Source organism: Pelobates fuscus, chromosome 12, assembly GCF_036172605.1.
Source record: "Pelobates fuscus isolate aPelFus1 chromosome 12, aPelFus1.pri, whole genome shotgun sequence".
Classification (NCBI taxonomy): Eukaryota; Metazoa; Chordata; class Amphibia; order Anura; family Pelobatidae; genus Pelobates; species Pelobates fuscus.
The window spans coordinates 131,718,456-131,862,634 of NC_086328.1; the positions used below are offsets into that span (position 1 = coordinate 131,718,456).

A 144,179-nucleotide genomic window follows, 5' to 3' on the forward strand; every position below is an offset into this window, starting at 1 on the left:
GTCTCCTGTACGTTTGGTCACTTTGTGTACTAGGGAGTGGCCTACTTTGGTTGCGGCATGGCCGCCACGTGGCAGTTTGGATCCAACTCTGGTACAGCGCTTACACGTGGCTGTATCGGGTAGGCCTGAACTTTACGGCCAGTTTCCTTATATTGACTGTTGGAGACAGGCCGTAAATGACTCGCCAAAATGGCTCCAGACATGCCACGAGGAGCAGTGTCGCCTCATGGTAGCTAGGACTTGCTCGTCCACTAGGACTGGTGTTAGGCCCATTTTGGACACGCCCCCTGAGTCCGAGATCCCTTTGCCGCCCCCTTACTTTCCGTTAAGAAGAAGTGACGCAAACGCAGGAAGTCCTGCACCCCTCCCCTCATTACCCTCATCCACTTCCGCTTCCTCCTCCAGTACAGGATCCACCCCCCCTCGTACTAAATCTCCCCTTCCGGAACCAGAATCCACCCCCATTAGAAACGAATATCCTGATTTGGCGCCACTTCAGACTTCCGGTCAAGCTTCATCTAGCTCGGCTCGAAGTGTTTTATTTACGACCTTTTCCCAAAACCGACCTCCCACATCCCCATACCCTATCTCTCCCCGACCGGAACCCATGACTGACGCCTCTCTACGTAGCCCCATCCAAACCCGACAGTTGACTGGTGCCCAACAATTAAAGCACTATCAGATGCCTCTTCGTCTGAATCCCGGGTCAGCTTATATCGATGCCGCAGGTCAAATGGCACACGCTGACCCAGTCTTCGTATATGTCCCATTTACCACAACCGATCTTTTAAACTGGAAGACCCATAATTCCTCGTATACTGAGAAACCACAAGCTATGACTGATCTGTTCACCTCAATAGTACAGACGCATAATCCGACATGGGCTGATTGCCAGCAGTTACTAATGACTTTATTTAACAATGAGGAAAGGACAAGAATAAATCAAGCAGCCATTAAAGCATTAGAGGATAGAGCCCGTGCTTTGAACCAAGCCAATCCAGCAGCATGGGCCGCGACACACTATCCCAACACCGATCCCGATTGGAACGTAAATGGTGCTGATATGGTTCAACTCAGAGCCTATAGAGACGCTATAATTGCTGGCATGAAAGCCGGAGGAAAGAAAGCCATTAACATGTCGAAGACAGTTGAGGTGATCCAGAAAAGCGATGAAGCGCCCAGTGTCTTTTATGACCGATTATTGGAGGCATACCGCTTGTATACCCCCTTTAATCCGGAAGACGCAGACAATTCCCGAATGGTTAACTCCGCCTTTGTCAGCCAAGCATACGGAGATATTAAGCGCAAGCTACAAAAGTTAGAAGGGTTTGCAGGTATGTCCATCACCCAACTAATGGAGGTAGCAAATAAGGTCTATATGAACAGGGATACAGAAAGTAAGAAAGAGGAAGAGCGCAAGATGCGTAAAAAGGCTGATATGCTAGCGGTAGCGATCGCAGGCGTAGATAAACGGGGCCCAGATAGAGGCAATAATAGATGGAGTAGGGAGCCTTTGAGTAGGGATCAATGCGCGTATTGCAAGGAAGAAGGGCATTGGAGGAACGAATGTCCGCAAAGAGAGCAGTACGAGAGAGACCAACCCAGGGCAGGCTACGGAAACTTTAGAGGTAGAGCGAGAGGTAGAGGAGGCCCCGGAGGGAGTAATGGTTATAGAGGGAGTAATGGGAACAGAGGAAGTGTTAGGGAAGACAGGTATATTCCAGCAGCGCAAAGGTCCCGCGATAGAGAAGGTAGGGACTTTGTAGGATTGGCTGACACTGTCATGGAGGACTATTGATACCGACCGGGCTCCATCCCCCTTGGTCGAGCGGAGCCTATGGTCGATGTATCAATAGGGGGGAAAAGGAGTGCGTTCATGATCGACACTGGTGCTGAACATTCAGTGGTGACTAATCTAGTTGCTCCTCCATCTGGAAGGACTATTACTGTGATAGGAGCAACTGGAAGAAGTGCTGAAAAACCGGTTCTTAAAAGTCGACTCTGTACATTGGGAGGCCACGTAGTAAAACACCAATTCCTTTATATGCCTGAATGTCCAGTCCAATTGCTGGGACGTGATATGCTATCAAAATTACAAGCGCAGATTACGTTCCTACCAAATGGAACAACATCCTTAAAGTTTAATGGACCTTCAGGTATTATGACTTTATCCGTACCAAAGGAAGAAGAGTGGCGACTTTATACAGTGTTGACTAGCCAAAACCCTAGGAGTGATGAGACATTGTTTAACATACCAGGAGTTTGGGCAGAGAACAACCCACCAGGACTGGCCCGCAATATTCCACCAATAAAAATTGAACTGAAACATGGGGTTTATCCAGTGAGCCTAAGACAATATCACATTCCGCAGAAGGCTAAGAAGAACATCCAATCCTATCTGGATAAGTTCATACGGTATGGTATCCTAAAATTCTGTACTTCCCCCTGGAACACCCCATTGCTGCCTGTTCAAAAGCCCGGTACAGATGAGTATCGACCTGTACAGGACTTAAGAGCAGTCAATGATGCGGTTGTTAGCATACATCCAGTTGTACCCAATCCATATAACCTGCTTGCTTTAATTCCGGGCGGGGCTACTTACTTCACAGTCTTAGATCTCAAAGATGCCTTCTTTTGCCTCCGAATTGCCGCAGAAAGCCAATGTATTTTCGCTTTCCAATGGGAGAACGCTGTAACGGGCTCAAAACGCCAAATGACTTGGACAAGACTGCCCCAAGGGTTTAAAAATTCACCTACCCTATTTGGTTCAGCTCTAAGTCAAGATCTACTGGATTTCGAGTCTATCCCAGGAGAATGTGTATTGTTACAATATGTAGATGACTTGTTGATAGCAGCAGTTACAAAAGAAAAATGTCAGCAAGCAACGCACGATCTACTACATATTCTCTGGAAGGCAGGATACAAGGTGTCCAGGAAGAAGGCTCAGTTGTGTTTGCCAACTGTCAAGTATCTGGGATTCCATATCTCTGAAGGTCAAAGGATTATGGGGCCAGAGAGAAAAGAAGCTGTCTGCCAAATACCAATACCCAAGAATAGAAGACAAGTGCGAGAATTCTTGGGGGCAGCAGGCTTCTGTAGGATATGGATTCCCAGCTATGCGATACTGGCAAAACCTCTGTACGCAGCCATCAAAGGTACAGAGCACGACCCCTTCTTATGGACCCAAGAACAGCAAACGGCATTTGAAGATGTGAAGAAGGCTTTGATGAGTGCCCCAGCATTAGGTCTACCTGATCACACACGACCATTCTACTTATATGTACACGAGCAAAGAAGAATGGCTGTGGGAGTATTGACACAGTACTTGGGATCATGGCAAAGACCTGTTGCCTACATGTCTAAGCAACTGGATGCAGTGGCCAGCGGACTTCCACCTTGTCTAAGAGCCGTAGCTGCAGCCGCCCTGCTAGTAGCTGAAGCCGATAAACTCACTCTGGGTCAAGAACTTTATGTACGAGTCCCACATGCAGTACAGACGTTGTTGGATTACAAAGGAAATCATTGGTTTAGTAACAGCCGTATGACCAAGTATCAAGCAATGTTGTGTGAAAACCCAAGAGTGCATTTAGAGACTGTAAACACCTTAAATCCAGCTACCCTTTTGCCGCAACCTACTGAAAGTCAACATGATTGTTTGGAAGTAATGGATGAAGTATTTTCAAGTAGACCAGATCTTCGTGATTTTCCCATCCAGAACCCCGATGTTCAATATTACACCGACGGCAGTAGTTATGTGAAAGAAGGGATCCGCTATGCAGGATATGCAGTGACAACAATAGACAAGGTGATAGAAGCTCGGCCACTGGCGAAAGGAACATCAGCACAAAAGGCAGAATTAATAGCACTAACACGAGCGTTACAATTGGCTGAAGGTTTAAGAGTAAATATCTATACGGACTCTAAGTATGCGTTTTTAACCACTCATGCCCACGGAGCTTTGTATAAAGAAAGAGGACTACTGAATTCAGAAGGCAAAGAAATCAAGTACGCAGCTGAAATCCTACAACTATTGGAAGCAGTGTGGGAGCCGAAAGAAGTCGGTATCATACATTGTTGAGCGCATCTGAGAGGAGATGGTGATGTAACCAAGGGAAATCGGATGGCAGATAGTGCAGCTAAGCGTGCTGCTGAATCAGGAAGACAGGAGTATGTGGGGCATATAGCTGCTCTTATACCAACTCCACTGTCCCAATGGACTCCAGTTTATACAGCTCAAGAAGAGGAGTGGTTAAAGACTGAACCGGGAAAGTATTTGGAGAACAAGTGGTATCAGCTAGAAGATGGAAGAATAGTCATACCAGCATCACTAGCGGTAGAAATTGTCCAAAATTATCACAACGGGACACATTCTGGGAGAGACAGTACTGAAGAATCTCTCAGGAAACATTTCTACATACCAAGATTGTCCAACTTGACTCAGGCCATTGTACGCAGATGTGTAACGTGTGCTAAGAATAATGCAAGACAAGGACCAGTAAAGCCACCAGGAGTCCAGTTTATGGGGGGACTCCCCATGTCCGATCTACAAATAGACTTTACAGTAATGCCTAAATCGGGTGGACATCGTTACCTGTTGGTAATTGTGTGCACCTATTCAGGCTGGGTAGAAGCATGTCCTACTCGTACAGAGAAAGCAGGAGAAGTTGTAAGATTCCTGCTACGAGAAATAATACCCCGATATGGACTACCCTGTTCTATAGGATCGGACAATGGTCCAGCTTTTGTTCATCAGTGCCTACAACAACTGACTCATATGCTTGGTATAAAGTGGAGGCTTCATACTGCATATAGACCCCAGAGTTCTGGTAAGGTAGAGAGAATGAATAGAACTATAAAGAACCAGTTGGCTAAAATGTGTCAGGAAACCCAACTTAAGTGGAACGTTCTCTTACCCATAGCTTTATTGCGAATCCGCAGTACCCCTACCAGAAGGATGGGCCTCTCTCCTTTTGAAATCATGTATGGGCGACCACCTCCCGTACTTGGTAACTTAAGGGGGGACTTGAGTCAGTTGGGAGAAGGAATTACCCGGCAGCAGGTTGTAGAGTTGGGTAAGACTATGGAGGAGGTACAGAAATGGGTACAAGATAGATTACCTGTGAATATTTATCCCCCTGTTCATAGTTATCATCCAGGAGACCAAGTGTGGATTAAAGAGTGGAATAATGTACCGTTAGGGCCCAAGTGGAGAGGTCCTTATGTTGTTCTTTTGTCTACCCCTACAGCGATAAAAGTAGCCGAAGTAACTCCGTGGATACATCACTCCAGGGTTAAACCAGCAGCAGTCGATTCTTGGCAAATTACAGCAGATCCAGAGAATCCCTGCAAGATCCGGTTGAAACGCACTACTCAGTCGGAGTAACGAGGAATTATTGTGGATTACAAATTTTATTGTTACAGGTGTGAGTGAGAAGGCCATAATAAAGCCTGTCCGCTTACCAACACATAGTGTATAAGCCAGGAAAGTCTCGAAGGGACACCTGTGAAGACGAGCAGAACTCCATTCCCTGCAGCCCTCACATCCTGGAAGCTGAGGTTCCATCGCACGGACGAAGACTGAGGATGACGGCGAAAGATGTGCTTTTGATTGTGTTTATTTATATGTGTTTTTATATTCAGGAAGGTAGAGGTACCGACACTCCTAGCTGTGAGGTATGCATTAAGACTACGAGAACAGGTAACCATATTTCCCAAACCCTAATTTGGCATTCACAATACGAATGTAAAGGAGAGGTATCAAGATGTAGATACCTAAATATAGACTATAGTGTGTGCCATTTAGGAGTAGGAGAACCTAAGTGCTTCAGTCCAGAGTATCAACCTCGTACAATTTGGTTGACTCTCAGGAATGGAGATCCTCAGGGGACCCTAATTAATAAGACGGTGTTAGAATCCGTACATTCTTCGGGTGTTCTGCTATTTGATGCATGTAAGGCGATATCAAGTGGTAGAAAACCGTGGAATGTATGTGGGGATCTTAGATGGGAGAGGACGTATGGGTCTAATGATAAATATATTTGTCCCAGTAGTAAAAATAAATATGTGAGTCCTAGATGCCCAAATAAAGACTATAACTTTTGTCCATATTGGTCTTGTGTGGGGTGGGCGACTTGGGGACAGACAGTAGATAAAGACATGATAGTGACTAAGTTGCCGACTAGCCCTTATTGTAAGTCTATGGAATGCAACCCAGTCCATATACTTATTAATAACCCCGACAAGTTCCTAGATAAGTATGGAAATTTATTTGGGTTTCAGATATACGGGACGGGTTTAGATCCTGGGACATTATTGTTTATAGGAATAGAGACTGATACGGTATCCTCCCAGACTCATCAAGTATACCATTCCTTTTATGAAGAGATGAGTATAGATAATAAGATCCCCCATAACGCTAAAAACCTGTTCATTGACCTAGCTGAAAGTATTGCCGGTAGTCTTAATGTTACCAACTGCTATGTGTGTGGAGGTACTAACATGGGAGACCAATGGCCTTGGGAAGCAAAGGAGGTAATGTCCGGTTCTGAGGCAGTTGACCAACTAATATCTACACAAGCCGATTATCATTTGAGTGTTAGAGGTAAATCTGAGTGGAGATTAAAGACCTCCATCATAGGTTATGTTTGCATAGCAAGGAAAGGAATAATGTATAATACTTCTGTAGGAGAATTGACTTGTCTAGGGCAAAAAGCTTATGATGATGATACTAAAAATACAACTTGGTGGTCGGCTTCAAATGTCTCAGAACCATCTAACCCGTTTGCTAGATATGCCAGTTTAAAGGATGTGTGGTTTGATTTATCCATCACATCTACCTGGAGAGCCCCAGCAAATTTGTACTGGATCTGTGGTAAGAAAGCCTATTCGGAGTTGCCACAGGACTGGGAAGGGGCATGTGTGTTGGGTATGCTCAAACCATCCTTCTTCTTGTTACCGATTGAAACAGGTGAGACTTTAGGTGTTAAAGTGTATGATGTGAATCATAGGAAGAAAAGGGGACCCTTAGAGATAGGCACCTGGGAAGATAATGAATGGCCTCCCCAGCGTATCATAGATTATTATGGGCCAGCCACGTGGGCAGAAGATGGTACCTTTGGTTATAGAACCCCAATTTATATGCTCAACCGTATTATAAGATTACAGGCGGTGGTTGAGATTATTACTAATGAGACCTCACAAGCACTCAATCTTCTAGCGAAGCATAATACCAGGATGAGGACAGCAGTGTACCAAAATAGATTAGCCTTGGATTACCTTTTGGCAGTAGAGGGAGGTGTATGTGGGAAGTTTAACCTGAGCAATTGCTGTCTTCAAATAGATGACGAAGGGCAAGCAATAGCTGAGCTTACTAGCCATATGGTTAAACTAGTGCATGTGCCTACTCAGGTATGGAAAGGGTACAATCCAAGTAGTTGGTTTGGTAGCTGGTATGAGTGGTTTGGAGGGCTTAAGGCAGTGGTAGGTGGAGTCCTACTGATTTTACTGTTGTGTCTACTCCTACCGTGTCTTATACCCTTAGTAGTTAGGTCTGTGCAAAGCCTGATAGGAAGTATAGCAGAGAGGAAGGCTGCTGCACAGATAATGGCGATATATAAGTATAAGGCTCTAGATCAAGGAGAACCAATGCAGGAAGATGAGTGTTAAAAGATTCACATCATAAGATAAGTCTGGTCTGGTTCATGGTAACTTGAGGTATATGCAAACCAAGGTTAAGTGATGCCTCAAGTAATTGTGAAATATCAGAGGCATCAAAGGGGGGAATGTGATGTAATTCCAGTAAAATACAAGTTTAGCAGGCTAAGATTGCCACAAGGCATATGTATGTATATGTGTTTGTAGTATCAGTTAGTTAATTACACGTAGCTAAGATACTGTTATCACTGTACTGACCAGGTGCAGGAATGTAAGAACTGGAATTACGCGTCCCTCTCCTTTGTATCAGATGAGCCACGTGGTTAGACCGGATGGATGAGTTTAGACTCTATTTATTAAATAGGTTAAGGGTATGTGTGGGTGTAGTTAATTGTGGGAGGAGCTACAGTGCTATATAAGGAATGTACTCTATGTATTCAGTACTCAGACTTTGCTGTATTTTGGTGACGCTAGTCCCTCTGAGTCCCGATCGGTGATCCAATAAAGAATCTCTTCCTTCCTGAAGAAACCTGTGTCCATCTCTCTGTGCTTGGCTTCCGTCAGTTTCTGTCAGGATCGGGACAGGGATCCAACACGCAGAGTACAAAGAGTGGAAAGGTACGTATACCGGGCCTTAGAATGGCCGGACTAACGTACCGAGAGTAAAGAATAGTCAGAGACAAGCCGAGGTCGAGGGAACGAGAAGACAGATAAGCGAGAGACAAGCCGGGTCAAGGGATAACAGAGAAACAGGGTAGTACAACGAGCCGAGTCAAAACCAAAAGAGCAAACTAGAATACCAGAGCACTGAGTGACTAGACAAGCTAGAACCACGACAGGGCAATGAGCTGAAGTAAGGAGTAAGCTTAAATACCCTGGCTCTGGATGGAAATCACGCCTCTGACAAGTACCGATTGGATATCGGACACTTGAGTGACAGATTGCTCGTGATAGCGTCATGACGTCACGTATTGAGCGTCCTGCTAGAAAAGGACGTGGATTCCTCGCGGCCGGTGTTTAAGTGACTGGATGAACCGCGAGGAACGGAGGAAACAGCTCGCCTGGACGGATACACCACCAAGTCTCTACCTCCCTTAGAGGTAGAGGCCTCAGGTACCCTGACAGTACCCCCCCTCTCAGATACGCCCACCGGGCGGAATGAACCGGGGCGAGATGGGAAGCGGAGGTGAAATGCTCTGCGAAGGCGAGAAGCATGGACGTCCTCCTGAGGTACCCAACTCCTCTCCTCAGGACCATATCCCCTCCAGTTGACCAGATATTGCAGTTTTCCCCTTGAAATTCTGGAGTCAATGATGGAGCTGACCTCGTACTCCTCCCGACCCTCCACCTGAACAGGACGAGGTGAGGAGACCTTAGAGGAGAATTTGTTGCAAATGAGGGGTTTCAACAAGGAGACATGAAAAGAGTTAGGAATGCGTAAGGCAGGTGGCAGAGCAAGGCGATACGCAACCGGATTGATACGAGTGAGAACCCTGTAAGGGCCTATGTAGCGAGGAGCAAATTTCATGGATGGAACTTTTAGGCGAATATTCTTAGTACTCAACCATACCCTATCCCCAGGAACAAAAACAGGAGCCGCTCTTCTATGTTTGTCAGCGTGTTTCTTGAACAGCGAGGAACTATGTAATAGAATTTGCCGAGTCTGATCCCATAATTTCTTCAGGTTGGCGACATGATCATCAACCGACGGTATCCCCTGAGAAGAGGAAACCGAAGGAAAAATCGAAGGATGAAAGCCATAGTTCATGAAAAAAGGGCTAGAGCGAGTTGAATCGCAAACAAGGTTATTGTGTGCGAACTCCGCCCAAGGAATCAGACCGACCCAATCGTCCTGGTGTTCGGAAACAAAGCAACGCAGATACTGTTCGATCTTTTGATTGGTACGTTCAGCAGCTCCGTTAGACTGAGGGTGATAGGCAGAGGAGAAGTTCAATTTGATGCCCATTTGAGAACAAAAGGATCTCCAGAAACGTGAGACAAATTGAGAACCTCTATCAGAAACAATCTCTGACGGAATCCCATGTAGGCGAAAAACTTCTCTCGCAAAAATCTCCGCCAATTCAGGAGAAGTCGGAAGTTTAGGTAATGGCACGAAATGGGCCATCTTAGTAAATCTATCCACCACCGTGAGAATAACAGTCTGTCTTTTGGAAGCAGGCAGATCAACGATAAAGTCTATGGACAAACAGGACCAAGGTTTCTCAGGAATGTCCAAGGGGTGTAACAGGCCACATGGGGATGCATGAGGTAGTTTAGTCTTGGCACAAGTCTCACAAGCTGCGACGAACTCCTCAATATCTTTTCGAAGTGAAGGCCACCAGAAATCCTTGGATATCAGAGAGTATGTCTTGCGAATACCAGGATGACCAGCTATTTTACTTTCATGAAAACATTGTAAGAGCTCCAGTTGAAGTTCAGGAGGAACAAAGTTTCTTCCCTCAGGAGTGTTTCCGGGAGCTAGATGTTGTGACTTCAAGATCTGGTCAAGTAGCGGAGAATGAATTTTGAGACTGGTATTAGCAATAATATTGCATTTGGGTACAATGGAAGACAAAAGTGGTTCAACTGAAGCAGAGGGTTCATATTGGCGAGATAGCGCATCGGCTTTAGAATTCTTTGACCCAGGTCTGTAAGTCAGAACGTAATTGAAATGGGTAAGAAACAACGACCAACGAGCCTGCCTGGAGGACAGACGCTTGGCCTCTCCGATATAGGACAAGTTTTTGTGGTCTGTCAGAATGGTAACAGGATGTAATGTACCTTCCAATAAATGTCTCCATTCTTTCAAAGCCTTGATAACTGCTAGTAATTCTCTGTCACCAATGTCATACCTGCTTTCAGTACCGGTCAATTTTTTAGAGAAAAATCCACATGGATGTAATGGTTTATCAACACCCAACCTTTGAGATAGAACAGCACCTAAACCAGTCTCTGATGCGTCTACCTCGAGCAAAAAAGGCAGAGAAGTGTCAGGGTGAACTAAAATTGGAGCGGAAGCGAAAAGCTCCTTGAGAGTCTTGAACGCAAGGAGAGCTTCAGTAGTCCAATTCTTAGTATCAGCCCCCTGTTTGGTCATGTTAGTGATAGGTGCAATAATGGAAGAATAGCCCTTAATAAAGCGCCTATAATAATTGGAAAAACCAATAAATCTCTGTATGGCTTTAAGGCCTGTGGGTAAAGGCCACTCTAGAATGGATTGGAGTTTATCCGGATCCATCTTAAATCCCTCCCCAGAGATCACATAGCCGAGAAAGGTTACCTGGGTTTGATCAAAGCTACATTTCTCCAACTTGCAGTACAAGCCATGCTGGAGAAGCTTGTGCAAAACCCTCCTGACTTGCTTGTGATGAATCTCAATCTCACTAGAATGAATGAGTATATCATCCAGGTATACAATGACGCACTCTTGCTGAAATTCCCTAAGAACCTCGTTTATCAGATCTTGGAATACCGCTGGCGCATTGCATAACCCAAAAGGCATGACAGTATATTCATAGTGGCCATATCGAGTATTGAATGCCGTCATCCACTCATGTCCCTGCTGGATTCTCACCAAGTTATATGCCCCTCTGAGGTCTAACTTGGTGAAAATTGTAGAGCCCTTCAAACGATCGAAGAGTTCGGTGATCAAGGGAATCGGGTAGGCATTTTTAATGGTTATCTTATTCAAGCCTCGATAATCAATACAAGGTCTCAAAGAACCATCTTTCTTTTTAACAAAAAAAAATCCAGCCCCGGCAGGGGAGGAGGACCTCCTGATGAATCCCTTGTCTAAATTCTCGTGAATATATTCCTCTAGGACTGAGTTCTCCTTTATAGATAATGGGTATACATGACCTCTGGGAGGCATGGTACCAGGGAGTAGGTTAATTTTGCAATCAAAGGACCTGTGTGGGGGTAAGGTATCGGCTTTCTTTTTGTCAAATACTGCCTTTAAATCTAGATACTGAGGCGGAATTTGTGTCTCTGTAGGATTTTCAGAGGTATTCGATGTATTAGTTAATCCAAGAGGTAAGACCTTCCGCAAGCATTTTTCTTGACAATTCTCTCCCCACGAAACTATCTCCCCTGATTCCCAATTAATAATAGGGTTGTGTCTCCTCAGCCAGGAGTACCCCAGGACTATGGGAATAGACGGAGAAGAAATGAGCATTAAGGATATATCCTCTTTATGCAGGATGCCAACAGTCAAGTTAATCGGTATGGTCTCATGGAAAATAACAGGTTCAAGTAACGGTCTACCATCGATGGCCTCGACAGCCAAAGGTGTCTCTTTTAACTGGGATGGAATAGCATGCTTGGCAGCAAAACCCTGATCTATAAAGCTCTCAGCAGCTCCAGAATCGATTAGTGCCATAGTCTTAACTACTCCCTTCTCCCACTTTAAAGAAACGGGTAACACAAGCCTGAGCTCCTTGTAGTTGTGAATAGAGGACAAAGTAGAAACACCCAAGGCCTGTCCTCTAAAGGAACTCAGGTGCGAGCGTTTCCCGAACGATTGGGACAATTTAGGCGTAAATGACCCCTGACTCCACAATACATACATAAACCCTCCCTTCTCCTGTACTGTCTCTCCCTTTCAGTGAGATGAGTACTGCCTATCTGCATAGGTTCAGGAATACGTAAGTCTTCGAACTCAGAGATTTGAAAGGTAGGCGCTAGTTTAAAGGAGGGTCTACGGGTCCTATCTCGAGTGTTCTGCCTCTCTCTTAAGCGTTCATCAATACGAGATATAAAAGAAATTAAATCCTCCAAATTTTCAGGGAGTTCTCTAGTAGCGACCTCGTCAAGAATTACATCTGATAACCCATTCAGAAACACATCTATATAAGCCTGTTCGTTCCACTTAACTTCTGCCGCTGTTATGGTACTTTTTCAGTAAACCAAAATGTTTAAGTGTCTATCTGTTCCTGTCCAAATTAAAGAGAATTGAATTGCGTATATACGCTGAAGTAATTCAGTCTGACACACGGAGTTCAGGTTAAAATAACTTCGAGGAAATTTATTGGCAAGTGCAGAATCAACGGGCGCGCAGGCCCTTTTAAGAGACATTTTCGTCATCATTGATTATCAAGATATCAGTGAATAAACATCATTAATTGGATTAATTGTTAAGTGTCTGGGTTAGTGTCCACCTATCAATATAATTAATTGGATCAAAAGCTAAGTGGTTAGTTCCGTGTCCACCCACCAAGAGGTGGTACTTTTTCGGACACGGGTGGGGGACAAGGGGTCTTGAGCGTCATTTTACTCGGTCGGTGATGTCAAATCTCGTGGTTAGGTGCAAGGTCTCTTATGAATAGAACATTTCATTACTACTGTGTTCTCGTGGCCTTTAAATTATACTTTGTTGCGAGTTAGAGGAAATTCAGCAGTTCCTGGGTTAGTCATATCCTTATGGAGAATACTGTCCTTGTCTATTGTATTAGATGTGCTGAGAAATTCTGTCATGTAATGTAGTTTTCATATGAAGAAGTCAGGTTATGAGGACAAAATGGAGGATTTGTCACAGTATCAGGTTAATACAGAGTTAGAGCAGCAATTCAATATAAATACAATAAGATTTTTTTAATAATTCTACATCAGTCCCCCCTATGAAATGTTAGATTCTAAGAGATAAAAACTTTATTTGTTAATACCAGAAGACGTGTTAGCCCAAAGGCACAGAAACCCCGTGGCTGCTAGCTAGGTGTTAATGCAAAGTGCAAGTCTGTCCCTAGATCTGACCCTAATAGGCTAGCTCATCTGTCAGTATGGCTCTCGAACACTTCACACCCAAGGGTATCCCATGGCAGCTAACCCACCACTTCTCCACATGGGGCCTTTACCATTCACCGACAGATGCTGTCCCTAAGGTGGTCCCTTCCTAGAACTCTCGCACTTTATCATCAAAAGGGATGGATTGCAGCGGCAAACAGGGTGAGTTGAGATCCTGGAAATCTTGGTCATCAACATCAAGTAGTGTGAAAGTGGGTGCCGCTTGGTCAATAGTCTTCGTGAGAGCTTTCCTCAGGCAGGGGAAGACACAACAAAAGAGAAGAGCAAAGATAAAAAGAGAAATTAGTATTGCCATACCAATATGCATTAAAGCCTTTTTCCAACCCGTCATCCAACCAAACCATCTGTCCCAGGGATCTTTTATCCCAGAATTCCTTTTTAATTCTTCTGAGAGGTCATTTAATTTTGCTATGGCTAATGTAACTTTACCATTAGGACCTGTGTTTTCTGGGATGTAGGTACAACATGTCATGGTGTCGGGCAAAATTTTACATACCCCTCCTTTTTCGGCTAGGATCATATCCAGGGCTATTCTATTTTGGAAGGCCATTTGGGATGTTGCCTGCAACTGTTCGGCTAATCCCTGGAGGGCATCTCTGGTGTAATTAACAAAACGCTGTTGATTGTAATAAATGTAGTTTATCCAATTTAAGTTCTTGTTTGCAGTAACTATGGTAAAAATTGATTCAAATCCTGCAGCAACTTCATCTCTTGCTTTAAATTCATTGGGTACCCCCCTAGGCACCCCAATGGCATCAATGTAAATGTGAGGGTCAAAACTTCCTTTTACTGGGGCTTCACGCTTGGCCTTAGTGTGGCTGGACTCATGGGTGTTGGTGTGTGGGTCAGAAATAATGTGTATAGGCATAATGGCCTTGGCCAATGTACACTCCCCCCACCACTCTGTGTCCATTCTGGATCTTAACTGTAAATCCCCACACAACCAGTAAATATCTCCCAGTGACCTAGTGTGCTGCTGCAACAAACGTACAGGAACAGTTCTATACGTAGTACAATAACCTGCGGGAAAGTTACCCACAAATTTACCAATCCCATCATGTTTGACATAGCAAGTGTAATTACCTTTATATACGGTAACACCATGAGGAGGTCTTACATTTTTGGCTATAAGAGGATACTCCGATGTCCATGCTTGACATTGAGACCTGTTGAAATTATATTGGTAGGCAAAAAGACTTAAAATGCATTTTTCATCATCTACTGGCAGGGTTAAAGGTACAGTGCCCAGATGAGGCCGGGCACCACCACACACATAGCATGCGGTTCGGTTATGTTTGTTGGCATTATATTTCATCCATTCTAACCATAGGTTAACATCATTAAAACCTGTTTCAGCGGCCATAGTATCTTCAAAGGTGGGGTTAGCAATGGCCATCATGTCCTTAAAGGACTGGATGTGTGGTTTTAATGGGTTTGTGACCATATGAGTAGCTCCTCGCCACTCAGGGGAATTACACATATCTTTAAGGTAGAAATGCCCTAATTTAGTATAGGAACCCTTTTTCCAGTACATTCCCAATACATACTGGTCTGCATCTGTTGGGCTTGGATGCTCAACATTAAGAATTAATTTCATTGGTGTGCCTCCTCCAGGCTTTCTCAGAGTCATTCTTTGAAGGAGGGACCTACCATGATCATCTACTTTAGATAAGGCACTTTTTGGCTTGTAGCCCCAGGAAGGCCCGGCATTCCATCCCGCCGCCCCCCAATGGCCACAATCATGCCCCCATTGTTTGTCAACTACACAAACATATGGATCTTTTACATGAGGGATATCTCTATAGATATTCTGGATTTGTGTTGTAGTGAATGGGCATTCTACGATGTCACAATAATCAAAGGTATAGGTAGCCACACGGGTACATGATGAATTATACCAGAAGGTGTACCCACTAGCATCTTTAGTGATGGCTACTTGCTGGGCCTTAATTAAACTAATTAAGGAGACAATGTACCAGAGGTACATGGTTGTGCGGTATCTGCTTCCTCTGGGGCAGGAGACTTCTTGCAGTGGGAAGCGTGGATCCAATGTGGCCTACCGGCCAATTTGACGGAAGTTGCGGTGATCAGGAGAACTTGGAATGGCCCGTCAAATCTTGGTTCCAGGGAGCTTTTCCGCACGAACTTCTTAACCAGAACCCAATCTCCGGGAAGCAGGTTATGGGTACCTGTGTTCAGATCAGGATCTGGAATTGAAGAGAAAACTTGGGCATGTATTTTGTTCAAGGCACTTGCAAGTTCAGTTACATAGTCTACTAAAACATCTGATTGAAGCTGTAACTGCTGTGGATAATAACAACCTAGCCTGGGTGCTGTCCCAAATAGAATTTCATATGGGGATAACGAGTGTTTCCCTCTAGGTGTGTGCCTAACGCTGAACAAAGCTATTGACAGACTTTCTGGCCAGGGCATTTTTGTTTCTTGTGACATTTTTAACATTCTGGCTTTTAGAGTGCCATTCATGCGCTCTACTTTACCACTACTTTGTGGGTGGTAAGGGGTGTGGAAGGCTAGGGTCACTCCCAGAGCAGTCCAAATTTCTTTAGTCACTGTTGCTGTAAAGGCTGGGCCTTGATCACTTTCAATGACTTCTGGAAGTCCAAATCTACATACAATGTCTGTAAGTAGGCGTCTTGCAGTTGTTTTTGCAGTGATATTGGCTACAGGGTAGGCTTCTGGCCAGCCTGAGAACATATCCACCATTACTAGTGCATATTCATGAGACCCACTCTTGGGCATTTGGATATGATCAATTTGAATTCTCTGGAATGGGTACATGGGTTTTGCTAGGTGCTTTGCAGGCACCTTGATTGGTCTTCCTGGATTACATTTTGCACAAATGACACAGGCCCTGCAGAAGCTGTTGATCAGGGTTGTGATTCCAGGTGCTTCATAATATTTTTGAATGAGGGCGGCCATTAGGTCTTTTGACAGATGTGCAGGCCCATGGGCCCATTGGACAACTGCTGGGTATAAGCTTCTTGGAAGGCAAAATTTAGAATTGTTGTAGTAAATTCCGTCCTTTAGGACAGCTCCTTTCTTCTTCCATTTCTGGATTTCTTCAGGGGTAATTATAGCTTGTTGTTCTCGTAGAATTCTTAGGTCAGTAGGAAGAGTTTGTAAGGTAAAGATAGGAACTTCTTCTTCTTGACCGGACACTTCTTCGTCCACTTCCTGCAAATCTCTGGCTGCTTGCTTAGCAGCCTGATCAGCCAAATGGTTGCCCTTTGCTTCATCTGAATCCAATTTCCCATGTGCCTTTACTTTCAAAACGGCCACTTCTTCAGGGAGTAGGAGGGCATCCATTAGTTCCTTGATTGCAGAGCTGTGTTTGACTGGTGTACCGGCAGTGGTAAGAAATCCTCTTGTCTTCCAAATGAGGCCGAAGTCATGTGCCACACCCAGAGCATATCTTGAATCTGTATAGATGTTAGCACGCTTTCCCTTGGAAATCTTGCATGCTGAAGTCAGGGCTTGCAATTCAGCTTCTTGCGCAGACATTGCTGGCGGTAGAGGTGATGACTTGAGAACTTCCCCTGTTGTGGTTACGGCATATCCTGTATGGTATTTTCCTTCTTCATCAGCATACCTTGAACCGTCCACAAACAGAGTAAAATCCGGATCCGGTAATGGATTCTCATGCACAGTTGGTAAGTGTACTGTTTCCATTTTCATCTGTTCGAAACAGTCATGAGGAGTTTCTGGGTCATAGTCATTTGTTATAACTAGGTCTTTAAATTCTTTTTCTAGGAAGTGGCGTGGCCATGCTTCCAGGAGGTCAGTTGTTGGGTATTTGACAATACCATTTTCCTGTAGCTGTTCTTCATCCATGGTGGCCCATAACTTTGCCATGGGCCCAAGATCATTCCATGACTTTGTCTTCAATTTGGTAACAGGAATATGTGGGATAGCAGTATCCCAATGGCGGTAAAGGTAGTTAAGTTGTTGAGGTAATTGGACCAAGACCATGCTATTGCCTTCAGAGTCACAATAGAAGTTTTGAGCAGTGAGCTTAACATCAGTCCAATGGTAGAGCTCATCTTCATAGCAAGGCTCGGGAGTAATGTCTGGTTTGTACCACATGGTACAGAAGGCGTAATCTGGGCCTTCACAGAGAGGCTTTTCATCTTCATAAAATGTCAAATGTGGATGCATGACTTTCTTGATACATCCACAAAGCAGGTAAATGTAGGTTTCATCTGTGATAAATCCATAATAGATACCCCCCTCAGGGAGTGGAAGAAGAGTGGATGGGTTAAGAACTTGACATCTTTGGATGGAAATGTTGTCAGGCAGAAGAAGATGGCACTGGAGGCGTAGGTGTCTGGCTGGAGACACGTGCTTGAGCTGGACTTGGTTGATGATGGCAGAAATGTCATGAGGGGCCAAAACAACCAGGGGGTGGCCAAGGACCAGGTCTGAGGTTCTTTCTATGAGCTCTCTTGCAGCAAAAACAGCCCTGAGACAGGAAGGGGTCCCTCTGGCCACAATGTCCAGTTGACATGAGAAATATCCAATAGGCCTCTGGCGGCCTCTTAAGTCATTAGTTTGGGTGAGAACTCCTGTTGCGTGGCCTTGTCTTTCAGAGACAAATAATTTGAAAGGTTTGGAGTAATCAGGTAGGCCCAAGGCAGGAGCAGAAGCAATGGCACGCTTAAGAGATTTGAAATTGTCCAGAGCTTCGTTGGTCAGGCCGAATGGATCTGACTTGAGTGCATCGTAGAGAGGTTGCATAAGCAGAGAGGCCTCTGGGATCCATGCTCTGCAGTAGGAAATGAGGCCTAAGAAGGCATGAAGAGATTTTGAAGTCCTTGGGGGTTGAATGTCCAGAATTGTTCTGACTCGGTCCCGAGTGAGATGTCTGGTACCTTGAGATAAGCAATGTCCAAGGAAAATCACAGAAGGTTGACAGAATTGCAGTTTGAGAAGTGAAGCTTTGCATCCTTGTTCTGCCAAATAGCAAAGCAGACTGATTGAACATTTTTCAGTAGTGGGTATATCATCTCCACAGAGCAACAAATCATCCACATACTGGAGTAAAACAACTTCTGGATGTTCAGCTTGCCATGGGTCAAGAATAGTACACATGGCTTTGGCAAATTGACTTGGAGAATTTTGTGCCCCTTGGGGCATGACAGTCCATGTATATTGTTGCATTTCATGGGTGAAAGCGAACAGGTATTGACAGGATGGATCTAGTGGAACACTGAAAAAGGCATTAGCTAGATCAATGACTGTGAAATACTTTGCAGAAGGTGGGACGCCAGAGAGCAGGGTATGGGGGTTTGGTACAAGAGGGGTGTCCAGGACAGTGGCTTCATTGACTGCACGGAGATCCTGAACCATCCTGTACTTTACTGGCTCACCTTTTAGAGTCTTCTTCTTCACAGGAAATAATGGAGTATTACATTCTGATTTACACTCCACTAAAGCACCCTTTTCCAGGAGTGCCTTGATGTGTATAGAAATGGCTGCAGCCTGTGCTGGTTTTAGAGGATATTGTGGTTTCCTTGGTAACTTAGCTCCTGGGATAAGCTTAACCACCACAGGTGGGACATTTAGATGACCTATATCCTCTGGGCCTGAGGACCATAACTTAGCAGGCACCTGAGTTTTTAACTCATCTGGGAAATTGGACCTAGGTTCTGCTGCTTGCTCATTGGATATATCTAATTGCAGCATCAAAGGTATGGAGCACAGGGCTGAAGTGTCAGAAACAGATAGAGGTGTAGACATTTCTACCTGTCCATCTGGAGTGAAGGTTATAGACGCCTGCAGGCGTGAAAGGACATCAGCGCCTAACAGGTTAATTGGGCATGTGGAGGAAACTACAAAACGAGCAAGTAAGCTTGTGCCAACCCGCAGAGGGGTTGTTAGAGGACTGTGTCTCGGTTGGCCATCCACTCCAACACAGGAGACATCAATACTTGACAAGAAAGATGGGTCTGGCAGGTCTTGTTCTCTGAGAACACTTCGGGCTGCGCCTGTGTCAATAAGAAATGTGGTAGGTTGGCCTTCAATGGGTAAAGTTACTGTGGCAAGTGGCCCCCCTCCCTTATCCCCTGTAAACACTGCCATGACAGGGGTTAATGACACAGGTTTGCCAGTTTCCTAATCATCATCTGGTTCCTCAACAATTGGAACCGTTTTCATGGTCTTAGGGGCCGGGGCAGGCTTGGGAAACTTTTTGGGCTCCCCTGTAGGAAACTTTTTGGGCTCCCCCGGTTCCCTTTTGGGTTCTGGACAGTCACTTCTGTAGTGTCCCTTAGCCCCACAATTAAAACATGATACGTCCTCTAACTTGACACCCTTGGTGCCAGGGGTGATGGGGGTGGCACGGGCCACCATGAGAGGAGCTGAATTGGGTCTTCTGGGGGTTTGGGCAGATTCCAAACCTCTAGCAACTAGGAGTAACGTATCTAGGGGAACAACCTTGTATTCAGGGCGTGCAGCAATGATTCCCTTTCGTATGGAATCTTTAACACCTTGGACAAACGCACCTGATAGCATTTGTGAATGAATTTTGTCAGTGAGATCAAATCCCAAATCTGTAAACATTTGATATAATCTTGCATGAAACCTTTCCACTGATTCTCCTTTGTCTTGCACAACATCAGTAAGGCCAGCAGCTTGATCTGCAAGTTTATCCTTAGCCCAATCTCTCAATTGATTGCAAAAGGTTACTCCGGAGGGATAATCAACATCACTTGTAAGCAGATCTGTACTGAGGTGGCGGGCCATGCTGGGCCAATATGCATCCCCTGCTTTAATAGCACAAATGCTCAGTAGGTCACGCCAGGCGGCGGAATAAGTCTTTTGTATCTGAACTATCCCTCGGTAAAAAGGCATAGGCTGTTTCTCTGGGTCAGGGAGAGATTTCATTAAAGCACTAGCTTGTGTGGGGTTAAAAGCGACATATTTAGGAGGGGCCTGTTCTCCCCGACCCTGATGGCCGAAGGGATCTTCAATAGAACGGTGGGCTCTCGCAGCCTCCATTGAAACCTGGGACAGCCTGTCATCCTCTCCCTCATCTAGCTCTATTATCTGGGACCTTCTGCGTGAGGGGATCACCTGAGGAGACAGGGCCGGGGGATAGGAGGGAGCTCCGGAGGCGGGAGTTGCCATTGGGTCATAATCTTGGGACCGGTAATCACCGGGAAGCACCGGCATCAGGGGTGCTGAATGGCTGGGGGCCGCCATATTGGAGGCGGGGAAGGAAGTTGCATTGGGGTTAAGGGAAGATGTGGCGGCCATGTTGGATGTGGGCACATCCGGGGCAGACTGAACCGGACTGGGCATGACCGGAACCTGGGGAGTGGCTTGGGGAAAGGGGTATGGCCAGTGAGGATAGGGGTATGGGAAGGGGTATGGCCAGGCCATTTGGGTGGGAGTCGGGGCGGAACCTGGAGTGGGCAGTGAGGTTGGGGAGGGATTAGCAGAGGGGGTGGGAAACTGGGCTGTGGTCGGGGCGGGCGAGGGAGAGGGTGGGGAAGAGTCAGTAAAGGTGCCTGAAGGAGGAGGAGCCGGAGTGGGATCAGCAAGATTGACAGTGGCAGGAGAGGAGGGGTTAGTGAACTGGGCAGATGCAGATGGGAGGGTAGGATTATCTACGGAGACAAAGTGTGAAGAAGGAATGGCAGATGAGATGTTAGCATTAGACACAGAAGGTGGCTTGGGGATGGATGAGGATGATGGGAATGTTAGGGAAGGAGAAGGGGAAAAGTAGGATCCATCAGAATTTAGGACCGGGCAAACGGGAGAGGTGACGGGATGGGGATTGGGAGGATTGGGAGTGGGACACATAGTCAGCTGGCAATCTCCCATTGCTGACTGGACCTTTGGGATAGACATCCCCCGGGCGCCATTTTGGGGCGCTGGCTGAGGAAGAGCCCCAGCAACACAATTATTATGGTACACAAACAATTTCACACCCTTGTGAATTATTTCTTCCTCAACCCAACCTTCTTGCTGAATAGCCTTTGCTACTCTGTACCATGCTTCAGCTGTTTTTAATAAATTATAATTTGCAAGCTTGCCTTTCTTTTCCATCAACAATCTACGCCAACTTTCTGGTTGTAATCTACCACATGTCGGCACAGCAATTTTACAAACTTTTGCAATCTTTTCAACACCTTTAACCATCTCCTCACCCTCTCTGTCATCAACTAAATCACATGCTAACCAGCCCTTACTGGGCTTACCTAAATCCTGCCCCATAATCCCTTCTCCCCTACACCAGCGTCCCAGATATAGGGAAAGATAAGGAAAATTGAACCAGAACGTCTACAATGCTCGACTGCCACCTGAGAATCGTGGGTCTTTCTCAAGTGCGTCTTCCCAAAACGTAGACTAGTCACTGAATCCGCCTACCCGGGGTGGTAGACACGGATTGGAGCGAGGTGAGAAGTGTGTGACCAATCACTTCTCTATTAAGAGGAATGGGAGTGGATAGTACAATAGTACAGGAAGTGTAGAAAAGGTAAAGAGTAAGGGAAGGAAAATCCTTAGAGACAGATACAGGAGTTTAAATGACTCCACATTAAACAAACAAGACAACAATACAATTGAAATACAGTGCATGCATCACAGTTCAAATGAAATCAACAGTAATCCCTTTCCTTCTACATGTGCTTACTCCAAAGTCACCTTTCTCAACCTCGTAGTGTCCCCGCTCGGAGAATGACTTCCTCAAGTCTCACTACCAGCGGCCAAGGATAACAGCTAACACCGGTCCGAAATCCTTTCTAGCCTCCCTCGTTACAGCAGTCCACTTAAAGTGGCCACGCCACCCTCACTCCCGTAGTGCCCTTATAAAACCCACTCTATAAGTCTCACTACCACGTGATGCGGAAAACAAGCAATGCCTGCCTGAATCCCCCCAGGAAACTGAGTCCCCTGCCACAAGGCTAAGTCTCCTATCACAGTTAAATAATCAGTGGACCTTCAACTCAACTAGAGCCGAAGGGTCCGGGTCAGGACGTCCCCAACTCAACTAGAGCTGGATGGTCCGGGTCAGGACGTCCCCAACTCAACTAGAGCTGGATGGTCCGAAAGCGCACAGTGAAGCTAGCTAGGCTATCAAAGTGACACAAAATTGGATCACAGGAAACTATGATTCTACACAGATCCCACAATTCCACAAACTTCTTTTTCCTTACAGCCACAGCCACGAGGCTCCTAAAAGAAGTAAACAGGCAAAGAAGACCCCCAGGAACACATTCTCAGGTCAACCCCCCTTTATCCCAAAAAGGGGAAAACAGACAAACACAGGACCCTCAAGCAAACTACCACGGGTCCACCCCCCCCCTTTATCCCAAAAAGGGGAAACAAATAAACATTCAGCCCGGGCAACCAAACTAGACACACCCAGGCAACAGATAGACTAAATGCAGGTAACAAATGGGTAATAAGACTCCGGGCAAGATATTACCTGTCTTTGATGTCCTCCCGGGAAGCAGTCACAGACACGTGGACGGGTCAATCAAAGGGGCCGGAACGTACCGGTGGCTCTGCAGAAGTCTCTACCGTGTAACTGGAGGTGATCAGTCTCCCTTTCCTTCCCCCTGGATTCCTCCGTCCACCCTTGTCTTCCTTAGGACGGCTCACCGGCCAGACATAGCCCGGAGTCCCTGTTCGGGCGCCAAAGTTGTTATGGTACTTTTTCAGTAAACCAAAATGTTTAAGTGTCTATCTGTTCCTGTCCAAATTAAAGAGAATTGAATTGCGTATATACGCTGAAGTAATTCAGTCTGACACACGGAGTTCAGGTTAAAATAACTTCGAGGAAATTTATTGGCAAGTGCAGAATCAACGGGCGCGCAGGCCCTTTTAAGAGACATTTTCGTCATCATTGATTATCAAGATATCAGTGAATAAACATCATTAATTGGATTAATTGTTAAGTGTCTGGGTTAGTGTCCACCTATCAATATAATTAATTGGATCAAAAGCTAAGTGGTTAGTTCCGTGTCCACCCACCAAGAGGTGGTACTTTTTCGGACACGGGTGGGGGACAAGGGGTCTTGAGCGTCATTTTACTCGGTCGGTGATGTCAAATCTCGTGGTTAGGTGCAAGGTCTCTTATGAATAGAACATTTCATTACTACTGTGTTCTCGTGGCCTTTAAATTATACTTTGTTGCGAGTTAGAGGAAATTCAGCAGTTCCTGGGTTAGTCATATCCTTATGGAGAATACTGTCCTTGTCTATTGTATTAGATGTGCTGAGAAATTCTGTCATGTAATGTAGTTTTCATATGAAGAAGTCAGGTTATGAGGACAAAATGGAGGATTTGTCACAGTATCAGGTTAATACAGAGTTAGAGCAGCAATTCAATATAAATACAATAAGATTTTTTTAATAATTCTACATCACCGCCAAGGATCTGAACTCTAGTGCATAATCCACAAGTGTTCGATTGTCCTGTTTAAGGCGCAACATTAATCTAGCTGCATTGACCTTTCTGCCAGGAGGGTCAAAAGTTCTTCTAAACGCAGCTACAAAGGCATTATAATTATAGACTAGTGGATTATCATTCTCCCATAAAGGATTGGCCCATCTCAAAGCTTTTTCAATGAGCAGAGTAATAATAAATCCAACCTTTGCTCTATCTGTAGGATAAGAGCGGGGTTGTAATTCGAAATGGATGCTAATCTGGTTTAGAAAGCCACGACACTTCTCCGGTGACCCGCCATAACGTACTGGTGGGGTAATACGGGAAGAAGCACCTACAGTGGCTACCTCTAGACCTGAGACTGCAGGAGAGATAGAAGGAGTACGTGTCTCCTCAGGTGGATTACTAGCACGGGACAAAAGTGCCTGTAGTGCCAAAGCCATCTGATCCATCCTATGTTCCATGGCGTCAAACCTGGGATCCGAAGAACCAAGCTGACTGTTTGTACCTGCAGGATCCATTGGCCCTGTCGTAATGTCAGGATCGGGACAGGGATCCAACACGCAGAGTACAAAGAGTGGAAAGGTACGTATACCGGGCCTTAGAATGGCCGGACTAACGTACCGAGAGTAAAGAATAGTCAGAGACAAGCCGAGGTCGAGGGAACGAGAAGACAGATAAGCGAGAGACAAGCCGGGTCAAGGGATAACAGAGAAACAGGGTAGTACAACGAGCCGAGTCAAAACCAAAAGAGCAAACTAGAATACCAGAGCACTGAGTGACTAGACAAGCTAGAACCACGACAGGGCAATGAGCTGAAGTAAGGAGTAAGCTTAAATACCCTGGCTCTGGATGGAAATCACGCCTCTGACAAGTACCGATTGGATATCGGACACTTGAGTGACAGATTGCTCGTGATAGCGTCATGACGTCACGTATTGAGCGTCCTGCTAGAAAAGGACGTGGATTCCTCGCGGCCGGTGTTTAAGTGACTGGATGAACCGCGAGGAACGGAGGAAACAGCTCGCCTGGACGGATACACCACCAAGTCTCTACCTCCCTTAGAGGTAGAGGCCTCAGGTACCCTGACAGTTTCTCCGGTATCAGTCACACACACACACAGGCAGACAGCCATACACACGCACACACACAACTGCGACTGACTAGGTTTGTCACCTCCTCAAAAGGACGCATGAGCCTACAGGCATTGCGCATGAGCGTCCAGTAACGTGGCAAAAAAATTCCCAGCTCCCCAGAGGCTGTCCTAGCACCCTGGTCATACAAATATTCATTAACAGCTTTTACTTGTTGGAGCAGGCGGTCGAACATTAGGAGTGTTGAATTCCAACGTGTAGGGCTGCCGCAAATCAAGCGCCTCACTGGCATGTTGTTTCGCCGCTGGATATCGGCAAAGTGAGCCATGGCCGTGTAGGAACGCCTGAAATGGCCACACACCTTCCTGGCCTGCTTCAGGACGTCCTGTAAGCCTGTGTACTTATGCACAAAGCGTTGTACGATCAGATTACACACATGTGCCATGCACGGCACATGTGTCAACTTGCCCAACTTCAATGCCGCTATCAAATTTTTTCCGTTGTCACACACCACTTTGCCGATATCCAGTTGCTGCGGAGTCAGCCACTTTTCCACCTGTGCGTTCAGGGCGGACAGGAGTGCTTGTCCGGTGTGACTCTCTGCTTTCAAGCAAGTCAAACCCAAGATGGCGTGACACTGCCGTATCCGGGATGTGGAATAGTACCTGGGGAGCTGGGGGGGTGCCGTTGATGTGGAGCAAGAAGCAGCGGCACAAGAGGACTCAGCCGAGGAGGTTATGGAAGAGGATGGAGTAGGAGGAGTAGAGGAGGTGGCAGCAGGACTGCCTGCAATTCGTGGCGGTGTCACCAACTCCTCTGCAATGCCACGCATTCCTTGCTTGTCAGCCGTCAGCAGGTTTACCCAATGCGCAGTGTAGGTGATATACCTGCCCTGACCATGCTTTGCAGACCAGGTATCAGTGGTCAGATGGACCCTTGCCCCAACACTGTGTGCCAGACATGCCATGACTTCCTTTTGCACAATCGAGTACAAGTTGGGGATTGCCTTTTGTGAAAAGAAATTCCGGCCGGATACCTTCCACTGCGGTGTCCCAATAGCTACAAATTTTTTGAACGCATCAGACTCAACCAGATTGTATGGTAAAAGCTGGCGGGCTAATAGTTCGGACAAGCCAGCTGTCAGACGCTGGGCAAGGGGGTGACTTGGTGACATTGGCTTCTTACGCTCAAACATGTCCTTGACAGAAACACATGACTGTGGGCAGATGAGCGGGAACTGCTCAAGGCGGGAGACGGAGTGGCGGATGGTTGAGAGGGGGCAAGAAGGACAGCAGTGGTTGACGTGGCTGAAGATGCTGGACCAGAAGGAGGATGGCGGCTTAGAGTAGGCGTGCTGCTTGTACTCATGTGTTGATCCCATAGGCGTTTGTGATGTGAGATCATGTGCCTACGCAAAGCAGTTGTACCTAGGTGGGTGTTGGACCTCCCACGACTCAGTTTCCTTTGGCACAGGTTGCAAATGGCATCGCTGTTGTCAGAGGCAGACACACAAAAAAATAATGCCACACTGCTGAGCTCTGCAATGACAGCATTCTGGTGGTGGACACAGCATGCGTTGATTGGCGTGCTGTCGGGCTGACCCCGGGTGCCGATGCATGCTGTCTGACTGTGCCACTAGCTCCTTGCGACGACCCCCCCTGCTTCCAACTCGTCTCCTCCTCCTCCTCTCTGTCTCCCCATCTGAACTTTCGCCCTGTTCTTCTTCTTGCCGAGCGGGCACCCACGTGACATCCATGGACGCATCGTCATCATCAACCGCTTCGCTTGTATCTGACAACTCAGAAAAGGAAGCAGCAGCGGGTACAACATCATCATCATCATCACACCGTACCTCCATGTGTTTAATGCTGCCTGCCTGAGACATATCCCTGTTATCTACATCCTCTAGCAATAATGGTTGCGCATCACTCATTTCTTCAAACGGGTGTGTGAATAACTCCTCTGACATACCAAGTAAAGCGGCTGTGGTGCTAGTTTTGGTGGTGGCGGCAGGCGGGTGAGTGCTATCTTGAGAGGTGCCTGAAGCTAAGCTGGAGGAGGATGGTGCGTCAAGGTTCCGAGCGGAGGCTGTACAAGATTGGGTGTCCTGTGTTAGCCAGTCAACTAAGTCCTCAGAACTTTTCAAGTTCAGGGTACGTGGCTTCTGAAAACTGGGCATTATTCTAGGGCAAAAGGGAATCACAGCACCACGACCACGACGGCCCCTGCGGGGTGGCCTGCCTCTGCCTGTCATTTTTTTTGGGATTAGTGGTACTATGCGTGCAAGCTACTGTGAGACCAGATATGATTGGCAATGTGCACTGGAACAGTTCTGCAGAGCACACACTGTAGGCCTGAGACACCCGCTTGAAGACAAGTAACTGCTATTCAATCTATAACAGTGAAAAACAAATTTTGGTTTTAAAAGCACGCTATAGAGACACCAAATATGATTGGCAACTGTCAAAGCACGCTGGAACAGGTCTACAGAGCACACGCTGAAGTAGGCCTGACACCCAGACGCTTGCAGACAACTAACTGATCTTCTATTACAGTGAAAAAAAATGATTTCTTTAAAATCTAAAGCTTAAGCTATTGTTAAAACAGATATGAGTGGTGGCACTGACTGTGCAAATGGGCAAGGCATCCAACCTGACACAGAAACTGGCAGGCAGGCAACTGCTCTTCTATTACAGTGAAAACAAATTATTTATTTTAAATGTAAAGCTTAACCAATTGTTAAAACAGATATGAGTGGTGGCACTGGGCAAGTAGGCACAGTATCCAATGTGAACCTCACACAGAAGCTGGCAGGCAGGCAACTGCTCTTCTATTACAGTGGAAACAAAATTTTGGTTGTAAAAGCACGCTATAGAGACACAAGATATGAGTGGCAACTGTCAAAGCACGCTGGCACAGGTCTGCAGAGCACACGCTGAAGTAGGCCTGAAACACAGACGCTTGCAGACAACTAACTGCTCTTCTATTACAGTGAAAAAAAAAATATTTATTTTAAATGTAAAGCTTAACCAATTGTTAAAACAGATATGAGTGGTGGCACTGGGCAAGTAGGCACAGTATCCAATGTGAACCTCACACAGAAGCTGGCAGGCAGGCAACTGCTCTTCTATTACAGTGGAAACAAAATTTTGGTTGTAAAAGCACGCTATAGAGACACAAGATATGAGTGGCAACTGTCAAAGCACGCTGGCACAGGTCTGCAGAGCACACGCTGAAGTAGGCCTGAAACACAGACGCTTGCAGACAACTAACTGCTCTTCTATTACAGTGAAAAAATAATATTTATTTTAAATGTAAAGCTTAACCAATTGTTAAAACAGATATGAGTGGTGGCACTGGGCAAGTAGGCACAGTATCCAATGTGAACCTCACACAGAAGCTGGCAGGCAGGCAACTGCTCTTCTATTACAGTGGAAACAAAATTTTGGTTGTAAAAGCACGCTATAGAGACACCAGATATGATTGGCAACTGTCAAAGCACGCTGGCACAGGTCTGCAGAGCACACGCTGAAGTAGGCCTGACACCCAGATGCTTGCAGACAACTAACTGATCTTCTATTACAGTGAAAAAAAATGATTTCTTTAAAATCTAAAGCTTAAGCTATTGTTAAAACAGATAATAGTGGTGGCACTGACTGTGCAAATGGGCAAGGCATCCAACCTGACACAGAAGCTGGCAGGCAGGCAACTGCTCTTCTATTACAGTGAAAAAAAATTATTTATTTTAAATCTAAAGCTTAACCAATTGTTAAAACAGATATGAGTGGTGGCACTGGGCTAGTGGGCACAGTATCCAATGTGAACCTCACACAGAAGCTGGCAGGCAGGCAACTGCTCTTCTATTACAGTGAAAAAAATTATTTATTTAAAATCTAAAGCGTAACCAATTGTTAAAACAGATATGAGTGGTGGCACTGACTGTGCAAATGGGCAAGGCATCCAACCTGACACAGAAGCTGGCAGGCAGGCAACTGCTCTTCTATTACAGTGAAAAAAATGTATTTATTTTAAATCTAAAGCTTAACCAATTGTTAAAACAGATATGAGTGGTGGCACTGGGCTAGTGGGCACAGTATCCAATGTGAACCTCACACAGAAGCTGGCAGGCAGGCAACTGTTCTTCTATTACAGTGGAAACAAAATTTTGGTTGTAAAAGCAGGCTATAGAGACACCAGATATGATTGGCAACTGTCAAAGTACGCTGGCACAGGTCTGCAGAGCACACGCTGAAGTAGGCCTAGCACCCAGATGCTTGCAGACAACTAACTGATCTTCTATTACAGTGAAAAAAAATGATTTCTTTAAAATCTAAAGCTTAACCAATTGTTAAAACAGATATGAGTGGTGGCACTGGGCTAGTGGGCACAGTATCCAATGTGAACCTCACACAGAAGCTGGCAGGCAGGCAACTGCTCTTCTATTACAGTGAAAAAAATTATTTATTTTAAATCTAAAGCTTAACCAATTGTTAAAACAGATATGAGTAGTGGCACTGGGCTAGTGGGCACAGTATCCAATGTGAACCTCACACAGAAGCTGGCAGGCAGGCAACTGCTCTTCTATTACAGTGGAAACAAAATTTTGGTTGTAAAAGCATGCAATAGAGACACAAGATATGAGTGGCAACTGTCAAAGCACGCTGGCAGGGTTGTGCAGGGCACACGCTGAAGGAAGACCTGACAGAGCCGCTTGAAGGACACTGACTGTCTGCTATTAGCTTACACTGGAAACCTTTTTTCTTTGTAAAAGCACGCTAAAGAGACACCAGATATGATTGGCAACTGTCAAAGCACGCTGGCACAGGTCTGCAGAGCACACGCTGAAGTAGGCCTGACACCCAGATGCTTGCAGACAACTAACTGCTCTTCTATTACAGTGAAAAAAAAATGATTTCTTTAAAATCTAAAGCTTAAGCTATTGTTAAAACAGATATGAGTGGTGGCACTGACTGTGCAAATGGGCAAGGCATCCAACCTCACACAGAAGCTGGCAGGCAGGCAACTGCTCTTCTATTACAGTGAAAAAAAAATATTTATTTTAAATCTAAAGCTTAACCAATTGTTAAAACAGATATGAGTGGTGGCACTGGGCTAGTGGGCACAGTATCCAATGTGAACCTCACACAGAAGCTGGCAGGCAGGCAACTGCTCTTCTATTACAGTGAAAAAAATTATTTATTTAAAATCTAAAGCTTAACCAATTGTTAAAACAGATATGAGTGGTGGCACTGACTGTGCAAATGGGCAAGGCATCCAACCTGACACAGAAGCTGGCAGGCAGGCAACTGCTCTTCTATTACAGTGAAAAAAAATGATTTCTTTAAAATCTAAAGCTTAACCAATTGTTAAAACAGATATGAGTGGTGGCACTGGGCTAGTGGGCACAGTATCCAATGTGAACCTCACACAGAAGCTGGCAGGCAGGCAACTGCTCTTCTATTACAGTGAAAAAAAATATTTATTTTAAATGTAAAGCTTAACCTATTGTTAAAACAGATATGAGTGCTGGCACTGGGCAAATAGGCACAGTATCCAATGTGAACCTCACACAGAAGCTGGCAGGCAGGCACCTGCAATTACATTACACAGGAAAAAAAAAAAAAAGCAGCCTGATGTTCTAGCCCTAAAAAGGGCTTTTTGGGGTGCTGTCCTTACAGCAGAGATCAGATGAGTCCTTCAGGATTGTAGTGGACACTGAATACCCTAGCCTAGCTATCAATTTCCCTATCTAATCAGCAGCAGCTAAACTTTCCCTCCTCTCACTAAGCATGCATCTTCCGAATGAATCGAAAATGGATGCTGGGAGGGAGGTTGGAGGGTGTGGAAGGGAGGGAGTGCTGCTGATTGGCTGGAATGTGTCTGCTGACCGAGAGGCACAGGGTCAAAGTTTGCCCAATGATGACGAATAGGGGGCGGATCGAACTGCGCATGTGTCCGCCCGCCGCGGCGAACGCGAACACGCTAATTTCGCCGGGAACTGTTCGCCGGCGGACAGTTCGGTACATCACTATTTATTATGTTAATCGTGTTCACCCCCTTAAGGAGCACGACAGGGGACCACTAGAAATTAATTGTGAGATTATCATTTCTGACTTTAAAGTTCACAACATTTCTCTAAAAGAGGCATTTGAATGGACAACTATCAACAAATATTAATATTAATTATTTCGATAACTTCGTAGTAAAAGGATTGGTTTGCAGCGAGGAGACTGTATCGGCCCTGGAGTACATGATTAATAAAGATTGTAAAGGATTTTTAAAAATGTTTTTGCTTAAAAGGGGGTAAAATAACACAGAACACTAAACAAATATATTTTAATAGACTGTCCCTTTAATATCAATGCACTCATTGTCACTCATTTTACCATTTAACTCTGTCTGCATCAGTTTGTATTTTGATTCATTATCTTTATATTGGGATGCTCTCTGCAGCCTGCTGTAATAGTGGTAATGTTATATAAATAAAACATAGCAATAATAATATAGTTTACATTTGCTAGCTGTGCAAGACACTGATTGATGTTACATTTATACCGAGAATCCTTCAAGTCTGCACTCTCGATAGTGGGAAGTTTATCATGGAAACATTTTAAAACCTAACCTCTCCAGGGATTTGCTATAAGAAAGGTAGCTTCCTTTACTTGATTGTTTCACAAATCAATAATTCACCATAGCACAATCTTAAACACAACTTAAATAGAACATATGTACTCTAAATCTTAATGGGCATGCCCTTTTCAATGCAAAATAACCACATATCTACCAGAGGAAGCCAAATGATTTCAATAAAAACACTATTTACAGTAAGAAGACCCAAGGAAGGCCTAGGAAACACCCCTGCAGTTTAATCAATGATCAGCACTTGCACATTAGTCTAGATGGCCGGACTCGCTCCAAATGAAAAATAACTGACGTCAAACGGCAGCTTGATTGTCTTACTGGCTTCAGGATTGACTTGTCTGTGGTGTCAAAGTAATAACTGATTCTGTTTCTATAATCCAGAACTTTTATTTATTTTCTTGCGTGTGTTTGGGTACGTTTATCCTATGGGTAATTTTATTAGCATGTTCGTTAAAACAGAATAAGATTTGACAATTATAGGATGTGATGTTAAGGTATGAATGATTGAAACAACCAATCACAATGTATTCCGAGTCCACTCCATGTGGCTTTCCATGTAATGTCACACGGAGAAGGAAAGGGGGTTCTCTTGTTTACACTTTAAAGGGACACTAGAGTCACCAAACCAACTTTATGTTGCTTAATGAAGCAGTTTTGGTGTGTAGATCATGCCCCCTGCAGCCCCACTACTCCATTCTCTGCCATTTATGAGTTAAATCACCTTTGTTTCTGTTTATGCAGCTCTAGCCACACATCCCTTGGTTGTGACTAACGCAGCCTGCATGAAATAAAAAGGTTTCATGTTATATCAGATGTTAACTTACTTTAGACCTTTTACCTCCTGTTCTGTAAATGTAACTTTAATCACACACAGGAGGTTGCTGCAAGGTCTGCAAGCTATTAACAGTGTAGGAGATAATACATTCTAAATTAAACAGACTGTGCATGAAATGAAGATAAAACATTAGATCTCACATTACAAGTGTTTAGGAAGGCTGTCTAAGTCACATGCAGGGAGGTGTGGCTAGGGCTGCATAAACAAAGTGATTTAACTCCTAGATGGCAGAGAACTGAGCAGTGAGACTGCAGGGGTATGATCTATACACCAAACTGCTTCATTAATAAAAATGATAACTAGTATTTATATAGCACCTTCCTGCCAGTGGGACTCAAAGCGCTGTCCAACGCTCTCGGAATTAACCAAATCAGCAGCTGAATAGTAATAGATGTTATTATTACCCAATTGATGATACTCATTTTATCGACCTCGGAAGGATGAAGGGCTGAGTTGACCCTGCCGGGATTTGAACCTGTGACCTTGCATTTCTGAACAGACTTTGTAGTCACCGGCAAATTCAAGTTGTTTTGAAATCTATTGCACAAAATAGCATATGAGAGCTGTTTGTATTTCTTGTTGCTGGGATGTCACAGGCAACAGACACAAAACTACAACTAGTAAATTAACTGCAAATTATTTATCAGACTAAATATTAAGAATACATCTTTAATGAGCACAACTGCACGTCCCAGATAAATCAGGGGACTTGGCTTCCCCCAGAATTCCTTAGCAAACAGTGCCTTCATGGCAGCTACAGATTCTGTCACTTTGGGCACCATAAAAACTTCATCAGAATACATTTGTTATAGTGGGAAGAGTTCCCTGGACGCTGGGGCTCCCAGTCTGAGGCTTCTTATTCAAGCAGAGCTGATGGTGCTACATTCCATTTGTTAATGGTTTAACCTCTTGTGGCAAACCGGTGTCAGGGAACTTACTCACACTATAACAACTTCATTCTGATTAAGTTGTTATAGGTCCTGGAATGTCCCTTCCTCTGAAATCTTTGTATCCATTTATATATGTATTCCTTCAGTGTAATGACCCTGACAAAGATAGCAACTGAAACATAACTTTCGTTAGAGGTGCAGAAGCAGAAATACCACTTGTGTCCATTCTTTATGGGAATCACACTCAATATACATCTAAAATCTTTTTAGAACTCTTGTAATTCTTACCTGGAGTCTGTCGTGCACCGCTACCTGCCTCCACTACTTCTACTATCGAACAGTGCAAGGCTTACTTGGAAGCTCACAAGTAGGAAACTCTCTGACAGACGTAGTGGAGGTGGGAAGCGGCATCCTGAAGACCCCAGGTACAAAGTCAAAGCATTCTAAAGTGGTTTAACTACTAACAATGGGGTGGTGCCATGGCACTCTTAGCACTATAACCACGATCATGTGCAGTAGTGGTTATGGTGCTTTGAAATTCCCCACTGCGGCTTCAGTAAAGTCAGTAGAGCTACACAACCCAAATAAATAATGACATTAAGAATATTTTTTTTTCCAGTACCTGGAATTGCAACTATTTTATTGTTGCAAACAGAATTATAAAAAGGTAATTAGAGTGATTGTAAACGAATTGTTGCTACTTTCCTGCTAAGATAAAGTATGTGATTAGGTGAAGACATTATCAAAAGGAAACTGACACACACTATCCTCCTGAGTATACAGTACTTGAGAAGCAATTTTATCACAAAAGAGATTTATTCCTCACTTTAGATAACAGCACCTCCTGTAAACACATATCAGTGGCAGCCTGTGATACATCCTAGACACAATATGGATGCCTCCACAGGACTAAATATAGGTGTCTGGAGATATTCCTTCCAAGGAATTCATATTTCGAATTTAAAGGTAGGTTTAAAGAGGCTGTTCGCTTAACAAAAGTAACAACCCATTATTTTGTGTCTGAAAAATAAAGCCACATAGGATCTCTAATTAACATGTCTATTCATTTGTGGTGGAGGGTCAGTTTTTATGCACTGCGAGTTCTGATTTAGTTATCTTACATACCTACTGCCTGAGTTTGTCGTAAAAAATGAGAAGCATATGAAAATCCTGTTAAAGGGACACTGTAGGCACCCATTTACTATAGGAATGTGAAGGAGGGAGGAGGCAGGGGGAGCTATAGTGCTAGGAATTCAGCTTTGTATTCCTGGCACTTATATCCCTTTAAGCATGAGGGTGGGTGAATCTGTTATGATTTTGGGAGGAAAAATTTAAAATTAGAGGGAAAAAAAGATTTTACTAAATGCCCCCAAATCCTGTTCCAAAGTCAGTAGTAAGATACCAAAACTGATTTGTTTTTATTGCAGAGTTTATACGTGCAGTTTTTGTAAGTTAACACATATTTATGTACTTTGTTTAACACCTTAAGAACCAAACTTCTGGAATAAAAAGGAATCACGACATGTCAGACATGTCAGACATGTCATGTGTACTTAAGGGGTTAAAGAGACTCATTGAACACAGATAATAAAACTAAGCGGAAATAAATAAAAATAAACGTGAATATACCATAGTAGAATATATGGTCTGAAGAGGAATGACTTTTGGCCGATGTTTTGTATTATTTATCTATTCCTAATAGGATAAAGGCACAAAATGATATGACTATACAGATTTCACACTGTGGGTTTGATTCCCCCAAAAAACTGCTTACACAAGAATTGCTGTTTTCTCTTGGGTAAAGGAAATAATAAACTCAAAGAACACAATTTAAAGAGATGAAAATTAAAGACAAGTGTAGGAGGAATTGCTTTAGGTAAGGCTGGGAAAGAACAGGTAAGATGCAATAACAAAATAATTGGAATGAATACAAATCAAATTGCAGCAGGGATCTGGCGTATATAATATGTCGGCTTTCAGAGGCGTTAAGCAGCTAGTGGCACTGTGGCAGTCAAAAGATTAATCCTTTCTCTGCCAAAGGCATCTGCTAACCGGGATATCGAATTGTCCACTTAGCCATCATTCGCAAAGGTTTACAACTGAATGCTGGATTTGCATTGCTCCACAGCACATTAAATGGACCCTCTTGGCTCGACTTTACAGATTTCTGTTAATATACGATATAGGGAGAGCATTAAAAAATGCTGAATAAATAAACAAGTAAATAAAATATTTCATTTGATTTTGCTGTGAATAACTCATTAGCTCTGTCTAAATCAAGAAGTATTTATTTATTTATAAAATATTTTACCAGGATGGATACATTGAGATTTCTCTTGTTTTCAAGTATGTCCTGTAGATGATATTATTCAGCAAATTCTAACTTCACAATTATTTTTAGTGGCAGCTGATTATATACAATAAAGGCGTTTCTACAGGGGAGGTCTATGGGTAAGCAGGGCCAATGCTACTCTAGCACTGGCCCAGAAAGAGACTTCTATGGCGGGGTTGGGGGGGGGGGATCAAAGATCCCCCTCACTAGCCAGCCCACTATGGTGTCAGGTGGGAGAACTTGGTATACACTCCTGTGGGTGCAGACCAAGTTCTCCATACGTATTACAGTATCAAAGCATTGTTTCCACAGAACAACTCTCTACATTCTCAGTTGCCGACCTGAAAGGGAGGTCTACTCCGGCTGTGGGATGCAGACAAGGTTTATCTCCCACTGAACCACAAGAAATCGTATTTCCTCCTCCCTGGCCATGGATGAGCTAGTGGTAAAGGGAAATTAACTTTAAAATGCTTTAATGAAATGATTTTTGTTTTTGTGCATACCTGCTGTGCCTCCTCACACAATAGGACAATTCCATCACATATCCCCCCACACACTACAGACCATATGCCTGCAAACACAACAGCGCAGCAGCCCCTGTTCACCCCACACACTACCAACTGTCCTGCCATATCGAATACGCAACTTCCCCCACATACACTACAGCATCTATCCACACACATACTATATCCTCAATCCCACCACACACTACAGCATCTATCCACACGCATACTATATCCTCAATCCCACCACACACTGCAGCATCTATCCACACACATACTATATCCTCAATACCACCACACACTACAGCATCTATCCACACACATACTATATCCTCAATCCCACCACACACTACATCATCTATCCACACACATACTATATCCTCAATCCCACCACACACTACAGCATCTATCCACACGCATACTATATCCTCAATCCCACCACACACTACAGCATCTATCCACACACATACTATATCCTCAATCCCACCACACACTACAGCATCTATCCACACACATACTATATCCTCAATCCCACCACACACTACAACATCTATCCACATGCATACTATATCCTCAATCCCACCACACACTGCAGCATCTATCCACACACATACTATATCCTCAATCCCACCACACACTACAGCATCTATCCACACACATACTATATCCTCAATCCCACCACACACTACATCATCTATCCATACACATACTATATCCTCAATCCCACCACACACTACAGCATCTATCCACACGCATACTATATCCTCAATCCCACCACATACTACAGCATCTTTCCACACACATACTATATCCTCAATCCCACCACACACTACAGCATCTATCCACACACATACTATATCCTCAAACCCACCACACACTACAGCATCTATCAACACACATACTATATCCTCAATCCCACCACACACTACAGCATCTATCCACACACATACTATATCCTCAATCCCACCACACACTACAACATCTATCCACACACATACTATATCCTCAATCCCACCACACACTACAGCATCTATCCACACACATACTATATCCTCAAACCCACCACACACTACAGCATCTATCCACACGCATACTATATCCTCAATCCCACCACACACTACAGCATCTATCCACACGCATACTATATCCTCAATCCCACCACACACTACAGCATCTATCCACACACATACTATATCCTCAATCCCACCACACACTACAACATCTATCCACACACATACTATATCCTCAATCCCACCACACACTACAGCATCTATCCACACACATACTATATCCTCAATCCCACCACACACTACAGCATCTATCCACACACATACTATATCATCAATCCCACCACACACTACAGCATCTATCCACACACATACTGTATCCTCAATCCCACCACACACTACAATACCAATTCTCTCAATGCTTCCTTGTACATGACAGCTCCTATCCCCATGTAGTACAGCTCCTATATGCCCACATAATATAGCCCCTATCACCTTACACACTACGATCTCACCATATTCTGTAATCCCCATCACCCACACACTATAGTGTCTTTCTGTCACGCCCTGCTCTGTTCTGTGGAGATGTCTGGCAATGGCTTCTGGTATCCAGTACTCTTGTTAAAATTTTCTTTATGCTGGGATTTCTGGGTTCATTCCTATAGTCCGTCCCTGGATTTCCCAGTCTCTTGGATTCATTTAATTGTTTGTTTTATGTTGCCACACCCGTTTGTTTTCCATCATTCCTTTTTGTTTCAGTGTCCTGCAGGCAGCTCCTCAAGGCTTCTGCCCTTTCTTGCAGGTAAGTGCTATATATGTATTCTTTGGATGTTTTAGCATACATTAGGCAGTGTAGGACCTGCCAGATATGGGGTACATTGGCGTTGTTGGCAGGCTTATGCAATGTATGATCATATAGTGCGACTAAATCCCCATGATTTCCATATGTAGTACTTAGTTATTTCTCCTCTTGTTTTGCCTATGCTATCTTGTCTTGTTTTAGTTTGTATACCCAGGTCCATGTACAGTTCTGTCCAGTCATGCCCATGTTATGTTCATGTTTTCCTCATGTCTTGTGTATATGTTCTGGGTTTAGCTTACTATCGTTCTATGGTTCTGGGTTCTATTAGTTCTGTCTTGTTTTCTTGTTTGGTGCCTATCTCTAGTCTTGCCTTGTTTCTAGTACTGGATACAATCTTGCTGCAGAGCCTCCCTATTCAGCTCCTGGGAGGTCTGCTTAATTTCCAAGCTGATTCAGGGTCTTGGTATGTGGCTGCACAAACGCTGGTGCTCAACACCAGGGGCCGTTCGGTTACCCTGCACCAGACGCTGCTAATCCACCTCCACACTGTTACTCCTACTCTGAACATCAGGCATACTGGGTCCCGGTCCTGCACCGCCGCCTGGACAGTGTCTGGGTCCCGGGCACCGGACCGCCACCCGGACACTTTCTATCTTTATCCCCTCACACACCCTAGCCCCAACATACATGTGCCTTCTCAAGGTTCTGGTGTTGATAAGAAAACCTCAGTCTGCAGACTGTTACGAGGTGCAATGATCATCTAATTTGCATTTAGGATATTCAGATATAAGTTATGAATAAGGTCTTCCTCCCACAGCATTTATGAGGGCGCTATATGAATCGTGAAGATGGCACACGAATAATGTCTCTATGTAATTGTTCTTCATGCCATCTCCACTATGACAATATTTAATTCACTCATCATGCGTGTCTCAGATTTTTTTTTATAGCCTAATCATATGTATTTTCCTAACGAATACCGTCCATGTTTAATGTTGAACAGTTATATAGATATCCTAATGATACATGGGTTCGTTTTCTGTGTTCCTTTCTGTTATGGATGTGTCCATTATCTTCGATGAGCAAGTTCCTGACTGATTTTGGCTGGTCTAATCTGTCTATCCATTCTGTGGGACTGTCATGAATCCTGTTTTTACTTTCTTCATCCCACAAGGCAAAACTGCAAGGAGCCAATGAAAGAAGCCAGCTTAACAGATGGCAGTGTTAAAGGCAGAAGGCATCAGTAGAGGATAACTTTTCAACTACACCCCCAAAACCACCATACAAGCAGATGGGATGGGTCTTTTAACATGCTTTCAAACAATTAATGTATCACTTTAACCAGAGTACTTCTGGTACCAAACTAGATTCCCAACACTATGTGAAACTGTTCCTGTTCCCCCCCTCTGGGCCTGTGGGGGTAATCCTAGTCCACACCCCATGACCCCTACCACTACTGCGATCGGTAGCCCCACGGTACCATCACCCAGCTGTACTACCCAGGAGTCTCCTACAAAACTGCTACGCTTCCCTCCCCGCCAGATGAAACCCTCCCAAAGCCATGGTAGAGGTGGCTAAAATATTCCCTTACCTCCCTGGGGGTGAGGACTGTGGCTCAGTTGCAACCCGTGTCCCATTTAGTTCAGGCCACCCACACTCCTCAAGTTCATACAATGGAAATTAAGCGGAGGGCTGAACACCAAAAAGGCACCACTGGAAAATGGTGGCAATGCCTGCATCATATCTGTGTGGCAGCAACAGGGCGCAACCTCCCATTTGACCGGCTCACACTTAAGCCAGAATCCGAACCACCGAAGGGACGAATGAAGCTGAGGCAAAGCAAGCTACTAATCCGCAGCAGCATGACAGCTTTACATACGCCAGGGATACACTGCATACAAACCTATCTGCCATGACAGAGCCATGAAAAAAAGAACAGAGGCATAGGCTGAAAGGGAACTGTGACTCTTACCACCATACACACCTCTACCCAGACACTGATATGTTGCCAGATGATTTTTATGCTTTATGTTGATATTTCGAGCTTACTAGTTGGCATAAGTTTTAGTAACCTTAAGCTATCAAGGGGGGCCTTAGGGGTGTATTACTACTCTGTGTATGTTGTCTATTATACCTAACCTAATACCTAACCTAATTGCCTTACTTTTCTCCTGATCATAGATGTATTATGATTTCCTTTAGTTTTGATCTGATCTTTTGTACAAACGTACCCATGCCACTCTGTTTAGCATTCTACCATCATCTACCCTACTCTATGTTTTACAAGCATGACTATACATCTTGATATTAGAAAAAAAAATGTGCAGTCATTCAAACATGTGATGTCCTCAACTAGTTAACACTTTCTGATGGTACCTTTTGCAATGTCTCTGTGCAACTGTGAAATCTGCAAAGCACTACAAAAATAAAGAATTATATATAAAAAAAAAATAACGGTGAAAATTGAATTATGGGAAAATCATGCTATCAAGGGGTTCTGGAAACCTGATAAGAATTCTTGAAAGAAACGAGAAAATGCCTCAGATCCTCTTCTGAAATATCATTATTGTATAAAGGTCTTCATTAAATTGGTGGCAGATGAATATATAGCAGGAGCTGCATGGGAGCATAATGTATGCTAATGGGACACTGTAGGCACTGTAATTGCTTCATCTCATTTAAGTGGTTATAGTGTCTGAAGTGCCCTGGCGCTGTCCTTCTATTTATCATTAAACCAATTTTAATATTCTAATTCTAAAGAAGAGTCCAACAAACTCTGCTGCTTGGGATGATAAGGAAGACGGTGTGGCTGTGATTGGCTGAGAGAATCAGCTGAATGTTTTCATCCCATCACAGTGCCCAATGCTGGTAAGAATTTGTATGACGACAAGGAAGTATGTAATCTCTGCCTTAGTCATACCTCGAGTAGGGGCGGGGCTATGGGAAGCCAGGGACCCTAACTCAGTGTTAACCTGCTCGAAAGTAATTTACTACTGAATGGAGGGACAGTGTCAGGGGACCTCATGCACTATAATCAATTCAAAGAGATAAAAATGTTACAATGCCTACAGTATATATATATATATATATATATATATATATATATATATATATATATATATATACACACACATTTATATATACACACTGCTTCACAAAGCACCCTGACAGATATCTTTATTTGTGGGAGAGCATCAGCCCAGAGAAACCTGTTGGAGAGAGGCGGCGAGGGGGGCGAGGGGGGTGCAGGTTGTGTTTCTCTATAGATGATAATACAGCAATGTTGCTTGCAGGCATGTTATGCAGAAATAAATCAATGTCTAATCCAATTCAATGCAAAGATGACTCACTCTCAGCTTTATTAAAGATACAGAATTCTCAGGGCACATCACTTGTAGTACAGAAATACATTCTTACCTTATGTCCTTCAATGGAAATCCACACAGAATAACAGAACCCCAGAGGCACTCCAATAGGTTATGGCTATTTGCCCCTTAAATACATCTATATTGACCGGAGATAGTTTTGCAATGTTAACAGTAAAATAGGTCTGACTCCAGCTGACAATCTGTCACTTATCATATATTGCACTTGTAACAGATGGAGAAAATCTGATTACATGTCACTTAAGTGGGCAGCTGCGTGTTGTATCATAAACATACTACATTCAGCACAAATGAATGCTTGCTATGTTATTTTTCCACCTTGTAATTTCCAATAGGTTTCTCTGGTTGCTGTTTAGAAATGAGAATTCCATCTAGAATTAACCTGGTACCTGCTTTGATTTGTGGTCTGTTAACCTATTGGGTGCAAACGTGTTACATGTCTGTGATGCTTAATGGTTAACACTTAGTTTGCTGCAACCATAGCAAATTTCGTTAAGAGAAACCAATGATCTGGGGAAGCTGTGGAGGGTAAACAGATTTTTTTATTTATTCCTTATTTAAAAAAAAAAAAAAGCTTCATACATAATTATAATGAAAAACATTAAGGTATATACCTGTTTTGTATGAGTTATATCTCTGTGTGTGTAAACATAAATTGCATGCAAATTAACAGAAACAGAATAATGTACCAACAGGCTATTTTTTTTTTAATAAAATGTTCTTGCTGATTCAAATATTAGAATCCCCTTCTCAGTGACCAATCAGCCTGTTCAATGTGTCAGGTATTGGGGTTAGCATACAGAAAACATACAAGACTAATATTGTCAACCAGGAAGATAATATTCCAGCTGATAGATTGACAGCCTGAAGAGGCGGCCCTACACACAGAAAAAATAGGTATCTATAGAATTAAACATTGAAAAAGAAAGGCTGCAGAAAAAGGGGCCTTGCTTCATAACCACTTCAGCAAGAGGACGTGGAGGAGCTTCGAGATGGGGTAACATGGAATGATGAGGAGGAACATTGAGTGAGATCCAACTCAATGTCACGTGTGGAGTATATTAAATAGACATACATACCACATGTAATTAAAATAAAAATTGCTTAAGAAAAGACAGAGTCAAAAAATTGGGGCCATACATTGAGAAGATTCAAGTAACCACTTCTTGCAGAGTGATCCCTCATTTAAAAAAGTGTCCACTAGGATGTTTCCTAGACTGTGCCGTGGCAATATAGTGGATATGGTGGTGGGATTGGTAAACAGGCAAATTATTAGAGCACAATGATACGTTACACAAACAATAAAGCAGGTAAAAGTCCACAAACCACACAAGTGTATATTGTCATGTTGAGGTAGGTAGCTATTGTTTATAAACAATGAATCAGGTTAAAGTAGGAATCATGGCAGGAATGAAACAAAATTGTTCAGCAAAGCAATGTATTTATTTATTCCAATTATAATATATTTAGTAACAATACACAGATAAACATATATTATTACTAAAGTTCCATACGTTGGTGGCCTATTTAAGAGAGAAATCTGTTTATATAATTACTACAAAATACAAAGGAGACAGATAGTGTTTTGTTCATTAAACGTCTCAATATCAGGGACATAATTTCAACTACGGGCTTCATAACTTGTTGAAGTTTTTCAAGGTACGATAGGTCAGACAAACCTCTTTCCATCCTGCACTGATAAATAACTTGATTTTAAATTTCTAACCAGCAAATGTTATCTGCTACTTTCCATTTCCTTGCAGTGATTACTTGAAATAAATGTATTATTGAACTTAAAGTACGAAATGGATTAACTGGGATACGAGTCAGCCATGGTGCTTCCAATGTGGTGGCTGCATCGGATTTGTTATATTCAACATGCAAATGTGGTGGCAGATGCTTAGAAGACCAGTAGCCAATGTATGTATGACACTAGTCAGCAGACCAAACTGTTACCACGCATTTCAAACCATAATTTTCTAGTTGCATAATGGAATTTATGAAATAAGTATAAGACAACTCATGATGAATTAATGACAAAGTAAAGAAAAAAGTATATTTGTACATGACAATTATGTACCTGAAGTGTTTGTAAAATTCTAAACCATTCTATAGATAAGAGAATTTTTAAAATCTGCCTCCCAGATATTGATGGCCAACAACTCAGAGAATTGTGGAAAATTTATTTCTGTAACATCTGGATGGGCTTGAGTTTGAAATACCTGCTACAGATTGTCTGATGTAGCCCATTTTAACAGGCTTGTTTATGTTTTTAAATATGAAAGATCACTGGACATTTTAACTATTTAATAAACACATTATGCTTGTCAAGCTTGAAGTTATGTAGACCTAATGAATCACAATATTCTTTTGACACCAGGGTGGCCACAACCTGGCCAAAGACCTTCTAAACTAACAGAGTCATAGAAGAAAGTAACAAAATATTCATTTTTGAGAATTCGTCCATCATAACATCAGATTACTTACTTACTTACTTATGCCCTCCACCCCTCCCGGGATATGGGCCACGAAAGGTAGATCTCCAGAGACTCTTGTCATGGGCCACTCTTTCTAGTTGACTCCAGGTGTAGCCCATCCTTTTGATGTCTGTCTGCCTCGAGGTTGTCTTGTCTGATGTTTCTTGGACGGCCTCTTTTCCTCTTTCCTTGGGGCTTCCATCTGAGAGCCTGTCTGGTGATGTTGGTTAGCGGTTTGCATAGGGTAAGCCCTATCCAGACCTATGTTCTCTTCCAGATTTCTGGCTCTGCTGAAAGTTGGCAGGTCCTTTCCAGTAGGCTGGTGTTACTGATGGTGTCTGGCCAGCGAATGTGGAGAATCCTTCTCAGGCAGCTGTTGATGAATGTCTGGATTCTTCTGTTGGTGGTTTTGGTTGTCCTCCAGGTTTCAGCCCCGTACAACAGTACTGACTTCACATTGAAGTTGAATGGACAGTTGGATCTTGGTGGTCTAGGTTAGCTCTCTGGAAGCCTAGAGGTTCTTTTTTTTTTTTTTTTTAATTTTTATGGTTTTACAATGTGTATAGATTTACATTCCAAAATGGTTCATTGTTTAGAGTAAGCGTTACAATATGTACATGCTGTCAGTTCACAGTTTTGAGATGAAAGATTCTTAAGTTACACCATACTTTGTTACATCATACATATTATAATTCTTTCAGCTCTTTATTCCAGATGAGCTCTAGTGGTGGTGCTGTTTGTGCTGGTTTCTGGTCTTAACTTAGAAATGTACTGCACGTTCCTAATGGTGGTTGGGTTGAGCCTAGAGGTTCTTGAGCAGGATGAAGGCGTTTGCTGATCCTTGCCTTGACATCTGCATCTGTTCCACCTTGCTGGTCGATAATGCTGAACAGGTGGGTGAAGAACTGTACTTCCTTCAGGGGACTTCCATTCAGGGTAATTGGGTAGATGTTGCTGAAGTTGCTCTTAGCGATCTTAAGGATCTTGGTCTTCTCCTTGTGGATGATGAGTCCAACCTGTGCTAATGTAGCTGCCAACACATCTTCTCTTGCATCTGCTGCAGGCTGTGGGAGAGAAGTGTGAGGTCGTTGGCAAAGTTCAAGTCATCTAGTTGACTCCACAAGGTCCACTGGATTCCATTTCTGCGTTCGCTGGTGAATGTCTTCATGATCCAGTCAATGGCCATGAGAAAAAGGAATGAGGATAACAAGCATTCTTGTGGGACTCCAGTCTTCACCTGGAAGCTGTTGGTAAGCTGTCCTCCATAGATCACTCTCTCCCTGGACTACTCGACTATGATGCACAGTGTTGCAATCTGGTCCATGCATGATTGATCCTGCCGGAAGCCTGCTTGCTCATCTCGTAGTTGTGGATTGACGACATCCATCATCTGCTCTAGGAGGATCTGGTTGAATATCTTGCCTGGCACTTACAGGAGTGTGATACCTCTGTAGTTGTTACAGATGCTGAGGTCACCTTTCTTTGGAAGCTTGATTAGATAACCCTCCTTCCAGTCAGTCAACATCTCTTTTCCTCCCAGATCTTCTCGAAGAGTGGGTACAGCATCTCCACTGATGATTTCACATCTGCTTTCAGGGCCTCTACTGGTATGTCATCAGGTCCAACTGCTTTCCCATTCTTCGTCAGGGTGATGGCCTTCCCGATCTCTTCTCTAGTCGGCTTGCTGCAGTTGATGGGGAGGTCTTCATTGGCTGGGTTGATGTCTGGTGTATTTGGTGGTGCTAGTCTGTTCAGGAGCCCCTCAAAGTGTTCAGACCATCTATTCATCTGCTGCGCTAGTCCTTTGATGACCTTTCCCTCCTTGTCCTTGACGAACCGTTCTGGCTTGCTGCACTTCCCAGACAGTTTCTTAGTTGTTCCATACAGCTGTTTCATGTTGCCGTTGTATGCTGCCTGTTCTGCTTCCACTGCCAGTCCATCTATGTAGTCTTTCTTGTCCTTCCTAATGATCTTCTTTACTGCTCTGTGGGCTTCTGCGTATTCCACGTGGGCCTTGGCTTTCTCTGCCCTATTCCTGTTGTTGTTGTTTACTGCCAACTTCTTCTGTTTTCTCTTTTCTATCTTGAACAGGGTATCAGCTGTGATCCACTCTTTGTGGTGATTTTTTTTTTGCTCCGACCCCTTCTTGACAGGCTGTTCTCAGTGTCTCTTTTATTGTCTGCCAGCTGGCCTGTACACCACTTCTTTCCTCTTTCTCGTACAGCTCATGTAGCACCTCAAACTTGTTCTTCAACTAAAGTCCAAACTCCTCCGTGATGCTGGTGATCCTTAGGCGACTGACATCATACTTCACTCTACACTGTGTTGTTTCCATTCAGTTCTTTTTTAACTTCAGCTGCATGCTGGTTACTACTAGGTCGTGGTCGGACGCCACATCTGCTCCTCTTCTAACTCTAACGCCCTGCAGGGGTCTTCTAAACTTCTTGCTAATGTAGATGTGGTCAATCTGATTCTCTGTCACACTATCCGGTGGTACCCAGGTGTTTTTGTGGATCCGCTTGTGAGGAAAGATGCCACCTCCAATGACCAGGTTGTTTAGCGCACACAATTCCGCAAATCTCTCCCCATTATGGTTCATCACTCCCAGCCCATGTATCCCCATGATCCTGTGTTGTCCTGTGTTGTCAGATCCAATGATGGCGTTGAAGTCTCCCATAAGGATGACGATTTCTCTGGCTCAGAATGTCTCTACGATTTTCTGCAGTCTATTGTAAAACTCATCCTTGTCTTCTTCATCGGAATCATTAGTTGGAGCATAACTCTGGATGACGTTGAGCTTAACCTTAATGCTGTGATGATTCTGGGGCCATGCGCCTCCCATCCAATCAACATAAAGCCTACTCCCTGCTTGTGGGGTGCGTCACTCTCTTCCTGCCCGGAGTACAGCAATAGATATAACATCAGATGGTGACATCTTATTCATTAAATACCAGATTATAGTGAATTAAAAATAAAAGTGCAAACGTTAGGCAAACAAATGCAGATTTGGAAAAACTTGATGATTGTCAAAGTTTGACTAGTTACAATTTAATTTTCAATTCTCTACACTTTGTTATTTTGTGACTAAATCCCTGTACTGCCTTCAGAGTCTATGGAAAAATATGATTGCATGAATCAAAAGATTTATTGGTCCAAAGAGATGAATCACATTGCAAAAAATGTTAACTGGGGAGAATCTATAAGACGTGATACATTTTGCTCCCTGTGTGATTGTTCACTTACTATGTATTTATAATACAGTACTTTGTTTTTTGATTATTATCAAACAAACAAGACAATTTGCTTTTGTGGGTCTCTGGAGGAACCAGCAGGCAGTCCATGTGACGCATTTCAAATAATAAATTATTTAATTGCTCCAAATGTGCTTCATTTTACCGTAATAAAATGTAATTAACTGTTATTAATCTTACATTTGTTTAGATTTTAAATATTTCTTTTAACATTTCCTCTAAAGTTAACAAAGTAATATATCTTGAAAGCATTAAATTCACCTTTTTTTTCCAATTTTTTTTAATACACTAAACCAAATTATAAATGCAACACTTTTGTTTTTGCCCCCATTTTTCATGAGCTGAACTCAAAGATCTTAGACTTTTTCTATGTACACAAAAGGCCTATTTCTCTCAAATATTGTTCACAACTCTGTCTAAATCTGTGTTAGTGAGCACTTCTCCTTTGCCGAGATAATCCATCCACCTCACAGGTGTGGCATAGCAAGATGCTGATTAGACAGTATGATTATTGCACAGGTGTGCCTTAGGCTGGCCACAATGAAAGGTCACTCGAAAATGTGCATGTCCCATGATCGATAGTGGCACAGACTTTCCATCTTGTCACTGACTATTGTATCCTATCTCAGCCAAGTGGTGCATAAAAAAATGAGGTTTCTCCATCTCTTAGATATTTCACTCTTAGATACAAGTGAAACTTTACCAATGTATTTATATAACCATTTTAGTTTTTATTTCATTGAGTGTTCTTAGATATTCTGTCACTCTAGTTACTGTCTACTCAAATACTTTCTATGGCTCCCCCCAACCCCCAATGATTTTTAGTCGCCCCTCGACAGGTGCAATTTCCTCTCTTCATGTTGTGCCGGTCCCGTGGAGTATTCATTCATGGCACCTGCATCTTAGTTTTTCCAAGAATTGAACTCTATTTGAAGACTAAGTGCAACTCTATTTAAAGACTGAATGGAACTGTATTTGAAGACTGAATGGAGCTCTCTTGACAGAATGAAGCTCTGCTGACTGAATAAAACTGTTTACTGACAGAATGGAGCATTTGCTGGTTGAATGGAGCTCTGCTGACAGAATTTGGATGTTTGCTTAGAGAAGAGAGCTGTTTCCTAACAGGAGGGAATGGTGATGCATCATACTAACAAGGTACCAATGCGTTTACCAACGAGATTACCATAGAGGTGAATGCCATGTGATGTGTTTGGGTACCGAGGATCATTCGCATACCGAGACTTTTTTTAGGGAAAATTTTATTTTGACTTCCAAATTGATCGAGAACGGACCGTTCGAGTTCCGAGGTTCCACATTATATAACATCTAAAATAATCATAGTTTTGAAAACGAAAGAAAACAAGTCTGTCCGGATGGAGATAAAACACAACATTATTGAGAAAAAAAAAGAAATTACAGAAAATAAAAGAAACGACTTTAACATTTTTGGCAGGTAACTTCACTCAACCCTGTAACTGAGAAGAAAATGTGCAAATGGCATCACTATGCATTTCTACAAAGTCTCTTTTATATAAATTAAAGTTATTTTAATAGCATTTCCTGCATTCTCTAAGTTACACCTACACGAGGAAACACTCAGGCTCAGTGACTACAGTGTAAATTGTCAGTAAATAAATCTGAAATCATAGCTGACTTGTAGAATTTTTTCCAATTTGACTCCTTTCCCTAAAATTCGAAATCCACCTTCAATTCATTTTGAATTCCTGATAATTCCTGCTCTAATGAATAACCCTCCCAATACATTTTTGTTTATTGATGCCAGGTAAATATAAATCATGCTATTGTATTTTTTTTATATCTTGATTATATATTTCAAAACTATACTCTACCCAAGCAACAACTCAAATTTGTATACCTGTACGAGGAAACTCTTAATAATTAAAGAAACACTTCTACAAATGTCTGATTTTAAGAGATACATTCCAGAAAGGAAATAACCACTTCACCACCCAAGAGCAAGTAAAAGGCTCTGCAAAATGTGAGTGCAAACACTTTACAATCTCAGTGTTTTTGGTCCTTGATATGGAGAAGCTACTCTCTGTAAATGTGTATTGCATGTAGAGTTTTACTTTGTCCAGGTCTAGAATTTACAGTAGCAATAATAATCCAGTTAAAAGTATTTCTACAAATTTCATATTTTCTGGCTAATTTCATATTTACTTTTTTTGTGCCCAGCTCACCATTAAATCTCAGATGTTTCTATACATACACAAAACATTACAGGGAGTATTATTGCAGTGGGATTTTGCAATATACTGTTATTCTCAGTACTGCAACAAATCACTTTATATTAAAAAAACATTCAAATCTTTAAATTTGGTGAATTAAATAGCGAATTGCCAAATTCAGGCTAAAATAGTAAAGGAGTGATTATGAACTACTTAAGAGCTAAAACAGTGATTTTATTTGGTGCCTAAGGGGGTTACTGAAATTAAATAATTGAATTTGCATTTAAATTAACTTTGGTCAACAAATTTAGGGACAAATTGGAATTTACTAATGAACCAAACACATTGCAGTTTGTTTTCTACCTCTAACAAACCAAATATTGCCAAATATTTATATTTTTTTCATCTAACAGTTTTTATATAGCGCGTCTATCTAGAGCAATTTATCATTTATGCAAATCGAAAATTGGTAATTATACAGAATACACACAAACTGATACAAAAGGACCCTACAGTAAAGCAATGACAGTACTTTTATACAATACATTTAGCAAGATGACCAGTGAGCTTGCAATCTAAAATAAATATATATAAAAAACACCCAACTTCATGAATCATATCAAAACAGCCAAGATGATTTGGAAAATTGAGGTGGTGACCAGTGAGCACAGCTCCTTCGAAGACATGAAAAATTACATGACGTTTTAACAAGTATAGATTTTATATATCAGAGAGCTGTCATTAGATTTTCAGCCAAAAAATTACTAAACTTTTTCAATGTATTAGTCCCACCACCTCTGCCAGGAGGCTGGTCCATGCACCCACAAGACTTTCTAGAACAAGATCCTATCATCCCTATCATCCTATACATATTAATAGAGTTGACTTTGAGTAAATGTACATTTTATATCTTTGTCATTTTAGGGCTTTTCGTTTCTCAAGTTACACAAGGAGCAACCAAACAACAGCACAACACACACAAAAAAAAATAAATACATTTTCGGAATGTCTTTGTGTCTGTTTTATATAAAAAATAAAAATCAGTTATCTTCCATCTCATATCAGATTGCCGCAGAATTCTAGATAAAGGGGAAAAAAAAGCAGAAGGTATGGGTTTATGTTTCTGCCTTCAGGCAAAGAGTTTTAATTTAATCAAAACCCTGGAGATTAAATAATTAAACTTGTAGACAATCACATTTTTTATTGCTAATTAGTCATAGTAAGGTGCCATTTTCATAGGATGCACAGTCCCTAAATTTAGCAGTGGAATATTACATTGATCACACAAAAAAAACATCATTGATTCTCAGGGGATGAGATGGACGTCAGCAACTGCGTTTTGGCTCAGTCTACAGTTCACCTTTTTAAGGGGGTGATATATCAGCTTTTTATTTCTTTCTTTTTTTTTTTCTTAAAACCTGCTGTTCTCTACTTTTGCATAGCAACAACATATGATTTTCCATCCTTAACCCTTTAAGTTCATAGTAACTCCAAGCTCTCAGCGACAGACTGCCACAGTTAATCAGGCATGCCAATTGTCAGTCTTCTATTCCTGCGTGCCCCAGGAGTCATTTTTATTGATAACTACAGGTTGAATCAGTTAATTTAAATTATATCATATTTTTTTTCTAACCCACTTTCGTGATTTCCATGCACCTCTTCACCTGAGAAATGTAATTTTAATATATATTAAATGTGATGGGTATTACTTGCGAAGATCCAGAGATTGCTAACATTCTACATGCTATGCTATTGTCTTTATTTATTTTTAATGTTTATCTGTAAACATCTAACATGTTCTTTGTAATGTTTCAGATTTGTGTCTGCGATCACTCTATCTTCTGTCGCAAGGATTGCAAACGTAGATTCACTCTGTATATTTTGTATCGGGACTTGATCTTGGGTAGGACTGAATATATAATTGCAAGACTGTACCTTTTGTTTATGATTATTCCTCGCCGTAAAAACTGTATTCTTAAAAGGCAAAACAGCGTATCTATCAAACATAAGGGAAGAACATAAATTACATTGATGTACTGTAGGACTATTTACATTTTGGTCAGTTTCGTGGATAATCAAAGCATTTTTTCCCTTTGTGTATTGGTAAGGGCAAAAAAAACCCCCAACAAATATGCATATCCTATAAATATTAATTAGACAAAATCACATCACAGACGTTGTGGGAGCTGTGACGGGGATCTGTTGATAAAAAAGATTTTCTGATAGACACGCATGCAGTAACCGCTCCTGGCCACCGGTTGGCATTTTATCTCTAGTAAAAAATGAAACCTGCATTAATTCTTTATCAATGAACTATATTGTTAAAAAAAAACAAGAGTAAAGTTTGATTCGAGTTATAAAATGGGAGGATTAGCAGTAATGTTAGGCTGCACTGCAATTTGAATGTGCGTAGTCAATTTTCAGATTACATATTTACAGTGAATGTCATATATTTTTTTAGCATACTAAACATGGATATCAAAATCTTCATTTGGTTTTTAAACATTTTCCAAATCTAAAATTATTTTTAAGACAAAAAAAGGTTACTTTATATAATGCTCATCCACTCTAAAGGCGTAGTTAAAATAAACGTAACAATAAAAAGTTAATAAACTCCCGTTGCTTAAGACATCATCATTTTTTTTTTCTTTGAAATTACTATATTACATTTGATTGTTGGTTGTTCTGATGCTGACCTGATGCTGTTAATCTAATTAAACACTAGTGGCAGTGATTCTAACACTGAAGTCAGAAAAAAATACACATACATTAGTAAAACTAAAACAGTACACACAATGTATTGCTTACATTTTTAAATTAACATTAAATCACAATTAAAAAAATATATATATATAATGTAAACAAATCTTAAAGCCATCTGTTATTATACTATACACAAGTCAAGTCAATAATTATTTCAACCTAAATATGTTTACACAAATATAAAAACAATTAACCCCTTAACACCGCAGCCAAATGTACAAGTTGTGAACGAAACAAAATGTAAACAAAACCTGGCATTTGCGCTATATGTCTGTCCAACCGTAATTCACCTCTTTCATATTAAATGCACCCCCCCTTATTATATATCATTTTATTCAGGGGAAACAGGGCTTTCATTTAATATCAAATATTTAGCTATGAAACATAATTTAATATGAAAAAAATGGGAGAAAATAAGATTTTTTTTTATTTTTTTCGTTCTACATGACATTTTAACTGTCAATGTCATAATACTGTTTGATTTTACTGCAATAAAATACACATATTTGTATTCAGCAAAGTCTCACGTGTAAAACAGTACCCCCTATGTACAGGTTTTATGGTGTTTTGGGAAGTTACAGGGTCAAATATAGCATGTTACATTTGAAATTGAAATTCGCCAGATTGGTTACGTTGCCTTAGAGACTGTATAGTAGCCCAGGAAATAAATTTACACCCATAATGGCATGCCATTTGCAATAGTAGACGACCCAAGGTATTGCAAATAAGCGATGTCCAGTCTTTTTTAGTAGCCATTTGGTCACAAACACTGGCCAAAGTTAGCGTTCGTATTTGTTTGTGTGTGAAAAATGCAAAAAACGCCAATTTTGGCCAGTGTTTGTGACTAAGTGGCTACTAAAAAAGACTGGACATACCCCATTTGCAATACCTTTGGTTGTCTACTATTGCAAATGGTATGCCATCATAGTGGTAATTTTCATTCTTGGGCTACCATAGGGTCATAAAGGCAACGTAAGCAATCTGGCGAATTTTAATGTGAAAAAAATTAAACACAAGCCTTATATTTGACGCTGTAATTTTTGAAAACACCATAAAACCTGTACATGAGGGGTACTGTTGTACTCAGGAGACTTCGCTGAACACAAATATTTGTGTTTCAAAACAGTAAAAAGTATTGCAGCAATAATATCGTCCCTGTAAGGGCTGTTTGTGCGTGAAAAATGCAAAAAACATCACTTTTACTGGCGATATCATGGTTGTAATACATTTTACTGTTTTGAAACACTAATATTTGTGTTCAGCGAAGTCTCCCGAGTAAAACAGTACCCCCCATGTACAGGTTTTATGGTGTCTTGGAAAGTTATAGGGTTAAATATAGTGCTAGCAAATTAAATTCCCTATACTTTCGGCATGGGTGGTCAGGCAGGTCCCGCTAATTGTAATTAATTAGGATACCTAATTATGTAAAATTATTACATAAATATATGTGTAGAATTAATATATGTATATATATACATATGTGTATATATACGTGTATATATATATATATTTTTTTTTTAATATTTTTATTTATATATAGGTATATATATAGTGATATATACGTATATATTTATGTATATAGATATATATATTATTTCGTTCTACGTGTATTTTGATATAAATATATATATATTAATATCACAATACAGTTAGAACGAAATAAAACACATCTATATATTTTTTAATATTTTATTTTAATTATTTATTTTATTTTATTTTTTTACGTATTTACATATTTATTTTTTTTATATTATTTATAAATATATATATAACAATAATTATATATATATTTAATCAGTATCAGTCTACGTGTAATTTGATATTAATATATATATATATATATATATAATTATATATATATTAATATTAAAATACACCTAGACGGTGTATGTGTGTGTATGTATATGTGTATATATATACTTAGATCATATATATATAATATATATATATATGATCTAAGTATAAAAAAATTTTTTTACACTTATTTAACATTATTTTATTTTATTTTCAGCCAGCAGGGGGACCAACTGTCATTACAGTTGGTCCCCCTGCTGGCAATGCCTGAGCCAGCTATACCGGCCATGTGATTGTGAGGTCCTCGCAAGGACCTCACTCTCACATGACCGGGAGGGACCGGAGGAGGCAGATCTGCCTCGGGGGGGGGCTCCCTGGGAGTCCCCCCAACCGCGATCGCCGGCATGGGACCACCGGCGACCGGGTAAGTAAAAAAAAAACGGCGGGCGTATATTTACGTCCTGCGGCGTTTAGAGCCGCTTTTAAAAGGACATAAATATACGTCCGCCGGACTTAAGGGGTTAAGAACAGATATTGAAATAAATAAACAAATTTTAAATAGTGTCTTCCCTATATCACCTATATCAGAGGTAGGCAACCTTTTAGGAGTACTGTGCCAAAACGAGATCTTGAAGTCACTTGGCGTACCGGTCCTATTTTTTTAAATTGAGGTGTATGTATGTTGTTGAATTCTGCTTGTGTTATTTGTTGGTGCTGCAGTTACTTTGTAGCTTTGTATTTGTGTGTATGTGGGCTGTTATATTGTATATGTTCATGGATAGTTTGTGGTATTGTGTATTGGGGATGCTTGTGGAATTGTGTGTCTGGATGATCTGTCACATTGTGTGTTTGGTGGCGTGTGTATGTGTGTGGCTGCTTGTGGTCCTGCATGCGAGAGGTAGCTTCTGGGGTTGTGTGCGTGTATGTGGACTGTCAGTGCAGTTGTATTTGAGGGGACTGTGTGTGTGTGTTTGTGTGGGCTGTTTGTATTATTTGTATGAGGGTGAGGCTTATTCTGCAAGTCTGTGTATATCTAGCAGTGGGGGTGGCTTCCCTGGGGTCCATTGACAATGGGGCTGACCAGATTCAGTGCAGGAATCACAATAGCTGCTGTGGACTGTTCTACTCCATTGCGGATTCCCATTCACAAGTGCTGGGATGAAGTGATCTAAGATTACTTCCTTTAAGTGCTACAATGAGGAAATTGAGGATTGCCCCTTACCACTAGTGATGTACCGAACTGTTCGCTGGCGAATAGTTCCTGGCGAAAATAGCGTATTCGCGTTCGACACGGCGGGCGAACACATGCGCGGTTCGATCCGCCCCCTATTCGTCATCATTGAGTAAACTTTGACCCTGTGCCTCACAGTCAGCAGACACATTCCAGCAAATTAGCAGCAGATCCTCCCTTCCAGACCCTCCCACCTCCTGTACAGCATCCATTTTAGATTCATTCTGAAGCTGCATTCTTAGATAGAGGAGGGAAAGTGTAGCTGCTGCTCATTTGATAGGGAAATTGATAGCTAGGCTGGGGTATTCAGTGTCCACTACAGTCCTGAAGGACTCATCTGATCTCTGCTGTAAGGACAGCACCCCAAAAAGCCCTTTTTAGGGCTAGAACATCAGTCTGCTTTTTTTTTATTTTTTTCTGTGTAATGTAATTGCAGTTGCCTGCCTGCCAGCTTCTGTGTCAGGCTCACAGTGGATACTGTGCCCACTTGCCCAGTGCCACCACTCATATCTGGTGTCACAATAGCTTAAGCTTGCATTTAAAAACAAAAAAAATTTTTTTCACTGTAATAGATTGAATAGCAGTTAGTTGTCTGCAAGCGTCTGGGTGTCAGGCCTTCAGCGTGTACTCTGCCAGCTTCTGCCAGTGTACTTTGCCACTCATATCTGGTGTCACTATAGCGTGCCTTTAAATAGAAAAACAGTTTTTCACTGTAAGCTAATAGCAGTCAGTGTCCTTCAAGCGGGTGTCAGGCCTTCAGCGTGTACTCTGCCAACCTCTGCCAGTCCACTTTGCCACTCATATCTGGTGTCACTATAGCGTGCCTTTAAAAAGAAAAAAAGTTTTTCACTGTAAGCTAATAGCAGTCAGTGTCCTTAAAGTGGGTGTCAGGCCTTCAGCGTGTACTCTGCCAACTCTGCAAGTGCACTTTGCCACTCATATCTGGTGTCACTATAGCGTGCCTTTAAAAAGAAAAAAAGTTTTTCACTGTAAGCTAATAGCAGTCAGTGTCCTTAAAGTGGGTGTCAGGCCTTCAGCGTGTACTCTGCCAACTCTGCAAGTGCACTTTGCTACTCATATCTGGTGTCACTATAGCGTGCCTTTAAAAAGAAAAAAAGTTTTTCACTGTAAGCTTATAGCAGTCAGTGTCCTTAAAGCGGGTGTCAGGCTTTCAGCGTGTACTCTGCCAACCTCTGCAAGTGCACATTGCCACTCATATCTGGTGTCACAATAGCGTTGATTTAAAAACAAAAAATGTTTTTTTACTGTTATAGATTGAATGGCAGTTAGTTGTCTTCAAGCGGGTGTGTCAGGCCTACAGCGTGTACTCTGCCAACCTCTGCCACTGCACAGTGCCATTCATATCTAGTCGCACAGTAGCTTGCACGCATAGTACCACTAATCCAAAAATAAATGACAGGCAGAGGCAGGCCACCCCGCAGGGGCCATCGTGGTCGTGGTGCTGTGATTCCCTTTTGCCCTAGAGTAATGCCCAGTTTTCAGAGGCCACGTACCCTGAACTTGAAAAGTTCTGAGGACGTAGTTGACAGGCTAACATAGGAAACCCAATCTTCTACAGCTTCCGCTCGGAACCTTGACGCACTATCCTCCTCCAGCTTAGCTTCGGGCACCTCTCAAGATACCACTCACCCGCCTGCCACCACCACCAACACTAGCACCACAGCCGCTTCACTTGGTATGTCAGAGGAGTTATTTACACATCTGTTTGAAGAAATGAGTGATGCGCAACCATTATTGCCAGAGGATGTAGATAACAGGGATATATCTCAGGCAGGCAGCATTACACACATGGACGTACGGTGTGATGATGATGATGTTGTACCCGCTGCTGCTTCCTTTGCTGAGTTGTCAGATACAAGTGAAGCGGTAGATGATGACGATGCGTCCATGGATGTCACGTGGGTGCCCGCTCGGCGAGAAGAAGAACAGGACGAAAGTTCAGATGGGGAGACAGAGAGGAGGAGGAGGAGACGAGTTGGAAGCAGGGGGAGGTCGTCGCAAGGAGCTAGTGGCACAGTCAGACAGCATGCATCGGCACCCAGGGTAAGACCGACAGCACGCCAATCAACGCATGCTGTGTTCACCACCAGAATGCCGTCATTGCAGAGCTCAGCAGTGTGGCATTTTTTTTGTGTGTCTGCCTCTGACAACAGCGATGCCATTTGCAACCTGTGCCAAAAGAAACTGAGTTGTGGGAAGTCCAACACCCACCTAGGTACAACTGCTTTGCGTAGGCACATGATCGCACATCACAAACGCCTATGGGATCAACACATGAGTACAAGCAGCACACAAACTCAAAGCCGCCATCCTCCTCCTGGTCCAGCATCTTCAGCCACGTCAACCACTGCTGTCCTCCTTGCCCCCTCTCAACCATCCGTCACTCCGTCTCTCGCCTTGAGCAGTTCCCGCTCATCTGCCCACAGTCAGGTGTCTGTCAAGGACATGTTTGAGTGTAAGAAGCCAATGTCAGAAAGTCACCCCCTTGCCTAGCGTCTGACAGCTGGCTTGTCTGAACTATTAGCCCGCCAGCTTTTACCATACAAGCTGGTGGAGTCTGAGGCGTTCAAAAATTTTTTAGCTATTGGGACACCGCAGTGGTAGGTACCCGGACGAAATGTATTTTCACAAAAGTCAATCCCCAACCTGTACTCGATTGTGCAAAAGGAAGTAATGGCATGTCTGGCACACAGTGTTGGGGCAAGGGTCCATCTGACCACTGATACCTGATCTGCAAAGCATGGTCAGGGCAGGTATATCACCTACACTGCGCATTGGGTAAACCTGCTGACGGCTGCCAAGCATGGAATGCTCCTGCAGAGGAGTTGGTGATACAGCCACGACTTGCAGGCAGGCCTGCTGCCACCTCCTCTACTCCTCCTACTCCATCCTCTTCCATAACCTCCTCGGCTGAGTCCTCTTCTGCTGCTGCGTCTTGCTCCACATCAACGGCACCCCCCCCAGCTCCCCAGGTACTATTCCACATCCCGGATACGGCAGTGTCACGCCGTCTTGGGTTTGACTTGCTTGAAAGCAGAGAGTCACACCGGACAAGCACTCCTCTCCGCCCTGAACGCACAGGTGTAAAAGTGGCTGACTCCGTAGCAACTGGATATCGGCAAAGTGGTTTGTGACAACGGAACAAATTTGTTGGCGGCATTGAAGTTGGGCAAGTTGACACATGTGCCGTGCATGGCACATGTGTGTAATCTGATCGTACAATGCTTTGTGCATAAGTACACAGGCTTACAGGATGTCCTGAAGTAGGCCAGGAAGGTGTGTGGCCAGTGAGGCGCATGATTTGCGACAGACCGACACGTTGGAATTCAACACTCCCAATGTTCGACCGCCTGCTCCAACAAGAAAAAGCAGTTAATTAATATTTGTATGACCGGGGTGCTAGGACAGCCTCTGGGGAGCTGGGAATTTTTTTGCCACGTTACTGGACGCTCATGCGCAATGCCTGTAGGCTCATGCGTCCTTTTGAGGAGGTGACAAACCTAGTCAGTCGAACCGAAGGCACCATCAGCGACATCATACTATTTGTTTTCTTCCTGGAGCGTGCCCTGCGAAGAGTGCTGGATCAGGCCGTAGATCAGCGTGAAGAGGAAGAGTTGTGGTCACCATCACCACCAGAAACAGCCTTATCAGCATCGCTTGCTGAACCTGTGGCAACGCTGGAAGAGGATTGTGAGGAAGAGGAGTCAGAGGAGGAATGTGGCTTTGAGGAGGAGGAGGAAGACCAACCACAACAGGCATCCCAGGGTGCTCGTTGTCACCTATCTGGTACCCGTGGTGTTGTACGTGGCTAGGGGGAAGAACATACCTTCATTGACATCACTGAGGAGGAGGAACGTGAAATGAGTAGCTCGGCATCCAACCTTGTGCAAATGGGGTCTTTCATGCTGTCGTGCCTGTTGAGGGACCCTCGTATAAAAAGGCTGAAGGAGAACGACCTGTACTGGGTGTCCACGCGACTAGACCCCGGTATAAGCAGAAAGTGGCGGAAATGTTACCAAATTACAACAAGTCGGAAAGGATGCAGCATTTGCAAAATAAATTAAAAAGTTTGCTTTACACAGCGTATAAGGGTGATGTCACAGCACAATGGGAATCTAACAGGGGAAGAGGTGAAAGTCATCCTCCTCCTCCCATGACCACGCCGGCAAGGACAGGACGCTTTAAAGACGTGTTGTTGATGGAGGACATGCAGAGCTTTTTAAGTCCACGCATCGCCACAGTCCTTCGGGATCCACCCTCAGAGAACGACTCGACCGACAGGTAGCAGACTACCTCGCCTTAACTGCAGATATCGACACTCTGAGGAGCGATGAACCCCTTAACTACTGGGTGTGCAGGCTTGAATTGTAGCCTGAGCTATCCCAATTTGCGATAGAACTTCTGGCCTGCCCCACTTCAAGTGTCCTGTCAGAAAGGACCTTCAGTGCAGCAGGAGGTATTGTCACTGAGAAGAGAAGTCGCCTAGGTCAAAAAAGTCTAGATTACCACACCTTTATTAAGATGAATGAGGAATGGATCCCGAAGGGACTGACAGTGGGCGATACATTCGACTAAAAAAGGCCTGATGAGATGAGCTACCTTTGGCTAACAATGGTCCACACGCTGCTGTGTTTTAGCTCTGAATGCCGGTTGACTTGCGTGACTTATCCGCCACCAACTAGGGTTCAAGCCACAATGTTTTAGGGCACTTTCTGCCTGGGAAACAAACATCAATTTTTATGGCCGCTGCTACAGCAGCAGCTGCAACAATACCTAATTTTTCAGGCATGTGTACAAATTTTTTGGCACTCTGGTGCTGCACTGTGGCTTCAAAAACCCAACAAAAAAAAGGCACATAACAGGGATTAAACTAATAGGAATAGTACTACATAACACACCACTCCTATCTGGTGGCACATTAGATTGCACGCGCAGTGCCCCAAATTTGAAGTAGGAGGACCGACCAAGCATCTTTTTCCATCTCCCAGTTCCTAAAATCAATGCCATATACACGTCCCCTGATAGGGCGCCAGCTCGTTATTCTCTTGGGTGCCAGCTCGTTATTCTCTTATTCACTTCACTAGGGACACTTTACTGCACTATGGGCACTTAGACCCACTCTTTGTCTTGCACACTGTTATTCCTAGCCAGCATCTGTGATGGGAAATCAGGCAGTCATCTAAACGTTTAGAATGAGCTTTAGCTTGAAGGTGTTTAAGGAGATTAGGGCTAGTTTAGAGGATTCTTCTTAGACCTCTCTGAGTCTTTATAGCCCTTCTACCTATCCAGCATTTCTGGAAACTAGCTAAGAGAAAAGGTGTCTGTGTGTCTGTGATACATTTAACTTTATATCACCTTATTGACACTTTACCACTCCGGTCTCCATACTCTCTGCCTATACCCATCTATTTAGAGGGAATTTCCTTGCCCCTGCCAATATTATATAATAGGTAATAGTATTACCATTATTACACAATTAGGTCTCTGAGGACAGGTGTCAATCCATATCTGCCAAGTGACCCTATGTAGGGGGAACAGTCCCTATTCTGCTCTGTGTCAGTGTGTATCAGGGGCTCTGAGGACAGGTGTCAATCCATATCTGCCAAGTGACCCTATGTAGGGGGAATAGTCTCTATTCTGCTCTGTGTCAGTGTGTATCCTGGTCTCTGAGGACAGGTGTCAATCCATATCTGCCAAGTGACCCTATGTAGGGGGAACAGTCTCTATTCTGCTCTGTGTCAGTGTGTATCATGGTCTCTGAGGACAGGTGTCAATCCATATCTGCCAAGTGACCCTATGTAGGGGGAACAGTCTCTATTCTGCTCTGTGTCAGTGTGTATCATGGTCTCTGAGGACAGGTGTCAATCCATATCTGCCAAGTGACCCTATGTAGGGGGAATAGTCTCTATTCTGCTCTGTGTCAGTGTGTATCCTGGTCTCTGAGGACAGGTGTCAATCCATATCTGCCAAGTGACCCTATGTAGGGGGAACAGTCTCTATTCTGCTCTGTGTCAGTGTGTATCATGGTCTCTGAGGACAGGTGTCAATCCATATATGCCAAGTGACCCTATGTAGGGGGAACAGTCTCTATTCTGCTCTGTGTCAGTGTGTATCATGGTCTCTGAGGACAGGTGTCAATCCATATCTGCCAAGTGACCCTATGTAGGGGGAATAGTCTCTATTCTGCTCTGTGTCAGTGTGTATCCTGGTCTCTGAGGACAGGTGTCAATCCATATCTGCCAAGTGACCCTATGTAGGGGGAACAGTCTCTATTCTGCTCTGTGTCAGTGTGTATCATGGTCTCTGAGGACAGGTGTCAATCCATATATGCCAAGTGACCCTATGTAGGGGGAACAGTCTCTATTCTGCTCTGTGTCAGTGTGTATCATGAGCTCTGAGGACAGGTGTCAATCCATATCTGCCAAGTGACCCTATGTAGGGGGAACAGTCTCTATTCTGCTCTGTGTCAGTGTGTATCATGATCTCTGAGGACAGGTGTCAATCCATATCTGCCAAGTGACCCTATGTAGGAGGAACAGTTTATATTCTGCTCTGTGTCAGTGTGTATCATGGTCTCTGAGGACAGGTTTCAATCCATATCTGCCAAGTGACCCTATGTAGGGGGAACAGTCCCTATTCTGCTCTGTATCAGTGTGTATCAGGGATCCTTAGGATAGGTGTCAATCCATACCTGCCAAGTGACCCTATGTAGGGTGAACAGTCCCTATTCTGCTCTGTGTCAGTGTGTATCAGGGTCTCTGAGGACAGGTGTCAATCCATATGTCAAGGTGTCAATATGTCATATGTCAGGTGTCAATCCATATCTATTGTGATTTAGGAATGTTAGGTGATTTCTGCCCTTTATGGATTAAAACCAGACTCTGCATCAACTGTGTAATTTTCCATGGGAGTTTTGCCATGGATCCCCCTCCGGCATGCCACAGTCCAGGTGTTAGTCCCCTTGAAACAACTTTTCCATCACTTTTGTGGCCAAAAAGAGTCCCTGTGGGTTTTAAAATTCGCCTGCCCATTGAAGTCTATGGCGGTTCGCCCGGTTTGCCGGTTCGCGAACGTTTGCGGCAGTTCGCGTTCGCCGTTCGCGAACCGGAAATTTTGTGTTCGCGACATCACTACTTACCACCTGCAATCACTGCTCAAGTTGCACTAGCGGATATCTGAAGTCCCTCTGGGATTCCTGATGTGACAGATCCTGTTTGTCTCTGGCAGGCTTGAGCGTCATGGAAAAGCACCTCGAGTGTCATAGGTTGCTGACCCCTGACCTTTATCAAGGTAAGTAGACAAACGGTATAATTGTTTTTTCCATCATCATGGAAGGGATATACCTAGCCAAGTGCACTTCATTAAAATCTGTATCTGTTTTGCACACCTAGACACTGTCTGGCATTTACAGAGATCACAAATTATACACAGTAGGCACGGTAAGAGTCAGCGGTCTTCATTTATGAAACACAGAGAGCAATTTAAATACGTAATTTTATTCCAATTAAATATATGCTCTTCTTATTGAAGGATACTTTGTACGTGGCTTGTTTTCGATATGGCAATTAGCCAGGGAAGCGTATGGAAATTTTAGACAGATGTGTTTCAGTGATGTCACTGCTACTTTGTTGAACTCATATTTTATAAAACACCTGTTTAACACCTACTTAAAGGGAACATGTTGTCTCTTGGCTCTTATCTTATTAAATATCTAATTAAATATCACTACGCATTTCTTTTTTGGACTACAGAAATAGATATATAGAGCACCTCCACTTGATCATGTGTTGGTCAAAGTGGGTACAGTAGCTAAAGAGACAAGTCAAAAAATATAGAATAAAGTCATTTTGTCTAAGTCAAACTACTTATTTGGAACTATCCCAAGTTACCAAATATATTAGCCTATATTAGCCTTTAACTCACTAAAAGTGAAGGTAAATCAAGGATCATCAGATGGATCATGTATCTTACCAAGGATTTCTGCTCATCCAACCATGACACTATCAAACTTCCAGTCCTGGCAAACCACAGTACGTGTTAGAAGCTGGACCAATTTAGAGCTTTACCTCACTAACCCAATTTTTGATAAGGCTTCCAAAATCAATTAGATGCCTTATAAAGGTAACTTGTCCTGCTACTCTACCCTGCTATGTGACTTGATTTTGAGATTACTTAGCTTTAGAACTTGGTCAACTTTTTCTCATGAATGCTTGGTTCCCATTTCAAAGATAAATGGGACACAAGTATGCCCCTCTCTTTTGACTGTGAAATATCTCTTTTGGATTCCTCAGAACATATAAACAAGTTCAGACCAAAAACCTATTTTATTATTTGCAGTTCGGCAGCAGCATAGGCCCTAAACACAATGCAAGTGCAAGTGTACTAAGTAGCAGAACAACTTTCAAAGAATCATGTCTCAAAGGATCATACCAGACAAGTTTTATATTAACTCTGTACCAGTGCTTGTGTTCTAATTCCCCACACAATAGCAAATATTAAATAATACATTTCATTCTGAAGTGGATATTGGGGAGGACCTAAATGGGGTGAACAGAAAGATATTTATGAAGATGTCTCGGATGTCTCAGTACGTATCTCACTTCCGGAGTACTATTATAAAATGCCTGTGAGACGATTTATCACTCCAGATGCATCATAAAGGCATCTACCCCCAGGATTTCTGCTGGAGGGTTTGTGAGGAGGAGGAGACTATTCAGAATGGTTGTTCTTTTTTGTTCCACAATGTGCACTTACTAACGGACTTATTTCATAAACTAATCGATCCAACTCTGCCCATTCCTCCCACAAAACTGAAAAGATACATGCATTTAATAATACATTTTTTGCATTGGACGTATGTCTATATAAGAGCTTGAAAAACCTGCAGTTCTCTTGTCTGCAGCCTCTGCAAGCCCTCCCTTTCAAACCCAGCCCAGACTTCATGTGGCTGTCCAATCACAGACTGCCCAATGCAGCTCAATGTGAAGTCTTTGCAAGTCAAGTGCTCTGGGCAATTTCTGCCTCTTGAGTTTAGCTTCACTGAGCTAAAAAAAATAGGTAGTAACAGGACCGGTGTCTGGTTGACAGCAAGATGGTGTAGCAAGCTGTTACAAATTGCTATTTGTAACTGGCCCTTTAAATGATTGTTACAAACTGCTATTTGTAACTGGCCCTTTAAATGGAAAATTGCCCTGCTTCCCTGGATTGTGGAGAAGCCGGTTTGCCAGCCTCCTTCCTCATGACTATGGCCCCTGGAGAATTGTGCCCCTGAAAACTTATGAAATTTTATTGGGTGTGTATGGCCCTTTAAGAACCGTCTGGGGACATATTGTGACTTTGGTGAACAATGCCCCTTTAAGACTATGTCCCCAGACCTGTAAAATAACTTGTCCCTGGCTTTCTCCCACTAGGTTCAGTAAATAGGGCTTACTGAACCAAGTACCACACAGGCGGACCACCCAGAAGTTAAAGTGTGCAGGCAATTTACCTCCCAGGCTGTGAGGTTACTGCCGGTTAATTGCCGAGCGCTGGGTGGCCGCCATTCGACAGCCGAACACGTGGTGGCGGCCATCTTAGCTCATTCGAACACGGTCAGTGGTGTATGCTAAAGATTCTGTGGAACTAAAATCGGATGTGCAAATACACGAACACCGCTGACACTTACCTTCTTCCATAGTGAACTTGCAGCTCCAGAGACTGAAGGTGCCGTCCTTCCTCCCCAGTGGCAGTGTGTACCCCAGGGGGCCAAAGGTGTCGTCCTTTCCCCCCAGCGACAGTGTGAACCCCAGGGAGCTGAAGGTGTCGTCCTTCCTCCCCAGCAGCAGCCTGTGTTTCAGGGAGAGGAGCGCAGCAACCTCTCTCCCCAGCGGCAGCTTACCATAACACGGGGAGACACCAATCTCCCAGACGGCGCAGATGGGACCGTGGTCTCTGTGCCTGACCTACCGGGATGCTGGACAGCTTATCCAGATCCCCAACTACCCTCACCGGGACAACAGGAGGAGGGGGTAAGTACCAATTCCCCTCCCCAGCTAACTCCTAGCGTGGCACCAGGGTTAACAGAGGCGACATTAACCCCCACTGACTCCAATGCTCCCCTGGCTACTGAGCCGGACTATGGTCCCAGCACCCCAGCAGAAGAGCTGGCAGCTGGGCAGAGTGCAGTCGGCCTCTGCCCTCCAGCAAGTCCCCACAGCATGTTACCTCATCACCACAGCAAAATACCCAGGTGCAGTAACTGTTTCTTGTGGGTGGGTCACCTTTGTACCTGTTTCTTGTGGGTGGGCTACTCTGCATTTGGTTATTGTGGGTTGGTGGATCGACTAACGGAGGCACTGACCGACAGAAGGTCAGGTGCCTGGTTAGTCTTCCCCCCAAAGGGGAGATATGTTACAAATTGCTATTTGTAACTGGCCCTTTAAATGATTGTTACAAACTGCTATTTGTAACTGGCCCTTTAAATGGAAAATTGCCCTACTTCCCTGGATTGTGGAGAAGCCGGTTTGCGAGGCTCCAGTTAGGCTTCGGCGGTTGTGGAGTCTGCGGTGGCTGTGGTGTCCGGTGTGGTGCTTGTGGTCCTCGGCGCAAGCTAGGAAGCGTCCATCAATGGATGGTACTCGGTCGGAGTACATGGTGCTCCGTTACACAAGCATAATTTAAAAAAGTGTAAATTTGACAAGGATGACACACTCTTCATGCATAAAGCACTTCAGCAAGCCAAAGTGTTGATGTGAAGAGTGTGACCTTCTTGCTACAGGGTGTCTCTAAGGGACCAATGTGACCCTCTAACTATACTTCTTATGGGATATATCACTCTTGAGATCGGATTAATTTGCAAGGTTCTTCCTCTAGCTGCCAGATGGATCCTGGTTTTAGCCTGGCAGCAAAAAGGCAGCACACCCCTTCCTCACTTTTTACCTCCATTCTCAGTAAAATTACAGATATGTGTAATGAGGATGAAAAGAGATCTCAAGATACTACCATATTGTGTTGTATGGTCTGGACCATACTGAACACATCCCCCTAAAAAAGGGGATGGGCCTGTCCAAATTACTGGCAAGTGAGCTAGTAATGCAGATAGGTCCACTGAGGACAGACCATGCAGGAAGTATTGTTTTAGCCATCCCTGCAAGGTCCTAGAGCTCTGAGAATAGCTTGAACATGTCTACTGATGCACTTATGCTACGATTTTCAAGGACAGTTTCCTGGTGGCCCCAAAAGCGAGACCCCAGTGAACGAAGTTGAGAAGGACTGAAAATCGGGACTGTCCTGAAAAATCGGTATGGTTGGGAGCATGTTGACATGCAATCCATGATCTTCCATGCACTTATCTTACCTGTTGCAGTAAGCTAGGGTAGGCAACCTACAGTCATTCTTATTGCTTTCTCAAACGGCCTTCTGTTATAGCTACATATCTCACATGACTCATTAGTCCAGAGAAGCTGTTACCATTTTTTGGCAACCCAGGTGCTGTGTATTCATGCATAGTTTGGTCGCTTAGACTTGTGTCTGCAAGTCTTCCATGAAGACCAAGTCTGACTAAACGTCTCCAGAAAGTAGATGGGTGCAGGTGAGCATCTTCCTTTTGTGGAGGAAAGTAAGCAGTGAGTTACACACCACACTTGTGGATTTTACTTCTTAGGACCACTACTGTATGCCTTTATACTCTGATTTATTTTGTAGGACTGTTGGACTGTAGGACTGTAGGAGACTCTTCACTACTAGGTAGCTTGTACTAAGAGTTAGCTGCCGTTCCCGTTAGACCAGGGGCTGCCTTAAAGCAGCAACTAGCATACTGCCAGGCTCTACTCCAGCTATACCTAGTTACTACAGTGTTATTGATATTAGCCTAAGCTAGTCTGACTTCATAGTAGGTAGCATATTTATGGGTTACCTCTTGCCTGTATAGCAACTCATTTTAGCAGCACAATAACAGTTTGATTTTTTTGACAATTTAAGTTTGGATTCCAATATTGTTGAATGGGTTAGGAAGTGGCTAAATGACAGGCAACAGAGGGTTGTTGTCAACGCAGTATAGTCGAAGCAAGGTCTAGTTACCAGTGGGGTACCTCAGGGATCTGTACTTGGACCCATTCTCTTTAATATTTTTATTAGCGATATTGCAGAAGGTTTTGCTGATGATACTAAGATATGTAACAGGGTTGATGTTCCAGGAGGGATAAGCCAAATGGCAAATGATTAAGGTAAACTAGAAAAATGGTCAGAGCTGTGGCAACTGACATTTAATGTGGATAAGTGCAAGATAATGCCCCTTGGACGTAAAAACCCAAGGGCATATAGGATATTTGATACCCTACTAACCTCAAAATCTGAAGAAAGGGATTTAGGAGTTATTATGTCAGATGACTTAAAGGTAGGAAAACAATGTAATAGAGCAGCTGGAAATGCTAGCAGAATGCTTGGTTGTACAGAACACTGGTGAGACCTCACTTGGAGCATTGATAGTCTAGAAAGAGTTCAGAGAAGGGCTACTAACTAAGCTGGTTCATGGATTGCAGGATAAAACTTACCAGGAAAGGTTAAAGGATCTTAACAAGTATAGCTTGGAGGAAAGACGAAATAGGGGGGATATGATAGAAACATTTAAATACATAAAGGGAATCAACACAGTAAAGGAGGAGACTATATTTAAAAGAAGAAAAACTACCACAACAAGAGGACATAGTCTTAAATTAGAGGGACAAAGGTTTAAAAATAATATCAGGAAGTATTACTTTACTGAGAGGTCAGTGGATGCATGGAATAGCCTTCCAGTTGAAGTGGTAGAAGTTAACACAGTGAGGGAGTTTTAGCATGCGTGGGATAGGCATAAAGCCATCCTAAATATAAGATTAGGCCTGGAACTAAATAAAAGTATCTCAAAATCTTTTATTGGGCAGACTAGATGGGCCGAATGGTTCTTATCTGCCATCACATTCTATGTTTCTATGCTTCTATGTTTCTATCTCAATCTAACCTGTCTACCATTGCTCTTCTTAATTACCACTTATTATTATTATTATTATTATTATTATTATTGTGATTTATATAGCGCCAACAGATTCCGTAGCGCTTTACAATATTATTAGAGGGGAGATTTGACTATAAATAGGACAATCACAAGAACACTCACAGAAACGAAGGGCTGAGGGCTGAAGAGGGCCCTGCTCAAACGAGCTTACAGTCTATAGGAGGTGGGGTATAAAATACATTAGGACAGGGAATAGAAGTCAAGATAGGTAGGAGTGAAGCAGAGCTGGAGGAGATAGTAGAGAGCTGCCCTTTAGGAGAGAGCAAGAGACAGGTATGTGGGGTAGAGGATAGTCTGGGAGGCCATAGGCTTTCCTAAAGAAATTAGTTTTGAGGCACTTCTTAAATGATTGAAGACTAGGGGAGAATCTGGCAGTAGGCAGGCTATTCCATAGGACGGGAGCCGCCCCTGAAAAGTCCTGCAAGCGCGAGTTAGCCGTACGGGTATAAGCAGTGGACAGAAGAAGGTCACGGGAAGAGCGGAGAGACCGGGAAGGGGCATACCTATGGATCTGTGAGGAGATATAAGAGGGGCTAAGATTCAGTGCTTTATAGGTATGGGTTAGCACTTTGAATTGACTCCTATAGGATACAGGAAGCCAATGTAAGGACTGAGGGGTGAGGTGTGAGAGGACTGACTAGAGAGGAAAATCAGTCTGGCGGCAGCATTCATTACAGACTGTAGCGGGGCAATACGGCTATTGGGAAGACCAATTAGGAGAGAGTTACAATAGTCCATGTGAGAGATTACTAGAGCATGGACAAGCTCTTTTGTAGCATCTTGTGTAAGAAAGGGGCGGATGCGGGCGATGCTTTTGAGGTGGAATTGGCATGATTTGACAACAGACCGGATGTGAGGCTCAAAGGTGAGGCCAGAATCAAAAGTAACACCAAGACAACGTGCTTGTAAGGATGGGCTGATATGGGTACCACCAATCTGAAGGGAGAGCGAGAGAGGAGGAGGAAAGACAAGAAGTTCAGTTTTGGAAAGATTCAGTTTCAGAAAGTGGGAGGACATCCAATCAGAGATAAAAGAAAGGCAAGAGGTGACACATTGCAGGACATCTTATACTTTATATAGCACTGTGTACCTTCATAGCACAATAGATAGACAAATTCATCATATAATCTTAACTGTTTATTGTTGCTCCTTATAACCAAGTGCTGCACTTTATCCATCCCTTCATACTATTGGTCAGATTCCTTTCAGGATATGCATATTTTCATCATACGAATCCAGTACATTTTGACTAGCTGAGATATACCAATAGGGGCTTTTTTCTTCCATCGCTAGCCTCCCAATTGCTATTCCTGGCTAATCATGGCAGCATCACTTATGGGTAGCTCCTCCCTTAGCAGTCACAGGACAGGAATTAATTAGATTAATTAATTAGACTGATAGGTATAAAGAGTCCCTCCTCCCCTTACACCACAGTCTTTTTTCCTGTCCTTAGCAAGTTCTACAGGACTTTTTGGTTTTTATTTTATGGCCACCTTCCTGCGTTTGTCGTGGGTTCGTTCCAAATGAAGTTCAGCCTCTCTTCATTTGAAGGACCCGGTAAACAGCCTGCATGAGCAGGACTAACTGGGTCAGGTTCAGAGTAAGTACTGAACTGCTGCGTGGGATGTATATCTAGTGTTTGAGGGAGACACTGTTCTAAGCTTCCTGGGGTTGGTTATCCTTAAAAATTTCCCCTTGTTCTGGAAGTGCCCCTAGTAATTGGGGTTGAAACCCCCCCCCCCCCCTTACCTTGCTGGCAGTGCTTTGGGGATCCATACTGCTGTCTGCCTAATGAAGGGTGCTGTTGTGTTCTATTGGGAGTTGTGTTTTCTTGCCTGCACGCCCTGGGTTGCCCCTGAGGGCTTTCTGGGAGTTGCTGTCCTTGTGGGGGCTGTGTTCAGCTCTTCCTCGGCCAGCGTTGCTGTTTTGCCGAGGTGTGCGTTCCAGCCGCGGAATTGCCGAACCCGGAAGTGCCTCGCGCCGGCCGCGAGGCTTGGAACGCATGGCGTGCGTTCCAGCGCTCTGCGCATGCGCGGACCGGGCGCAGAGGTATTTAAACAGGGGAATACTGACACTTGCCTGTCAGCTGTTCGGAACTTCTGATTTTCGGTCTGAATTTCGCCAGTTCTCCTTCTTGCTGTCTCCTGGCTGCCTGGAGTGTGTTTTCTGCCGTTATGAGGTAGGATTGCCTGTTTCCATGGTTTTTGCTGGGGGCTTTGGGTTTGCTTTCCAGTTGCTCTTTTGGACTTATTAGGAATGTGTTTCTGATTTTGCCTTTGTTCCTTTTATAGTATGGATTCTCCCTCTGCCTCTGCTAGATCCCTCTCTAGAAAACATAGGTGAGCCATTTATTTTGTTCAGGGGGGGTTGTTAAAAGAGTGCCATGCTGAGCCTGTAATATATGTTATATATGGCTTTATTTCAGCCCCAGCAAACAGTTGGATTCTCCAGCGAGAAAATCCAGAGAAAAGACCAACAGATGCATCAATTGTTCATCACCTGCTCCACCTGGAAGGAACCTCTGCAGGGAATGCTTGTCGGAAGCGGCTAATGTCCCCAGTAAGACTTCACCGCAGGACGACCTTAAGCTTTGGATTTCCCGTGCAATTGCTGAGGGCTTTAAGTCTACCACGGGATGTGGCGGCCCTCCTAAGAGACGCAGAGCGGAACCTCAGTCTTCCAGCTCTGAGGAGGATCCGGACCTGTGGGAGGTCTCTGATGAGGGGGAGGAGGAGTCTGACTATGCCTCCAGGTCTCTGGACTCTAAATCTGTGGATCGGCTTATTACCCTCCTCAGAGACACTCTTAGCCTCACGGAAGAGAAGTCTGAATTGAGAGAGGCTGACAGGTTCTTCGAGGATTTGAAACCTAATAGACCAACGTTCCCAGTGCATTCCTCTATAAAGGACATGATCCTTCAGGAGTGGAATAAGCCGGAGAGGAAGTCCACCTTGAAAAACAAGTTCGCAAGGACTTATCCTTATTCTACCATGGACTGCTGCCTTTGGAATTCGGTTCCCAAGGTTGATGCCGCAGTGATCCATATGGCTAAAAAGACCACGCTTCCTATAGACTCCATGGCATACTTAAGAGAACCTATGGAAAAGCGTATGGATGGTGACCTAATTAAAGCCTATCTGGCGCTAGGCTCCGCCCTTCATCCGGCAGTGGCGCTGACCACTCTCTCCAGGGCCTTACGAGTTTGGCTCGCTAATTTGGAGGAAGATATTGATCAAGGTGTCCGTAGAGAACATCTCCTGGGAAGTCTCAAGGATTTGTGCCTTGCTACTGAATTTTGCTCTGAAGCCTCCCTGGACATCACTCGCATGATTGCCAAAAGTATGGCCCTATCGGTGGCCTCCAGAAGGGCTTTATGGCTTCATTCCTGGGGGGCGGACTATGCCTCCAAAGCGTCCTTGTGTGGTCTACCGTTCCAAGGGGACCTCCTGTTTGGTAAAATCCTGGAGGATGCCATTCAGAAAGCGGCTGATGGGAAAAAAGCGTTTCTTCCACAAGTCAGCAGAAAGGGTTTTTCCTCCTCCTGGAAAACCAGGCGGTTTAAGGATCGGTCCTTTCGGGACAGTAGAAGCTACAAGCCCGGAAGGGAGTATTCCAGGAACTCTTCGTGGAAGTCCTTCTGAAGGTCCTCGGGCCCATCCGGGTATGGTGGGTGGAAGACTGCAGTTCTTTTACCCGGTGTGGGCCGCAAATGTCACAGACGAGTGGGTCACCTCAATCATAAAAGAAGGCTACAGGATAGAATTTTCCTCTCGTCCACGTGCTGCCCATTTCAGAAAATCAAAAGTGTCAGAAGGTGTCAAACGAAGGGCCATGAGGACTTGCATTTCCACTCTGTTGGGACAGAAGGTGTTGGAGGAAGTCCCTTCTCACGAAAGATTCCAGGGGATGTATTCCACTGTATTTTTGGCCCCAAAGCCCCAGGGAAAGTGGCGTCTCATCCTGAACCTAAAAGGAGTGAACGCCTTTCTAGACGTAAGGACATTCAAAATGGAATCCTTACAGACTATCCTAAAGTGCGTAAAACCAGGAGATTGGATGACCTCCATAGACTTAAAAGACGCCTACTACCAAATCCCTGTAAACAGCAATCACATGCAGTTCCTTCGGTTCTGGGCTTTAGGAAGACATTTCCAGTTCCGAGGGCTTCCGTTTGGTCTCAGCTTAGCGCCAAGGACTTTCTCGAAGGTCCTTGTCTCTCTGATTGCCGTCATAAGGATGAGAGGTATCGAGATATTCCATTACCTGGACGACATACTCATCGTAGGGCCTTCGCAAGGAATAGTGGAGCATCATACATTAATGGCAATGAACATCCTGCAAGATCACGGGTGGCTTCTCAACATAGAAAAAAGCTCCCTGATTCCATCTCAGACCATCGTGTTCCTCGGAGCGGTGATAAATACCATTTCTGCTCATGTGTTTTTGTCTCCAGAGAGGGTCATGAAGTTACAAGACAAGGTCAAGAAGCTCCAGGTTCTCGAAAAGGCCTCGGCAAGGGAAGTCATGAGTCTCCTGGGTTCTTTGACGTCTACGATAGGTTTGGTGAAGTGGGCCTAATGGAAGTTTCGCCCTGTACAGAGTTGTTTTCTTCTCCAGTTCGACAGAGAAAAAACGGATTGGGATCAGGAAATTTCTCTGCCCCTGCCAGTAAGAAGAGAGTTGGACTGGTGGAGGAACGGGAAGAACCTAGCAAAGGGTTTTCCCTTGGAAGAACCTCCGTGGACCGTCATTACGACGGATGGCAGTTCTTCTGGTTGGGGTGCCCACCTCGATTCCTCATGGACTCAGGGGTGGTGGACTCGAGAAGAAAGTCGGCTCCACTCGAACCTAAGAGAACTGCGAGCTGTTTCCAAGGCCATTCAGGTGTTCCTTCCAAAGATCAGGAATTCCTGGGTGTTGATCAAGACGGACAACCGAGCGGTGGCCTCTTATATAAACAACCAGGGAGGCACAAGGAGCAAGCGGCTCTTAAAAGAGCTAGCTCCTCTAATGGTGATGGCCATGACCTATCTCCAGGGACTGAAGGCTATCTATCTCCCAGGCTCGGAGAACGTAGCGGCGGATTTTCTCAGCAGATCAGAAATTCTCCCGGGAGAATGGAAACTTCACCAGTCAGTTTTTGCTTGGATCACCCGTCGGTGGGGCATGCCCCAGATCGACCTGATGGCCTCGTTCAGGAATCGCCAGGTGGAGAATTACTACTCCCTCCACCCAGAGAGTCAGGCACTGGGCCAGGATGCTCTATCTCTTCCTTGGTCGTTCGATCTGGGGTATGCGTTCCCTCCCCTACCCATGATACCCAGGTTCCTGAGAAAAGTTTGGGCAGAAGGGAAAACCGTTATTGCCGTAATCCCGATTTGGCCTCGAAGGCCGTGGTTTCCCCTACTGTCAACGCTGAGCCAGGAACAGCCTCGGCCCCTGCCTATATTGAAGGATCTGCTAACGCAGGGTCCAATATCCCATCCTCATCCGGAACGCCTCAAATTGGGGGTGTGGGTCTTGAAAAAGAAAGACTTCAACAATTAGGCCTTTCAGAAGCAGTGGTCAATACTCTCTTACACTCAAGGAAGGCTTCTACGTCTTCATGCTACCATAGAATCTGGGATGTGTTTCAGGAATGGGCTTCGGCCAAGCGAGTTGACTTCATACGCCCTCGCAACACTGAAATCTTGGAGTTCCTGCAAGAAGGTCTGGATAAGGGTCTTAGCATCAGCACTCTTAAAGTTCAGTCTTCGGCCCTGTCAGCTTTGTGCAACACCTCTTGGTCATCAGATCCATTGATCTCCAGGTTCTTCAAGGCAGCTTTCAAGTTGAGACCACCTTCGAGATCCACTACCCCTCCTTGGGACCTTCCGCTTGTTCTCGACTACCTGACTGAGGATCTATTCGTTCCTCTTGAGAATTTGGATGCTGTCCTCCTAACTTACAAAACATTGTTCTTAGTAGCAATTACTTCCGCTAGGAGAATTTCAGAGATCAAGGCCTTCTCCACCCTGCCTTCTTGTCTCCAATTCTACCACAATAGGGTGTGCCTGAAACCTAATCCAGCATTTCTGCCTAAAGTGGTCTCTCGTTTCCATCTATCTCAAGAGGTGGTCCTGCCATCCTTCTACCCCAATCCTTCTTCACCAGAGGAGATCAAGTGGCAACGTTTGGATGTCATGAACTGCCTGTCTATGTACCTTGAACGTTCTGCTCCTTACAGGAAAACTCACCAGCTTTTCGTTTTGCCTTCAGGGGCCAGGAGAGGTGAGGCAGCTTCTCTATCTACTTTGAAGCGTTGGATTGCTCTTGTAATCAGAAAGGCTTATCTCAATAGAGATCGCTCTCCTCCACTGAAGATAAAGGCTCATTCAACCAGAGCATTGTCAACTTCCTGGGCTAATTGGGCAGAGGTTCCATACGATGACATTTGCAAGGCAGCCACCTGGTCTTCCCCGATGACGTTCATGAAACACTACAATCTTGATGTGGATGCTCCTTCCACCTCATTTGGGAAGAGTGTCTTGTCTACGGTTTCTTTGTCCCGTTGATATTAAATTCAGTCATAGCATATTGATTTGTTCTGTGTGTTTTATCATAATTTTATTCCCACCCTAATTTTGTGAGCTTGGGTATTACCCATAAGTGATGCTGCCATGATTAGCCAGGAATAGAGAAAATTTATGCCAAACTTACCGTAATTTTCTTTTCCTGGCTATTTCTCATGGCAGCATCAGGGTTCCCGCCCATTTTTTATTTTCAGCTTTATAATTGGACTGTGGTGTAAGGGGAGGAGGGACTCTTTATACCTATCAGTCTAATTAATTAATCTAATTAATTCCTGTCCTGTGACTGCTAAGGGAGGAGCTACCCATAAGTGATGCTGCCATGAGAAATAGCCAGGAAAAGAAAATTACGGTAAGTTTGGCATAAATTTTCTCTATTTTAATCAATTTGGGACTTTCTGCTTTTGCTAACTACTCTTTATATTATATAAATATATATACACATTCTCTTCATATTGCTTTTCCTGGGTAATATTCCAAACTACCTCTACATTTAGACCTAGCTCAGCACCTCCAATTATTGAAACTCTTTGCAACACCGTATTAGGTTCACTAGTTAATGTGTCTATATTCTATGTGAGGGTTTAGTCTGGGATATCCTACTTAGGTTTCAAAAGTTGGTTCTATTTTAATCAATTAAATGTTTTTGTTTTTCTTTTTTTTTGCACATTATTTTGATTATTTTGTGACTTATCTATCCATATAGGAATCTAATAACGTTTTTGTGTTTACCTACTAAGGCACTAAGCCTAATACTGGATTAGCAATTTTAATAAGGGTAATAGGATTAGTATTGGTCGTGCAGATTGCAAGCCCGCACAATTTATCTTATTAGATTCTGCTACCTATATGACTTAAAAGAACACCATATCATTAAGAATACGAAATAGTTTTCCTAACGCTATAATGTTCCTCTGCCTATTTCTTTAGGTCCCATCCCCATCCAACCATTGAAGGGTTAAAAAACGTTTTAACACTTACCTTACACTTACCTTACACTTACCTTGGTGCTAGATCAGTCTCTTTCTCCAGTGTCGTCATGACAATGGGATGCTTTAAAAAAGGAAATAAAAGTAAGTAAAAGTCAGTAGGTTGTACAGTGTTCGTTAAATCTATTTGAATAAAAAATGCATTGTATAAGTCATGAGAATAAAACATAGCTATTATGTACAAAAAAAAATATCATGTCTCGGAATTTGGCAAACTAGCCCTCGCCCCTTTCCATAACTCAAAATGCTCCAATATGTAAAAAAGGATTAGCTAACGTATCGTCCCCAAAAATGACTCCAGAATTTGCAAGACATCTTCATTGTGTGCAAATGCACAAGCCACGATAGAATAAAGCCTGAAAACTTTTTTCATAAAATAACATTTTATAAAGATGACTCAGATGACCTATATATATCCTATTCTTGAGCCCGATAATAACGATTCTGATTTATCCTGTTGTTTATAACATTACTGTAAATGTGATTTGTAGTAAGAGAACTATATTCTTTTTTCTCCATTCTTCAATGAGCATCCTTTGGAACAAGACGTACATAGGTATATGTGAACTGAATAGGTACATTGTTCTGTCACCACTATAGCCAGTGACTCAGCCTCACGCTTAACCCTTCTTTATGTTATATACAATAAACCAAAAGATGTATCAGTGTGACTCCAGTGACCAGCTAGATGCTATTGAGAATCTAATAAAAGTTGTGTACGTCACACTTTTCATGAATATTATCATTTCATTTAAAAATCAAATATGAAGTTAAAATTAGATACTATGTAACATGGAGTTTGAAACTTTATACTGATGGCATTTTACAATTATTATTATATTATAACTACATAACTATTATTTGGTAACTTTTAGCAAGTCAGTTGGCACCAGTTCACAGCAAGCTGTCAATCCAATTAGAATTGGTTTTATACTTACCTGACCCTTTAAGGCACCTGCAATCACACCTATGTGCACCTACATGCTAGAGCAAGGTTCAATATGCCATTTGCTATATCAATTTTTGAAAGCTTTAGGCATTAAACATTGGCTGAGAATATCACTTAGCAATATTTGCAAATTATTTCATGGTTTTATGTGAAACCATGCCAGGGGACTGCAAGCACCATAACAACTTTATGATACTGCAGTGATTATGCTACTTGAGCTGGCAAATTATTCCAACTTTTCGGTTATGCCCTAAATTTTGCAAATCTTTTTTTACAACACCGAAATTCGCTGTGTAGGGAATCAACGCCTTGTGAATTTGATGCTCACAAATCCAGTGAGGCAAAGTTTCCTATTTAAAGGTTCAGTAGATGTTTTTGTCATGATCAGATGGTAAGACCATCAATCTGATCTGCCCAATCAAACAGCAGGGCATGAGCCTACTACACACAACTAACACAATTAATGATGTTATAGGGAGACATGAATTTTACACATACAATATCTTTGTTTCCCTTGGTCCATGTTGGTGGTATCTAGCATATTCTAGCACTTAGTATCATCCAAAATATTCCTTAAAATGAGAAGTGTTGGGAATTTAAAGAGAACTCAAAGGGAATTTCAAATTTAAGGTTAAAAATGTTGAACTATAAGGATAACGGACTTAGAGAATGTTTGCTGTATGGCTAAATCTTAAATTTGAAATTAACATAGAACTCACTCTGCATTAATGACAATTCTCAGTTTAGTAAATAGCCCTTCATGAGTTTGTAGGTAAAGGGGCTTCTGGTGATAACCATTCACTTTTTATAAGCAGACTCTTACCTCTTTGCAATGATTGCACATGCAGAATGGCTCGGGGGGGCTGTGGGAATGAGGGATGCGATGTGAATACAATCACAGAGATTCCCTGTCATTTGTTTCACATCATGGAAACATCACTTGTGCACCAAAACAAATATCCATAGAATGTGACTTTGTGTGGAAGAGTAAATCTTAAAAGCAATATACAGTTGTTTGGTTATATAAGAGATGCAGCAAGGTCCCAGACAGGGCAGTAAAAACAGTAGGGCATACTAAAGAAAAGGCTGTGAAATGCATGGGTAGGCCTTTTTTGTCCTTAATGTATGGGTTGACATTATTCTTTTAAAGAGCAGTAGAGTATCAGACACGTATTCCTGGCTCTATAGTGCTGGAATGCAGCATTAGGTCCCTGACGCCCCTAGCTTCGGAGATAAAAGGTGTTTTTACTCACCTTTTCTCCCACGCCGTGCCGATCTCGCCACAGCGGGCCCCACCTGGCTCCGCCTCTATGGCTAAGGTGATCAATTTTGATAATCTCATCTAATACAAAGCTTTTCCAAAGGAAAGTATTGATAGGCTATTGCGCATGCGCGGCAAAACGCTGCACTATGCCAATCAGCATCTCTTCATAGAGCTGCATTGAATCGATGCATCACTATGGGGAATGTCGGAGACGCTGAACTCCAGTGCTGCACACTGGGCCAAACTGACACTGGAAGCACCTCTAGTGGCCGTCTGAGTGACGGCCAATAGAGCTGTTACTAAGCAACAATGTAAACACTGCCTTTTCTCTGAAAAGGCAATGTTACAGTGCTAAGGCTGCAGGGACAGGCTATAGACACCAGAGCCACCACATTAAGTTGGGGTGGTTCTGGTGACTATAGTGTCCTTTTTAAGGCATGGGTGGGCTTTTAGTTTTTAGTTTGTCCTTTTATCAAAATATATATATATTTTTTTTTCTCAGGCAAATTTTATATTTATTATTAAAATTGTGTTAGTAAAAAAACTGGTTGTTTTAACCATCAATTAGTCAAGTGTTGATTTGTTAAAAGAGTATAACTGAGAGTTAAGATATAATTGCACGGTTACATGGGGGAATTCTATTACCCATCTTTTATGCACCATATTCCGTGTATTAATACACTTCACTGTTTGTGTCTGGACGTCCTGACACTTTCACTGGCTCAAATATGTGATATAGAATAGTAAAATGATTCTCAGGAAAGCTGCCAGCATCCAGCTGTCACCCATTGCCAAAGTGATGACCTTAAAGAAATACGAAATGTACAACGGCTAGTGATACTGATGCCATAAAATGAGGTTTAATAAAAATTTAGGATTTTGTTTAAAGCAATAAAAGTTTGGGAAGAGGAAAAATAAATTTGGTCAATATTGTTACCTTCCAATAAGCCCTGCTTTCCACACATTGGAATTTTTGAAAGTTAATACAGAGTAGAATAAAAGTGCAATACATCACGATATTAAAATCAAAAAGCATTGAAATGGTGAACTTTTCATTGCACAACTTATATCTCTTACCTATGTTGATAGAAGCATTCACATCTCCTTTTCATGACACTCAATACACTTTTAATAGGATATGTTACAAATAATAAAACGCATTTGTTGTACCAACAGTCAACAGTAATCCGGTGTTGGATTAAGAGACTATTGGGCTGATGTTTAGAATGCTGACAATTATGATGGGAATCTTTGTGATAGAAAACACTATAAACCGCACACCTCCCGGGTGTCTTGAATCTGGTAAAGGTAGTGCTGGTAGGACACTTGCATTATACATTTAAAAGAATACGCATACCCTGTCATTCTCTTCCATCTCTCAACCCCATCTATCTGTCCATCGTACAAGCCCCACAGTCCTCATCTCTTCTCTCTCTCTCCATATCTCACTAATCACAAAATCGAAATCCTTTCGCCTCTGTACTCATGTGTCCACTCCTCTGAAGTGGACATTGTAAGTGTAGCAGAAAGGGGACATGCTAGGACACGCTTCATTGCCTTATGATGACAGGAGAATGTTGGGCTGTTAGAGAGATATACGTATCAAGAATATTTGCACAAATTCAGTTTTACATGAAAATTTTATAATTTGCCAGTCCACACAAGTTTTCTTCCTCTACATCCCAACCAAATGCCCTTAGTCAGGTATATGAGCATATAAGCACATACGGAGGCATGGGCCTGGACCTCCAAAGCATTAGGCCCTATATTAATCTGGCCTATTCAGTCAATTTATGACAGTGGCACCAGAGTCTGGGATCTATCACTTTAGTTTATAAACTATTTGTTCTCTGTTTTTTTTTTCATTTTTACATTTTAAACATACGTGTAAGATTTTTTTGTAAAATGCTTAAAAATGTTTCTGTGTGCACTGAGCTATACTTGTAATACGTATAAAGATTGGTAATTCCTGGAGTCAGCACCATCAATTTTAAATAATGAATGTCACAAGATTGCCCCAAAAAGAAAGTCTTTCTAAAAATCAATAACCTTAAATGACTAGCCACTGCGTAGCTCTCTAGAAAAAAATAATTGTACATCTTAAACGTTGAATCTCTTTACTTAAAATACTCAAGGCTGTAGACCTGAGTGACTTGTATACGAAACAGAAAGACTGTCTTTTGATAGTGTAGTTAGTTATACAATAGGTAATCTAGCTATTATCAGACACAAAGCAAGAATTTTATCTGAAATTCCTCTTTTCCAAATAAGGTCACAAACAATGGAAAAAATGACTAACATACAACAAAAATTCTGTGCTTGATTTTGGACATGACTTCATTTCATACCAAGAATATTTTGGTCTGAAAATGTACCTGTTTTGACTGGAAGGGACAAATAATTATCTCTTAAGTTCTTTACGAGACTGTCAGTGATTTTGTCCAAACAACGAGTATGAAATGTTTATATTCTTTAAATAATAGGAACTGTATAGTCTACTATCAAAGTACAAATATGCTCCTCCACTGTCTGTGGTATGTACATCAGCTTCTGCTCAGCCCAGGCTTATTTTAGTAAGTATTGCGTATACTAACATTAGTGTAATAAAAAGTCAGTGTAAACATTGATTAATTTTCTTCACAAAGAGGACAGGACACCAACTTTTTATGATGTTGCCTTTTTTCATAAACGCAAATATAGAGCTAACCTGAAGTGGTTCTGTTACCCACACAGAGTAATAAAATATAAGTGGAGCACTGAAATACCTGTACAAATGTATATACGATATATGTAGATGGAACCGTAATTACAATGTCCTGTAAATGATAAACAACCAAATCATAGTGCAGACATATGTAATAGAATATAAAATAGAGCAAAAGCACTATAAATTTAAACTCACAAATATAGAGCAAAGAGGTCACCTGACTCTAGTGGTAAACGCCTTGGGATCTTTAAGAGGGGATCCACTACCCTTTCTTTATCTCCTCCTGATTTCCTTCACTCCCAATGGTTAGGTAGAGATGCAGACAGGAAGATATCCAAATAATCAGGAAGTAATTTATTAAATAAAATAAAAATAATAATGAAAATAACATAAAAGATTCCACTGAATCAAAATAGCATAAAATAAGTCCTTCAAATAAATCCAAAACGCGTTTCGCCAATGACCGGCTTCCTCAGTTCACACAGTGTTTCTCTTTTTTCCCTTGGTTCACACAGTGGTTCTGTTACCCCGTTGATGACATCGCAGCTTGGGGTGCTTTGGCCCGGAGATGCAACAAAGGTGAGTTATACTTACCTGATGCTGTTTCTGGCAGACACAGCCGTCTGTGATCTTCAGCTCCGCGTCCTTGATTAGTCGAAAGTCCACATCATTGCTGTAGCAGAACATGTACAGAACAGAAGTTTATGGAGCATCCTGCCATCATTTGTGACACCTGACGAAAATGGAAAGTGACAAAATTTGACAGCAGTAGTAAGGCATCCCCCAAGTAGCTTATTATGGTGGATGTTGGTAACAGAAAAATAGAAAGTACCTGGAGCACAAAAATGTAGGGAAAGTAGTGCCACCTCCCTCTTTTTGCCAACGGGACCAGGTTCACATGCACACACACACAAACATACATGCCGCTGGTCTAATGGGGCAGAGAGGCATTTTTTGTTTTGTACCAGGGTGCAAGTGGGTAATGGGAATCAGCCAAACTGCCCTATTTATAGCAGGAGTGCATCTCCCATAACACTCAGCCAGCTCTGCTGGAATGGTGTTGCATTTCTGCCACGGTAGGGAAGAAGTTATTTTTTTGTTTTTGGTATTTTCAGATGATTTTGAACAAACTGAATTTTCTTTCCAGGTAAAGTCTAGATATCAGTTCATTTTGTTCATATCCAGAGACTGAAATATGATTTAAGCTTTGTAGAGAGGAACATGGCACCTGTTCTAAAGGACAAGAAAGAGTAACAATGTCTTGCAGAGCTACATGACACACAAGGCAAGTACGGCACTCACAGTTTTTGAAAGATCCTGTCTTTCCAGAATCATTTAATACACTCCAGATAAATGGACTAGTGTGAAGGAACACACATCACACTCAGGAAAGACCAACATTTTATTCACCAGGGTATCATACCTGGCAAATACGAACACAATGATTCCGCTGTATAAGACCTTAGTCATCTTAATGTATTTTTTTTGCTGGGTATAACGTGCTAGTCAATATATAGTGCATAAACGTATGGACATTCTAGCTACACGGTAATGTCTATTTTTTTCAATCTATCGGGCCACTGCATAGTCCCAGATAGTACTAAGAGATAGATGCGTAGATTATAAAAAAAAATAAAAAATTAATAGATAAGGCTAAGCGATGTATTTAATAAAAAGTCATTTATGGGGAGTTGGCTTTTTTGCTGTGAAGTTGGAGGCAAATAAAATAATTTTGGCTACTTTGTTTATTATGGTCTAATTGTGGTTCTACACAACTCACTGAATAAAACACATAAAACACGTGCTGTACATGCAAATCATTTTTTACACATTGAAAATATGTTGCTTGTATTCACACAGATTGATTGTCTTCTACAGAGATAACAACCTTCAAGTTTTTTCTCACCCTTCGTTGTTATGCTGAGAGCCTTTGGAAAGTTTGCAAAGAGAAACAGTGAGATACGGTAAATATATTTTTAATGCCACTCCACTCAAATGTGTGTCCTGGCAGGAGGAATAGGTTGTTTCTCTACAAATACACAAATTACTAGACCTACAAAGAGAAACTACGTTTCATCAAAATGAAATCACTGTAACATAAATTAATCAGAAGGTGTTACCATTATGTTGGCAACTTTCCTGTGTTTATTGAGAGGAGGTATGCAGCTGTGGCAAATACACACTCACCTCCACTACATCTGGTTGAGGTGGCAGCCGACCCCATGCTGCCGTGCTCATCTCGTCTTAACTATCAGAGAGCATTTGTAATTGCCTATATATATATATATATTGTTTCCCCAAACATCCTGATTAACAGCATTTTTAAAATGTATTATAAAACTTTCTCCACCCCGCTACCCAACATTCCTATTAAGAAAATATTTTCACTGCCTTTTTTTCAGCCCTTAAAGCTGAAACATTTAACTACATAGAATGGCGTCAAACCAAACACATTGGGCATCTAGAGTACCAAGCTTGAAAGGTGTGAGTTATTACCAATCATATGCAAATTATACTGTCTCAATGGTCAACTGTACATCACTATCTCAATGGTTAGAATGGCTTCTGTAATGAAGATGTTCAGTGTTCTTCACTGTCCACTACCTAGACCAACGTTCAGCACTCCAGATGTTTTGGACTACATCTCCCTTTAAAATATCAGAAAAAGGAAAAAAAGGTGAATTTCATTACTTAAACTGGCATGTATCTCTATCCAAATAACACACAACTGAAAAATATGATGCAATTGGTACTAAATTGTTGAGTTGTGCGTAGAGTGTTGCCATGGTAGCCGGTAGCAACGCTTGGACGGCCGCGCAGCGTGCAAGTCTTGGAGAGAGAAGAGCAGCTGGGAAGTGGAGACGCAGTGTGCAGGGCCCCTTCTGCGGTGTACAGGGACCCGGGGGCCTGCAGGTGCACATATATATAGCAAAAATTGCTATATATATGTGCACATAGGGAATGTGGGGACCGGGACTCCCTGTGCAATCTGGGCCCCCCAGGCTCGCCAGACCCATGACAACCATTGACACCATCCTATGTAGTTAATCAGTTTAGCTTTAAGGGCTGAAAAAAAGCTGTAGAAACATTTTCTCAATAGGAATGTTGGATAGGGGTGATGATGCCAATTTTAAGTGATGAAATAAAATTGATGTTTTAGATTAGTGGTGATTTCCACATTTTTTTAATTTTCAGATATTGCAAAGTGATGGGCTTAACCATCTTATTTGTGAGGAAAATTTTTTAATACTGTAGGGTCGGGGTAGGCAGCCATCAACACTCCAGATGTTCTGGACCACATTTCCCCTCATGCTTTGCCAGCATGTCAGGACTCCAGAAAGAAACCTATATACAGAAGAAGTATACACTGAAGACGATGACCTTCTCTACCTATCTTGTGTACGTTGGCGTGGTCGCTATGCTGAGTTTAAAGGGGTGTAACACATGTAAATATACATGACACGGTTTTAAAACCATGATGATGGCTAGATTTATGAAGGCTGGTGCACACATATGAAGCAGATTTGGAAAAATTGTTCCATTCAACTAAATTAAACATTTTGTTCCAGGTTGACTATCCAAGCTTGCCTTTTTCAAAATGCTAATTCTCTTCAACACTCTGCTTTTACTTAATGCCACCTCTGATTGCTGCTCATGTACCAGCTTTTTAAACACTGGAAACTAGATATTTTCACTTGCAACTTTTCAATTTAGTAATAAGGACAGAGATACAAAGGCAAATGATCCAGCCGTCATAACTGAGAGATGAAAAAATGAACGTCAAGAATAACAGAAATAGTCCTTGTGGTTTTTCTCATTGTTTTTTTCTCCTTATCTAATCATTGAACACATGCATGTGGTAAATTAAGTTTCATACCTAGTTAGATGTGTTAGAAATATATCAGGTAGATGAATTTTATTGGTCTTCTGCCTGTTCTACGGTAGATGATTAAAGTCTCTCCTGAAAGAAGAAAGCCATGCCTGTTACTTTCCTTTGATCATTGTATATTTGTTAAACTGTAGCGTATTGTAATACTTTGGCTGCTCCATTATGCCAATCGGTGAAATGGCTTTTTAAAATGCTTGGTGGCACATTTGCAGGTCCCTACCCAGAAAATAAGAAATAAATGCTTTAGAAAAGAGTAGGCAACTTTAGGCAAACCAGGTTTTATGGACTACATCTCCTGTAATGTTTTTATAGCCATGATGCTGTGACAGTATCAGCGGAGATCATGACCATGGAGTTCCAAAGGTTGCATACCATTGCTTTAGAAGCTACGTGTTAGGGTTCTAGAGTAGCTAGCTGAGGGCTGTGTTCTCATGTAAACTTAAAGGGAGCTTTATGCAATGTAAACACTCACTGCTCAGGTTTTTCTAACCTGCTAGGAAGAGCTCCAATATAAATATCACTTGTTTTTTAGTAAATCAGTTCATGCTATGCATTAACAATGGTCGGTTATACTTTGCAAGTAGGTGTCAGAGTGTGTGTAAGTGGTAGAAAGTTGGGAGGTTTTTTTTTATGTGGTGGTAGCGGTAGAATATTGATATTGAGTGAGAATGTGGAATCACAGAAAACCTTTGTGAGGAACCATAGGGTAAGCAGACTCCGTTTTCACAGACCTTAATTGTGGGATTGGAGCTTCAAGGCTGCTCTGTTTTGACTTGTGTTTTATTAAGGTAGGTCTCAACTTTGTCTCGTCCTTGTGATCGCTAATGGCCGAGTTGTTTCTCTGTGACTCACTCTCTAAAGCTTTAGTGAAGTCATTGAGTTTTTTTATAATAAAATATAAAATAAAACATTTCATAGTCATCTTTGCTACCATAGTCATAGTGACTCTTCAAAGAGTACATAGAAACAGTTCTTGTTTGTTGCATAGTGGAAAGCTGGGAATTTCTTTACAAATCACAGGAAATGATTGGTTGCGGGAATTCCATTTTCATCAATAACTCTTACTAAAGGCTTGAGAATTATGATGGAATTCCAAAATGGCCACAAGTAGTAATTCCAGCCACACTTGGACTATATCATGTGTGAATGGAAATACCATAAGCCTATTTGCTTTATTGTTTTAAAACAGATTTATAGAAAGAACATTTTCAGGTGACAGTGCCACTTTAAATTATAGGTAGCAATAAATCTGTGGTTTTAAACTGCTATAGCTGTGGGCCTCTGGTCAGGATAACCATCAGTGCTTCACCGACCAGGTTAACAGAGGCATGAAAATAAATTGCTCTTGTACGTCAAGAACAAACAAGCCTAGAATTGAATCAAGTGGCATACAAGAAGGTGTCTGCGCTCATACACAAATGTTATTCATAGTTCACTAGGTATCTAGAAGCATTTGGACAGATCCCTTCCTTTTAAGCTCATATCTTGAGACTTCCTCTCTTGCTCTTTGACAGAACAATCACTGCTGCTTGTACTCGTTACATGGTGTACTTTTGTTTTCCCATAGTTTCTTTGTTTATTTTATTCTAAATGTCAATTCTGAGGAAGTTGTTCAGTTCGATGTTCAGACGAATACCTTTAGAAATACACTCACTTGACATATTAATAGGTCCATAGCTTGTTAAACCTATCGGTTGCTTGTTAGGAATGTCTGAGCTACGGAGATCATCAAATGTTAGCCATGTTCAGTATATTTCCTTATGAGTGACATTCTGTAAAAGATTCACAATGGTTTTAAGAACTTTGACAGAGCTCGAGGTCATTGTATCAAAATGAGAATGTTGCTGCCCCTGTGCCATTTAGAAATATTTACAGTACTACCTGTTAGTCATTAGTTAACAACTGAGCACATTCTAAAATAAAAATAACAAAATAACAGATCAGAGTATTAAGTGTATGCTTATATATATATATTGTTTTGCGTATTTATGTTTTAAAGAGTTTAACAGGCTTGGTGATATTTGGATTTATATTTGGTAAACCTTGCACAGCTGTAGATTGTCCCAATATTTTAAAGTAGGAAGTATGGATGTAGGTAGGTTGTTTTCTCAATGCCTTTCCTCATATTTTGGGTATATGACTAGACTAGCAGACAAGAGTGGACGAGGAATGATAATAGGAAGACAGTTAATGTCACATTGAGCCTTAGTTGTATAGTTGGCACTTACGTAAATTAAAAATCATCTGGACTGAATGGTTGGGTGGAAATTGCTGAAGCTTGGTCAATGCCCACTTCCATCTCACTTTTGTATTTTGTGATTGATGTTGCACACTGAACAATGTATTTGTTAATACAGATTGCCATGGATAGATGTAGGCTTTTTTTTTTTATAACAAGAAATCAAAGCACAGTCAACAGTAAGTTATTACAGAATCATGCAAGCAGAGACCAGTAACCTGAAATCAATCAATGGTAGCCCATGTTACAAACAAGAGCCATTTGTTGGTAATCAATCTTAGTCTGTGGTACAAGCAGTGGTCAATAGCTGAGAATTAATCAGTCATAGCCTGTGGGACAAGTCAGAGCAAGATGCCTTATTTTGGAAGGCATTAACATTGCACTCCTACCCAGAGATTATTGTAATGCCAATCAGACTCTACAAATGCGAACTAAATGTCAGTATGGAGGTATGCATTTCGATAGACATAAGTAAACATGCTAAACAGATATAAGTCAATGAGTAATTACTCTACAGAGATCTGTATGCCATTCATTCACTTGAAATGTAAACAAAAACAGCACAGTTAATATAAAAGACATAGATTAACATGGCACTTGACCACAACCTGATGGGAAACACGTGTTTATTTTAGAAAATGTTTTTTTAGAGAAATTGGGCAAATTTCTATTGGAAACAGATTTGAACATCTTCTAACTTTCATAATAAGTGTCAATTATTTAATCACTGGGCACGAGTACTTTAAAATATATCTTTGTCTCTTTTATCTATCTTCTGTTTGTCTGTTAGTCTGTCCAGTTCGCTATAATATTAATACTAATTCAAAGCTGCTGATTTCCTTTGGAAAATTCGCTTTACCTTTAAAATTCGATGTCTATCAACTACAAACAGCCTTGTTCATCTGCTGCACTAAATCCGTCTTTCTACCTGAACATTTGTCACCTTGACAGAATGACTAAACAGTGCAGAAAAACTGTAGAAGTGATGAAATACGGCTTTCTATACCTCATTTATCCCACTAGAAACGGAAAAGAAAAAAAAAATAAGATAGAGAGAGAGAGAGAAATAAAAAAAGTGGCTGAATTACTGCACAAGCACGACATGTGCAGGATACCTCTTAATCTTTCGAACATTCATGAGCAACAGATTAGCAAGATGTAGCTTCTGGCATTGTGATATAGGATGATATATAGCCATTTACTCGTATCGCTGAAGCTTATTAAAGTCTCTTTTGTTCATTGTGCGATCTGATATTGGCGTCACACACAAGCATAGGACATCTATATCTCTGTTCAATGATTTAGCTGTGACTCGTCATAGATAAAAATGTACTCAATTGTCCCCTGGCCAGCTACTCAATAACAACAGGTATTGTATCTAAAGTGCTGTAATTTATCAATGCAGGTAGTTCATAATACTACGGTGATTCTTATTGCTGAGAGAGCTCTGACATTTTTTGAAAAGGATGCAGATAAACAGCATATTTATCACATATTATATATTTTTTATATAAAGTGTATGTATTTAGTTATTCATAAAAAGGCATTAGAACGTGCCATATGCACCAAGAACAAAGCTTTGATCACAAAACATAACAAATCTAAATGAACATAGCTCACAACCTGATGTGAAACCACTACTCTCATGATGCTCAGCTGTGACGAGATAAGTTCTCTTCTAGGGTAAACAAAAAGCTTGACAGTATATTCTGTCATGCTCAAGTCACCTCCCACTTTAACAAGTTGTCACCAGTCTTTTACTCCATTTTTGTTAAGAGCAATGAGATGTCCTAGCCTGGATTCATGTCACATTCAGTCTCTTTAATTCAATGCCCCTTTCATCCATCCTTACCTCTCAGAGGGTATCTGACTCTCCATCTGTAACGATGCTATTATTTATGTTACACTTGCCCACATCATATTTTCTCCCCATTCTAACCAACAATCATATTCACTTTCTCACTCTTTAATCTCCTATACATATACCATCCTACTCCCCCTAGCCATCTTATTCCTTTCTCTCACAGTCATCACTTTTCATCCCCCTTTTTCAAAGTCATCCATCATGTTCTCCTACCTCATAAAGCTATTGTGTCCCTTTACCCCCCTTCCTTATTAGCCAATATGCATTTTTCTCCACCCTTCATTCCATCCCCAATAAGAAGTCATCATGATATCAATTAGAGTGCTGCACATAGCTCATTTGTTTATCTGGGTTTCCTTATTGTAGCCCCTGCTGACAGAGGGTACTCTCAGATTTCAAAATATACCTAGGATTCCTTGGTACCATTAGGGATGCAGCCTTGCTGGTACTTTTACTGCTGGTACGGTCAATGCCATCACCGTGCTTTAAACCCTGCACTTGATGGCATAGACCAGGTGTAGGCAACCTTTGGCACTTCAGATATTTTGAAGTACATATCCCATAATGCATTTACAACTATAATGCCAACAAAGCATCAGGGGACATCTAGTCCACAACATCTGGAGTGCCAAGGTTGCCTATCCCTGTCATAGACCATAATGTGGTTCTTTAGTGGTTAATCTACCATTATCCTTCATTCTTCTTTAACATTGTGACTAGAGATGTTGCGAACATAAAATTTTCCGTTCGCGAACGGCAAACGCGAACCGGGCGAACCGCCATAGACTTTAATAGGCAGGCGAATTTTAAAACCCACCGGGACTCTTTCTGGCCACAATGGTGATGGAAAAGTTGTTTCAAGGGGACTAACACCTGGACTGTGGCATGCTGGAGGGGGATCCATGGCAAAACTCCCATGGAAAGATACATAGTTGATGCAGAGTCTGGTTTTAATCCATAAAGGGCATAAATCACCTAACATTCCTAAATTGTTTGGAATAACGTGCTTTAAAACATCAGGTATGATGTTGTATCGATCAGGTAGTGTAAGGGTTACGCCCGCTTCATAGTGACAGACCAAACTCCCCGTTTAACGCACCGCAAACAACCGCAAACAGTCCATTTGCACAACCGCAAACTCCCCATTTGCACAAGGTTGGATACCAAGCTAGCCATGTCCCGTTCCTTGTCCTCACTGATGTCATTGAAGGTCTCTTCCTCCACCCAGCCACGTACAACACCAAGGGTCCCCGAAAGGTGACAATAAGCCCCCTGGGATGCCTGCTGTGTTTGGTCTCCTCCTCAAAGCCACCTTCCTCCTCTGACTCCTCTTCTTCAGACTCCTCTCTCTGCGTTGCCTCTCTCTGGCTTATTATAAGGTGTGTTAAGTAGTACTATTCCTATCGGTTTAATCCCTGTTACGTCCCCTATCAGGGGACGTGTAAATGACATCGATTTTAGGAAACAGGAGATGGAAAAAGATGCTTGGTTGGTCCTCCAACTTCAAATTTGGGGCACTGCGCGTGCAATCTAATGTGCCACCAGATAGGAGTGGTGTGTTAAGTAGTACTATTCTTATCAGTTTAATCCCTGTTACATCCCCCTCATCAGGCCTTTTTTAGTCGAATGTATCGCCCACTGTCAGTCCCTTCGGGATCCATCCCTCATTAATCTAATAAAGGTGAGGTAATCTAGACTTTTTTGACCTAGGCGACTTCTCTTCTCAGTGACAATACCTCCTGCTGCACTGAAGGTCCTTTCTGACAGGACACTTGAAGCGGGGCAGGCCAGAAGTTCTATCGCAAATTGGGATAGCTCAGGCCACAGGTCAAGCCTGCACACCCAGTAGTCAAGGGGTTCATCGCTCCTCAGAGTATCGATATTTGCAGTTAAGGCGAGGTAGTCTGCTACCTGTCGGTCGAGTCGTTCTCAGAGGGTGGATCCCGAAGGGCTGTGGCGATGCGTAGGACTTAAAAAGCTCTGCATGTCCTCCATCAACAACACGTCTGTAAAGCGTCCTGTCCTTGCCGGCGTGGTCGTGGGAGGAGGAGGATTACTTTCACCTCTTCCCCTGTTAGATTCCCGTTGTGCTGTGACATCACCCTTATACGCTGTGTAAAGCATACTTTTTAATTTATTTTGGAACTGCTGCATCCTTTCCAACTTGCGGTAATTCACTAACATTTCAGGCACTTTCTGCTTATACTGGGGGTCTACTAGCGTGGACACCCAGTACAGGTCGTTCTCCTTCAGCCTTTTTATACGAGGGTCCCTCAGCAGGCACGACAGCATGAAAGACCCCATTTGCACAAGGTTGGATGCTGAGCTACTCATGTCCCGTTCCTCGTTCTCAGTAATCTCACTGAAGGTATGTTCTTCACCCCAGCCACGTACAACACCACGGGTACCAGATAGGTGTCAATGAGCACCCTGGGATGCCTGTTGTGGTTGGTCTTCCTCCTCCTCCTCAAAGCCACATTCCTCCTCTGACTCCTCTTCCTCACAATCCTCTTCCAGCGTTGCCGCAGGTCCAGCAAGCGATGCTGATAAGGCTGTTTCTGGTGGTGATAGTGACCACAACTCTTCCTCTTCCTCTTCACGCTCATCTACGGCCTGATCCAGCACTCTTCGCAGGGCACGCTCCAGGAAGAAAACAAATGGTATGATGTCGCTGTAAGCCTGGGTACTTATGCACAAAGCGTTGTACGATCAGATTACACACATGTGCCATGCACGGCACATGTGTCAACTTGCCCAAATTCAATGCCGCCAACAAATTTCTTCCGTTGTCACAAACCACTTTGCCGATCTCCAGTTGGTGCGGAGTCAGCCACTGATCCACCTGTGTGTTCAGGGCGGACAGGAGTGCTGGTCCGGTGTAACTCTCTGCTTTCAGGCAAGTCAACCCCAAGATGGCATGACACTGCTGTATCCGGGATGTGGAATAGTACCTGGGGAGCTGGGGGGGTGTCGTTGATGTGGAGCAAGACGCAGCAGCAGAAGAGGACTCAGCTGAGGAGGTTATGGAAGAGGGTGGAGTAGGAGGAGTAGAGGAGGTGGCAGCAGGCCTGCCTGCAAGTCGTAGTGGTGTCACCAACTCCTCTGCAGAGCCATGCATTCCATGCTTGGCAGCCGTCAGCAGGTTTACCCAATGCACAGTGTAGGTGATATACCTGCCCTGACCATGCTTTGCAGACCAGGTATCAGTGGTCAGATGGACCCTTGCCCCAACACTGTGTGCCAGACATGCCATTACTTCCTTTTGCACAATCGAGTACAGGTTGGGGATTGCCTTTTGTGCAAAGAAATTTCGTCCGGGTACCTTCCACTGCGGTGTCCCAATAGCTAAACATTTTTGAAACGCCTCAGACTCCACCAGCTTGTATGGTAAAAGCTGGCGGGCTAAGAGTTCAGACAAGCCAGCTGTCAGATGCCGGGCAAGGGGGTGACTTTGTGACATTGGCTTCTTACGCTCAAACATGTCCTTGACAGACACCTGACTGTGGGCAGATGAGCAGGAACTGCTCAAGGCGAGAGACGGAGGACAGCAGTGGTTGACGTGGCTGAAGATGCTGGACCAGGAGTAGGATGGCAGCTATGAGTTTGTGTGCTGCTTGTACTCATGTGTTGATCCCATAGGTGTTTGTGATTTGCGATCATGTGCCTTCGCAAAGCAGTTGTACCTAGGTGGGTGTTGGACTTCCCACGACTCAGTTTCTTTTGGCACAGGTTGCAAATGGCATCGCTGTTGTCAGAGGCAGACACACAAAATAAATGCCACACTGCTGAGCTCTGCAATGATGGCATTCTGGTGGTGGCAACAGCATGCGTTGATTGTCGTGCTGTCTGGCTGACCCCGGGTGCCGATGCATGCTGTCTGACTGTGCCACTAGCTCCTTGCGACGACCTCCCCCTGCTTCCAACTCGTCTCCTCCTCCTCCTCTCTGTCTCCCCATCTGAACATTCCCCCTATTCTTCTCTTCTAGCGGGCACCCACGTGACATCCACTGATGCATCGTCATCATCAACCGCTTCACTTGTATCTGACAACTCAGCAAAGGAAGCAGCAGCAGGTACAACATCATCATCACACCGTACGTCCATGTGTGTAATGCTGCCTGACTGAGACATATCCCTGTTATCTACATCCTCTGGCAATAATGGTTGCGCAGCACTCATTTCTTCCAACTGATGTGTAAATAACTCATCTGACAGATCAAGTGAAGCGGCTGTGGTGCTAGTGTTGGTGGTGGCGGCAGACAGGCGAGTGGTAACTTGAGAGGTGAAGCTAAGCTGGAGGAGGATGGTGCGTCAAGGTTCCGAGCGGAAGCTGTAGAAGATTGGGTGTCCTGTGTTAGCCAGTCAACTATGTCCTCAGAACTTTTCGAGTTCAGGGTACGTGGCCTCTGAACACTGGGCATTATTCTAGGGCCAAAGGGAATCACAGCACCACGACCACGACAGCCCCTGCGGGGTGGCCTGCCTCTGCCTGTCATTTTTTTTTTCGATTAGTGGTACTATGCGTGCAAGCTACTGTGACAACAGATATGAGTGGCACTGTGCACTGGCAGAAGTTGGCAGAGTAGACGCTGTAGGCCTGACAACATTTTTTTTTTTAAATGTACACTACTGTTACACCAGATATGAGTTGCATTGGTGTGACACTGTGCCCTGGCAGGCCCTTAAACGCACACGTGTGAAGGAAACTGACTGCTATTATATTACAGTCAAAAAAGTTTTTTGTTTTTTAAATGTACACTACTGTTACACCAGATATGAGTTGCACTGGTGTGACACTGTGCCCTGGCAGGCCCTTAAACGCCACGTGTGAAGGAAACTGACTGCTATTATTTCACAGTCAAATTTCTATTTTTTTTTAATGTACACTACTGTTACACCAGATATGAGTTGCACTGGGTGACACTGTGCCCTGGCAGGCCGTGAAACGCACACGTGTGAAGGAAACTGACTGATATTATATTACAGTAAAAAAAGTTATATTTTTTTTAAATGCAAGCTATTGTGACACCAGATATGAGTGGTGGCACTGGGCAAGTGGGCACAGCAGAGATCAGATGAGTCCTTCAGGAATGTAGTGGACACTGAATACACTAGCCTAGCTATCGATTTCCCTATTAAATCAGCAGCAGCTACACTGTCCCTCCTCTCACTAAGAATGCAGCTTCCAAATGAATCTAAAATGGATGCTGTCCAGGAGGTGGGAGGGTTTGGGAGGGAGGGTCTGCTGCTGATTGGCTGGAATGTGTCTGCTGACTGTGAGGTACAGGGTCAAAGTTTACTCAATGATGATGAATAGGGGGCGGACCGAACATCTCATATGTTCGCCCGTCCATGGCGAATGCGAACAAGCTATGTTTGCGAGGAACTATTCGCCAGCGAACTATTCGGAACATCTCTAATTGTGACATTCCTATTTCTCAAACCTCCTTTCCTAGCAAATTAGATTATATCTAAACCTTCTTCCCAAAACGACCACCATGTCCCTCTCCTTCCTCCATGCTTAAGTTGTCATTATCTTCATGTTCCTCTCTATCCAGTAAGATAGTATATCCACTTTCTATTCTTCTTAATCAAACATCCTCCCCACTTCCTTCCTTACTTCTTGTTCTGTTGGCCATCATGATTCATTTCTTCAATTCTTTATTGATCACAACGCCCATGTCACTCCCTCTTGAATTAGTAATCACATCTCTTCCATCCCATAATCAGCACTAAATTATATTAATGTAAATAAATAATTTGGTATTTTCTATAAGCACATATTGATTCTAAATTTCCAGTGTAATGGGGTTTAAAAGATAAAATAATTTACAGTAATATAATCTTCACAATATTCCATAATTACATTCATCCTTCCACATAACTATCTATGATACAGGGAACAATTAAAAAATGGTAACAAGAAAATGTATAAACGATTCACAATCTCCACTCTGCTAAAAAAAGGCCTATAATTTTTATATATATTTATTATGGTTTCAGTCACGTCAACCTGCGGCCACTAGGTCAACAGCCTTTATTATTTCAAAAGCTACACTAGTAAGTAACTGACATGCTCAATATTCCAGGGAATTGGCAAGACAGTAAGAAAAGATTGTTTTCTGTGAGATGGGTTACATAGGTAATTTAATATTATATATTGACATTTTATAAGCTATTTGGCTACTCTGACAAGGTTACTTTGTGCACAGTAGCCAGTGTACAGAATAGTTAGGGCCAATATACGCCTACACAAGGGTAATGTGCTAATGTAACAGAGATTGACAAATGAGATTATTATGTGTTGTCAATTGCAAAAAGATAAGTACCTCTAACTTTCCTGTAAGTACCTATTCATTGGTGTCAGATTGTGTTGCATAATTACACAAAAGATAATGGCAAAAGCATTCTATGCATTGTAAAAATGGGTAACTAGGAGAATTTAGAATAAAAGTAAATCTTAAATGTTAGATGACATAGCTGGAGGAGGAGAGGAAGATATTCACTGACTAGTAGACATCTGCAATTCGTTTTGTTCCGAATGTACATTCGTACAAATGTCATGCTATTCGGACATTCGGATGCTTATGAATGTCCGAAGTGCTGAATTATGTAGCGCTGAAGTTCCAAGGTGACGAAGTTCGGTAGTTCGGAAGTGTCGAAGCTCCAAAGTGATTTGGATTTCTGAAAAGTGGCAAAACAAGGGAGAGGGAGGGAAAATTGCATGAATGATTACAGTAATCTTGTCCAATAAACTAATTCCTTTTGTGCAATGACTTCAAATCCTGTACGTGTCACATCGCGGCTGCCAGCGGACTCTGAAGGACGTGCGAGGAAGCTGTGCATCAAGAGCATAGTAAGAACTTTGCTCCCTCGCAATCTGGCATGGGATGTTTGTCCCATGAAGTCTTGCGCAGTCTCTACTGCATATGACTGCATCGGGCAAACATTATTATATAGGATATATAAAGTAGACATGTGCAATTAATTTCGTTCCAAATGTACATTCATACGGCTTTCATGTCATTCGGACATTCGGATGCTTACGAATGTCTGAAGTGCCGAAGTGGCGATGTTTGGCACTTCCGAAGTGCTAAACCAATCCGAATGCCATCGATCCGAATTGCTGAAGCAGACACATTTTTTTACTTACCCGAATTTCAGAACCAAACCGATTTTTTTCACCTATGCACATCCCTACTGGCAAGTCTCTTTTATGGCAATAAATGTAAGAATTTGCATAATTGACATCGGCATCTCAAGGTTATATTTAATGTATGGCATTGCATATCACACCAGGAATTGTAGTTAATGCAAAATAAATAGCATTTTTATTTAAAAAAAAAAAATGAAAATAATGTTAATTATTATGAAGACAGAATGTGTTTTACCATTTATAGTTGATTTATTTTTGTTATTTTTTAAGTATTTGTCTCTTTTTGCATGCACAAATGTTTGAAAAACTGTTTAATAAAACAACAAAATATGTTGTTTTTTGCCCTTTAAAACTATAATGCTTTTTCTGTTACCAATAGCTGTTTACTGATTAAACAGAACAAATGAAAATGTATCGCAATGAAAGCTGCATCCTTACATTATTCTATATAAGTTGAGTGGACGTGAATTACAAATCACCTTATTGTTTCACAGATATTGAAGGGGGCTGTTGTGGAAAGCTGTGACTCATCCTCTGCTGTAGCAAGAAATGCAAAATTAAAGAAAATAAATAACACAGTAAATAAGACAGTAAGGACATTAACTGAAGCAACGAGGCAGAAATACGCGAGACCACTGTTATTTCCAATGGATGTAAGTGTATCTTTCTCTGTTACATGGGGAAAAATAAACAATTATTAAGCTTTTACATTTTTAAATCATGGAGAGAAATTGCATGCCATTATGTGATTTAAAAAAATATCATATTTGATCTAAAGGAGTTCATTTTCCTAAGGGGCAAATAGCATTGCTGTTGGGTTGGGCAGTGAATGATTGTATGTAGAATTGGACCCTCTTTGTGTATTACTTGTAGCTAATCTCTCCCTAATTAATCCAAACTTCTTCATGTTCTTCCATTCTGCACAGATGCTGTGCGACATTCCAGTGACATTGTTGATGGTGGACACTGCCATATTGCATATTTTTATTCCAGTACTTGACTGTGTCATTCTCAAGGTACTCACCAGCTACATCATTCGAGTGATTCATTTTATCCACAGAATTTCCGTACATTCTAACATTGGAAATTATGAAGCTTCCCAAATATAAACTCGGCCTATCCTGAGACATCTTATGGTTTTGTTACCTGAGATTGCATTTTATTGTCCCTAGTGTTATTTATTTATTGGACTTTGTATTGTATGACTATTCTGACCTCCTCATTTTTAGACCTTGGTATGCCTTGACATTCTGTAGTCTCTCTGTAATCCTCGACCTTGGCATGTTCCTAACTTTTCCTCACTTGCTGGCAGATGTATTAGTCCCACCTGAGCACCACATGGAATCCAGGTTTTTGCCACTGTTGGAGGGTCCTCGTGGAGGTCACATGATCAGAAAAAGAGAGGCTTCCCCACATAGAATTTGAGATGAATGTGACATCACATTAGGTATGTCTAATTGAACAATTAAATACTTGTATCTTGTTTTATTGTCAATGGCGGTATATGTAAGACTTTGTTTCACATTAAAATGATGACTTGATAAAGTCCACAACATTTGGCTGAAACATTGTCATGGCATTCCGCTTCCTATTATTGTCTGCACTTTAAGAAAATCTGTATGCCCAGACTCTACTTATTTTATTCACGTGATTACCTGGACATTCCCTTTCCCAGTGGCCTGGAGCACCAGTTGGTTATTGGATAAATGTGTGCAGACTCTATTTGGTATTTCTCTTGTACTCTGTAAACTAGTCCTAAATTCTGCATGTTGGGTTCTCCTTCAATCCTAACATATACCTTCTTCACTTCCATTAGCTTCCTGGGAATGTGAATCCTCTTCCATTCCTTAAAATGTAAATTGCGTCAAGGCATTCTGCCATACCAATAATATTATAATACTTTGTGATCCGTATGCGGTCCTTATCTCCCTATTATAGTTTAATTCACTCCAGTAATACTTTCTCCTGATTATTTTATGAATTTGGCCAGGGTTGCCACTCGAAACACACTTTCCTGGATCATTATGACTATTGGCAGTATCTAATATCATGTAGAATTTATATCCTGCTTGGTTTATTAACTGATATACTACCTGCAGCATTAGCCTTGTATAAACTACAGGACAGCACTATCCATATACTGCCCATCATATTGTCATTTGTGATATGTGTTCTGGGAAACGTGCTAGATATGGTATCCATATATTTGACTCGTTCTGCTTTCTCTTTAGCATTCTATCTCTTTACTCCTATACTAAATCCTTCTCAACATTCTCTCAATCCTTCCCAATACTACATTTACTGTTGTGTTCTATTTATCCCTTCATATACCATTTTTCATCAACATGTTATCTATACCTTCCTACAGTAATTCTACATCAGCATTCATTCTTGCCTGTCTTACATCTTTCTCAGAATTATTTCCATTCTCTGCCGTACCACATCGTCCTTATTTTATTTGCAGCGTTTTTATATATTTTCTCCTAGATTCTATGCATTTCTGTACATTGCTCTAAAAAGATGGTTTAGTATAAACATTATTGATAAAAGATCAAACTAAGACTTAACATGACCCTCATTTAACCGGCATAAAATAAAATTAAACTTTACAAATGCTTTTTTAATGTTATAGTTTGTTCACAAATGTAGATAAAGCAACCTATGCCGTAATAGCTAAATTTTTTCCAAAGTTTGAAATGCTGACACTTTAAATTTAACAGTGGTCACAGACACAAAAACAACAATTAAGTATTTATTAATGGTTGAATGAATTTATTCGTACATCTATTTAGTCATTTATTGAAGATGCCCCAGCATACTTACCCAGACGTCCTGTTTCTTTGTTGACCTCATGCCGACTTGGCTTTGTGACATAGTCTCATTGCGGATGCTGGCCTAATTGTATATTATGTGCTGTTCCTCTGTTTTCTCTCCAATGCTCTGAAACTGAATTATGATGTCAGCTAACCTACTTGATCTGCAACAATTCGCTATTGAGATACGTGAAAAGGTTTTAATTTTCTTGACTATTTATCTCTCTACTTTTAATCTCATTTGACCAAACATACATATATATTTTTTTACATATAAATAAAACGCTGTTACTTTTACAGGTTAGTAATAAAGAAAACAGCACAGAATAGATGCACATTAATCTGTACTTTAATACGGCATCCTAGCTTGTCGAATGTATCACACAGAACGGTCTGCTTTACCTTGTTGCAGAGAGAGTACACATTAAATATAAATGAAGTTATGTAATGAAATGTTCTGACTCATCCCATACTAAATGAACTGATACAGTTGATGGCAACTGAGTAAGCAAGGCCTTGAATGGGTAATTGAGAACTAGGACAGTAAATGAATAGCGAGATAAAACTTAAATCATTTTCTATTTTACAGTGCGTAACTGAATGGACTGCAAAGGAAAATACAGAGTTTAGGTTTAATAACTGATGAACAATTTTATCACTTCAATCACTCACATTAATACACATTTTCCTGTTTTTTTTTTTATTTATTCATTATGTAATATATAAAAAATGAAATAAAAAAACAGTCCAGTGAACACAAATAAATAAAGAATATAAAGATGTGCCTACGTAAGTAACAATGTTGATTGTCTGACTCGGGTCGAACTCTGAAAATGTGTTATACCATCAATTGTGTACAATGTATCATATTTGGATTAACAATGGATTATATGGAACAAAATACACAAATTCAGTAGTCCATACTTTACTAAATATATAACAGTTTTAGCAATATCTCTTGATATATAAAACCCAAGTTATGAATATATTATGTAGTTATGTAATGTTTCAAGATACAGCAACAAAGGAATACAGTCATTGTACCCCTTTTTTCTAGTTGTGTCACTGAACCAATATTTGTATCTGATTTCTTGATTTTAAATTCTGGGTCTTCGTTTCTCAATAGCTCAGCATTAGAGCCAGTTTTTCAGTTTATCAGCTAGAAAACGGATTGTACACAATTTTGACTCTGTGTGTCTTCCCTCTGTCAGATGCTGTGTGAACACACGATGAACGTGTTTGTTTAATGCATGTTTATAAATGTAGGCATTCATGTGTGATTGGCTGAATGAATGGATGGGCGGACAGATGGGCTAGATACCTTCAATTAAAAAGGCTTCCTTACAATTTAAACACAAAAAAAACCATGTAAAAACTTTTCCATTATAAAGGTTCTCAATAGAATTTATAAAATACATATCACAGATAATAGCAATAAAACATATTGTGATTGTCAAACGCTTATGTTCTCAGAAAGGAACATGCCAGGTGTATACGTAATGATTACATTTAGCAACAGCTGATATAAATATGATGTCATTAAAATCCTCTGAGTACTACTGCTTTCTATTTTTATAAAAGCAAGTGTAATGACACTAAACGGCTCCTCTAGTGTATTCCTATTATAGAACTGTCTTGTTATAGAGGCAGTTTCTCACATTTCTAAATAGTTTAATTGATTCAGTGATAATTTTGAAACTGTGTGAAAACACAAATATATGTCTGTTCCATCTGTATTTGTTTTACAATTTGCTACTAAAGCTTATAAAAAAAATCAAAAACTTTGTAGTGTATTAAATAAACCATCAACTATTTACCACCTAATAACCAAGCCTGTAAATTGGGGTAACATTCCATTCATTATCAGACTTAATTGCCATCGGGGTGTGGCGCTAACTTCCAGGGGGTACCAGTTTTATTGTTGGATGGAAGATGTTAAAAGTTTAAAGTTACAAAATGTCTTTAGTTGTTCTCCTTCTATCCAAATGAGGACTATATCGTCCATGTAGCGCAAGTATTTGTAAGATTTGTAGTTCTGTGTTTCATAACATATTTGGCATACTGAGGCGCCATTTTAGTACCCATGTGGCCTCCGTTGTTTGCAAGTAGATGTTCTTATTGAAGCTGAAGTAGTTATGTGTGAGTATGAATGCTCTCAGTTTAGTTATGACTTCGGGGTATACATATCTAGAAGTAGTTATTAGTTAAAAGAAAATAGGAATGGGCATTAATTTCATTATTTTGTGGAATGTTGTTGCATATGGACTTTATATCTCATGTGACTTGGCTGCGTTTATTAAAAGGACACTGTTGTCACTATTACAACTTAAAATCTTTGAATTGGTTATAGTGCCTGTAGTCCCGTGGCACTGTCACTCAATTCAGTGATAAACCACTTTATAGCAGTTTAACATTAAATAAAAGTCCCTAACCACCCACAGTCTGACTCCTTCTGAAGGTGTGTCTAAGGCAGAGATTACACACTTCCTTGTTGTCATACCTATTCATACTGTCAGTTGGAGCTCTGATAGGCTAAAAGCAGTCAGCTGACACTCTCAGTCAATCACAGCTTGCCCATTGTTGTCCTGAAGAAAGTTCCTAAGTGGAATTGAAACGTTGACTTAGCCTGACACATTTTTTTTCAAGTAAAATCGTTTGGAATACCGTGGAGTGCTGATATTTTCTTTCTTTGTACACATCTTGTGTTATCAAGCACCGGGACCTAAAGACTGCAGGTAGGAGTGCAAGATTATCTTTATATATATATATATATATATATATATATATATATATATATATATATATATATATATATAATCAGTGCAGCACAGGAACAAACACTTAGCTCCAGTACCAGTACCATCCATTTCTCATTGGCATTGTGTTAACACATACCTGAATGCCCTAGACTAGCAAACTGCGAAAACTTTGGCTTTTAGAGATAGTCACACTTGCTGATCATCTGGCACTTAGATTCTTAATTCCTATGGAATCAGTACAGGGGTTCTTAGTTTTTCATGGTGTAATATGTCATGAGTTGTGTGACGAGACCAATCTCGCCACATTGCATTGGAGGAGCCTGGTTGCCCGCCTGCTGCCTTTGGATTATGGACCGGAAGCTAAAGGGTTAATTTTACTGTGCAGAAAGATTTATTTTTCCCTTTCTGCACAGCCATTCGGTAGATTCTATCTACCGAACAATCAGCTTCTTTTAAGGCTCCCCAGAGCCGTGGGAAGCCGGCCGGCGCTATTAATGGGCCACCGAGAAGCTGGCGTGTGGCTCCAATCGACCTCCCTGAAGCCGCGGTTAACCACGGCTTAACAAGCGTGTGCCGGCAATTGACCACCCAGTAGCTGCGGTTAACCGCAGCTTAATTGATTGTTACTGGGTGGTCGCGGTTACACTTCGCCGCCACACGATGGCAGTGTTCTGGAGCTCCCCGGGCAGCCAGCGCTTTTCTGCCCGGCTTTCCTGCACCAAACCCGGACACTGTTACGTACAGGCACCGCTGAGCCGTCCGTCTCCTGGTTTCTATTCGTGGGGATGTAGCCGAACAGCCGTTCATTCGGTATTTTTATGTGAATTTGTGGCAACCCAGATAGCTATGCCATGGAGCCTATTCGTTTGATTAAAGACTTTGGCTCCATGGCAATTAAACTGTATTCGTGTGGTCTGAGTGCTATTCACCTAATAATGTGCACTCAGACCTGCGCTATCTGGGGATATGTTACATGTCTATGTTTAATGTATAAAAAGTAACTTTATGTATTTTAAAGCATATTACTGTATTTGGGTCCCCACGTATGTAATGGAGTCTTGCCTTTGTCCTGGGAGATAATTGAATTACTTCTCCAATTATCTCCAGGGCAGAAGGGAGGAAGCCAGGATGCATTGTGGGGATGTTTTACTTCTGTGAGTTTGTAATGTGATACATGTCTGTCTGTGTTAGTCTTCCATCTGGTCCCCTAGGGGAGTGTCCACCAGGTGGGAGACCTGCATAAATACAGGGGCAGGTAGCCCTCAATAAACAGACCACTGCTTGACCCTCAACACGGAGCCTTGTCTCGTTCTTGGGGGGATTCACTGTATGCTGATAGGGACTGACTGCCAGGAGTGTAAGCTGCTTGGGAGCTTTTCCTGTTTGTCTGCTAGCAGCTATTCGTGAGGTTCCAGTTTGGGAGTTTGGAGTGCTACCTTATTCCCTTGTATGCAGTTCGGGAGTTTGGTGCATTCACTTATATCCAATTCGTGAGTTTTGATTTTACAGTAGCTGTGCCTGTCTGTGAAAAGGGGATTATCGCCTAAACGATTTTAACCCCTTGTCTGCTGAAACGGTCCGTTACAAGTTGTCATTCATCTAAGGTTCTATTTATCTCATTGTAAGACTTGCTAAGTAATAGATGATTGTTATTATGTCCTGATATGTAAAACCATAGAATTCCAAGAGGATGTACTTTCCTTTTTCAAGGACTGTATATCGATCAGTATCACATTATTTTTCCAAGCAGAATATCAGATATGTGGATTTACATTTCAGGCTAGTAAGGAACAGATATTGCAGAAACTACCAGACACTTTTTAATACAAAATTCACATCATAGATTATTCTTCTTCTTATTATTATTATAATATGTGATTTATAGAGCGCAACACATTCTACAGTGCTACCCATGGGTACCATAGGTGCAAATAAATACAAAAGTACCATACATCTCAGATACATTTCTGTGGCTTCGGTATATTTTATAATTGATATATTTATTGTATATATCTACTGTACGTTAATGGAACGAGAGATAAATATATCTGTAAAGTTTTGTTTTGTATAAAAGCAGTTTGTACTTTGCTGACCATTTACCTGTAATTGCATCTTAATTTCAATGCTTTTGTTTTACCTAAGGGCAATCCTCTATTGTTTCATTAAATTGGAGGCATACATGATTCATAACATTGTCCTTCCTGTGCCAATTGTTGCAGATAATCTTTTTTGTCTATCAATGCAGCCTAATCAAAGTCATGCCTAAAACGCTATGCAGTGTAGAAAACATTGATTTTTTTTAAGCAAACATGCATTCTGTCGTAGGCATTGAGTGAGAAATACCTGTGATATAACATCAATATTCGTATTTCGAGAGTGAGATACTTTGGTGACTAACCAGTTTTATGCAGGTTACATTAATGTTCCTGAAATAAAATAGTTTTGTTAACAGTCATTGAGAGTGACCTTTGATGTCTTAGGTCTTGTGCAATGAGAGCCATGTATTTTGACCTCAGTGAAACTAAGAAGCACCCATAAATACAAAATGTAATTTCTCCATGGCGATGTGAATATTGGCTCCTGGAAGTTTTGTTCTGGTACTGAAAAGTTGCATAGGGGATGGGTGATGTCAATCCAATCCCAAATCACACAAGTAACTCCGCAAAACACAAAACAATTGAACATCGATGGGGAAAAGTAACAAATAAAAACCATTTAGGAAGGAAATAAAAGGTAAAAAAGAGAACTTAATGTGGGAATATAGAAACCCTAAGGTGTTAAATATATTTTAGATTATATAACTAGCAAACTTAAATGGATACTCCGCTTCCTCAAATAATAAATAAATATATCACGGATTAGTAGATATATACCCAATGAAAACATGCATGCACCAAATTATAAATCTAGTCATGGAGGGGCATATCTAAAATCAACTGGCAAAATCTGTATCCTATGAGAGCCCTCCCCTGCTAAACCCGCCCAGAATTTCTGTGGCTGTCCAATCACAGACTTCCCAATGCAGTTACTTGTCTTTTCAAGGCAGGTGCTTTGAGCACTTGTTTGCCTCTTGAGTTTAGCTCCACTGAGCTAAATAAGTAGAACGTCTGATTAAGAGCCAAGGGCTGTAACAAGGTCCATGTTTAATAATTAAAGGGACACTATAGTCACCAAAACAATGCTAGCTTAAATGAAGCACTTTTGGTGTATAGATCATGCCCCTGCAGTCTCACTGCTCAATCCAATTAAATCACTTTGTACATGCAACCATAGTCACACCTCCCTACATGTGACTTACACAGCCTTCCTAAACACAACCTGTAAAGAGCCATCCAATGTTTATACTTCCTTTATTGCACATTCTGTTTAATTTAGAATTTCTTATCTCCTGTTCTGTAATAGCTTGCTAGACCCAGCAGGAGCTCCCTGTATGTAGTTAAAGAGCAGGAGATACAAACTTTTAAAGCAAGTTAATATCTGATTGAAAATTAAACTATTTTATTCATGCAGGATGTGTCAGTCACAGCCAGGGGAGGTGTGGCTAAGGCTTCATGAACAGAAACAAAAGTGATTTAACTAAATGGCAGAGAATTGAGCAGTGAAACATCAAATGCATGATCTTTACACCAAAACTGTTTCATTAAGCTAAAGTTGTTTTGGTGACTATAGTTCCCCTTTAAGATATGTGTATATATATATATATATATATATATATATATATATATGAATTCAACATTAGACTTGGAGATTTGTTTTGTTAGAACATTGTTTGTATTATTTATATAGCGCCAGCATATTCCGCAGTGCTTTACATTTATAGAATGGGGATAACTGACAACAAGTAGGTAACAAAGTAATGATTGTCTAGGCACTCAAGGTGAATACAGTGAGTAGATTTATTGAAGCAGATGAAAAGCACAGAAAAATGCTTAAAAGGACACTATAGTTACAAAAACAACTTTAGTTTATTTAGGTAGTTTTGATGTATAAATCATGTTCCTGCAATCTCACTGTTCAATTCTCTGCCATTTAAGAGTTAAATCACTTTGTTTATGCAGTCTCAGACACACCTCCCTGCATGTGACTTGCACAGCCTTCCTAAACACTTCCTGTAAAGAGTCATCTAATGTTTACAATTCCTTTATTGCACATTTTGTTTCATTTAGAATTTCTTATCTCCTGTTCTATTAATAGCTTGCTAGAAACTGCAGGAGCTTCCTGTATGTAATTAAAGTTCAATTTACAGAGTGGGAGACAAACACTTTTAAAGTAAGCTACACCTGATTGAAACTGAAACCATTTTTTCATGCAGGCTGTGCCAGTCACAGCCAGGGAAGGTGTGACTAGGGCTGCACTGACAAATATTTAAGTGATTTAACGAATAAATGGCAGTGAATTGAGCAGTGAGACTTCAGAGGCATTATCTGTACACCAACACTGATTCATTAAACTAAAGTGATTCTGATTTACACAGTGCAACCCATCTCACATGTAGAGCATATAGGGAGGACAACTTACAACTTTACTTCTTTCTTTCACACTCCTTGTCCTAGCTCCTGACGCCTGTATTACCTACAAGAACATGCTACTTTATCAGCAAGATTGAAAAGCTAAGGAAATAATTCTCCCCACCTTGCCGTTCTCTTTCTCAACCACACGTTGATCATGCCTTTCCTACCCTTCAGACTTTCTCCCCGGTTATTGAACAAGAGGTGGCTGCACTTCTCCTTTACTCACGCCCCACCACTTGCCTGCTCGATCCTGTCCCATCTCACCTTATCAGATTTCTCTCCCCTTGTCTTGTGCCTTCCTTAACGCACATCTTCAACATCTTCCATCTTAAAAACATAGCCCTCATCCGCCCCTTTCTTACGCAAAATGCCACCAAGGAGCTTGTCCATGTTCTAGTAATTTCCCACATGCATTATTGTAACCCTCTCCTGATTGGTCTTCCCAAAAGCTGTATTGCCCCTTTATAGTCTGTAATTAATGCTGCCGCCAGACTGATTTTCCTTTCTAGTCGGTCCTAACCCATACCTATAAAGCACTGAACAATTCTAGCCCCTCTTATATCTCTTCACAGATCCATAGGTATGTCCCTTCTTGTTCCCCCCGCTCTGCCCGTGACCTTCTCCTGTCCGCTTCTTGCACCCATATGGCCAACTCACGCTTGCAGGACTTCTCGCGGGCGGCTCCCTTCCTATGGAATAGCCTGTCTACCAGGGGCGGGCTGGGCCGGGGGGCAGGGAGGCAATTGCCCCCCAGGCCGCCCGAAATTCTTTTAGGACCGGCCGCGGTGGGCCGGCCCTTTAAATGCTGCAGCCGCCTGAGCAGAGCGCTCAGACGGCTGCAGCAGCTTCTCCCCTCCCTCCCCTCCCCTGTAGCGTGGCCGAGCTGCTTTCCGGTCCGTGGTCCCGGCCGGAGTGATGGGAAGGTGCACACTGAGTGTGCACTTCCTGTCAGTCCGGCCGGTTACAGGAAACAGAAACTCCTGTTCCGCGCGGAGTTTCTGTTTCCTGTAACCGGCCGGACTGACAGGAAGTGCACACTGAGCGTGCACCTTCCCATCACTCCGGCCGGGACCACGGACCGGAAAGCAGCTCGGCCACGCTACAGGGGAGGGGGTAAGAAGAGGGGAGGGAGGGGGTGAATAAGAAGAGGGGAGAGGGTGGGGGGAATAAGAAGAGGGGAGAGGGTGGGGGGAATAAGAAGAGGGGAGAGGGTGGGGGGAATAAGAAGAGGGGAGAGGGTGGGGGGAATAAGAAGAGGGGAGAGGGTGGGGGGATAAGAAGAGGGGAGAGGATAAGAAGAGGGGGGTTAAGAAGAGGGGAGAGGGGGGATAAGAAGGGGGGGAATAAGAAGAGGGGGGGGAATAAGAAGAGGGGAGGGGGTAAGAAGAGAGGGAGGGGGGAGTAAGAGGGGAGGGGGTAAGAAGAGAGGGACGGGGGAGTAAGAAGAAGAGAGGGAGGGGGTAAGAAGAGAGGGAGGGGGAGTAGGGAGAGGGGGAGGGGGGAGTAAGGAGAGGGGGCAGTAAGAAGGAGGGGAGATAAGAAAAAGGGGGAAGAAGAGGGGGAGGGGGAATAAGAAGAGGGGGAGGGGGGAGTAAGAAGGAGGGGAGATAAGAAAAAGAGGGGGGTAAGAAGAAGAAGGGGAAGTAAGAAGAAGAGGGGGAGTAAGAAGAAGAGAGGGGAGTAAGAAGAAGAGAGGGGAGTAAGAAGAAGAGAGGGGAGTAAGAAGAAGAGAGGGGGAGTAAGAAGAGAGGGAGGGGGAGTAAGAAGAGAGGGAGGGGGAGTAAGAAGAGAGGGAGGGGGAGTAAGAAGGAGGGGAGATAAGAAAAAGGGGGGAAGAAGAGGGGGAGGGGGGAGTAAGAAGGAGGGGAGATAAGAAAAAGAAGGGGGGAGTAAAGAGGGGGAGTAAGAAGGAGGGGAGATAAGAAAAAGAGGGGGGTAAGAAGAAGAAGGGGAAGTAAGAAGAAGAGGGGAAGGGGAGTAAGAAGAGGGGGGAGTAAGAAGGAGGGGAGATAAGAAAAAGAGGGGGGAAGGGGGGGAGTAAGAAGGAGGGGAGATAAGAAGAAGAAGGGGGAGTAAGAAGAAGAGGGGGGTAAGAAGAAGGGGGAGTAAGAAGAAGAAGGGGGAGTAAGAAGAAGAAGGGGGTAAGAAGAAGGGTGAGTAAGAAGAAGAAGGGGGTAAGAAGAAGGGGGGTGTAAGAAGAAGAAGAAGAAGGGGGAGTAAGAAGAAGTAGGAGGGTTAAGAAGCTCGAAGGGACAGCTCTATAGGACAGAGGGCAAGACAGGGAGCTCTTTCACACTATGCGCACACACACACACACACAATGCATCCCTATACATACACAGAAACACACAATGCATCCCTATACATACACAGAAACACACAATGCATCCCTATACATACACAGAAACACAACATGCTTCCCTTACACACAGAGAAACACACAATGCATCCATTACACACACACAATGCAACCCCCACACAAAGACAATGCATCCTTTGCACACATACACAGAAACAGACAATGCAAACACACACACACTGCTTTTCTTACATACACACAGAAACACAATGCATCTCTTACACTCAATGCACACACATACAGACACACACCTTGCATCCCTTATGCATACAAACACAGATTCACACAATGCATCCCTTACACACAACCAGAAACACATAATACATCCCTTATACACAAATACACACTGCTTCCACTACACACAAACACACTGCATCACCTGCACAAACTGGTATCCCTATACACTACATATCATAAGCACACATATGAGATAACACATAACACATCCCCTACACACTCCACTCCCTGTGAGCGAACTCATGGGTGGGTGGAACATATAAGTGGACTTATGAGTGGGCCTTATGGGCATACTCACCGTCAGGCCCTGGGGCCCAGACCTTGAGCTGTGTAAGAGGCCCCCAAAAAATGGAGCTGCTTCCAATTCTCCCAGAACGTTGAATTTTGTGACCACAGTTGCAAACAGCCTCCAGAGATCCTGTTCTACACCAGACCAGTGGAGCCAAACTGCAGCCCATCATCATCCTCATCTAATTGTAAGTAGGCAATCTAGTAATATTATTAGTGACACTAATCTATAATTTACCTCACATTAAAGGGACACTATAGCTTAATGAAGTGGTTGTGGTGTCTAAAGCTGGTCCCTGCAGGCTTTTTAATGTAAACACACACTGTGCACTGGCGTTAGTTCATATGGCAGATCATATGGGTGGGGCATTGTGATGTCACATGTTAGGGGCGGCAAATTTATATTTTGTCTAGGGCGTCAAAAATCCTTGCACCGGCTCTGATCCTGGGCAGGTACACCAGTCTACTGGTGACCCACAGGAGGGGAGTTCACTGATTGCACTGCACTCTCCTCCTGCCCAGACCCGTCTTGACCGCAGTGCAAGTGCCCTCTGCCCTCTGCCCCTAATTTACAGTGGCTCACACTCACAACAAGCAGTGCCTGGAGCCCTTTGCAGAGACGGAAACAAAGAGGTTCTGCGGCAGCTGGCCGTCCTGCAAGCATTACATTAAACAGCTGTTCCCCATGCAGCCACAGGTGGCCTTGTGCTGGGAGACTGTGATTACTCTTCACTTCCTCCCAGCCTACAGAGCAGCGCATGGGGGAGAGAGAGGAGGAGGCATGATTTAATCTTACAATAAATCCTCTAAGCAAACCTTTATAAATTTGGGGGGATCAGCTCTGTTTCCACAGTTTATTGGTGCCTGATGTCTGTATTAATATTGAGGGATGTCTAAGTAGTAACGTCAGTGTGTGTCAGCAGGGCCAGCCGTTGGGGTGGGCAAGCTGTGCGGTCACGCAGGGTGCCATGACAACAGAGGCACCCGGCGGCCAGCACAGCTCACAAGTTGGGTACACCAGCATATTTAATTTAAACGATTCGCTGGTGGTCCACTGGTGCGCACCAGCAGTAGGTGCAGTCAGATCATATCCTCTCCCTCGTGGTTCCAGCGCTCAGTTAGTGAGTCAGAGCACAGGCTCAGAGATTCTCAGCCTATGCTCTGACAACATTGAAAGTCAGAGCCGTGAACGAGTGGGTATGGCAAAGAGCTACTGATTAGCATAACATCAATATCCGTTATAAAGCCAGAAAAAGGTGGGCATGGATGGTGAACTGATTTGGTGGCGCAATGGGCCACTTGACTGGTTTTGCCCCCCAGGCCTAAGGCTGCCAGCCCTCCCCTGCTGTCTACTGCCATCAGACTCTCCCCTAGTCTTCAATCGTTTAAGAAGTGCCTTAAAACCCATCTCTTTAGGAAAGCTTATATCCTCCCAGAGTAACCTCTACCTCACATACCTGTCTCTTGCTTTCTCCTAAAGGGCAGCACTCTACTCTCTCCTCCAGCTCTGCTTAACTCCCACATTATCTGATTGCTATTTCCTGTCCTATTGTGTTTTATACCCCGCAACCTATAGACTGTAAGCTTGTTTGAGCAGGGTCCTCTTCAACCTATTGTTCCTGTAAGTTTTCTTGTAATTGTCCCATTTACAGCTAAATACCCCCTCTCATAATATTGTAGAGCGCTACAGAATCTGTTGGCGCTATATAAATGGCGATGATAATAATAATAATAATAATAATAATAATAATAGTAATAATAATAATAATAATAAAATAATGTCAGACCACTTCTTATCGCAGTTCCTTTTCTCATAGCTTTTAAAAACATGGCAAGCCCTTCTATTAATTTAGTTTCACAGAGTAATGGAGTAAGTAGCAGCGTTATGTGTATTTCGGTGGTTTATTCACATTTTGGTATTGTTTATCACTCTCTGTTTACATTTTCTCTGCTGTTTTTTGCATAATTTAGATTCTTCATGGTTATGTAATCTCTGCGTTCAGAACCAGTCTAACATATTGCACTATTAGGCATACCATATGTTCTCTACACATATTAAACCCCTCCCCATGTTTAACCCCTTAAGGACACATGACATGTGTGACATGCCATGATTCCCTTGTATTCCAGAGGTTTGGTCCTTAAGGGGTTAAATCTATCATAAATAGATGAAAAATAAAAAAAAATATTCTTTAGTTATGTTTTACCAATCTTCGAGTCTATATTAAATTAGACATTTTATCTTGACATTCCCTGTAATTGTGGTGTTATAAGAAATTATTTAAAATATCAATTTTTGTGCTTATAATTTATTTATTTTTGGTTAATGCGCTAGAAATTGTAGGGTCCGTATTATGGAATATCGGCAAACGCCTGTCGCTGTAACAATGAACAATGCCCTTTCAATTGAGTGTAAATGAAAAATGTGATCTTCTTATTATCAAGACAATAGCATTATTCATTACAAGTCTATGAACAATGAACCTTGGCAATTCTGCTGTAAGATCAGAGATATGGAATAATAATGGGTCAGAGTTAATAACTAATTATGCGCTTAAAGAGGAAGTGGATTAGGTCTGAATTGGATAATGATGGATTGTGTTGAACATTGAGAGTGCATTTAAACATATGTTTCTCGCTGGTACAACACTTCTTGCTTTTTAATTCCGTCCGCTTTGACAAAGTGTGTTAGGGAGCTACAGTGATATAAAGGAAAGGTTTTGTACTGGGTCATTTTAAATATCACTCTTTAGTTTGTGGGCTATCACATCATTGTGATAGTCATTTCTCCATGGTAAAATTAAACATATGAGTTCTCTTAGTCATTCGACATACATTACGAGTAGTCTGGTGGCAAAGAACAATGACAAGAATTGAATACTTGCACATTTAATTCACTTGGAATTAATAGTATAAATGCTGAAAGTATATATATATTTTTTGCTCTTAGTAGAAAATTAGCTGATTTTGTTTTATGGTTTTTTTTGTGTGTTTTTTTTTACAATTAAAATCTGTAAGCAAGCATGTTGTACTGAATGTCTAACATGTATATGTACTCATTATTATATAATTGCAAACACACAATGCACATATATATATATATATATATTATTTCTATGTATTTTCTAGTGTTAAAGTGTTAGTAGATCGATAGTCCTAGTTATCATACTGTGCAGTCCAGCAAAGTCAAATGAACACTTCATATAAAAGGACACTTTATTGTCATTGTTAGAACCACAAATAATTAGGTTTTACAATTTCAAAAAACAAACAAACCATATAGTTTGACTATTTGTTTGTGTTTGATCCTAGTCAATTAACGGAAATTCATCCGGGGATTTATAAAAGAAGAGGTAAACAATAACGTACAAGTATATCTTGTTTAACCTTTACTAGGTCTCAATTTAATATTTTTCGATCAGCTTTTTAAAATGTTGTAATATTGATATAAATTGATACATTTAAATTGTTACATTAATTAAATAATAGTATAAAATATATCATTATAACAAAATATATCAAAATATTAAAATATGAGAATATTCTCCTAAATATGAAATCATTTAAAAGCTTATTCAAAACTATTAAATTGAGGCCATAGTTAGTGAAACATAACTAGTGTGTTTCTGAACAAAGTAATGCTTCCCTAACTAATGGAAAGGTGTATATAATTACAGTTAACATCGTTTTTGTCTGATCCTGTCTGTATAAATATGTTGTTAGCAAACCAGCATAGATAACTGCCAAGTGTCCCTATTTAGGAAGGACAGTCCCTTATTTGGGACCAAATCCCTCTCTCTCTCTTTACTATTCTAATGTTCCTCTTTTGTAGGAGCTCTAATTGTTGGCATGTCTGAGTGTATAACAGAGCTCCACAGTGATAATATTCCCAGTAATGTGTCTGAGTGTATAACAGAGCTCCACAGTGATAATACTCCAAGTAATGTGTCTGAATGTATAACAGAGCTCCACAGTGATAATACTCCCAGTAATGTGTCTGAGTGTATAACAGAGCTCCACAGCAATAATACTCCCAGTAATGTGTCTGAGTGTATGACAGAGTTCCACAGCAATAATACTCCCAGTAATGTGTCTGAGTGTATAACAGAGCTCCACCGTAACAATACTCCCAGTAATGTGTCGTAGTGTATAACAGAGCTCCACAGCAATAATACTCCCAGTAATGTGTCTGAGTGTATCACAGAGCTCCACAGCAATAATACTCCCAGTAATGTGTCTGAGTGTATAACAGAGCTCCACAGCAATAATACTCCCAGTAATGTGTCTGAGTGTATGACAGAGTTCCACAGCAATAATACTCCCAGTAATGTGTCTGAGTGTATAACAGAGCTCCACCGTAACAATACTCCCAGTAATGTGTCTTAGTGTATAACAGAGCTCCACAGCAATAATACTCCCAGTAATGTGTCTGAGTGTATAACAGAGCCCACAGCAATAATACTCCAAGTAATGTGTCTGAGTGTATCACAGAGCTCCACAGCAATAATACTCCCAGCAATGTGTCTGAGTGTATCACAGAGCTCCACAGCAATAATACTCCCAGTAATGTGTCTGAGTGTATAACAGAGCTCCACAGCAATAATACTCCCAGTAATGTGTCTGAGTGTATAACAGAGCTCCACAGTGATAATACTCCCAGTAATGTGTCTGAGTGTATAACAGAGCTCCACAGCAATAATACTCCCAGTAATGTGTCTGAGTGTATGACAGAGTTCCACAGCAATAATACTCCCAGTAATGTGTCTGAGTGTATCACAGAGCTCCACAGTAACAATACTCCCAGTAATGTGTCGTAGTGTATAACAGAGCTCCACAGCAATAATACTCCCAGTAATGTGTCTGAGTGTATCACAGAGCTCCACAGCAATAATACTCCCAGTAATGTGTCTGAGTGTATAACAGAGCCCACAGCAATAATACTCTCAGTAATGTGTCTGAGTGTATAACAGAGCTCCACAGCAATAATACTCCCAGTAATGTGTCTGAGTGTATGACAGAGTTCCACAGCAATAATACTCCCAGTAATGTGTCTGAGTGTATAACAGAGCTCCACAGTAACAATACTCCCAGTAATGTGTCGTAGTGTATAACAGAGCTCCACAGCAATAATACTCCCAGTAATGTGTCTGAGTGTATCACAGAGCTCCACAGCAATAATACTCCCAGTAATGTGTCTGAGTGTATCACAGAGCTCCACAGCAATAATACTCCCAGTAATGTGTCTGAGTGTATCACAGAGCTCCACAGCAATAATACTCCCAGTAATGTGTCGTAGTGTATAACAGAGCTCCACAGCAATAATACTCCCAGTAATGTGTCTGAGTGTATCACAGAGCTCCACAGCAATAATACTCCCAGTAATGTGTCTGAGTGTATCACAGAGCTCCACAGCAATAATACTCCCAGTAATGTGTCTTAGTGTATAACAGAGCTCCACAGCAATAATACTCCCAGTAATGTGTCGTAGTGTATAACAGAGCTCCACAGCAATAATACTCCCAGTAATGTGTCTGAGTGTATAACAGAGCTCCACAGCAATAATACTCCCAGTAATGTGTCTGAGTGTATCACAGAGCTCCACAGCAATAATACTCCCAGTAATATGTGAGTGTATAACAGAGCTCCACAGCAATAATACTCCCAGTAATGTGTCTGAGTGTATAACAGAGCTCCCCAGCAATAATAATCCCAGTAATGAGTCTGAGTGTATAACAGAGCTCCACAGTAATAATACTCCCAGTAATGTGTCTGAGTGTATCACAGAGCTCCACAGCAATAATACTCCCAGTAATGTGTCTTTAAACTACACTTATGTGTTTAGAAATCAGTCTGTATGAATAAGATACATTGCTTGTGTTTTACATTACATTTTAGTTGCATGAATTGTCATTAGAAAGTCAACTACAATTTTTCAGGGTAGCCCTGTATATGGCTGTAAAGTGTCCCTCATCGCTTGTATGACAGTGTTTTGATTGCTATATGTCTGCTATATTTGTGGTAATTAAGTAGCTGAACCTACTAACTGCTATGAATTACAGCTTTTAGTTTACCTTTATTTTAGAATACCAAGTTTAGTTGGTACTCCATCATCTCCGCAGGTGAGGAGGGTTTTAATTCTTCCCATTCTGCTTCTGCAGATAATACATTTATTTTCATTAATCTATACACGAGCCCAACATATATCTTATATATTCATCCCTGTTAGACTTAACAGAACTTGTACAATTTTTATCGATATAATTATGTGATTTATAAATATGTGACACTTCTTTTATTAAATGTTGTTTGTGAGCTAATCCAGGGCTGGCTTTAAGTAAGGCCATTTTAATTAATATATGAAATCATGGTTGATATTTCAATAAACAAGTGTAAAAGCTAGAATGAGAATGACAAGATATTTAATCGTCTCAAAACTAAGGTGTTGGTATTGGACACAAAGTTCACATTGAAGAATTAACATAAATCCGGGAATTAGAAGGATTTACAGAATAAAATAAACAGATTTCCCTAAGGAACGGGATTAATAAACTAATGATTCACGTCAAGAGTGGATTGCAAGGAAAGTTTTGATTCATTTTCCACAGCTACAAACAAACCAACTCTCTAGTGTAGTCTACACAGTACACAATGCTTAATATCAGCTTTTGTTTCTTTAGTAGATCATTATATCTCCATGTATCATTTTCTAAGTTGCAGCTTTTTCTTTTAGCAACACAGGGCTGCTTTTGGGAGGTAGAATTAGCTTAAAAAACGTTGTGAAGGAACAGTACTTAAAGGACCACTATAGGCACCACACCACTGCAGCTCAATGAAGTGGTCTGGGTGCCAGGCCCCTCTAGGGTTAACCCTGCAGTAAACATAGCAGTTTCAGAGAAACTGCTATGTTTACATTAGGGTTAATCCAGCCTCTAGTGGCTGTTTCATTGACAGCCGCTAGAGGCGCTTCTCACTGTGAAGATGCTGACGTCCATAGGAAAGCATTGAGAAATGCTTTGCTATGGACTGATTGAATGCGCGTGCGGCTCTTGCCGCGCATGCACATGCAGTGCTGATGTCGGAAGAGGGAGGAGAATTCCCCAGCGCCAAGGGAGCCCGGCGCTGGAGAAAGGTAAGTGTTTAACCCCTTCCTCCCCCTTCAGCCCGGTAGGAGTGGGACCCTGAGAGTGATGGGGACCTGAAGACCCTATAGTGCCAGGAAAACGAGTTTGTTTTCCTGGCACTATAGTGGTCCTTTAACCCCTTAAGGACACATGACATGTGTGACATGTCCCTTTTATTCCAGAAGTTTGGTCCTTAAGGGGTTAAACATGCTATTCTCTTTTTGAAGTCTCTTTAGTATTTCTTTTAGCTTTCATGTCCGTCAGTGGAACCTATATAATGCCTATACTAAACGACTTGGATCTGTTTAGTGTAGCTTGAAAATACATAAATAAATAAATATGCAAAGAAATACATTTAATCTTTCAAAACTAATTAACAAAATAAATAAGTAAATATCACTCAATGTCTGAACTTGATCACTCAGCACAGTAATTGAGCCGTATTTATCATATTGCTGAAGGTAATACTCCAAGCACCATAACCTTTACAGTGCGCTGTAGTGGTTATGGTGTTAGGAGCGCCCTGGCACCCCATATTCTAAGTAGTCAAACCAATTCAGAATGGTGTGATTTCTTCCTTAGTTTCTGCAAGGTGCATCTCCAGCCTCCACTAAGGTGCATCGCTGAGCTCATAGGTGGAGAGCGATTAGCTGACGATCCAGGCCAATGATCTAGTCCTGCATTGCAGCATTTAGCTCCCGAAACCTAACTGGAGCACCTATGTAGAAACTTATAGCATCCAGGCTAGGGGAGTGGGGCAGGGAGCAGTGCATGGGGGGCTGTACGTAAGGAGTCAAACTGTTCTAAAATGGTGGGGGAATACCAGGGTACTGCTGGCACCATAACCACTTGGAGCATTCTTTTAAGGACGCCTACTATACAGTTTATTCTTATCTCATCATCCCATTTCTTTTCAGCTGATCAAAATGATATTAGGCATTGAAAGAGGTCCTTGAGTTCCCAAAATGTCTGCTTGGATGTCTATGCAGAGATATTTTGCTTATCAGATTGAAGAAACAGTGTACTCACTAGACTGGAAGAAAGAAGATTTAGCCTAAGGAAAAGGAAAGGTTTTTTTTACTGTAAGAACAATAAGGATGTGGAATTCTCTGCCTGAAGTAGAAGTTTTATCAGAGTCCATACAGATGTTTAAATAGCAACTAGATGCATTCTTGCAAAAACAGAATATTCAATTATATAATTTTTCAATGTAGGGTAAATGTTTTTTGATCCAAGGATTAACCTGACTGCCATTCTAAAGTCAAGAGGGAATTTTTTTCCTAGTTTGTTGCAAAATTGGAAGCTCTTCCAACTGGGGTTTTTTCGCCTTCTTTTGGATCAACAGCAGAAAACAAATGTGAGGAAAGCAGAACTTGATGGACGCATTTCTCTTATCAGCTTATGTAACTATAATCACTTCATCTAAATTGTTTATGAAAAGGCACACCAGCAGGATGATATCATGCTGTGGGAGACTCGGTGTTGGAAAGAAAATTAGCAAAATAATATATTTTGTTTCTTTTTTTGCAGGCCAGGGGAACACAAAAAACTTAGTAGGGACATGAATAATGTAGCGTTAGGAATGCAGATACGGAAATGGGTAGCTCAGATGGGATAAATATTGTTTGAGCCTGGTGATTGATCCAAGACTTGTGCACAAATAACTTTCAGCTGCATTGAACAAATTAAATGTCTATTAATATATGAACAAACTAATCAATTAATTCAGGGGCACCTGAAAAATCAATGATTTCATTCATAGATTAACATGCATTTGCTTAATTCAACGCAGGTGAAACTGATCTGTGCACATGTCCAATTGATCTTTGCCACACATTAGTTAACATCGGGGATAACTTCACTGCTAAGTATATTGTCTAAGCAAAATATCAGAAGCATCTGGAGGTAAATTAATATTTATATAGTGGACTAGCAGTTTTTAGTGATTATGAATGAGTGTATAAGAACGTATATGTCTCCTAGCAAAGTTAAATGCCTTGTAAGGATTTACCATTAATGTAATAATAAAAATAATATATTATTATTATTATTATTATGGATTAATGTTATCCTCTATCTTGTATTAGTAAATAACTAGAATATTCTGTCTTTTGGGAAATGTATTAATTGGATTAATTTGCTACTGTGGCATTGTGTCACAAAGTGGAAAATCCCAATTAATGGGTACTTGAAATCGACTACCCAGAGGGTGGTATTTGATGATTCATGCACAAATGACAAAACGTACAGATTAATTAGTTTTTATTTTTAGATTTAGTGGAATTCTTTTTGGCTAGTAATAAGAGCATTGTTCATAAATGTCATTTTCTTAATTAAAAAAAAATCAGATAACAGTTTACACACTAAACATAAAATACATACACATATACAGTGCAAGACAGTAAATACCTGTGAGACAATTCATATACAGCTTTGTGGATTTGTTCTCAAACACTCGATTAGGATGGTCAGGGCTGTAGGATAATGAACGTTTATTTTATTTTTATTTATAGTTTTTTGTTTTTTTTTAAGAAAAACTAAAAAGATTAAATGGTGTTATAGTATGTTTGGTGTGTGTATACACTGGTCAGCCACAATATCAAAGCCACCTGGCTAATATTGTGTAAGCATCCCTCGTGCTGCCAACACAGCTCTGGTGTGTTGAGGCATGGACTCCACAAGACCTCTGCTGCTAGGTGGGGCCTCCATGGATCGGATTTGTTATTCCAGCACAGTCCAATAGGATTGAGATCTGGGGAATTTGGAGGTCAAGGCAACACCTTGAACTCTTTGTCATGTTCCTCAAACCATTTCTGAACATTTTTTGCAGTGTGGCAGGATACATTATCCTGCTGAGAGACCACTGCCACCAAGGAACAGCATTGCCATGAAGAGGTGTACGTGGAGGAACAGAAAGACATGCATCCTGCTGCCGATCCACATTTAAAAGATGTACACGCACCCAACCTGATCTAAAAGAAAACATGATCTATGACCTGCTGTCCTTCCTTTCACCACGTTTGGTTGGTACTAACCACTGCATAATGGGAGCAACCCACAAGATTTGCCATTTTGGAGATACTCTGACCCAACCATCCAGCCATCGCTATTTGGCTCTTGTTAAAGTCACTAAGATCCTATTTTTCCTGCTTCTAACACCTGAAATGCAAGAACTGACTGCTCACTTGCTTCCTAATATATTCCTCTACAGGTGTCATTGTAACAGTATAATCAATGGCATTCACTTATTTTAATATATATATATATATACATATATATATATATATATATATATATATATATATATATATATATATATATATATATATATATATATTTACATATATATATATATATATATATATATATATATATATTATGGTGATAATAGACACTAATTCAACAATTAAAATAATACTCTTTGGACCAAAAGAACCTGAGCTTAAAGAAGCAGTTTTGGTGTATAGATCATACCCTGAAGTGTCACTGCTCAATTACCTACTGTTTAGCAGTTAAAGCACTCTTTTTAAAATGTAGTCCTATTCACACCTCATCTAAGACTCACTCAGCCTCCGTAAAAAAAGGATTAATTGTTACAGCACAGTGTGTTTATTTTCAAAATTCTCTTGCTCTGTTAATTGAATTTCAATCACACACAGGAGGCTGCTGTAGGCTCCAGCAGACAATCAGTTGAACAGATCACTGCAAATTAAACAGTTGAGCTCAGTGCATTGAAATAAAAATGGTAAATATAATACAGGTAGTGATGTCCTGAATGGTTCGCTGGCGAATAGTTCCTAGCGAACATAGCATGTTCGCGTTCGCAGCGGATGGCGAACATATGCGATGTTCGGTCCGCCCCCTATTCGTCTTCATTGAGTAAACTTTGACCTTGTACCTCACAGTCAGCAGACACATTCCAGCCAATCAGCAGTAGACCATCCCTCCCAGACCCTCCCACCTCCTAGACAGCATACAATTTAGATTAATTCTGAAGCTGCATTCATTTTTTTTGTGTTTGTCTTTATTATACATTATCCTCCATAGCCAGTAACATGTGTTTATTATACATTATCCCCCCATAGCCAGTAACCTGTGTTTATTATACATTATCCCCCCATAGCCAGTAACCTGTGTTTATTATACATTATCCCCCCATAGCCAGTAACCTGTGTTTATTATACATTATCCCTCCCATAGCCAGTAACATGTGTTTATTATACATTATCCCCCCCATAGCCAGTAACCTGTTTATTATACATTATCCCTCCCATAGCCAGTAACCTGTGTTTATTATACATTATCCCCCCATAGCCAGTAACCTGTGTTTATTATACATTATCTCTCCCATAGCCAGTAACCTGTGTTTATTATACATTATCCTCCATAGCCAGTAACATGTGTTTATTATACATTACCCCCCATAGCCAGTAACCTGTGCTTATTATACATTATCCCTCCCATAGCCAGTAACCTGTGTTTATTATACATTATACCTCCCATAGCCAGTAACCTGTGTTTATTATACATTATCCCTCCCATAGCCAGTAACCTGTGCTTATTATACATTATCCTCCCATAGCTAGTAACCTGTGTTTATTATACATTATCCTCCCATAGCCAGTATCCTGTGTTTATTATACATATAGCCAGTAACCTGTGTTTATTATACATATAGCCAGTAACCTGTGTTTATTATACATTATCCCTCCCATAGCCAGTAACCTGTGTTTATTATACATTATCCCCCCATAGCCTGTGCTTATTATACATTATCTCTTCCATAGCCAGTAACCTGTGTTTATTATACATTATCCTCCCATAGCCAGTAACCTGTGTTTTTTATACATTATCCCCCATAGCCAGTAACCTGTGTTTATTATACATTATCCTCCCATAGCCTGTGCTTATTATACATTATCTCTTCCATAGCCAGTAACCTGTGTTTATTATACATTACCCCCCCCCCCCCATAGCCAGTAACCTGTGTTTATTATACATTATTCCCCCATAGTCATTTATCGTTGGACCTAGGCAGCATGATGTCTTAGACCGGCCCAGAGAATGAGTGAGTGAGTGAATAATATAATATATATGTTCAGAAACATATTAGTAATATATGTAAATCGGGTTCATTCAAAGAGGGTGAAAAGGTATTAAAGAAAAACACACTTATTGCATCAAATTTACAAAGCCAAACTTTTAAAAGCTTTCCTCATTTCTTTCTTGGGATGAGGAATATATCGGTTGTAGACTGAGGATTTCCATCTGCCCAATCTTTTAATAATATGCACTGGAGTGTCAGCGTTGAAGGAGACCGAAGCTGCCCCTATTCTAAATGAAAGACCCGAGACATGGATACAATCCAATCTTAGGAGTAGTGTTCTGATGTAGAAGATGAATTTAGCCGTAGTCAGAGGGATTCAGTGAGAGTAGTGGTGAAATGTGTGTGGCATGACTGAGTGTGGGTAAGTAAGAGTCAAGTATTTTAACTGGGCACTAGTTCTAGGTGGGATAAAGTGGTATAGCGGATGGATGAGTAGTTTGGTTCGTTTTAGAGGTTTGTAGAGAAAGTATATAGTGATCATGATTTTATTAAAGGACACGGAGGCGAGTATTAGGGTTATCTCTTTCTTTTATTCCTCAGCAGCAAAGAAAGGATATTGGTATTTTTAATATAGCAATAACCAAAAACAAAAATACCCTTCAGGGTTAACTATATCACATTCCAGATATCTTAACCAATGGGATCATTCCTTGTACTATGTCCCCTCATGTGACCTAAGCCACTCCCTCTTTCTTTGCTGCTGCCTCAGCTAAGTACCACATATTTTCTACTCTGAAAAAAATTTGTACTATATTGAAGTGTTTTGCATTTACTCTTATTATTTATTATTGATGTCTGTTATTATTTAGTATTTGTACTGTTTTGATTTCAGTTTTTTCCTTCAGTGCTGAGTACTTGCCCCTCCCCTGGGGTAAGCCTCCACTCTGCACTACGGCACGGGTTGTTTATAACCCGTTTTTCTATCAACTCCCCCTCCCCTCTCCATCCTCCTCCACCTCCTCCTCCACTTCGCTGCTCCTAATGAGCAATCTAGCCGCCCGACGGATCGCGGCCAGTAATAACCGGTAGTCCGTCCGCCCGCGCATGCGCAGTTCATTCCCGCGCATCGCGGCGGCCATCTTGTGATTGGCGGATTTGCTGCCATTTTTCACCCGGCGCTCGCGCCACTCATTAAGGGAGGGGCGTGAGCTAATTGGTTAAGGGAGTTGTTGGGCAGCTTACCAGTGTCCCCCAGGTCTCATTCCTGAGGGAACACTTGGTAAGCTGCCATATTATTTGTGCCATAATTTCTGTTCAGTGCCTTATAGTGTGCCTTTTGCCAAAGTAATTTTGCTACTGTGCAGACAGAGTTTTTGGTGTAAAGCAAGTGCCATACTTCAGTCAGTACCCACTTAAAAGGTGTCAGTTGCACTGTGCCATTCCCACCACCCACCATACTGTGTAGTGCCTGTTTTTTTCCCAAGTCAAGCTCTGCATTTAAAACTAATCAGTATGCAGTCTCAGGCTGACAAACAGATTTCTGCCCCCACTACCTCTGCTAACCCTAGCAAGCAGATTTCAGCAGCTCTGCCTACAGGCATTGCGGCCATTAGAGGTGGTGAGGAAGCATCCCAGGACCACGTGAACTCGGAAGAGTTCCAGGCGCTTCTGGATGCTACAATGAACAAGTCAGTGACTCAGGCTATATTTAATGCCATGGGAGTGATGTCAGACACCCTGTCACATACAATTTCCTCCGCCATTATGGCATCCAGCAGAACCTCCGGTTCAGCACCCCCTATACCAACTGACAGCAAGCCAAGGGTCCCTAGCGGCCGCAAGGCTACGTGCAAATCACACCACCTAACAGGGGTCGCTTCCAAAACTAGTATGACGGACAGGTTGCGCCCTGTTGAAACTGAGGACGTGGTGCCCCCACAGAAAAGATCCCTCCGCCGGGCAAAAACGGTGCGGAGTTGGAAGAGGGCAAAAGCCCTACCTGATTCGTCCGACTCGGATTCGGACTCAGAGGAGGCTTCAGATGGGTCCGAGGCAATCAACCCGATTTATTCAGACAACTCGTCCCCTGAACGCAGCGAGACCCTAGCAAGCAGATTTCAGCAGCTCTGCCTACAGGCATTGCGGCCATTAGAGGTGGTGAGGAAGCATCCCAGGACCACGTGAACTCGGAAGAGTTCCAGGCGCTTCTGGATGCTACAATGAACAAGTCAGTGACTCAGGCTATATTTAATGCCATGGGAGTGATGTCAGACACCCTGTCACATACAATTTCCTCCGCCATTATGGCATCCAGCAGAACCTCCGGTTCAGCACCCCCTATACCAACTGACAGCAAGCCAAGGGTCCCTAGCGGCCGCAAGGCTACGTGCAAATCACACCACCTAACAGGGGTCGCTTCCAAAACTAGTATGACGGACAGGTTGCGCCCTGTTGAAACTGAGGACGTGGTGCCCCCACAGAAAAGATCCCTCCGCCGGGCAAAAACGGTGCGGAGTTGGAAGAGGGCAAAAGCCCTACCTGATTCGTCCGACTCGGATTCGGACTCAGAGGAGGCTTCAGATGGGTCCGAGGCAATCAACCCGATTTATTCAGACAACTCGTCCCCTGAACGCAGCGAGACCCTAGCAAGCAGATTTCAGCAGCTCTGCCTACAGGCATTGCGGCCATTAGAGGTGGTGAGGAAGCATCCCAGGACCACGTGAACTCGGAAGAGTTCCAGGCGCTTCTGGATGCTACAATGAACAAGTCAGTGACTCAGGCTATATTTAATGCCATGGGAGTGATGTCAGACACCCTGTCACATACAATTTCCTCCGCCATTATGGCATCCAGCAGAACCTCCGGTTCAGCACCCCCTATACCAACTGACAGCAAGCCAAGGGTCCCTAGCGGCCGCAAGGCTACGTGCAAATCACACCACCTAACAGGGGTCGCTTCCAAAACTAGTATGACGGACAGGTTGCGCCCTGTTGAAACTGAGGACGTGGTGCCCCCACAGAAAAGATCCCTCCGCCGGGCAAAAACGGTGCGGAGTTGGAAGAGGGCAAAAGCCCTACCTGATTCGTCCGACTCGGATTCGGACTCAGAGGAGGCTTCAGATGGGTCCGAGGCAATCAACCCGATTTATTCAGACAACTCGTCCCCTGAACGCAGCGAGACTGCACACCCAGCGATAGACGCTGATCAAGAAGCGGATGTATTTGCTGTTCTAGACCCCCAAGGGGAACCCCTCTTCGACCCTGCCACTTTGCATAATCCGCGCTCAGCGGAATGGTATCCCACAACGCATGTGGCTATTTATATTGCAACCAGGGTGCGAAAACCCCTTGATAAGGCCACCAGGAGTAAACTGAGGGCGGAATGCCCACGTCCCACGGTCCCAGACATGGCCTGCGTAACCCCCGAGGCAGTTCTTGGGCAAGTCAGGATGGAAGGCCAAGAAGGGATTGGACTACTCCCTCAAACATTGCCAGGACAAGGTCCTTGACATTCTCGGGCCTATAGCAAAAATTTTCGACATGGTTGAAATGGCTCTTACTGAGGGGACCCCAATTGATTTACTGGCCATCAGGGGGTGGATCCAGAGAGGCATTTGCCTAGTTGGAAACGCCAATACTGCCTTCGCTACAGAACGGCGTAAAGCCATTTTAATGAAAATTGAGCCAAAACTGATTAATTTGGCAATCTCAGAGCCTGGTACACACTCAAAAGGTCTCCTATTCGGAGACGACTTTGTTAAGACCCTGGGTACTTATGTCAGAACCTTCACGGCACTGGACAAGGCACAGCATAATATGAAGCGGGTGTTCTCGCAAAAGGTTTTTGGTGGGGCCGGCAGACAGCGGGGCCGTCTGTCCGGCCGCCCTTCCCGGTCATCATACCGGGGATACAGAGGCATGACATGGTTCCATCCTCCTGAACCCAGGACACAGTCGCCATTTTTTCCAACCAGGGGCAGGTCATGGCACCCACGTGGACCCAGGGGATCCTCCTATCCGGCCTTATGGTGAGTCATTTCCCAGTACGTACCCATTCCTTATCACAGGTGGGGGGCAGACTGTTGCATTTTCACGACGTCGGGCACAAAATAACCTCAGATGCCTGGGTCCTAGAGACCGTTCTAGGTTACCGCATAGAATTCACACAACACCCAATCCAACACTCAGTGCCACATCGGATTGTATTTTCCCCACGAGATAGAATCCTAGTATCAGAAGAAGTTCGCACATTGAAGGAGAAAGGTGCGATCTACAAAGTACCGACTACCACCCGCGGGTTCCTAAGCAATATCTTCTTAGTGCCCAAGAAGGGTGGAGGCATGAGGCCAGTAATAAACCTGCGACCTTTCAACGCCTTTGTCACATACCATCACTTCAAGATGGAAGGGATACACTGCCTCCGAGACCTCCTAAGACTGGAAGACTGGATGGGGAAACTGGACCTCCAAGATGCATATCAGACGATACCGATCGCAGAAGAGTGTCACCACTTACTCCAATTCAAATGGGAAAACACTATGTGGCGGTTCAGATGCCTCCCCTTTGGCCTGTCCTCAGCCCCGTGGTGCTTCACCAAATTGCTGAAACCGGTAGTCGCCCTTCTCCGCAGCAGAGGTGTACATATGATCATATACCTCGACGCCATGCTGATCATGGCCCACGACACCCTGCTATTGCACCAACATCTATGTTGGACGTCGACCCTTCTGCAAAACCTGGGTTTCATAATCAACTGGGACAAGTCAGTCATACAACCTTCACAATTGATAGAATTCCTAGGTTTCGATATAGACGCGATTCACGGAACGCTCAGTCTACCTACCACGAAGGTAAAACTCATAAAGAAGGAAATCCGGCGGACCTTATCACGACCAGTCTTGACTTTACGACAACTGGCCAGGATAATTGGTCTGCTGTCCGCTTCCATACAAGCGATTTTCCCGGGACTCCTCCATTACAGATCCCTGCAACGACTCAAAACAACCCATCTACGCTTGGGTCAATCTTACTCAGATTCTGTGCCTATAGACTGCGCAGCAAAAGAGGAATTAGCATGGTGGCTTCAACATATGGAAGCATGGAACGGCAAAGCGATATTCGGAACCACCCCGGATCTCATCATAGAATCCGACGCGAGCAGACTCGGATGGGGCGCTCGTTGTGGTCCCACCTCTACAGGTGGAAAATGGTCCTCAAAGGCAAAGGAACTCCACATCAATGGTCTGGAACTCCTAGCAGAGTCAATCCCTCTCCGGAGCCTCCTCGGATACACGACCAATTGTTCCATACTGTTGCGCATGGACAACAACTCGGCCGTTCGTTACATCAACCACTTGGGTAGCACGAGATCGACAATACTCACGAACCTGGCAAAGGAATTTTGGCATTTCTGTCTGAGCCGCAACATATCAGTACAAGCGGAATACCTTCCGGGGCTCTCCAACATGGTAGCAGATTGGAACTCCAGGCATTTACGAGACAACAGTGCTTGGCAATTGAATCACTTGATATTCCAAAACCTCCAACAACTCTGGGGCCTGATGCACATCGACCTCTTTGCCTCCAGGCTGAATGCTCAACTCCCTTCATTCTTCAGCTGGAGACCGGACCCAGACGCCTTGGCAGTGGACGCCTTCCTACAAGATTGGCCAAACGAACGGCTCTATGCCTTCCCTCCCTTTGCACTCATAGCACGGACTCTCCTACACCTACAACGCTCCTGTACATCGCTAGTTCTAATAACACCATTCTGGACAGCACAGCCTTGGTTTCCTTCACTCATGGAAATGTCTATCGACCTTCCCAGACTGATCCCAGGAACCACGGACCTATTATCAGACCCAGATGGGAACTCTCACCCACTTTTGATACAAGGCCACCTCCGGCTTCTAGCGTGGCTCCTCTCTGGGGAACCTGGGCCCCGTCGAACGATCCACAAACAACTTTGGACTTACTGGCAGGAGCTTGGGCCCCAGGAACAAGACGATCTTATACTCATGCCTGGAACACATGGTGTAGTTGGTCCGTGGAACAACACGTGGATCCCATATGTGCTCCTGTAAATAACATCCTGACTTTCCTTACTACCCTGTACGACCAAGGTTTGGCCTACCGCACCACAAATGTGTACAGATCGGCGATCTCAGCCGGCCACAGTGGATGGGAAGGCTTCCCAGCTGGAAAGCACCTATTGGTTTGTCGCCTCCTATGAGGCATAACATTTGCACGACCACCACAACCCCGATATACAACCTTATGGGATGTTAATAAAGTCCTTCGCTTACTGGACGAATGGCCTCCAAACTCGGATCTCACACTCAAGCAAGTGTTCGCAAAATTGGCTATGCTCCTGTGCTTAATTTCCTGCAAAAGGGTGTCTGACATTCGAGCCCTGGATATCGATGCGCGGTCCTTCACCCCACAGGGTGTCCTGTTTAATATCACCAGACGTACGAAGTCGAAAACCACGTCAGTCTTCTACCCATCATTTCCTCACAACGCTAACCTCTGCCCGGTGGCATGCCTGCAAGAATACGAAAAAAGGACCCATTCAGTTCGGAACCCTACAATACACGACCTATTCTTGGCGTTGAGGAGACCGCACCACCCAGTATCCACGGTAACGCTGGCACGCTGGTTGAAATGGATAATGTCGACTGCTGGCATCGATATATCAGTTTATGGAGCACATTCTACAAGAGGCGCTATGGCCTCTAAAGCATTCTCAGCGGGTTGTAAACTGGAGGACCTTCTTCGCACAGCTGATTGGTCCAGAGAATCGACATTTAAAGATTACTATTTTCGACCAACTGAACATATCTCCTCTATGGTCATCTCACAACTTTAAACTAGCCTAATACGAGCCTACGTGTCCTTTAATAAAATTACCAGATTTTACTAATTACATGACGTAAAGTCATGATTTTATAAAGGACACGGAGGCGAGTATTAGCCCACCCGATGACAGGTAAGCAAACATACGCATCTTCCCACCCAATTCCCACCCAATTTACTATAAGCAGGTAAGAGTGATTTAAATGTTCAAGTGCAATGTGATACACCACTAATGTTAAATTTTAATCAGAATTTCCTGGACTTAACGAAAAAGTTTTCAGAGATTAACGTTTGAACATCTGGTATGGCTTATATGCACGAAAAACGATCTCGGAATATGTTTTACCACATATTTCTCTGTCTCCTACAGCTTAACCCTGTGATGGACCGACCGGGATCATCCCCTGCCCCTAATTACACCGGAAGACTCACCGGAACCCTCTACCGGAGAATATCCAAGTTCAGGAATTTTTGTCCTGTTGATGTGTTCAGCTTCGGCGTCAGCTAGAAAGAGGGAGTGGCTTAGGTCACATGAGGGGACATAGTACAAGGAATGATCCCATAGGCTAAGATATCTGGAATGTTATATGGTTAACCCTGAAGGGTATTTTTGTTTTTTGTTATTGCTATATTAAAAATACCAATATCCTTTCTTTGCTGCTGAGGAATAAAAGAAAGAGATAAGCCTAATACTCGCCTCCGTGTCCTTTATAAAATCATGACTTTACGTCATGTAATTAGTAAAATCTGGTAATTTTTAGCGATATCTAATATTTCTAAGGTGGTCTCAAACAAACATAAAATGCTATATAAAATTTGTGGGAATATCGAATAGTCGTGTACAGTAAATCAGAGAGGGCTCAGAATATCGAAGCATCGATCGGTAACCTGGATGAAGTAGGGGGTCTATCTTTTTTATTAAATACGCGGTAATATGCTTTTAATGGGATAGGACATTAGGAAAGGTGTGTGATTAGGATAAGTGGCTGTGGCTGTATTTACCTTATCCTGGGACCGACCTGGCTCCTAAGCTTGAGCCGCGCGTGGCTGGATCACTCCTGCCTCCACACGAGCCGCATGCGGCTTGATCTCCTCTTCTGACTTAGCCGCGTTCACTGACCGCAGTGATCGGTCACGTGGCCCGCCTGGCACTAGGAGCACGGCTCGAGTCACGAGCTCGCTCTTAAAGGGGCAGTGGGAGCCAAAAGTTGATTCAGGCTCACGTCATTCCAGCACCACCACACACAAACATTTTGGGGGCACAATAGCTTGCATTTAAAAAAAAACAAAAAACTTTTTTGACTGTAATATAATAGCAGTCAGTTTCCTTCACACGTGTGCGTTTCAGGACCTGCCGGGGCACAGTGTCAAACGAGCGCAACTCATATCTGGTGTAACAGTAGTGTACATTAAAAAAAAAAAAAAAAATTGACTGTGAAATAATAGCAGTCAGTTTCCTTCACACATGTGCATTTCAGGGCCTGCCAGGGCACAGTGTCACACCAGTGCAACTCATATCTGGTGTAACAGTAGTGTACATTTAAAAAAAAATACAGGGGGCTTGTTGTCACCTTTCGGGGACCCTTGGTGTTGTACGTGGCTGGGTGGAGGAAGAGACCTTCAATGACATCAGTGAGGACAAGGAACGGGGCATGGCTAGCTTGGTATCCAACCTTGTGCAAATGGGGAGTTTGCGGTTGTGCAAATAGACTGTTTGCGGTTGTTTGCAGTGCGTTAAACGGAGAGTTTGGTCTGTCACTGTGAAGCGGGCGTAACCCTTACACTACCTGATCGAAACAACATCATACCTGATGTTTTAAAGCACGTTATTCCAAACAATTTAGGAATGTTAGGTGATTTATGCCCTTTATGGATTAAAACCAGACTCTGCATCAACTATGTAATTTTCCATGGGAGTTTTGCCATGGATCCCCCTCCGGCATGCCACAGTCAAGGTGTTAATGCCCTTGAAACAACTTTTCCATCACTATTGTGGCCAGAAAGAGTCCCTGTGGGTTTTAAAATTTGCCTGCCTTTTGAAGTCTATGGCGGTTCGCCAGATTCGCTCGTTCGCGAACATTTGCGGAAGTTCGCGTTCGCCATTCGCTAACGGAAAATGTTATGTTCGCGACATCACTAAATACAGGTTCTTCAAGAAAATCTGAATGCAAGTGTGCAAGAAAATGTCATTTGGATGAAATAGCATGTTAAAAATACACATATAATGTGTTTTAATGGGTTACATCAAGCAATGTACAGATGCAGATTGTAAGTGTAGTGATTATAAATATTTTATTTAAGAAATGTAAGGTTTATATCAATTTATATCAATAATTTATATTATAAAATAAATATGGCTCATGAATAGTATATCTAGCTTTGTAGATTGTTCTGGCACAATTGCCTTTCTTTCTGTTGCTGCTATAAATGGATGATTTATTAACTTCCTGAATATACTTGTAATATAAAGCAGAGTTTCCAATATGGGGTATTTCGAACGTGACAGAGCTCCTGCACTCGGCCAGGTCAGCTTCTACCTCGCTACTACCAGGGGACTTTGGAGCACTTCAGTCCCACACATTAGAAGAGTCTGAATACAGGGGAATGATATCTATTGCACAGCACACAGCTATGTATACCCAGAAATGTTTACCCTCCCTGCAGGGGGTCCTCCATGCACAATATAATGCAATAGTCCCTCCCTAGCACCACTCTGCTGTCTGGTGACTGGATTACATTACCCCCAGTTAACAAAACCAACTCCCTGATGTGTTTTCACTGCCCTAGAGGCACAGCACACAAAATGTCAGCCAGAACTCCCTTTCTTAAGATTCTTAAGTCTGGCTATGAAGTACAGTAATCATTTGGGGCTCCCATACCCACACGTACAGTGGCAATAACCCCTTTTTGAAGCTCTTGGGACCAGGCCCATCACCTGTAGGCATGAGCCTGGCCTTCAAGCCTCTCCAACAATTTAACCAGCTCCAAAAATTATATCCACCCTGAAAGCCTCTTGGACCACCTCCATTGGGCTTTTTGGAAGGGAAGCTTACTGCCTTCTCCCCCTGGAGTTCCTTCTGCCACTGGGGAGGAAGACCAACTACCTCTCCTCCTGGGAACTTGATCTGCTGCTGGGAAGAGACGACGACTACATCGTCTCCCTTGGTTTATATCAGTCTCTCTAAAAATTCTCTACCCAAAGAGGTTGTCATATCAAATCCTGTAGATAATTTTAGAAAATACCTTGATGTATATTTGGAAAAGCAAAATATTGAAGGCTATAATTAACATGTATGTAGGTTGTTGATTCAAGACGAAATCTGATTGCCATTTTTTCCCTTCTTTGTGGCTTAATTGGCCATCACTTCAAATTGGAGGTTTATTGCCTTCTTTTGCATGAACAGGATAAAACAAATATTATTTTAAAGGTCGAACGTGAGTGTTTTTTCAACCTAGATCAATATGTAACTATGTAACTTTCTACAACTACGGACAACCAGACAAATGGACGACTGGTAGCTGCCTATAACTATAAAACTGCAGCACAAAAGATTCTGGCAGCGCTCCTTGACCGATTTCTAGAAGAACATGTTGCAAATGAGTTAACATATTTCTTTAAATATTTTGACGTTTGTTCGGGGTTTTAGCACTAATAACCAGTGATCAGTATTTGTCAGTGTTACACCTTTGCTTTGCATCCAGGCTATCTGTTATTGCAGAGAGAATTACACCAAGTCTAATGAACTGTGAGCCAATTAACCTAACGGTGTTAGCAGTGTCACGTTAGTGTCTAAAGTTATCTTTGTGAAAATATATATTTATTTATTTACTTACTTACTATATATAACATATTACTATTTTGTGAATTGTGCAGTGTGTCAAAACGTAGAATGAGGTAAAAAAAAAAGTGCTAATATGTAGACACTGGCAATCTCAAATTAGCAACGACATGTTATTCTGGTATTTTACACCTCCAAATTAAGAAATATATATTGAGAACTAAAATATTAATAGCAGTCGTGTGTCATTTACATCACAGCTATGTGACATGACATCATTTGCACATTAAATATACAAGCAATATCTATTTCAAGACATTATTTTGCGTATGTGTTTGTCTATATTTATATAGAGAGAGAGAGAAAAAGAAAGATTAGCATAAGCACATAAAGAACTAAAATAATTATCTGCAAAAGCATATGTGTATATAAATACAAGTTCAGCTAAAATAAACAAATATTTTGCTTGTACTTTGCCAGTCTGTACTAGTAATTGATGTTATCAAGACTGCACAAAAAATAACTATTTAATGGATCATATTCCTTCAAATCAAACTGATCTGTGTTGGGTCACTAGAAAAATACAAAAATAGATAGTTTGTATTAAAGGGACACGCCGCTGTCCCAAATGAAAAAGATATATAAATATATGAATAAAAACAGTTTGCAAAAGCTTCCCATCTCTTGCCTGCAGTCTTTGTAAGCCCTCCTCTTCTAGCCCCGCCCAGACTTTCTGTGGCTGTCCAATCATAGACTTCCCAGTGCAGCTCAATACTTTGAACTGAGGGGACTTAAGTGTCCCTTTAAATTGACTCCACAAATGGTAACTTTTCTGGTAGGCTAGTAGTAATAGCTTGATTCATGTTCATCTAAAGTGATTATTCACACTGGATTTGATGGCCATCGTTTCCAAGGTGATTACTTAATTTTAAAAAACTGGTGAAAACTATGGTCTACATAAGCACCAACTAGACTGCTTGCCAAACATACTTTTTTTTTCATTTTCAGATATGGATTTATTAAATCTCATAAATCTTGGAATTTTATATTGTGGTAAATCTAGTTGTATCCTCACATCATTATTCATAGTGGCATGTTACAAGGAAAGGTTAAAGGATCTTAACATGTATAGCTTGGAGGAAAGACGAGACAGGGAGGATATGATTGAAACATTTAAATACATAAAGGAAATCAACACAGTAAGGGAGGAGACTATATTTAAAAGAAGAAAAGCTACCACAACAAGAGGACATAGTCTTAAATTAGAGGGACAAAGGTTTCAAAATAATATCAGGAAGTATTACTTTACTGAGAGGGTAGTGGGTGCATGGAATAGCCTTCCAGCTGAAGTGGTAGAGGTTAACACAGTAAAGGAGTTTAAAAATGCGTTGGATAGGCATAAGGTTATCCTAGCTATAAGATAAGGCCAGGGACTAATGAAAGTATTTAGAAAATTGGGCAGACTAGATGGGCCGAATGGTTCTTATCTGCCGTCACATTCTATGTTTCTATGTTTCGATGTTATCACAATAAACAGATACAGATAAGTGCACATTCCAGATATAGGGAAAATAATAGTGACTATATAAGTTTAATTTAATACAACAAGGAATTAATGTAAGAAGCAATAATACAAAATTCAGCAGACCTTATATAACATTAATATTTTTCTCTCCATGTCCTCTCTTTCTATTTGCCTTGTCTCCTAACTACTCTTTCATAAAAATATGGTGGATGAAATTATCTTTATTTTTTTTGTGCAGCTTTGGCCTCAATTTAATATTTTTGGATACGAATTTCAAATGATATAATATTTTGAGATAAACATTTAAAATTATTGTTTTCTAAAATATTAAAATAGCAAAAAATATATCATATTTAAAAACGAGATCAATATATCGAAATATTAACATATTTTACAAAAGATTAAAAAGAGGCTTTAACTAGCTACCATTATTTGTTTAAATTCTTGAAAAGAAATAAGTGGTGTTGTCTTTCATATACAATATATGAAAGAAGATATCACCAATTTCTAGGTGGTTTCGACAAGGTGTCCATTTCTCTTAATTATCTGTTAATTTATTTATATTTCATAATAATTCCACCACTACCTCTTGATTTGTACTTAGTTCTTAATTATGATATACACAGCAATAACAATCATAATGCCATCGATAAACAAATTAGATGGGTGAATTACTATCCACTTTAAATTTTGCTCACAATAAGCAATCATTATTCCCATTCTATTACATAGCCGATAGGCAAATTTAATTATACCTCATTTTCACTGTTAGCAGCAGTGGAAGCATAACAGACATATTTATAACAACCAAACTGAACAGCTCAAGGGCAGAGCAAAACGAATCCTCTATGAGATGGATAAAATATGTGATTTGGTTTACATGGCCTTGTAAACCCTGATTACACATTTCCAAACGGGATTTACTGGGGACAGTTTAATCTAGCATACCTACAGTATACGCATGTAAAGAAAATGAAACATATATATCACGTATCCCCTATTTTTATACTATGTACATTTTGTTTACAGATATATGTTTAAATAGATAGGTAGATATAGATTTCGGTTTTTTTTTAGATATAGATTAGATATATCTATATATATATATATTTTTTTTTAATTTATAATTCGTATGTATACAAATGTTACAGATTATATCCAATTTTTTTCATTTTCAGTATTTAAATCTAAAAATGCAGTGTGTCTTTAAACAAACTATGGGCAGAGATGATGGGCAAAATATTTTCAACCTCTCAAGGTGTGACAGACAACCTTGTCCCTGGATTACAATTACTTTCTTCTCCTGTTTGTTCTGTACATTGCATTCCCCTTCGCTTTTCTCATTATTTGGTTTGAATACCAAACAAACCCCCGAATGACTAGACCACCTGTATGAGGAGTGTGCAGCTTGTTAACCTCCATCACCCCTGTTGACACCTCATTAATATTTGTACCGCAACATTCTAAACGGTTGGCTGTGTGGTCGCCATTCTTATGTACGAACACGCGGCGCCGGCCACCTTTAGTCGCGAACACGTACAGAGTTAATGTAAGTTATTTGTGTACTTTATAGTAGTCTCTTCTCAGGTCCAGTGGTGAATGCCCCTGGAATATGTTTCAGGAAACCACTTGCATGGTGACTCACATAAAAAGTTGTGTGTGGCTCCCATTAAAGCAGTTCCAGTTTACCCTCAACATACAGCCTTGTATGATTGTAGTGGAAAGCTATACCAACTATATCACAACTTTGATTATCGCTATTTGTGATTACTGCAAAACCCCTCATCGTCTCGGGGTGGCTGCCACACAAGGTAATAAAGCTTTAGTCAGGTGAAAGGTTTACATTTCAGGAAATTTGGGGTTCATATGTACATTCACATAGGAATTGTAAATTGTAGACCATATCGATGAAAGACCTAAATGATGAAAAAGAAGCTGATTTTAAAACATTTTATGGACTGTTTTCACTTACAAATAAAAAAATTTAGAGTGGAGCATGCATACATATTTAATTATCATTAAATAATACTCCCATATGGTTTAGAATAAGGTTAAAGGGGATTTTGTAAATGAACCTTGTGACAGACCGCCTGGCACCCGACCGGGTGACTTCGCCAATCGATGTTCCTAGTTTTACCAAGGACTCCAAGCACTCCGCCCGACACCATCAGCACTGTGGTGCCCATGCCCATGTCCAGCATTACAGCTTGGCTGGGAACTCGCCGTCCTCCACCCTGGACCCAAGACCAGTATCCAGCTTCCAGTGGGCAGACCTCTCCTACTCCAGAGAGCATAGCAGGAACAGCTCTTAAAAGAGCTAGTGATTATAATCCCAGGGGAGTATAGAGATATAACATTCCCCAGGGTAGATAGAGCCTTTTCCCCCACACATGAGATGAGACTCTCTGTTGAGGGTAAGCAGGAACTCATACTGGCCTTTTATGCAAGCCCCCAAGCAAGGTGTGTGCCCACATGGACCTTGTTGGGGACAGGGACACAAAGCTTACAAACCAATCAGAACAATAATTAAATGTACGACACTTCCATAACAAATATAAAATCCCACCGCTCTGCCTGGGAGATAATTACGTCAGATACTGAATCAACTTAATTATCACCAGGCAGAAAAAAACACATATTTTTTTTATAAAGTCTCATAAGTACCACAAAACATATGCCCTTATGTCACATCCCCTGATAGCCCTGATCTGGGTGAACAACATATCCAAATATCACCCAGATCAGAGCAAGGGTTCAGGAAATTCCTGGAAGTCTCTTTTTGACCGACCGCATGCATGGTTTCATGCCCAAAACAGTTCCAAAGAATCAGGCTGTGCGGCCAGTCTATTTCAAATAGTCGAAATACCGTTCAAATTACCAAACGTAGCTATTCATGAATGCAGTCAGTATATGTCCCTTGTTCGTGGGCTTCGACTCACCGAACGCCATTCGACTCCCGTTCGAATAGTCGAAGTTCCATGAAGTTAACTGTTCAACGGTGTTTGTGCCGACGCGTGTCTGATTTGAGTTCCATGAACTCAACGACCAAACACCACTTATTGTACTCGTGGCTTAAGATGGCCACCACCACGTGTTCGAATGTCGAATGGCAGCCACTTCGGATCACTTCGACTGTTCGGGAGTTCAAAGTGCCACTTCGAACCACTTTGAGAGTTTTTGAAGGGCTACTATACCAGTCCAAAAGGGGCACAAACAGTATCTTTAACCCAAAGTTCACCACAGGGGCCATAGTCACAGGGCAGGAGGCTGGCAAACAGGCCTCTCCAAAAAACAGTGGCGAGGTCACTTTCGCCACAAACCTTCGCCTCAATTTTCATATTAAGCGGTTTGTGCATTTTGATGTATTATTTTCACTTACAGTTCCATGTTTAGTAAGTAAACTATGTTGTTTTGAGGTAGGGATACCCTAAGCTCTGATAAAGGCACATTCCAGACACCAACACAACGTTTATGTATGTTTATAGCTTTTGGCCTAAATAATTAGCTGTATTTGTTACAATTAAATGTACAATTTACATTTTGTATAGTTTATGCAAAGAAAGAAAAAATCAATGTCTTCAGTATGATAACTCTGCTTTATACGTCTCACCTCAATCCTTTTAAAACTACTCCATCTTTGCTGGTTACTGTATGTGCGTATAGTACCCTTTGTGTCTCTTTCTGTCCTCCATTTTTATTCATTCCTTTTCTTTATTTTGCTTTACTCTCAATCCTCTTTTTATTTTGCCTCACTCCCCCCTATTTTCCCTTTCTTTTTGTCTTTCCTATTTAAAACCTCTTCCTTCTCTCCAGCTACAATCAGTAAGATATTAATTTGTTTTTACTAATTTAGAGATAGATTACTCTGTCCTAACTACTAATCTGTCCTTCCAAAAATACAAATATTAGACCACCCAGGTGCAGTGTATAAAAATAAATAAATAATTGCTTCCTTTTTGTTAGGTATAGGTATAGCAAAAGGATTCCTCTCAATCCTCAATACAACTTTAGACAAAATAGGATATACCTAAGCCTATAAAACAAAAGAAAATGCGCTCATAGGGGATTAACGTAAAAACATAAATTGCCCCTTATTAATATGTTGCACTCACAAAATTGAAGTGGTTTTCAGGCACATCAAATAAATGGATCCTCACGGCTCTCTCGCAATCAGGATGATGAGTATATCATGAAAAAGATAAGAAATTGGCATAGTATAGCACTGTATTAAAGTATAAATCAGCTTTTAATGTTTGCACTTACAATGTAAAAGGTATAAAAAGGCCCATCAGTACAAATCTGTTTGTCCCATCGCTGTGGAGTATAATAATCCTCAAAGAAATATCCAGCAGGAGAAACAGGTACACAATAAAATAAATAAAATACAGTAACAAATAAACAGCTCACTCTACGCGTTTCGTCGGTCTCCCAGACTTCCTCAGGAGTGTTGAGATGCTTCAAACTTTCTGTGGACACCATCTTCTTTTTATAGGGTTTCCCGCCGGTTTTTCGATCCAATTTTCTCCATCAGCTGATTCCGATCAGCTGTACTTTAAAAGTCCGTTCTCACTTTCCATATATGGAGTTCCGGAAAACGTCAGTGGAACGCATATGCGTTCCACCAACCCGGAAGTGTCCTCGTTCTAATCGGCCATGCGGAAGTCCCATGTATCACTGGAACGCAAATGCGTTCCACTTCATTCACCACGGATCTCACAGGAACCATAAAGTCCCCGGAGTGAAAAGCATGTATGGAACAAATAAAATAAAATAAAATCAGATATATTTCATCAATAGCTTTGTCTCTATGTATTCTTATGTATTTTTATAAGCCATATCCCAATATATACAAAAGATCGAAATAGAACACAGGGCTCAAAGATTAGAGGCTCAAAGAATTAGAAATATTAATAGAGGGGACCTTTTGATTGATAGACCCAAACCATTAATGAAATTAAAGAACCCCTTTGAATACTCATTTAACACACAATATAATTCTAAAGCCTTTTCAATTAACAAAATAATTAAGAAGCATTGGTCTATCTTGCAACATGATGAATTCTTGGGATGTCGACTGCCAGACATGCCCAAGATCATATATAGAAAGGGGAGGAATCTATCAACTTACCTTACGCCTAGCTTATTCCAACCATCAAATAAAAGTGGGATGAAAAATAGCAGAAGGGGATTTTATACCTGTGGAAAATGCAAGGCATGCAGACTGATGCCAAGTCATGTACAAGGTTTTAAAAGTACAACAACTGGAGAGGAATTTAAAATCAAAGGATGTGCTACATGTTTATCCACCAATGTAGTATATCTACTTATGTGTGGATGCGAGGACACTTCCGGGTTGGTGGAACGCATATGCGTTCCACTGACGTTTTCCGGAACTCCATATATGGAAAGTGAGAACGGACTTTTAAAGTACAGCTGATCGGAATCAGCTGATGGAGAAAATTGGATCGATTGGATTGCATATGCGTTCCACCAACCCGGAAGTGTCCTCGTTCTAATCGGCCATGCGGAAGTCCCATGTATCACTGGAACGCAAATGCGTTTCACTTCATTCACCACGGATCTCACAGGAACCATAAAGTCCCCGGAGTGAAAAGCATGTATGGAACAAATAAAATAAAATAAAATCAGATATATTTCATCAATAGCTTTGTCTCTATGTATTCTTATGTATTTTTATAAGCCATATCCCAATATATACAAAAGATCGAAATAGAACACAGGGCTCAAAGATTAGAGGCTCAAAGAATTAGAAATATTAATAGAGGGGACCTTTTGATTGATAGACCCAAACCATTAATGAAATTAAAGAACCCCTTTGAATACTCATTTAACACACAATATAATTCTAAAGCCTTTTCAATTAACAAAATAATTAAGAAGCATTGGTCTATCTTGCAACATGATGAATTCTTGGGATGTCGACTGCCAGACATGCCCAAGATCATATATAGAAAGGGGAGGAATCTATCAACTTACCTTACGCCTAGCTTATTCCAACCATCAAATAAAAGTGGGATGAAAAATAGCAGAAGGGGATTTTATACCTGTGGAAAATGCAAGGCATGCAGACTGATGCCAAGTCATGTACAAGGTTTTAAAAGTACAACAACTGGAGAGGAATTTAAAATCAAAGGATGTGCTACATGTTTATCCACCAATGTAGTATATCTACTTATGTGTGGATGCGGGGCCCAATATGTGGGTAGAACAGGACGGAAAGCGAAGGTGCACTTTTTAGAACATCTAAATAATATAAGAAAAGGCATTCAGAACCATTCAGTTCCCACACACTGCAACTCATGTCCAAAATTCAAAATGTGTAACTTATCTTCGACAATCATTGAGCAGGTTCATCTAGATGCAAGAGGAGGGGATATTACCACCAAACTTAGACAAAGGGAGGGATTCTGGATCCATAGACTAAAAACCCTTCAACCATTCGGTTTGAATGTGGATTTTGATTTAATTTGTTTTTTATAATTTCCTCATTTTTTATTTTAAATCATTTCTACTTTTAGTTTATTTTAATTTCATTTTTGTTTTTATTTTTGTTTTTATTTTTATTTTTATTTTTATATTTATTTTTATATTTATTTTTACATTTATTTTTATTATTTCTACTATTTTTATTTTTATTTATTTTTTATTTTTATTTTTATTTTATTTTATTTTATTTTTATTTTTATTCTTATTTTTATCGTTTATTTTATTTTATTTTTTCAGTTTTAGTTCTAAGTGATCCAGAATCCTTCCCTTTGCTTATCTTTTCTAATGTTTTCTAATGTCTATACACTTTTATACACTTTGCCCTGCTAACCCTTGCCACCTCTTCATTATTTTTTCTGCTACCTTTTGTCTACACTCAAAGGAACTGATAGTCACTATTGTAATATAGGTAAGGAACCACTATGCAATAGGGATGGTGTATAGATACATAATATGGGTTTACACCTTGTATTCTGTGTCCTATTTCGATCTTTTGTATATATTGGAATATGGTTTACGAATGGTACTGTTTAGAATACATAAGAATATATAGAGACAAAGCTATATGGGTTTACACCTTGTATCCTGTGTTCTATTTCGATCTTTTGTATATATTGGGATATGGCTTATAAAAATACATAAGAATACATAGAGACAAAGCTATTGATGAAATATATCTGATTTTATTTTTTTATTTGTTCCATACATGCTTTTCACTCCGGGGACTTTATGGTTCCTGTGAGATCCGTGGTGAATGAAGTGGAACGCATTTGCGTTCCAGTGATACATGGGACTTCCGCATGGCCGATTTAGAACGAGGACACTTCCGGGTTGGTGGAACGCAAATGCGTTCCACTGACGTTTTCCGGAACTCCATATATGGAAAGTGAGAACGGACTTTTAAAGTACAGCTGATCGGAATCAGCTGATGGAGAAAATTGGATCGAAAAACCGGCGGGAAACTCTATAAAAAGAAGATGGTGTCCACAGAAAGTTTGAAGCATCTCAACACTCCTGAGGAAGTCTGGGAGACCGACGAAACGCGTAGAGTGAGCTGTTTATTTGTTAATGTATTTTATTTATTTTATTGTGTACCTGTTTCTCCTGCTGGATATTTCTTTGAGGATTATTATACTCCACAGCGATGGGACAAACAGATTTGTACTGATGGGCCTTTTTATACCTTTTACATTGTAAGTGCAAACATTAAAAGCTGATTTATACTTTAATACAGTGCTATACTATGCCAATTTCTTATCTTTTTCATGATATACTCATCATCCTGATTGCGAGAGAGCCGTGAGGATCCATTTATTTGATGTGCCTGAAAACCACTTCAATTTTGTGAGTGCAACATATTAATAAGGGGCAATTTATGTTTTACGTTAATCCCCTATGAGCGCATTTTCTTTTGTTTTATAGGCTTAGGTATATCCTATTTTGTCTAATCTGTCCTTCCTACTGATATGTATGGGAAGCTCTTTATGGGAAATTGGCTGAGCTGTTCTACCTGTCCAGCTCCAATGAAGAAACTATGCTGTGTGGTCTAGCAATGTAAGAGACAAAGGGCTGGTATATGATGTTGTGTCCCATCCCCCTCTATAGGGCCTCAAAATGGAGCACCAGGCTGAGCAAAGGAATACAGATTGCATGTCCTCTAATACAACCTCATCCAGACTACATGATTGTAACAAAACTTGCTTGGCTGAGTTCCTGACCACTAGTAGCCTGGTTAAATATTCTCTGAACTCCCCAGTCAATTCAAGACTGTTTAAACTTAGGTGGGCACGGAGAGAATTGGGCCCTTGATTCATGACCAATTTGACATGATCAGTCCATGCCTGATTTCAATGGATTTAACAGAGTACAAGGGGATTAGACATTCTGAACCAAACTATAGGCAGAAGAGCACATAACCCAAAGACAGAGAAGGGAGTACTGGAGGTAACATAAGCTTTTTGTTTGCAGAAATAGTTCTAACTACATAGACTAGCTCTGAATGTGTTAAAGGAATTAAACCCACGCTATTATAGGAAAAGGACACCATGCTGCTCAAACAAAAACAAAGTTACTGATAGACTACTAAAAATCCAGTGCGATACATTCTTGCTTGCCTCTTCCCTACAGGCAAGTTTACAAGGTCTGAAAAATGATACAAATAAGAGAAGTTTATTACTAAGTAAAAAGAGGTCAAAAAAGCAACCTAAAACGTAATGTTGCAGTAGTTTTGTTTGGCAATTTTTCCTCTGATTGTCAGGCGGTTGGAGTATCATGGATTCATTTTCACTGGCCTGAGTTTAGAATCAATAACTCAGCCCAATTATATTGAATCTTGGTACTCCAAGACAAAAGAACCTCCATCTTGTGTTCGATCACGTTTTCCATAATTTTCTCTCAGCCGATAACAAAACCATAAAACAAACTACAATGCACTATCCCAAATCCCTATGCACATTTAAAAAGTTTGTAAAATATTACACTGACTCATTTGGCAGATCGACGTGGGTGGTATCATAAGGCTGTGCCTCTTCAGTGTAAGAAATGTAAATCTCTGTCATTTAAATATATAGGGATTTAGGATAGAGCACAACTAACTTTGTTACTTTGTTCTATGTATCGCCACTGCTGCCATCCAAGAATTGTGCAAGTTTGAGCGCAGGGTTTTTAAATCACTGGTAAGACCACGTCTTTAATAAAAGGAATGGAACATATCAGCTATCAAGAAAGGTTGGAAAATGTCGCCTTGGAGGGGATATGATCCTTATACAAATATATCCGGGGCTAATACAAACCATTGTGTGGAAATCTATTTATAAACAGGGCTATACATAGGACATGAGGTCATGCGTTTAGACTGGAAGAAAGAAGATTTAGTCTAAGGCAAAGGGAAGGTTTTTTTTACAGTGAGAACAATAAGGATATGTAATTCTCTGCCTGCAGAAGTGGTTTTATCAGAATCTGAACAGATGTTTAAACAGCAACTAGATGTTGCATACTTGCAAAAACATAATATTCAATTATATACATTTTCAACTGTAGGGTAATAGTTTCTTGATCCAAGGATACATCTGACTGCCATTTTGGGGTCAAGAGGGAATTTTTTTCCTAATTTGTTGCAAAATTCTAAGTGCTTCAAACTGGGGTTTTCACCTTCTTTTGGGTTAACAGAAAAAAACAAATGTGAGGAAGGCTGAATTTGATGGACATGTGTCTCTTTTCAGTCTATGTAACTATTTTTAATTGTGTGTGACAGTTGTTGGACTCATCAAGGTTTGTCATGATGGGGCAAGTGAGTTTGCACTGTAATGGTCATTGGAATGCTACTAAAAATATATTTTTTTAAATGTGCATAGGGATTTGGGATAGTGTGCAGGTAACTTTTTTGTTTGTACCATGTATTTGGGTTGATGAATATTATAGCAGTTGCTGCTGTCTTGGAGTTGTGGATGGGCTTGATGTTGTGTCTTTGTCAGTCAATGTCTGTGAAATAATCAACTGGCATGGGGCTGACAACACTAATTGACTGCATACAGATTGTTTAGTACAATAGGCACGAGTTAGGATGAGTTCAAAAGACTGGATCTGAATGGAGCATAAATTGTGTACAGGTTTTCAACACGACAATATATAATAAGATAAGGTAAGTTCCATTATAGAAATGTATATACCCTCTTTTTTAAATATCAAACCACATAATTTGGCTGACTTGTCAAACAGTAACAAACTATGTCATATTATTAGAATAAGCCTTTTATATAGTTGAAAAATGCAGTTTTATTATTAATCACTTAGCTTGAGGTATTTGTTCCGAGGCAATTAGAACTAAACACACTGTACTGGTTTGAAGTGATAATAAATAGTTCTAGCTGAAAAGTGCGATTAGGAAACATAACCTTTATTAAAACAGACGACTAGCTAAATTTAACAAACATAAGTTTAATTTTTGGAAATGTTCTTTTTTGCATTAACAGTGTTTAAAAAAAAGCTGTTTCAAAACCACATCTTAGAATTTAATGCAAGATTAATGAATATAATTTTATATATATAATATAATTTTTTTAACCTTTGTTGAATTCTTAAAATCAACACAAAAATAATTCTTTAATCATGTTATATTTTTTAAAAAACAATTCTTATTTTGTCAGGGACTCGTACCTGGAAGTCATGTGATTTAAAGGGTATAGATTAAATTAATTTGCTGCAGTAACAGGAAAGTATTTTGTAATATTGTATTTTTTTATTGTATATAATATTTTTATTTTTTATTTTTTTAATAGTGAGACTATGGTAAAAATGTTTTCTTTATTTCCTTAAAATGCTAGCGTGCCATTTCACTCACTTGTTTACATGACACAGAACTGTTCACAGACATTGGTCACAGGTGTGGGCAGTGGTCATCATGGTCACTCTGACCGATCTGTGGCTACGCAGCCCTATACGCAGCAAACTGCAATACACTGTGTTCTGACATATTTCTATCATGGCCAGCATTACGTTTTTTTTTCAGAAATTGACAATAGCTCTAATGTGTGATTGATAGGCTCCCCACGTACATAAATGAGCATTGGACGCTCATAATCCTGTCTTTCCTTGCACCACTTTTGGTAGTTACAAACCACTGCTGCAACACCCCACAAGATG

General features: G+C 41.8%; 1 pseudogene; it reads right to left on the bottom strand.

Moving 5' to 3' along the window:
• Positions 1–43,847: 43,847 nt before the first annotated feature.
• Positions 43,848–98,591, bottom strand: LOC134578565 (uncharacterized; annotated as a pseudogene).
• Positions 98,592–144,179: the final 45,588 nt, after the last annotated feature.